At 34.4% G+C, this 101,442-nt stretch overlaps 20 protein-coding genes, 4 non-coding genes and 1 pseudogene across 38 annotated transcripts; 16 read left to right on the forward strand and 9 right to left on the reverse strand.

Annotated features, from left to right (window-relative positions):
* The first annotated feature begins 1,898 nt into the window (after window positions 1–1,898).
* On the forward strand, window positions 1,899–6,172 carry LOC105977614 (uncharacterized). Of its 4 annotated transcripts, none has more exons than XM_013002938.2 (8): window positions 1,899–2,119; window positions 2,640–3,729; window positions 3,820–3,910; window positions 4,004–4,161; window positions 4,255–4,306; window positions 4,440–4,519; window positions 4,626–4,719; window positions 4,796–6,172. In XM_013002938.2, exons 2-8 carry the CDS (start codon window positions 2,734–2,736, stop codon window positions 5,308–5,310), a joined length of 1,986 nt encoding a protein of 661 aa, XP_012858392.2. In that variant the 5' UTR covers window positions 1,899–2,119; window positions 2,640–2,733; the 3' UTR covers window positions 5,311–6,172. The 4 variants fall into 4 exon arrangements, with proteins under 4 accessions (XP_012858392.2, XP_088675712.1, XP_012858391.2 ...); XM_088819586.1 differs by having other exon boundaries at window positions 1,935–2,298; XM_013002937.2 differs by having other exon boundaries at window positions 1,935–2,119; window positions 4,787–6,172.
* A 688-nt stretch (window positions 6,173–6,860) lies between these two features.
* LOC105977311 (Tetratricopeptide repeat (TPR)-like superfamily protein) lies at window positions 6,861–8,214 on the forward strand. The gene is made up of 4 exons (XM_013002613.2): window positions 6,861–7,138; window positions 7,245–7,369; window positions 7,499–7,745; window positions 7,845–8,214. Exons 1-4 carry the CDS (start codon window positions 7,036–7,038, stop codon window positions 8,066–8,068), a joined length of 699 nt encoding a protein of 232 aa, XP_012858067.2. The 5' UTR covers window positions 6,861–7,035; the 3' UTR covers window positions 8,069–8,214.
* A 500-nt stretch (window positions 8,215–8,714) lies between these two features.
* On the forward strand, window positions 8,715–8,785 carry TRNAG-CCC (transfer RNA glycine (anticodon CCC)). The gene has a single exon. It is a non-coding gene; the product is annotated as a tRNA-Gly (tRNA).
* A 6,755-nt stretch (window positions 8,786–15,540) lies between these two features.
* LOC105977517 (acyl-CoA-binding domain-containing protein 1) lies at window positions 15,541–18,472 on the forward strand. Of its 4 annotated transcripts, none has more exons than XM_088819594.1 (7): window positions 15,541–15,745; window positions 15,818–16,270; window positions 16,595–16,700; window positions 16,810–16,916; window positions 17,247–17,338; window positions 17,608–17,705; window positions 17,823–18,472. In XM_088819594.1, exons 2-7 carry the CDS (start codon window positions 15,822–15,824, stop codon window positions 17,985–17,987), a joined length of 1,017 nt encoding a protein of 338 aa, XP_088675720.1. In that variant the 5' UTR covers window positions 15,541–15,745; window positions 15,818–15,821; the 3' UTR covers window positions 17,988–18,472. The 4 variants fall into 4 exon arrangements, with proteins under 4 accessions (XP_088675720.1, XP_088675722.1, XP_088675721.1 ...); XM_088819596.1 differs by having other exon boundaries at window positions 15,541–15,708; XM_088819595.1 differs by having other exon boundaries at window positions 15,541–15,705.
* Window positions 18,142–18,354, reverse strand: LOC148769938 (small nucleolar RNA U3). Its single transcript, XR_016031947.1, has one exon. It is a non-coding gene; the product is annotated as a small nucleolar RNA U3 (small nucleolar RNA).
* A 409-nt stretch (window positions 18,473–18,881) lies between the features above and the next one.
* LOC105977516 (luminal-binding protein 4) lies at window positions 18,882–23,566 on the reverse strand. Its single transcript, XM_013002821.2, has 8 exons — window positions 23,032–23,566; window positions 21,747–22,014; window positions 21,448–21,662; window positions 21,123–21,365; window positions 20,192–20,671; window positions 19,946–20,100; window positions 19,771–19,853; window positions 18,882–19,677 (listed from the first exon to the last, which is right to left on the reverse strand). The coding sequence occupies exons 1-8, from the start codon at window positions 23,087–23,089 to the stop codon at window positions 19,179–19,181; spliced, it is 2,001 nt and encodes a 666-aa protein (XP_012858275.1). The 5' UTR covers window positions 23,090–23,566; the 3' UTR covers window positions 18,882–19,178.
* Window positions 23,567–25,895: 2,329 nt separating this feature from the next.
* On the forward strand, window positions 25,896–30,606 carry LOC105977635 (ARM repeat superfamily protein). Of its 2 annotated transcripts, none has more exons than XM_013002965.2 (3): window positions 25,896–26,124; window positions 27,159–29,582; window positions 29,678–30,606. In XM_013002965.2, the coding sequence occupies exons 2-3, from the start codon at window positions 27,166–27,168 to the stop codon at window positions 29,874–29,876; spliced, it is 2,616 nt and encodes an 871-aa protein (XP_012858419.1). In that variant the 5' UTR covers window positions 25,896–26,124; window positions 27,159–27,165; the 3' UTR covers window positions 29,877–30,606. The 2 variants fall into 2 exon arrangements, with proteins under 2 accessions (XP_012858419.1, XP_012858420.1); XM_013002966.2 differs by having other exon boundaries at window positions 25,897–26,124; window positions 27,163–29,582.
* Window positions 30,607–31,734: 1,128 nt separating this feature from the next.
* LOC105977875 (hypothetical protein) lies at window positions 31,735–32,505 on the forward strand. Its single transcript, XM_013003263.2, has 3 exons — window positions 31,735–31,894; window positions 32,012–32,067; window positions 32,194–32,505. Exons 1-3 carry the CDS (start codon window positions 31,831–31,833, stop codon window positions 32,323–32,325), a joined length of 252 nt encoding a protein of 83 aa, XP_012858717.1. The 5' UTR covers window positions 31,735–31,830; the 3' UTR covers window positions 32,326–32,505.
* TAP38 (thylakoid-associated phosphatase 38) lies at window positions 32,454–35,395 on the reverse strand. The gene is made up of 11 exons (XM_013003261.2): window positions 34,881–35,395; window positions 34,222–34,350; window positions 34,015–34,117; window positions 33,819–33,929; window positions 33,657–33,736; window positions 33,520–33,573; window positions 33,314–33,430; window positions 33,151–33,205; window positions 33,018–33,050; window positions 32,865–32,911; window positions 32,454–32,774 (listed from the first exon to the last, which is right to left on the reverse strand). The coding sequence occupies exons 1-11, from the start codon at window positions 35,228–35,230 to the stop codon at window positions 32,651–32,653; spliced, it is 1,203 nt and encodes a 400-aa protein (XP_012858715.1). The 5' UTR covers window positions 35,231–35,395; the 3' UTR covers window positions 32,454–32,650.
* A 386-nt stretch (window positions 35,396–35,781) lies between these two features.
* LOC105977938 (Ribosomal protein L9/RNase H1) lies at window positions 35,782–39,109 on the forward strand. 2 transcript variants are annotated; one of them, XR_016031747.1, is made up of 6 exons: window positions 35,782–36,074; window positions 36,208–36,342; window positions 37,217–37,324; window positions 37,762–37,839; window positions 38,684–38,956; window positions 38,997–39,109. XR_016031747.1 is itself a non-coding variant. In XM_013003337.2 (5 exons), exons 1-5 carry the CDS (start codon window positions 35,961–35,963, stop codon window positions 38,843–38,845), a joined length of 597 nt encoding a protein of 198 aa, XP_012858791.2. In that variant the 5' UTR covers window positions 35,782–35,960; the 3' UTR covers window positions 38,846–39,109. The 2 variants fall into 2 exon arrangements, 1 of the variants encoding a protein (XP_012858791.2); XM_013003337.2 differs by having other exon boundaries at window positions 38,684–39,109.
* Window positions 39,110–40,192: 1,083 nt separating this feature from the next.
* On the forward strand, window positions 40,193–42,646 carry LOC105977918 (uncharacterized). Of its 2 annotated transcripts, XM_088819587.1 has the most exons (4): window positions 40,193–40,459; window positions 40,889–41,644; window positions 41,910–42,373; window positions 42,472–42,646. In XM_088819587.1, the coding sequence occupies exons 2-4, from the start codon at window positions 40,917–40,919 to the stop codon at window positions 42,501–42,503; spliced, it is 1,224 nt and encodes a 407-aa protein (XP_088675713.1). In that variant the 5' UTR covers window positions 40,193–40,459; window positions 40,889–40,916; the 3' UTR covers window positions 42,504–42,646. The 2 variants fall into 2 exon arrangements, with proteins under 2 accessions (XP_088675713.1, XP_012858770.2); XM_013003316.2 differs by having other exon boundaries at window positions 40,222–40,459; window positions 41,910–42,646.
* A 2,133-nt stretch (window positions 42,647–44,779) lies between these two features.
* On the forward strand, window positions 44,780–46,560 carry RKD4 (RWP-RK domain-containing protein). Its single transcript, XM_013002612.2, has 3 exons — window positions 44,780–44,912; window positions 45,417–46,065; window positions 46,184–46,560. Exons 1-3 carry the CDS (start codon window positions 44,833–44,835, stop codon window positions 46,355–46,357), a joined length of 903 nt encoding a protein of 300 aa, XP_012858066.2. The 5' UTR covers window positions 44,780–44,832; the 3' UTR covers window positions 46,358–46,560.
* A 762-nt stretch (window positions 46,561–47,322) lies between these two features.
* On the reverse strand, window positions 47,323–48,871 carry LOC105977470 (uncharacterized). Its single transcript, XM_013002776.2, has 2 exons — window positions 48,110–48,871; window positions 47,323–47,548 (listed from the first exon to the last, which is right to left on the reverse strand). The coding sequence occupies exons 1-2, from the start codon at window positions 48,713–48,715 to the stop codon at window positions 47,483–47,485; spliced, it is 672 nt and encodes a 223-aa protein (XP_012858230.2). The 5' UTR covers window positions 48,716–48,871; the 3' UTR covers window positions 47,323–47,482.
* A 3,984-nt stretch (window positions 48,872–52,855) lies between these two features.
* LOC105978025 (uncharacterized) lies at window positions 52,856–55,021 on the reverse strand. Its single transcript, XM_013003434.2, has 3 exons — window positions 54,083–55,021; window positions 53,385–53,989; window positions 52,856–53,287 (listed from the first exon to the last, which is right to left on the reverse strand). Exons 1-3 carry the CDS (start codon window positions 54,771–54,773, stop codon window positions 52,979–52,981), a joined length of 1,605 nt encoding a protein of 534 aa, XP_012858888.2. The 5' UTR covers window positions 54,774–55,021; the 3' UTR covers window positions 52,856–52,978.
* Window positions 55,022–57,887: 2,866 nt separating this feature from the next.
* Window positions 57,888–58,810, forward strand: LOC105977621 (chlorophyll a-b binding protein 3C, chloroplastic). The gene has a single exon (XM_013002947.2). It carries the CDS (start codon window positions 57,888–57,890, stop codon window positions 58,686–58,688), a length of 801 nt encoding a protein of 266 aa, XP_012858401.2. The 3' UTR covers window positions 58,689–58,810.
* Window positions 58,769–59,848, reverse strand: LOC105977623 (phytolongin Phyl2.2-like). The gene has a single exon (XM_013002948.2). It carries the CDS (start codon window positions 59,846–59,848, stop codon window positions 59,054–59,056), a length of 795 nt encoding a protein of 264 aa, XP_012858402.2. The 3' UTR covers window positions 58,769–59,053.
* Window positions 59,849–62,578: 2,730 nt separating this feature from the next.
* On the forward strand, window positions 62,579–65,773 carry NMNAT (nicotinate/nicotinamide mononucleotide adenyltransferase). Its single transcript, XM_088819599.1, has 10 exons — window positions 62,579–62,849; window positions 62,950–63,022; window positions 63,716–63,789; window positions 63,987–64,072; window positions 64,353–64,436; window positions 64,617–64,701; window positions 64,965–65,044; window positions 65,170–65,271; window positions 65,369–65,427; window positions 65,500–65,773. Exons 1-10 carry the CDS (start codon window positions 62,831–62,833, stop codon window positions 65,591–65,593), a joined length of 756 nt encoding a protein of 251 aa, XP_088675725.1. The 5' UTR covers window positions 62,579–62,830; the 3' UTR covers window positions 65,594–65,773.
* Window positions 65,774–66,029: 256 nt separating this feature from the next.
* Window positions 66,030–68,999, forward strand: LOC105952490 (uncharacterized). 5 transcript variants are annotated; one of them, XR_016031749.1, is made up of 5 exons: window positions 66,030–66,526; window positions 66,858–66,916; window positions 67,447–67,526; window positions 67,906–68,039; window positions 68,717–68,999. XR_016031749.1 is itself a non-coding variant. In XM_088819600.1 (4 exons), exons 1-4 carry the CDS (start codon window positions 66,188–66,190, stop codon window positions 68,822–68,824), a joined length of 606 nt encoding a protein of 201 aa, XP_088675726.1. In that variant the 5' UTR covers window positions 66,044–66,187; the 3' UTR covers window positions 68,825–68,999. The 5 variants fall into 5 exon arrangements, 1 of the variants encoding a protein (XP_088675726.1); XM_088819600.1 differs by lacking the exon at window positions 67,447–67,526 and having other exon boundaries at window positions 66,044–66,492; XR_016031751.1 differs by lacking the exon at window positions 66,858–66,916 and having other exon boundaries at window positions 66,096–66,526.
* Window positions 69,000–69,700: 701 nt separating this feature from the next.
* Window positions 69,701–72,481, forward strand: LOC105978023 (protein DEFECTIVE IN MERISTEM SILENCING 3). Its single transcript, XM_088819598.1, has 7 exons — window positions 69,701–69,872; window positions 70,629–70,743; window positions 70,822–71,059; window positions 71,181–71,372; window positions 71,470–71,796; window positions 71,896–72,097; window positions 72,200–72,481. Exons 1-7 carry the CDS (start codon window positions 69,798–69,800, stop codon window positions 72,233–72,235), a joined length of 1,185 nt encoding a protein of 394 aa, XP_088675724.1. The 5' UTR covers window positions 69,701–69,797; the 3' UTR covers window positions 72,236–72,481.
* Window positions 72,482–72,634: 153 nt separating this feature from the next.
* LOC148769939 (protein DEFECTIVE IN MERISTEM SILENCING 3-like) lies at window positions 72,635–78,050 on the forward strand (annotated as a pseudogene).
* A 207-nt stretch (window positions 78,051–78,257) lies between these two features.
* On the reverse strand, window positions 78,258–78,563 carry LOC148769940 (signal recognition particle RNA). The gene has a single exon (XR_016031934.1).
* Window positions 78,564–80,413: 1,850 nt separating this feature from the next.
* Window positions 80,414–80,977, reverse strand: LOC105977309 (uncharacterized). The gene has a single exon (XM_013002611.1). The coding sequence runs from the start codon at window positions 80,975–80,977 to the stop codon at window positions 80,414–80,416; it is 564 nt and encodes a 187-aa protein (XP_012858065.1).
* A 1,352-nt stretch (window positions 80,978–82,329) lies between these two features.
* Window positions 82,330–82,401, reverse strand: TRNAQ-CUG (transfer RNA glutamine (anticodon CUG)). The gene has a single exon. It is a non-coding gene; the product is annotated as a tRNA-Gln (tRNA).
* Window positions 82,402–83,055: 654 nt separating this feature from the next.
* LOC105977814 (CLP protease regulatory subunit CLPX1, mitochondrial) lies at window positions 83,056–87,694 on the forward strand. Of its 2 annotated transcripts, none has more exons than XM_013003194.2 (15): window positions 83,056–83,954; window positions 84,123–84,181; window positions 84,663–84,763; window positions 84,966–85,045; window positions 85,163–85,213; window positions 85,339–85,413; window positions 85,536–85,613; window positions 85,698–85,754; window positions 85,935–86,005; window positions 86,110–86,209; window positions 86,315–86,419; window positions 86,584–86,646; window positions 86,727–86,849; window positions 87,066–87,221; window positions 87,313–87,694. In XM_013003194.2, exons 1-15 carry the CDS (start codon window positions 83,493–83,495, stop codon window positions 87,382–87,384), a joined length of 1,653 nt encoding a protein of 550 aa, XP_012858648.2. In that variant the 5' UTR covers window positions 83,056–83,492; the 3' UTR covers window positions 87,385–87,694. The 2 variants fall into 2 exon arrangements, with proteins under 2 accessions (XP_012858648.2, XP_088675714.1); XM_088819588.1 differs by having other exon boundaries at window positions 83,150–83,954; window positions 84,966–85,049; window positions 85,167–85,213.
* Window positions 87,695–97,325: 9,631 nt separating this feature from the next.
* On the forward strand, window positions 97,326–100,139 carry LOC105977908 (E3 ubiquitin-protein ligase SINAT5). Its single transcript, XM_013003305.2, has 3 exons — window positions 97,326–98,213; window positions 98,653–99,039; window positions 99,563–100,139. Exons 1-3 carry the CDS (start codon window positions 97,998–98,000, stop codon window positions 99,923–99,925), a joined length of 966 nt encoding a protein of 321 aa, XP_012858759.2. The 5' UTR covers window positions 97,326–97,997; the 3' UTR covers window positions 99,926–100,139.
* The last annotated feature ends 1,303 nt before the right edge of the window (window positions 100,140–101,442 follow it).

Consider the following 101,442-nt stretch of genomic DNA (forward strand, 5'->3'; position numbering starts at 1 on the left):
ATTAAAAAAAATAAAAGGGTCTATTAGATATAACCCCCTTAAACATTCAAATAATAGGGGTAGACCCAAATTTAAATTTGCCATTTTGATAAAAGCCCAAGCTTTTCGTAATTACATAATTACCCTCAATCAAATCCCACAAATCCCGTTACTTTACCTTTTTTAAATTAATAGACTATCTCATATCTTTTAATAAACTATCCCATGTATCTAATTCGACTATGGGTTTAATTAATTGACTATTGGAAAAATAATAATATATATGGAAACTGAATAATATGTTTGTTTGAAATACTAATCAATTAGGGTAATTTTCCTTATTATATGAAAACGATTAGGGTAAATAATAATATATATTAAAAAATAATAATATATATGGAAAGTGAATAATATGTTTGTTATACTAATCAATTAGGGTAATTTTCCTTATATCATGTAATAGACTATCTTATTGATCTAATTCGACTATGGATCTCGTTAATAGACTATGGATCCCGTATTATTCAACCACATAGTATATTAATAATTTCAATATAGTACATTAATCTGCTATGATAGTATATTACGGTTATAGTATTGATATGAAATTGTGTTACAAACAATATACCACTGAAATGACAAGAACATTGAGAACAACACCAACGTAAAGTATTCCACATAACCAATAAAATAGTACATTAATAATCTCATAATTTCAATCTAGGGTTTTGATAAAATACATAAAACACATCATAACACAATAAAACCAATATGTCGAGTTAAAAAACTCTAGTACATTAATAATCTCATAATAGTATAATAAAATGATAATGGTAGTATCATACGGTATTCATAATATTATACTACTGTATTACAACGGTTTAACACTTAACCGAAGTTACCGAGCCATTACATCGTAAACACCTCTTTATAGCAACTAACCCACCAAACCTCAACAAAATCCGTACGAAATTCGCCATCGAAAAAACCTAAAATCATGAAACAAAATTAAAAATGCAGAATACTAAAAAATAATTAAATAGACTGCAAATACATTTGAATGATAATACATTAATATCATCAAAAATAAATTTAAAATGCAAAATTCATACGCTAAATTAAAAAAGACTACGAACTATATTTTAATGTACTACCCAGCACACTTAAATCGGCTGTTATAAACAAATAAACCAACTATCGACCGGGATAAAAACATGAACTCGACCAAAGCGGACAATTATTCCGATTATTGCATAAACCAACTACGAAGCTCATATAAAACAACTCTGGTCCGATCTGCGTGAACCATCCTCTTCTAACTCTGTCAATCCTCTTCCAAACAAACATCATCGGCAAAAAAAACGATATATATATGACGGAATAATTTTGTTAAAAAACGTTCTACTTAATAGAATCAAGTATCAACACAACTCTTAAAAATTTCTAACCACCGTACACGACAATCATGGACATTGAGCAAAAAATAAAAACGAATAACGCATTCATACCCGCTTAACAACGTCCAACAACAAACGCTCAAAAATCGATCCTATTTCCACGACGGTGCGGAAATCTTCAATGACGATAAAACCCGCTGGAACGATGAAGAGAATCTTCAAAAAAAATTGTACACGATTTGATATAACGGCCAATGATCTCACGTAAATTTATTCCGTGATTTTAGGCAACATATCAGCAAATCTCAAATCACGTATTAAAGGAAATAAATGCCGTTTAATAATAAAACAGGGGTATTAAAGGGAAATTATATAATATATTTTGCCAAGTTGGCAAAATTGGGTGTATCTCAAAAAGGAGAAAAAAAATTGGATCTACCTCATTAGAAAATATGAACAAGGGGGTTTTCCCTAATAAACCCAAAATAAAAAGTTAAAAAGAATTTTGTCGTCAAGGTAGTTGGCCTATTTAGTCCACACGCACACACAACACACACTAATTGGCATAATTTTCTTTTATTCACAATTCAACCCATTGATTTCCATTAATTATATTTATTCCCCATTTTCCTCTTTTTCATTTACGGTCACTCCTCGCTCCGGTTGTTGTGTAGTCTTGTAGAGAGCAAACCCCACGATCTCTCTGCTTCATTTTCTATCTCATCAAACTGAATCAAACCCATGTGAGCAATTTCATCTTTTTTTTAGAAAGAGAAAAAAAAATGCTTCAAAATTATTGCCGATTTTGCTTTTTTTTTTTTCGCTGTTACATTATTTTTCTTTCACTCGAAAAATTAAAGATTTTTTTTTTTCTGGGTTTTACTGGCTATTGTGTCGGAAAAACTGGGATTTTGCTTTCCAGGTATAAAATATGAAAAGCGTAAACAAATTTGCTTCTCTGTTATGGGAATTTATATATATGTATATATATATATATATATATATATATATATATATATGTGTATATCTATATATATGTGTGTGGATTGGGATCCATGTTGGATCAACTGGTTATTTTCTATATTGTTTATCCGTACTAGTGTTTTGTTTTTGTTCTCGCGGGACTGTATTTTTTTTTTTTTTTATTAATTTGTTTATTTGTGGAATTGCTGAAATCTTGGTTGTGGTGCTCTTCTTTTGTTTATTATTCATTCTTAATTTTTTATTAACTCTAAATTTTGTTCTCTTTTGTTGCTTTAAAAGGTTTTATATTGGAAGGGATAAGCACATTGCCTAGGGCTTAAAAAATTTGGTTTTTTCACAATTGGGTTTCAGTTTTTATTAATGGGATGAACTCATGGACAACTCGGGCAACAACGACGAAGAAACTCGTTTTTTCGACGCACAAGAGCACATAGAGCAAGAACCGGATTTCATTTCTGATTGTCCCTTAGTTCGGAGTTGGGAATATGATGTGTGGATAAGTGCTCCCGAGAGTGTTCGTGAGCGAAGAAGGAAGTTCAATAGATGGATGGAAATCGCCGTAGGCGAGTTCGACGGAGAAAGTCGTGATATTAATAGAATGATGGAGGATGGTGGGGCTGTGCTAAGAACATCGATAAGTATCGAAGATGAATTTTCTTCGAGCCGCTCGTCTATGTCAAGTTGGAATACGGACGATTCGAATTCGCCCCGTGGGGTGGATTCGAGCGAGTGTGGGAATTGCAGTCGTGGTGGTGAATTTGATGCAAATGAGATTGCGGGAAACGAGGTTGATATGAATAGACCAAGAACAAAGAAAAATCTGAAAAATCGGTGGTTGAGTAAATTGCATTCGTTGAGTTGTCTGACGAGTAAGAACGTGGTAGACGATAATCTGGGCTCGATTTGTTTGACTCAAGCTCAGGGAAGAAGAAGGGTTCGGAGAGTTAGGGTTCGTCGTAATAGAAATCGATCGAAAGAGCTTTCAGCCCTTTTCACAGGACAAGAAATCCAAGCCCACGATGGTTCGATTTCGGTAATGAAATTCAGTAACGACGGACAGTATTTAGCAAGCGCGGGTGAAGATAAGGTTGTCAGAGTGTGGCAAATAACGGAAGACGAGAGATCGGATACAACTGACATACCAGCTTCGGATTCCTCGTGTGTCTACTTCTCGATGAATCGGCTGTCCGAATTGGGACCTCTAATGGTGGAAAAAGAAAAAAATAGCAAATTCAAAAGTCTAAGAAGAACACAAGACTCCGCTTGCGTTATCTTCCCTCCTAAAGTTTTCCGAATTGTCGAGAAGCCGTTGCACGTTTTTCGAGGACACGTCGATGAAATCATGGATCTTTCTTGGTCGAACAACAATGTAAACGTTTTGAATTTTATTGCATTTCTTTTTCCTCTTTTCGAGGCAACTCTAGACTTTTTTTGATTTAACTTGTTATTGTCTTTGCAGTGTCTGCTTTCGTCGTCGGTTGATAAAACCGTTCGTTTGTGGCGAGTGGGAGTTGATCGGTGCCTGAAGGTTTTTCAGCACACTGATTATGGTAAAACGCTAAATTAAGTAAATTCTTGTTTTATTCGTAGTACTCGGATTTTCTTTTTGTCTGATTTTTTTTTTTAAATCTAATAAAATGCAGTGACCTGCGTCCAATTTAACCCCGTGAACGATGATTACTTCATCAGCGGTTCGATAGATGGGAAGGTTCGAATTTGGGCGACCGATTGTTGTAAAGTTGTCGACTGGACCGAAACGAAAGACATTATTACTGCTGTTTCTTATCGGCCCGATGGGCAGGTCTGTTTATACTACTACCTTTTACTTGTTATTACTATAACTTCATATATAGTGTAATAAAGGCGTATTAATTCATTTCGGTTTTTAATGCAGGGTGGTATTATAGGCTCTGTAAACGGCACCTGTCGTTTTTTTGACTTATCAGGTAAATTTTCGTTGAGTTTCTATACGACCCTTTTGGATTTCGGTGGTTAAAAATAGTATATTTGTCTTGTTCGAACATTTCTAGAAGCTTCTGTAATAAGATTTGAAGGGTTTTTTTTGCTTCTTTTAATCAGACAATCAGTTCGAATTGGGAGCTAAAATGTGCTTAACGGGTAAGAAGAAGTCACCCTGCAAACGGATAACGGGCTTTCAGGTACGTTCCGAGTGATGTCGTAAGATTGCTAATTTGGATAATATTATTTTGTTCGATCGGAGACTAAATGAAACGCTTCCCTTTTTGTCAATTTTTGTGAATGCAGTTTTTACCACAAGATCCGAGCAAAATATTGGTCAACTGTGCCGATTCAAAAGTCAGAATTATCGACGGAACAAATGTGGTTGGGAAGTACAAAGGTACATACTTTAAACGCTCTTCTTTAATTTTACGGAATTTTTTTTTGATTGTGTGATGATTTAAAAGCATTTTCAGGCCTTAGAAAAGGTGGAAACCAGATTTCCGCTTCGTTTACTGCGGACGGGAAACACATCGTATCAGCATCGGAAGATTCAAATGTCTACATTTGGAAATATGCCGATCAAGAAGATTCCTCTTTCTTGCAACCAAAAGCCATTAAATCGTTCGAGTGTTTCTCCTCTGACGCATCTGTTGCCATACCATGGCCCGGTATAAAAGCAAGCGGGTCCCACGCGAGTTCGAATAAACCGCTGCCTTTCTCACTATCCACTTCTTTATCATTAAGCCAAGATTATTTCTTGGACTCGATTACCAAAGGGTCGTCATCAGCATACGCCACCTGGCCAGAGGAGAAGCTTCCGATTTCTTCTAGTTTGATGTCTGGAATTAGCAAATCCCAGTACAGATTTTTCAAGAATTCGTGCCAGAGTTCGTCCGACTCTCATGCGTGGGGCCTAGTCATTGTTACATCTGGATGGGATGGAAGAATTAGATCGTTCCATAATTACGGTTTACCAGTATCTCCTTAAGCCGAAGGCTCTACCGAAAAGGAGAAAAAAAAAAGAAAATCGGATTATTCACAAGGCAACTTGCAGTAGTAATTGCAAAACTGTTGGGAGGGACCCGATTGCTTAAATTAATTTGGTCCATTGAAATGCAGCAGCACCTATTGAAAGTTTGGATGGTCAAAATGACAGTTGGCAGGGGTCAAATGCCCCTTCCTTTGGTCAAGATTTTACTCGGACGAGAAATATATTATATATGGCGATTCTTTCATTCGTTTGCTTGCTCGTGCGAGGTTCTTGTTTTATAGCGATTGGCCCAGAAAGGAAAAAAAAGAAATGGAGACCGGTGCATTTGTGTGATGGAGGTTGTGGTGGGGCCTCGTTAAATCTCGTCCGTTGGTTCACTAATGTGGGACAAATCGTTTTATTTGAGGAAAAAACTAGTGGGGAACGCCATCTTTATGGTATGTATTTATTTATTTTTGCTCGTCTGAATGATTGAGTTACGTGCCAGCTCGTCTGATCGTGAAAAGATAAATCGAAGTCAAATAAACGTTTTATGTTTGAGCAATATATATGGTGGCTCTTGATTATTATTAAACGTATGTTTGAGAAAGAACGGTGGCGGGCTAGTGGCGAACGGGCATCTTTGGCTCCGGCAACTGCACCGTTACGGTTTGCGGCGGATCGCGGCTCGCGCGCGGTTATGAATATAACATATAAAATTTTGTTGTGATAGTTAGATGTATGTTGATTTTTGGTTGTTTGTCTTGTGTATAATTTTGCTAATTTATTTTTTCTAATTTTGGTACATTTTCTAAGAGTTGCATGGGAAAATTTGTACTCAAAATTATTTTAATATATTTGAACAATTTAACAGATAAAAGTAGTATTCATTATTGAATGATGCGAATATGCTGCCAATGGTGGAAAATTTGGTGTGCGTGTACAATAATATTAATTTGGAATATCTTCAAACCTATACAACACAGCCACAAAAAACGGTGATACGGGAAAACGGCATATAAAAAAAAATAAGATATGCGAGCTTGTGGGAAACGTGTAAATATTAAAATTATAAGAATATATATATAAATATGCTATATAAACATATATAAATTTTTTTACTCATGTATAAATTATGTTTACAAATGTGTAAATATCAATCTGCAATTAATCATTAAATCATCATATAAATAATTATGAAAGCAACAAAAATATTTAAAAATTTGGTATTCAAATATATTTCTAACTTTTTAGAAATTGCAAAATGATCGACACAAAACGCGTCCGAAACACAAAAACAGTAAGAAAAATTTTCCGTGCTACATTGCTTTAAACTGAGAGTTCAAATTCATAACCATCAATTTGACTCCAAGCGGAAACTCTGAAAAAAAAAAACACAACTAATTTTAATTTCGTTAAAACCAAAAAAAAAAAAAAAAAAACGTAACGAAAAACCTTATTTTAAACATTGGAAATTTTCGGATTAAAAATTAAAATGAGATCGAAAACCGAAATCGAAAATTGGATTTTCAAGAAATTCAGAAGTGAACAAATTTATAACAAAAAAAAAATCTCAAATTCTCCCTTAATAGAAAGCCCAAAACAATTTGAAAAGCAATCACATTGGTTCAGAAAAAAATCAATAAGCATCAGCCAGTGCCACGTCAGACAGAGATATTCATATGGATAAGTAACCAACGCCTCCAAAACAAAATCCCACAGACAAATCGAAAAGAAACAACAATGGCAACTCTTTCAATTAATCTCCAACAAAGGGCTTTCTCTTTTCGGAATTTTTCAACTCAACACAAAATCGTTCATCATCCAACCCTAATACGATGCTCTTGTAAGTAATACATTATATATTTAAGCTCCAATTTTTACTTTTTTTTTTTTTTTTTTTTTAATTATGCATAATTTAGTTGCTGAGAATGAATATTGATTGTATGCAGCTACAAACGACGCTTCTGAATCTGTAGAAAGTTCATCCCAATTTAAGGAAATTAGGAATGTAGCATGTGGATTCCTTGCTGTTTGGGCTGTCACCGCTGTTTCGCCGGTGATCGCTGCATCTCAGGTCAAATTTCAATAAACCCTAATTTTGCTTTTTAAATGTTTAATTTCTTAAAATTGGGCAGTATGTTGATTTGATAAAATTAGTATTTGAAGAAACTTAATTAATTGTTGGGGGGGATTTTAACTGTAGAGGCTGCCCCCTTTGTCGAACGATCCGAACCGGTGCGAACGCGCGTTCGTCGGCAACACAATCGGCCAAGCGAACGGGGTTTACGATAAGCCACTTGATCTCCGATTCTGCGATTACACTAACGAGAAGTCGAACCTCAAGGGCAAGTCTCTAGCTGCTGCATTAATGTCCGATGCCAAGTTCGACGGAGCGGATATGACTGAAGTGATCATGTCCAAGGCTTATGCAGTCGGAGCAAGTTTCAAGGGTTAATTAATTGTTTTCGTTTTAATCATATATTTCACAAAAGAACTTTGAGATTATTGGACAATGAAAAAAATGTCTCGATTTTTTGTTTTTTTGGCAGGGACGGACTTTACGAATGCTGTTATAGACAGGGTGAATTTTGGGAAGGCGAATCTGGAGGGAGCTGTGTTTAGGAATACGGTTCTATCGGGGTCCACTTTCGAAGAGGCTCAACTCAAAGATGTGGATTTTGAAGACACGATTATTGGTTATATTGATTTACAGAAACTTTGTCTGAATAAAACTATCAACGATGACTCAAGAGCTAACTTGGGATGCCGATAGGCGACAATAACTCTCTCTTTCTCTGTTTTATTTATTTTTTATTTTAATTTTGTTTTATTTAAAATTGTGTTCCTCAATGCCCACAATATTCTGGTTGTATATTTATCAGTAAAGGAAAAATGAAATGTTATTCTTGTTGGTGGTTATACACTTTTTATTTGGAGGAAGAAAGAGTAATGTTTTCGTGTGCTGGCAACGGTTAGCAGCCTAGTGCTCGTTACCGAACAGTTTTTGTGTACTGGCGAAGGCTAGCAGCCTAGCTCGTTATCGAACACTTTTTGTGGTACATTCTAATATCATAGTTATTTTTTGGATCAGGACTTTGATGCTATCTATTTACTGAATATATTTGGGATTTATTATCCAAATTGGATTCTGTAAATAGTAGTTTATCTCTTCCCACCAATATACTGAATACTGCTGATATTATTGGTCTGGAGTTGAAATATTTGGTAAAATAATATTACTAGATTGTACGAGGTTCATTTTATGCACGAGTCGTGAGAATCCAAATTGCAATATTGGATACGGTACGTTAGGTTTTTAGAGTAGTATATAACTATATTTCTTTTATTGATTCAACCAAAAAAATAAGTATATCTTCAAGCACCAATTTAAATTTTAGTTTCTGTATACTGAACGTTGAGCGCATCTGGTGTAGTGGTATCATAGTACCCTCCCACGGTACTGACCAGGGTTCGATTCCCTGGATGCGCATTTTTTGATGTTGTATTATTCGACCTTTATTTATTTATTGGGTAAATTACAAACCCCTCTAGTCAAATTACGAAAAACCCGTCTCTTGTTTCGAGAATTACATCTATCCCTTAATCATAAATTTTCTTACACATTACTAAATATTTTTTTGGATTTTCGTAATTTTATCATACCTCAGAGGTGGTTGTAATTTACCCTTACTTCTTTGCACTTTGTTATTTAGAAATGAAAAAGAAAAATATTTCACAATAGTTAGACACAGTTGCATGTACTTTTTTAAAACAAATATTTGTTGGTCGACATGATCATGTTAACGTTGACCAACTAACTTTGCACATGGTTGTTTGTTGCACTCACTCTTGATCTACGTGTTATGGTTGAATCAAATTAAGCTCAACGATTTACTATTCGATTCCCATATTTGTTTCAAGTTTTAAGCTTATTGATTCAATTTTTGTGTGGAAATTACAAATTTTTAGATTGCATCGCATTTTTTAGATTTTATTACCATTTTTTTAGGATTCAAAACTACTTGTCTTACATTTTATCATAAAAAAAGTAATTTTGCAGTATTCGACTATACAGCCATGTGTATATATACACATTTTACATATATTTAATGTGTATATTTATAATTGCAAGTAGGGGTGGTAAACGAGCCGAGTCGGCTCGCGAACTCGACGAGCCGACTCGACAAAGGCTCGAACTCGAGCTCGAGCTTCGGACGAGCTCGAGCTCGAGCCCAAAATTAGTTGTTCGACAGCTCGCGAGCTGCCTTCTTTTTTTTTTTTTTTTTTTTTACATATATATATATATATATATATATATATATATATATATATATATATATATATATATTATTCTTATTATTATTATTATTATTATTAACTAAATAGTAAATAGTCTATAATAATAAATATTTATAGTATTTAAATAGAAACAAATCTATATTACTTCAATAATTCATAATAATATAATATATTATAATAATAATAGAAAAATTAAAAAATATATATAACTAGAGTTCATTATTTATTTTATAATTTTTTTATTTTCTTATAAATAATTTTTAATAAAAAAATCATATGATTTTAATAAAAAATTAAATAATAAAAAAAAAATTAAATGAGCCCGAGCTCGAGCCAAAAAAAAATTAGCTCGATGAGCTCGAGCTCGAGCTCGAGCTGGCCAAAAGAGCCGAGCTCGGCTCGTTCCCACCCCTAGTTGCAAGTGAATGAAATGTGAAAAATTACACTATAGTATCTACAAGCGCAACCAATATTCTTTATTGGGGGCCGGAAATTAGAGCAATTAAACAAAAGAGTTACGGGGCAGCGGTCCCAATTTTTTTGTAGATTTTTTTTAAGAAATACCCGTAAAAAAAACTTATTATTTGCAATTTAGGTAGAGTAGATAAGATGATTAATGTGCAAGATTGGTGAAAAAATAAAATAAAAAAAGCTTAAAATATATAATGAAAGATAACATTGAGAGATTCTTTTTGGATTGTAATAAACAAATAATATTAAGATTATTTTTATGGTTGAACGGTATAGAATTAAGAGTGCAACTAATCTTTATATATAAAAGTAACAACGTTAGGGTAAACTAAGAGATTTTAATGATATATTTATTTAAAATTAATTATTATTATTTCATCTCCTTTTGTTTTTTTGTTGGTAACGAATGAACCTGCAGTCAGCCATATAGGTGCACTGAGTAAATCCATACTCTCGTTTAATAGCTTGCAAACCATACGAGAGACGTAAACCATACTACTAGCTAGGTCGACCTAGCGACCGTTGGCGAGGGGATTCGAACACGAGTCAATTAATACAAAACTCACTCACTTGCTCCAACCGCTAGGTCATCTCTTACGGGACAATAAATTTCTCGTTGCCGAGGGGTGTATATATGTACACTATCTTATTTATTTTTTGGCCGAAAATAACGTACATAAAAAGTAGTCTAGGGCAATATCGATGCTACACCCGGTGATTTTCACCAGGCACCCTAATTGATAAGATTCTCACTACGGGTTCAGTTATGGCCCATTGGGTTTTAGAAAAATAATTATAAAATAAATTAAAAAGGACACATGTCAATAAAAGAGTTACCCGGTGAAAATCACCGGGTGTAGCATCGTATTCCCCCCCCCCCCCCCCACCCCGAAGAAAAAAAAACACTAGACTACGGGGAATACGATGCTACACCCGGTGATTTTCACCGGGTAACTCTTTTATTGACATGTGTCCTTTTTAATTTATTTTATAATTATTTTTCTAAAACCCAATGGGCCATAACTGAACCCGTAGTGGGAATCTTATCAATTAGGGTGCCTGGTGAAAATCACCGGGTGTAGCATCGATATTGCCGGGGGGGCATGGCCCCCCGGAAGTTCCGCAAATACAACAAGGCTGATATTGACATGGATCTACAAAATAATAAATAGTCATTAGTACCCACCGCCATCATGCCTTATTGGCATGGCTCACCAAACTGGGCATTAGCCATTCTCTTACCCTAAAACATTGCCACAATTTAGGTAGTTGGCTCATGCATTTTTTTTTTAACTGCCATTCTCTTATAATTAACTACCTACATTTCTCTCTCTCTCACACACACACACACGCACACACATATATCCTATTCTATACAGTGCTCAGAACCAACTTTCCTGGTAATAGTCCATGATTTTGAATAACAGCTCTTGGAATATTGTAAATTGCCCCTCCCCACTAAGTGTATGATAAAATGCCTGAATCAGGATTGTCTGTAAATTTATCAGTGATCTTGTCTTTTAGTAGCTTGGAATGAAATATGCATATATATATATATATATATATATATATATATATATATATATATATATATATATATATATATATATATATATATATATATATATATATATAATGTAGTTACAATGGATTAGTATATACTCCATCTGTTCTATAATATATGTCTCTTTTGAGAATTTTTTTTGTTCCATATTATCTGTCACTTTACAATTCCAATGCTGCATTAATTGCTTATTTTTCAATTTTACCCTTATTAACTCTATAGCACTCTTCCTGCATTAATTAATAAACAAGAGTATTTTGGTCCATCAATATCTATTTTCCTAAAATCAAGACATATTTATTGAGATTTTTAAGATTTTTGCCAAGGTGAAAAACGACACCTATTTAAGAACAAATGGAGTATTATTATCCTAACTAAGATTCAAAGCTAATCGATCTTTTTTTATTTAATCTTGAATTTGTGGACTGTGCTCGAGTACTATATGCCAACCGTATTACAATTAAATAATATACCAACGAAAACATTAATCACTTCATCGATACTAACAAGTTTGTGTGTGTGTATATATATATATATATATATATATATATATATATATATATATATATATATATATATATATATATATATATATCAATGTTCGAAATCGAAATATAATACAACAGTTGCTCCCTCGTCAATGTTCGAGATTTTTTAGATTGAAAGAGCGAAATTGCATGCATAAAATTTTTTTCTGAAATTTTAATTTAAATAAGAAATAAATTTCAAGTTAATTAGGTGTAATTAATTTAAAAAAAAAAATGTGGTAAAATTTTGTAAACAGGTTGGTCTGTTTACCAAACCCTAGCTAGCTACCGTACGTGCACTTACTCGGCTACTTAATGTGTAATGAATATAATATATAAATTATAATATATATAATTATATAATATATAATATATGAATTTGGTGAACAGTGAATACTTATCTGCTGCTATAAATAATGTGGCCAAAGCCTTGTGTACATATTGTAAGGACTTTGCACAAAAGCTTCAATCCTCCATATAATGTTTCTTGCTCAAATGAGTATTCCAAAGGGGCCCCACTCATAAAATAAATTGATCAATTTCATCCTTATATATATATATATATATATATATATATATATATATATATATATATATATATATATATATATATATATATATGGTATTAATTTTGGTGGTTCTGCTTCTGAGATGCTCATTTGGGCAAGCAATGTTAAACTGGAGTGATGCATCATATGCCCCTCTTCAAGTCAGGATCGATTAGATAAGTACTTCATTTTATTTTTTGTTTCAAATAACACGAAATTAATTGATTTATCATAAATTTGTTTTAGTAAATTCTTACTTTCGAATCTCGTTGTGTGGCTTAATTAGCTTCGTGGGCTTTTTTTGGTTAAGTGGCTAACTTCATGGCTAACTTCTCACACATCAATAATGGTGATCTTGTTGTTGTTGAAAATTTTGAGTATGGGCAGGGTAAAGAATGTTGAAGAGGGACCTTGATTATGTGTGTGGAATGGGCTTGGGATTGGCGTTGGACAGCAGCCCGATCTAATAAGACGGGCCGGGCTGTTATCCGAGCACGGTGTGGGCCCATGCAGGCTGCAACGTACCGCCAAGAACGAGTACCATCAGGAAATGGGGAGGAATAAATTTGATTGTGGTTTTGAGTAAATTTGGTGCCATCACTAATGTAGATCCAAGTGTGTGTGTGTGTGTGTTGATGTAATAAGTGCAATCTGATTTTTTTGTGTCTTGTACAATTTGAACTCAAATCACATGTAGGCCTAATTAAAGTTCACATGAATTGAGTTCTCCCACTAATAATCAAATCAATCGCAATATTTGAAGTTCAAAAAAATAGGGCAAATTACGTTTATCTCCCTGATGCAATCTCAAATTACGAAAAAAAATTCTAGTATTTGGGTAATTACAACCACTACTCAATTATGTTTTATCTTACGAAAAAACCGTTATTTCAGTAGGCAAACTTAAAGTTGTAAGGATGGATATATAATAAATACATAATTAAGAGATGGTTGTAATTATTCAAACATAAAGAATTTTTTCGTAATGTGACATTAGATCATTAGAGTCGCTCAGGGGTGATCGTAGTTGACTAATTTTCCCATAAAAATAAATTCTACTTTAATGAGCTTATAATTTAATGCACATCGTAAAATAGAATTAGTATATATATCGTGGGGTTATTTTACATATCCCTAGTTACCAAATAAATTAGAGGTAAACCCAACCTCAAATTATTCTTTGACATACCCCTTAGAGAAGCGAAAGTACTATACTACCCTTATATGCAATTTTCGGCCAAATTGCAATCAACATTTCTGGTCCTGCATTTATCATTTTCGCTGATTAATATATTATTATTTTTTTTTTTTAATAAACCTGTTTGTTAAATTTATAAAAAAAAATATTTTAATTTTTTTGGCCCTTATATTTATATATATATTTTTATTTATTTTTAATTCTTTGAATTTAAAAAAAAAAAAAATTATCAAATCAATATGTTTACAGTACATAACTACATGTAACTGTAGTAACTATAGTAATGAGTAGTTATGTTCTTTTTTTTTAGCCCATATTTTTAGTCGATCAATTATATACACACACGAATACTGGCTTATACAAAATAAATTCATAAACCCCAACAACAAAAATTTACAAATTTCAACATTTATATTATAAATCACCTCAAAACCAATAAAATACAAATAAAAAATACACAAATATATGCATATGTAACTATATGTTGCTATAGTAATGTATACAGTCTGTTGAACAAAACAGATGTAACTTGAAACAAAAATTTTGACACCTTTAAGGAAAGGATCAATGGCGTTCATTAAGCTGCAATTGCAAAATCAAAACAAAAAAAATATTTTAGTGCAAATGAACAAAAAATAAAGAAGCATCCTCAAAAAACAACAGACACTAAGAGATCGAGAGAAATAAATCTGAAAATATAAAAATAAAATAAAATATAAAAATATAAAATTATAAATCTGAAAATATAAAAATGAATAAAATCGACATGAAAATATAGATCCCGACGAGTGGAATCCAACGGTGAGTAGCCCGTCGAATTCCGACTGACGAAAAACAAATTACACATCTTGTAAGAACACCGTCGTCGAAATATGCCGACTAAAAAAATGCAGAAACAGATCTAGCACTCCAAACTGAATGAAATACCCACCAAATGAAAGAGCTCGACGAGAGGATTACAACGATAGTTGAACCATCGAATTCCGACCACCGAAGAGAGAGTTATGACTCCGAGAAGCAAAATCGCGGGTTAGAGACCTTGGGGTGCAAGATTTGGATCTGAGAATTAAGAGAGGAAGATAAACACAGATATGGGTTGGGCTAGGATTTAAAATTGATTTAAAAGGATATTCTGGGTACTTCATGGTGGGCTAGGGGAGCATGTCAAATTATATCCAAATGGAAGGCACTTGCACTAAAGTGTAAACAACATGGTAGTTAGTTATATATATTTTCGAAATGAGGGGTCTCTACAATAATTCCATATACCATTCAATTATTCATAAAAGATAAAAGAAGAAAAAAAAATTATGAAAGGTGGAGAACTAAAATCACAAATTATTAAAAATAATAAAGTAATACTAATGTGATTATTATTTTGAATAAAAAAATAATAAAGTAATACTAATGTGATTATTATTCTGAATAAAAAAATAATAAAGTAGTACTAATGTGATTATTAAGATGTGAGAGGTTTGGCACGTGGGGCCCAGCATCGTTCAATTTAGTTATGGGTCGGGAGCTTTTGTTACTTGTCTTCTCTCTCGTACCACCAAATACAGTTCTCTCACGTTTTAACTAAAATCGTGGCTTCTCACCAAACCACATATCCACGTTGACCGTTAAGAAAGGCACGTGATATTTGATAAATCCACCCTCCACACTCCACACCACAAAGAACTGTAGGAAACAGAACCGCATCGCCGTTAAAATTCGTATCCCGCCGGAAAGCCGTATCTGACTGGTGGCGCTACTACTATCTATTCCTCCGCCACCGCCGCGGCGTACTCATATATATTTTCCGTTGTATTTTCAGAACCATCACACACACACACACACAAATGTTCGTAGCGCAATTACACCATTTCTAGGGTTCTTCCTTCTGGCTGATCCCGATCGTTCGTTCTAATTTCAGCTTTATGGCTGAGTGGCAACAATACCTTCAAACGGTGTTCTTCGGCGTCGTTTTCTCCTTCCTTCTGGCGAAGCTCTTCTCCGTGATCTTCGCCTTCCACGATGAGAACCTCCGCCTCACGCGCTCGGGTCAAACCGAATCCGAATTCGAAGGTAAATCCCCTAGTTCGCCATTGTTGGGTGGAAATGAAGGACTGGTTAAGGAGATTAGTGTAATCAGTGATCACAATTGTAGTGATAGTGATGATGATTGGGAGGGTGTGGAGAGCACTGAGTTGGACCGAATATTTAGTGCGGCCACTGCTTATGTGGCAGAAATAGCTGCCGATCGTGCAGCGAAGAAATTGCCGAACGATGCACAATTGCAGCTCTACGGGCTGTATAAGGTAGCCATCGAAGGCCCCTGTTCTGCTCCCCAACCGTCGGCACTCAAAATGACTGCTCGTGCCAAATGGTAAGGGTTTCAGTCATGTGAATGTGATTCGGTTTGAGTAAATTTGATATTGTCGTAAATTTCTTAATAGTACTTGTCGCCATTATAACGAATCAGCTTGTTAAGCATTGAACTTCTGAGTTGAGTTTCAACGAAAATTAAGTTGCTAATTATACAAGTTTAAACGAATTTGATACTGATAGAGGATAGATGGATAAATGTTTCAAATTTTGAAGTGGAATACGTTGTTTGATGCTCAATTTCTTGGTGGCGCGTTTTATTTGTGCTTTTAACTCAATTTTTTTTGGCTAACCAGCTGAAAGAATTATGTTTTCGGTCTCCTAGGCAAGCGTGGCAGAAACTGGGGGCAATGCCTCCTGAGGAAGCAATGCAAAAGTACATCGACATTGTTACTGAGCTGTATCCCTCTTGGGATGCCGGTTTCAGAATTGTGAGATTAGAATCTTTTTGTTCCTTTTTCGACTTCAGAAGTTCTTATTTTATTACCCCTTTCTTAACCGTCCTTGTTGACTTCGTTCTGTGGCCTATGCTGATGACAGAAGAAAAAAGAACAAGAACGCGGCGATGCACATGTTGAAGGTTCCGAAGGGCCGATGGGACCCGTTTTTAGCACCTTTACACGCGAGGGGGAACCTGGATGTGAGTTGTAAGGATCCTGACTTCACCTATATGCTTTGCATTTTGCTGCTTCTTATAAATTGCGAACTGTGCTCTTGTCTTCCACACTCACAGCATAGGTTGACACCCCCTTTACCGTTGCACCCATCTTAGCATTTAGATGCCCTATTGGGTTTGGTTCAGTCAATTGATCTAGTTCTTGATTCTTTTCTTATTATATCAAAAGTTCCATATTCTTACCTTTCCATCGTCTACCAACAGCTGGTTTCAGATAAGTGGTTGTGAATCTATGAATTTATGGAACTAGATGCACCTTCTATAAATAGGTATAGTTTAAAATTTCGTGTTGGCTTTGCAGAAAGTTGGATGCTATACACACATTTGCAAAAGAAGGAGATGAAGAGAAGCTGCTTGAGTGCATCGAGAGTGGTGTTCCCTTGAATGTGAAAGGTCGGTTTATGTTATGTTTCTGAAATTATACATTTCTCTTTCTTGTGATAACCCCCAAGGCTGGGAAGATATTCTTAATGACACTTCTGACGTGGACTACTAATAGAGAAATCATTATTTGATGTGCCGATTTCCTTTGATTTTCTTCTGAAAATCATGTGCATGAAACAAGAGAAGTTTATGTTCCCGCCTGCTTTGCTTTGTCTGAAAATGTAACTGGATCTCATAAATATCTCCGACTGGATTATAATTTCTGAAAAATCTTGCAGATAACGAAGGTCGTACTCCTTTGCATTGGGCTGTTGATAGAGGCCATATGAATGTTACAGCATTGCTTTTGAGAAAGAATGCTGATGTTAATGCAAAGGTGATGGCTCCTTCTGAATCTTCTCGTTGATATATCAAATTAATGTTGATTGTAAAATAGCTTATGGGAATATTTAAATAGCTAAATTATTAACTTTCGTGCATTTTTCGAAAAAAGGATAACGCAGGTCAAACTGCATTGCATTATGCTGCTGCTTGTGAGAGAGTTGCCATTGCCGAGTTACTTGTGAAGAAGGGTGCCGATATACATATAAAGGATGACGAAGGAAACACTCCTGGCGATCTTTCTGAGCTGAGCTGGCCCTGGATGCAGATTAACTAATCCTAATTGATGATTACTAATATATTTTCAAGATTTCCATCTGTTTGAATTCGTACAGAGTAATTAATCCTGCTCGTGTATATATAATGCTAATGATATTTTATTAAAAAAATCGACTACGTAATGGTTCGTTCGTTTGGCAAAAAAGATAAATAGTCTGTCAGACAGCTGCTCGACCACCCCAGCCAGCCAAAGCTGACCGAGAACGATCCTCTACTGAGTCAGATAGCATGCGCCACTGAGTCCGTTAATCACGCTCTGGCCGAGCAGCCATGGTTCATCCACCAGGCTTAGTTTCCTGTCTCCTTAGAAATCAAGGATTCAGAGGTACGAGCCTATAGAACAGATCCTGTTCAAGTAAGGTCGTGACCATTAATATCAAATAGACTGTATATATATAAGTTGTTTCTTTCATATTTTTCCTATGTGGGACGAAACTCTCTGGCCAAACTTATAAAATCAATTGTCGTATTAATTGTTACCAACCATTCTCCAATTATTATTGTTTGGGATCCTATCGACTTGTTCCGACCTAGGATAATAAGCTCATGAGCTTGGTCTTACTTCACCGTCGAGAAACGAAAGAAGACTTCCATCTCCAAGTTTAACTCAGATGTAGCTCCCTTATTTTGGTTTTGGGTGTGAAGCAGTGTCAAACCAATTAGCTTCGTGGTTTCTCACAATTGGATTCAATGGCCAAATAAATCTTGTGCTACTGAGTAAGAGCCTCTCAACACATCCAATGACAATGTTCGATGCTACCGACATATAATTCATGCCCCGACACCACGAAATCAGACTGGTATCTTAATTAGAATGGTTTTCACTTCTATTCATTTGCCCGAAAATAGATGCAGAGACGATATTTTGAAAAGAAACGAAGAAATAACCATATAGTGAAAAAGGAAAGGTCCATTACCAAGCATAAAACATAAAGAGGTGTTACAATTACAGGTAAAACAAACATCTCCCTCGAGAAAGTAATCAAAATACAGACATATGGAAGGAGATCAGCAAGCAATGGCATAACCTGCTCTGCTGCTTCAACCTCACTAATTCCTCATCAAAACTTTTCTTGCAAAACATATAAAATGCATAAAAAAGTCTTAGTGTCATTTTCTATCTCACTAACTTCTCTCTCATCAGTGAAACACAAAACCTAATTTAAAAAACCAAAAAAGAAACAGTCTTCTACAGCTCATCATGGTCTTCTTCTTCTTCGTCCTCCGTTTTGCCGCCAGGTGCCCCACCAGACCTCTGATAAACAGCGGTGATAATTGGGTTGCAAGCTGCTTCCACTTCCTTCAGCTTCTCCTCGAAATCCTCCTTCTCTGCCGCCTGATTGTCATCCATCCACTCGAGTGCCTCCTTAGTTGCCGTCTCGATCTTCTCCTTCTCGTCGGCCTCCAGTTTGTCAGCTAGCTTGTCTTTGTCGTTAATCTGGTTCCTCATGTTGTAAACATAGGTTTCGAGGCTGTTTCTGGCGTCGATTCTTTCTTTGACCTTTTTGTCCTCCTCTGCAAATTCCTCAGCCTCCTTCACCATTCGCTCAATCTCCTCCTGACTCAAACGACCTTTGTCGTTTGTGATTGTGATCTTCTCGGATTTACCAGAGGCCTTGTCTTCTGCCTTCACGTTTAGAATACCGTTTGCATCAACCTCAAATGTTACTTCGATTTGAGGGGTTCCTCTGTTTCGATTAGGAAAAAGAAGATACACAATTAGTCACAGAGTAGAATGTCTTCAAATATAGAACACACTCAAGTGGGATGTGAATTTATACCTTGGGGCTGGGGGAATTCCTGTGAGATCGAATTTCCCGAGCGACCTACAGTCCTTTGTGAGACTTCGTTCACCCTCGAACACCTTTTCACATCGAAAAAAGTTTCATGTTTAGTATATTGATAAGTGTGGCGGAAGTAGCTCCTACTCTTATTTCAATAGTCAAAGCATTATACCTGGATTGAAACGGTAGTTTGTTGGTCCTGGTAAGTGGTGAAGACTTGGGATTTCTTGGTTGGGATAACAGTGTTTCTCGGAATCAATTTGGTCATCACTCCTCCAACAGTTTCAATACCAAGGGTCAAAGGCGCCACATCCAAGAGAAGAATATCTGATGCCAAGTACAGATGAATAAGCTTCAATCACAAATATTCAAGAAAAACTATTTATTGAAAACAATAGATAAAGAGCAGTAGTAGTACCTTTGGTTTCATCACCTCCCTCTCCGCTCAAGATTCCACCTTGTACAGCAGCACCATAAGCAACAGCCTCGTCAGGGTTTACACCTTTGTTGGGCTCCTTGCCATCAAAGTGCTCCTTGAGGAGCTGTTGGATTTTTGGAATTCTAGTGCTTCCACCGACAAGAACAATTTCGTCTATCTGGCGCTTCTCAAGACCAGCATCGTCCATGGCTTTCTTAACGGGACCCATTGTCTTTCTGAACAAATCATTGTTCAGTTCTTCAAAACGCGCTCTGGTAAGGGGTTCGGAAAAGTCTACACCGTCGAAGAGTGATTCAATCTCGACTCGGACCTGGTGCTGACTGCTCAAAGCTCGCTTGGCACGCTCAGCCTCTCTCCTTAGCTTGCCAATTGCTCTGTTGTCTTTGCTGATGTCCTTACCGTGCTTCTTCTTGATCAACTTAATGAAGTATTCCATGATTCTCTGATCAAAGTCCTCACCTGCAGTGAAAATCAAATAAGTTAATATGTTTAAGACAAACGACAAAAGTGTGTAAGAAGGTAGTCAATTTTTTTTCCTGGAAACTACTAAATTACTAGAATGCAGAAATTTATATTCTACACAGGAAGGAATCAGCCCATACTGCAAGTGGCTCATAAATAAAATATGCTTTTGTGGTAAAACTAGGAGATAAAATTTGCTAAAGAACAGTCAGCGGGTACTTTCTCTATAATGGGTATTTGGACCAGTTCAAATGACTTTTTATATGAAAGAATTCAATTTATTACACAATTCATATTTCATTATCTTATAACACACCCAACATGAGGCTTAGGCAAATCAATAGCAATTCAAGATATTTTGGACATCAACATATCAGGAAGAGGCTCAATTAGACACAAAAAGATTGCAGTTCGAACTACAACAAGAGATAAAGAACAAATAGCTTACCTCCCAAATGGGTATCTCCGTTCGTTGACAGAACTTCAAACACACCATTGTCAATGGTCAAGATACTGACATCAAAAGTTCCACCACCAAGGTCAAAGACAAGAATGTTCTTTTCACCGCCTTTCTTATCCAAACCGTAAGCAATTGCTGCTGCAGTTGGCTCATTAATAATTCTGACAACATTTAGACCAGCAATTACACCAGCATCTTTGGTAGCCTGTCTCTGGGCGTCATTGAAGTAAGCTGTAAAAGAGAAAGCATAAAGAATCAGTAAAGCTGCAATGTTCTCCATCTACTTTTAAGTTAGGACAGAACCAAACATTACCAGGAACAGTGACAACTGCATCCTTAATTTTCTTCCCTAGGTAAGCCTCAGCTGTCTCCTTCATTTTTATCAAGATCATGGCACTAACCTCCTCTGGACTGAAGACCTTGGTTTCACCATCTTTAATCTTCACTTCAATGTAGGGTTTACCGTCCCTGTTCACAATCTTGAACGGGAAAAGCTTCATGTCCCTTTGAACTTCTTTATCCTCAAACCTGTGGAATATCACTAGTTAGTACGACATGATGACACTAAATCAAGATTTTCTCACAAGAGTAAAGGAAGTAAAGAAAATTTACTTTCTCCCGATAAGTCTCTTAACATCAAAGACAGTCCTCTCTGGATTAACAGCTGCTTGATTCTTTGCAGCCTCTCCAATTAACCTCTCGCCATCGGTGAAACCAACCCATGAAGGGGTAATACGGTTACCTTGATCGTTTGCGATGATTTCAACATGTCCATTTTTGTAAACACCAACACATGAATAGGTTGTACCAAGATCAATGCCGATAACTGTCCCAATTTTAGGAGCCTCCTCTTTGGCTATGGCAAATGCAAATAAACTACCTGTTCAAACAAATCAATCACCACATTAATACATTTCCACTGATTGTGAAAGGCAATACCATACAAATAATATTTTGAGGCCTTTATTCCATACAAGACATGTATCAAAGTTTCTTCTAATTTGATACATAACAGATTAGACACCACCAACAAAATTTCATGATCCTGCAGTTACTGCAATCGGTTCACATGCTCGGGTCACATGCAAGGCGCGCATATTGAAAGAGATGTTTTATTTTGTGCCAAACGGAACAGCTGGCACAAGATACACATTTGGTGCCTAAGTACAGCATTGGATAAATCAAAGTTCACTACTGAATCCAATCCCAAGAAATAAAAGAAACAGCAACACTGAGCAAACACCCATTTCATTTTTTTCATTGCAGAGTAACTATGATATGTGTCTTACATTTCAATGCTGCTGATTTAAAACTCTACGACCTTATGATTTCTATTAATCTAGTACATTTCCCCTCTTAAATAGCAAGTGTAAGAAGTAGTTAATACAGCAAAAAAACAACTTTGATCCATCGTGATTCTTCAATTATGGAAAAAATTATTTGGCCATCGTCAACTTAGAATATATCAAAGAGTGAAGATACCATTAAACCACAGCAAATGAACTACAATGCTATGATTAACGAAAAGATAAAATACGAAGCAAAGAATCATTAGATCCAACCAAAGAACAGAAAAAAACTGATTTTCAGAACATCATTTCTAATTCCAGATCTGAAACAAGCATCCACAACATCAACTTCGATCCACATTTCTCGACGCAAAATATTATTAAAAAAAAAAAAAAAAATCAAATTAACACTGCTATAAAGAAGAACAAAATTAATGCTACAAAAATCGGTAAAAACCTGCATCCAACAGATCGTAGATTCTTACCGACGATTAAACACACAGTTACCAACAATAAACCGACCACAACAAATCAATTGCAACACATACACAGAAATGTTGAAAATTCAGCTAAAGCAAAAGAAATCGAAAAATCGAAGAAATGCTCACCGATTAATACGATCCCGAACACAATCGAAGATTCGCGTCTCTTCAACGCACCAGCCATTGCTGCGAAGCTCGACAGTTGATTAGGGTCTTCTCTCTCTACCCTCTTTCCTTTTTTTAATATTTTCCTATTTTTCTTCTCTATTTCTCTTCTGAAATTCTGAATCTGAAAGAGAAAGAATGGAGAACTGAGCTTTATATATTAACTCCGATGCTTAGTGAACCCGTCATAGATGCTGACGTGGACCAATTATATCACGGCACTGAATCACTTCTCTTCTCTCCGCCTAAACTGGAGGTTATAAACGTAGAGATCGTGTCACCGGTGCTCGCTTGGGCCAATTAAAGAGGCACACGTGTCACTAGGTGTTGACCTGGACCAATAATAATTCGAGAGGACGTGCTGACCAATGCAGTCCTGTTGCCAGCTGGGATGATCTCAGCCGCTCGTTTCGTGAATCGAAAGATGAATTTCCCTTTTTACCCCTTTTTTACTTCTTACTTTGAATAGGTGACTATGGCTTTCTGGAGAATTCGCGGTGTCTGTAGATATGTATATATTTGTGGATTAAACTCATTTTACCCCCCGGAGGTTTTATCTCAACGTCAAACTAGTCCCAATTGTTTCAATTTATTTCAAATTCACCCTTATATTATTTTTTAACAAACCAATTGCAATACAAAAACATATCCAAAAATAAAAGATTAATCAATTAAAAAAAAGGCTGCGGCTATATGCAATACTCATTCCATTTGTGCAAGACCAAATTAAAGAAAGATTCCAAAAGATTCTATTTTATTAAGATGGAATGACAAGTATGCCCATAAATTAAATTGGCTTTTTTTTCTCATGTAAGACCAAATACAAATAATGAGAAAAAAAAACAAAAATCGACACCAAGGTGTCGAAAAACTATGCCACAAATCAACACTTAAGCGTCGAATTTCATAGATAAAAATCGACATTGACATGTCGAATTTGTAGCACAAATTCAAATGTCGAATTTTATACCTCAAAATCGACATCTAAATGTCGAATTTTATACCACAAATTCGACATCTAAATGTCGATTTTTACCTGTAAAATTCGACCTGTACATGTCGAATTCGTTTGCGCGGGATTTTTTTTGGAAAATCGATATTCTAGCTAAAAAAACCCATAAATGCATACATTCTTGGGTTCTTCCATAGTAGAATCTTCTATTTTGATGTCTTCTGACTCCATACTTGCCATCTTTGTAAGATTTGTTGAGTTTTGATGATTTTGAATTTATAGGTTTTGTGGGTTAGTGGAGGAGGAAGGAGAAAGGTCTTGTGAGTTTTGGAAGATGGAGAAGATGATAGTTGGTCTTGTGGTTTTGTGGTCTTGTGATAAAGTTTTTTTTGTTTTTGAATTTTTGGTCTTGCATATTTGGAATTTTTTATTTTTTTAATAAATAAGGGTATTATAGTATTTATACATTGAAAATTTTAATTTGGTCTTGCACAAGTGGAATTAGTCTTGCATATAGCCGCAACCTAAAAAAAATCAACTAGTTATAGACATTGAGAAAACATCAAAGGAAATTAATCTATGTTCTCGAATAAAATCAACATTCAAATTAAAATCCCATCAATTCATAGTTTCTTTAACAATATCCAACAAACAAGCACAAAACAAGTGATAATATTGACGGGGCCATTAAATTATGCGAATAAAGTCAACATACGACTTAAAATCCGTTGAATTCATAGTTTCTTTAACAATATCCAACAAACAAGCACAAATTAAGGATAATATTGTCCATCAAATTCTGCGAGATTTGAAAATGGCCATCAATAGCTCGATATAAGTCATGCATAATCTTTTGTTCCATAGCCTTAGCGCATTTAGAACTAGCCAATTAAGAAATCTCAGATGTATTAGCATTACAAATTTGATGCATTCATCCACTCTCCTGTGAGTTCACAATTGCCGTGAGCAAACTTATTAATGGCGAGACAGACTTTTTTATTATGCTACTAGTACTTGTACGTGCTCGCCTCTTCTGCCCAGCTCTAGCTGGAGACGAATAAGAACTTTTAAATGCAGTCATCGATTCTTCCAATATAGTTTGTAATTGTTGCTAGCAAACATATTAATGACGAGGCAAGCATTTTTATTATGCTATTAACATTTGTACTTAACTATTATTTCCAATCCTAGTTGAGGAACAATTATGGAACGTAAAAATTCGATGCATTCATAAAATTCATATACTCTAGTTAAATGTAAACTCATAAGATGATATTTGGATGGTTCAACTTTGCAATAATAATAATTGATGCTTATATTTACAAATACCGATTCACTCTAATGATGATTTACATCATGCTACATCAGGTGAAATATATATTAATTTTTTTCTTTTATTATTTACAAATATATGAACACGTATATTGATGTAATGTGTGCAGATTAACGGTAAAAATCCACCCGATACATCATTCACTTCACTGAATGTAGCATAAGAAAAAACTTTTAATTATTACTATGATGAAGAGATTTTGAGATTTCAATAATTTAGTTTTGTAGTTTATAAATTATAATCATTGGAGCGAGTGAGTTTCACTCGCCTATCAAAAACACTATAGTAATGATTAAATGAATGTTTGAATATCTAATTTTTATGTATAATTTGAATCATGTACGTTAACGTTATGTATTAATTAAGTGTCCTTATTAGAGTGGATATTTAATTTATGGTGTTAAACCTGAGGAGATCAGGAAAATAATCAACGTTGTGATTTGATAGGTTAGGGCAAAGTACCTGGTCTGCGAAACACACGATAATATCTCAAGTTCATTGAACTATTATAAAAGCAGCGCAGGTTGAGAAAAAAAAAAAAAAAAAGTAAATAATTATTGCAGATATATCATTTCCTGATTTCCACAATTCAAGTCCAGCTCTACATCCGCTCTTCCTCGCTTTCTCTCTCTAAACCAGCGCACTCAACTTGCGCTTTCTCTCTCTAAAAAACTCTCGATTTAGGGTTTTCACAGGCGCCGTTTTTGAATTTTAATCCGATCCGGAACTGGTTTATTTTCTACCTCTCATCAACATCTCCTTTCTCCAGGTAGTTTCCGGTTTAATTGATTAAATCTTTTTGGATTAATCTTTGTTTCTGAGTATTTGAATATATGTATATCTATATCTATATATTTTTATTTTTTTTGCGCTGAAGTGAAGTTTAGAAAACTGATGGATTACTGGATCTACTTGTTGGTTTGATCCGATTGACTAGCTACTACTCGAACCAAAAAAATGATGATCGATTGCGTTGCTTATGAAATGTGAAATTTTGGAAATTTGTAAGTTTTTGGTGTAAGTTTGAGGGATCGATTTTCCCCCTTCAGTTTAAACTTTTGTGGTACAATTCCCGGTGGATTCCTTCATGCTATTTTCGGCTGATTCACTTGTTCATTGATTTGATTGCTTTTGAATGTCTGTAGTCCATCTCTTTCCCATTGGAGTAGATTGCAATGACCACTCTGGTCAATAGTTTGATGGTTAAATGTGTTGGTCTTTTTGGATTCTGAAAAGTTTGACTTTGGATTTGTTTTAATTTTGTTATGTTTAGTGCGTAACGTTGCCCTGCATTAATGTACACCTAGCTTGTCAGTTCTTGTTTGAAATGATTTTAGTCGTTAGTGTTTATTGATTGTGGGAAAAAAATGGATCTTTTATCATAGCAATTGTAGCCAGGATTCTCATTTATCCATTTATCCTCTGTGCTGTCAAAGTTGAGTTCTTATGTTATTTTATCATACAACTGTGCAAAATGTTAAATATGACTTGCACTCTCACTGAATTTCGGGACACAAGAAAGGAAATACTCCATCCTATTACTGCACTGCAACTGTTGTATTCATTTATAAGTTATATTTCATGTATACAGGCTAATTATTCCCTTATCTTGCATTGTATTTTTTTAAAGCATATATATATATGTGGAAACCCTCGTTTTGCAATTGGAATTAGTTTCCATCACAAGTGACTTCTTAAAAATAGTGCTTTATATCATTACTTGGCGTGTGAACTGTTTCAGTTCTGAACTCGCTTCGGTACCTGATTCTAATTGTATTTTAATCTGCATACTTATGCTGTCAGGAAGAATATGGCTATGGAAGTCACCCAGGTTCTTCTAAGTGCACAAGCCGTTGATTCAACAGTGAGAAAGCATGCTGAAGAAACTTTGAAACAGTTTCAGGAGCAAAATCTTCCTGGTTTTTTGTTATCCCTTTCTGGAGAGCTTGCTAATGAGGAGAAGCCTGTTGAAAGCCGTAAACTAGCAGGTTTGATTCTTAAAAACGCTTTGGACGCCAAGGAGCAGCACAGGAAGTATGAGCTTGTGCAGAGATGGCTATCATTGGATGTGGCTCTGAAGAGCCAGATAAAGGCATGCTTGTTACAGACACTCTCATCTACCGCGTCTGATGCTAGGTCAACTGCGTCACAAGTCATTGCAAAGGTTGCGGGCATTGAACTGCCGCAGAAACAGTGGCCCGAGCTCATACTTTCCCTCTTGTCTAATATTCACCAGGTTCCACCTCATGTTAAGCAAGCTACCCTTGAAACGCTTGGCTACTTGTGTGAAGAAGTTGTTCCAGAGGTTGTTGATCAAGATCAAGTGAATAAGATACTCACCGCTGTGGTTCAGGGAATGAATGCTAATGAAGGTAGTATCGACGTCCGACTTGCTGCCACACGAGCTTTGTATAATGCTCTTGGATTTGCCCAGGCTAACTTTTCCAATGATATGGAGCGCGATTACATTATGAGAGTTGTGTGCGAGGCCACACTCTCAACAGAGGTTAAAATTCGGCAGGCTGCATTTGAGTGTTTGGCATCAATTGGGTCGTCGTATTATGAGAAATTAGCTCCATACATCCAAGACATTTTTAACATCACATCGAAAGCTGTCCGAGAAGATGAGGAGCCTGTGGCTCTTCAAGCAATTGAATTTTGGAGTTCAATTTGTGATGAAGAGATTGATATTTTGGAGGAATATGGAGGTGACTTTACAGCAGATTCTGATGTTCCTTGCTATTATTTTATCAAGCAGGCACTCCCTGCACTGGTTCCTATGTTGCTGGAGACACTTCTTAAGCAAGAAGAAGACCAGGACCAGGATGAAGGTGCTTGGAATCTTGCAATGGCTGGTGGAACGTGCCTTGGTTTGGTTGCCCGGACAGCTGGGGATGACATTGTACCACTCGTAATGCCATTTATCGAAGCAAATATAACAAAAGAAGATTGGAGGCATAGGGAAGCTGCCACTTATGCATTTGGTTCCATACTGGAAGGTCCTTCACCAGACAAGTTAACCCCTATTGTCAACGTTGCTCTGAATTTCATGCTCAGTGCTTTGACTAAGGATCCGAGTAGCCATGTGAAGGACACGACTGCATGGACTCTGGGAAGAATATTCGAATTTCTTCACGGCGCAACTGTTGAGACTCCCATTATCACGCCAGCGAATTGCCAACAGATTATCACGGTTCTGCTCCAGAGCATGAAAGATTCTCCAAATGTGGCTGAGAAAGCTTGTGGTGCTCTCTATTTTCTAGCCCAGGGTTATGAAGATGTGGGCCCAACATCACCCTTGACACCTTTTTTCCAAGAAATCGTTCAGTCCCTCCTTAACGTCACTCACAGAGAAGATGCTGGGGAGTCCCGACTTAGGACATCTGCCTATGAGGCACTAAATGAGGTAGTTAGGAGCTCTGGTGATGAAACAGCTCGCTTAGTGTTGGAACTTGTTCAGGTTGTCATGACTGAGCTGCACAATACACTCGAGGCACAGAAACTTTCATCTGATGAAAGAGAGAAGCAGAATGAATTACAAGGCCAACTCTGTGGGTGTCTGATGGTTATCATCCAGAAATTAGGGGGGTCGGAGCCCACTAAGTACGCCTTGATGCAGTACGCAGATCAGATTATGAATCTTTTCCTACGGGTTTTTGCATGTAGAAGTGCCACTGTCCATGAGGAAGCCATGTTTGCCATTGGTGCTCTTGCTTATGTAACGGGTCCCAACTTTGCAAAATACATGCCCGAATTTTACAAGTATTTGGAGATGGGTCTGCAGAATTTCGAGGAATACCAAGTTTGTGCTGTCACTGTTGGTATTGTGGGGGATATCTGCAGGGCATTGGAGGATAAGATTCTTCCTTACTGTGATGGGATAATGACCCTGCTTCTGAAAGACTTGTCGAGCAACCAGTTGCACCGGTCTGTTAAGCCTCCAATCTTTTTGTGCTTTAGTGACATAGCACTAGCAATTGGAGAGAATTTCGAGAAGTATTTGATGTACGCCATGCCCATGCTTCAGAGTGCTGCAGAGTTGTCGGCTCACACATCAGGAGCTGATGATGAAATGATAGAATACACTAATCTTCTAAGGAATGGAATCTTAGAGGCATATTCCGCGATATTGCAGGGCTTCAAGAACTCCCCTAAAACCCAACTCCTGATTCCATATGCACCTCACATCCTGCAATTCCTGGATAGCATGTACATGGAGAAAGACATGTTAGTGTTATTATTATCAGATTAACTTTTTTTTTTCTTTTCTTTTTTTTAATTTGAAGTCATCTTTTTGATTGTTTTCATGTATTTGGTGACAGGGATGATGTTGTGATGAAAACTGCAATTGGCGTCCTTGGAGATCTAGCGGATACTCTTGGAAGCAATGCTGGCTCTCTTATCCAGCAATCACTGTCGAGCAAAGACTTTTTAAATGAATGCCTGTCTTCGGACGACCATTTGATTAAAGCATCTGCTGAGTGGGCCCGGTTGGCAATTAGCCGTGCCATATCTGTTTGAGGCAGTCTACAACTCGCTGCATTATTACTTTACCTGCATGCATATGGTCTGTGTCGAGTCAGGGTCCAGGTTTAGACATTTAAGTCGGTGTCATGTCGGATCATTTTGCCATTTTCATACAACAAGAAGCCTTTTTACTTCTCGTTGTCACTAACTCATGCATCAGTGTCGTTGGGTCCGGTTCCTTTCTTTTGCCATGGAGGTTGAAGGGGTTCCTGGAGATAGTCTGGGCCGAGAATTCGACGACTCATTACTGGTGATTGGTTAGTGGAAGGCGGGTGGTTGATTTTTTTGCTGAATGGAAAAAACCGTTGTACTGGTAATGAGATGAGCCCCCGTTTCGTCTTTTTTGCTGCCAGCTTGTTGGGCGTAATGCTGACCGTACCAGAACGACAATTTTGGTTTTCAAGATACTTGAACCAGCTACTACCTCCGGCCCGGCATCTTTTTTTTTTTTTTTTTTTTTTTTTTTCGTTTTTTGTAATTTATTTCTTAATTATACATTCTTTTTTTTTTTTTTGAATATTTAAAGGTCGGTCTGTGTGTTGCATTGGTCCAAACCATTTATTATCACAGTCGGGTTGCATACATTGTCATTCATGTCCCTTGTTTGAGGTGTTTTCAGTTCCTTTTTTCGTTGTCCGATTAGAGTCGAAACATACTAACCCCATCTTGGAGGGACTTTTGGTGCTGCCGGTAAAAAGAGTACAGGTTTTTATTATTTCTTCAATCTTTGGATCTTTTTTCTTTTCTTTTTGTGAAAGTGTAATCTATTTGGTTTGGAAGCTTCCAAGTTTGGGTTATATATATATATATATATATATATATATATATATATATATATATATATATATATATAATATTGTGATGTCATGAAATAGTGATGACATTGAAAAGATTGAGAAATAAAGGATTGAAGAATCTCTTGTTGCAAAGGAAGAGAGCATATGCCATATTGATATTGAACAGTAATTTAGTGACCTCCACATCATATTGCTAATGCTTGCTGCTGCATTTAACTCTGCACTGCACTCTTTGTGTGTGCATTTATAGATGGTCATGTGCAAACTCTTTAGAATTTATTCTCCGACGTTCTTCACCTTATCTTTCTCGAATGGCAATAGATATTAAATGTTTCGGTTGGGTAGATATTTTCGTTTTTCTTTTTTCTTTTTTCCTTTGTTCGGATGAGCAAGCTTTTAATGACTTTCCGAACCAAATCATTTAGTAAGAAAAAAAGTTTATTATTCTTATTATTATTAATATTTTCTTTGTTTTTAACTTTTGGTAGTGCTGCCACTAATGGTTCTCAAAAATTCAAACCATTACAAAAAAGAAAAAAAGAAAACTGGTATTAATTTTCTTTGGTAGGCCACTGTCCATTTCAATGTCCTACGAAAATAAAAAGTGATTAAAAGCCGAAATAAGAGGATCGGAGAGCAGCATTTTACTGTAGAGGTGGAGTTTTGGTACAATTTATTTACAAAGTCAATTTGCACTCACATATTCAAGGGATTTTGATATATTTTTTTTTAAATATATATATAAATATGTTTGGTTGAAACAATTTTAATTTAGCATGAGCTATTTGCCACATTGAGTTATAATAAAAAAGATTAATTCAAATTAAAGTATAAAAAAATATGATAAAAATGTTGAAAGCCATGCAAAGTTTATTATGTGCCCACTATTTCGTGTAAATTGAAAAATTGATGTAACATGCAGTTGACTTTTACATATTGGTAATGCAGCAAAACCATTATCATTTTTATCAGCTGCTATTGGGTGGGGTTGGCTGCCGCACCACCACCACCACACGCCCAATTTTTCTTGCTTATAAATCCACCCCCTTCTTTCACCCCCACTCTCCAAATCTTGAAAACCATAGTTTTTTTTTTCAGCTTTTATTTTTTATTTTTTATTTTTTGCAAAAAAAGAAAAAGAAAATAAGACCATGAATCCTAGGATAAAGCTGTGTTCTGTTGTAATTTTCCTCTTGCTTATCTTCCTATATGCAGGTGATTAATTAAGCTGAATCCCATCATTCAAGAATATTTTGTTTCTTGTCAAAATCTATATAACATTGGACGAAAACAAAAATTTTCTGATGTTTCGATATTTTTCGATTTTCGCAGGTACTAATGAGTTCGCCGGCATTAGTACTAAGAACCCTCTCCGTTCGTTTCACAAGGTAAAATTTCCATTTGTCGATTCGTTTGTTCTTTTTAATTACACACCGACAACTGAAATGTGTGGTTTTACGCTTCTTTCTCCGATGAATATATACTTTTTTTAATTTTAATTTTTTTTCCCGTAGGTACGATCCGAAGCACATTCAAGAAAGCTCATGGGGTTCGGAGCATTACTAGATTACGATTACGCGGGCCCCAATCCGAAACACGATCCGAGGGGGAAGAAAGGCGGTGGTGGTGGCAGCAAGAACCCTTAACATTATTATTATTACTATTTAATTTAATAAAAAAATTTATTGCATAAGCTTTAGATTTAGATATTAGTAGCATTTACTTTGATCTCTCTACCAATAATACTAATTAAGTGCAGAAATGAAATGAAATGTAATAACAAGTACTTAATCTTACGTAATAGATTGTACGAGAACTTAAATGGAGTACGATGCTTTACAACGAAAACTATACTACAAAGCCGTTATAAGCGTGTCGTCTTTTTACAGAGAGAATCGGCTGATAATTGGATGCAAAACAAATATACAAAGCTATTTACAACTATATATATATAGTCGGACATTTGCTTGTTCACGATGAGAGCAAAGTCGAAATCCATATTCCGAGTGTCACTAAGCTGATTGTAGCTAGAGCTTGACCAAATTCATAAACCGAATTTTCTTTCTGCACCGGTAAATTTCGCCAATCCGTTCGCCTGTCCAAAGTTTAAAAAAAACACGAGAAGCAGTCAATAATAGTAGAATACTATCAAGCCTTGTATGTATGTATATGTGTATATATGTACCCGAGATCAGCTATCACAATGCTGATGTTATCTTGTGAACGTCGGTTCTGCAAAACGACGATATAATTTTTTCATCTTTTTTGTAAAATTAAATCGAATAATGTTTTATCGTATGTGAGAAAAAAAACAAGAAAAAAAAATGTGTTTTATTACCAGAGCCATCTGTGCAAGAGCTTCGGAAGCCATCTACGGAAAAACGAAACAAGTTATTGCTGATGGTTCGACAAAATAAAAATAAAATATTTTTTTTATTACATTAGTTACCGAGCAATAGTTTTATTATTACCTGAACATCTCCGTGTTCTCGAAGGTGATTTCTGATAAAGTTGATAGCATCGGAGCTGAAACAAATGACGAAGAAGATCACGATTTTAAAATAAATAAGTTATACGCGGTCACTCAATTAGTACATCGATAAATACGGAAACCACGGTTTATTTAATTTTAACCTCTTAATGTAGTCCCACAATCCATCAGATGCTAACACTAGAAACTCGGTATCCGATCCGAGCTCTACTTGAAAAACATCGGGGGTAGCAGTAACCAAGTCCGCTTTAAATTTTATGCTGACAAATACAAAAGACGACAACATTTAAAATAAATAAATAAATAAAACACGGTGTCGTGTAGCAACTTATATACTCTTTCGACTTACCGAGAAGCAAATTTTTCAGTCCATAGGCCTTCCTCGACTCCTTTTCTCACCATCCTTCAATTTTCCACGAAAATAAGAACCATCAGATTCAACACATACGAATAAACTTACATTTTTGTGAAGAGAAAATAGCTTACTCGTTCTTCTTCGTCTTAAATCGCACGTCGCCAAAAGCACGTGACACAGATAAGTCCCCGCAGATTCTTCCATCGACAATCTAAACAAACGGATATAAAAAGATTTTCTTATTTTAAAAATTATTATGTATTTCCGAAGGCTCATTTTAGATAAAAACATACCCATCCACCAGCCTCTCTAATTCGCCTGATTTCTTGTAGAGAAGCTTTATTGTTTCCGTACGGCCGATGCGAGTCGGTCAAGATTTCGGCTTTCCCAGAGCGTGACAGAGCCTTTTGTATTTGTGAAGCAAAACAGATTAAATCGAGTTTTGCTAAAAATGAATTTATTTAAAAAAATGTTATTACGTAAGCTTACCACGCATGAATCACCGACGTGAGAAACGAAAAGCACATCGTCGCGGAGGAATGTGGCGGTAGCTGTTGAACCTGACTCTTCTTCTTCCCCGTTCGACTCAAGCCTTTTACCGAAAATAAAATCTTCATTACAAAAAAAAAAAAAAAAAGAATCCACACAGCATATATATATAATTAATTGTATTGAGACTGACTCGAAATTCGTTACCATTTCGAGAGTTTTTCGTCGGCTCGTTCGAAAGCCTCTTGCAACGCTTTCTTGATTGCGTTAAAATCCTTCCCTTTCAAGAGCTGCCCACCTTGTAATGCAGCCATACATTCTCTGTATAGTTCATCTCTACAATAAAGAATACCAGTAAAAAATATTAGATTAGGAGTCCAGTTATATTGCCCCTAGTTCTTGTAAATTACCGCCACCCCTGAGATATGATCAAATTACGAAAATACCCTTCATGTTTGGATAATTACAATTAGACACTCAACTATGAATCTTCTCACACGTCGACCCTTGCACTGTCAAATTTAATGAAATATTCTACATTATGTGGAATATTCTCCAGTTTGTACTCGTTTTATGCTAAGATGTATGTTTGCCCCATTCGAGCCCCACATTCTGAAACAAGATGATCGTAAGATGTGTTTCTTGCCTTGTAAAGATCAGATTGTAGTGCATCAAAAACTGTATTTTTGCACAAAGCGAGTACAAACTCGAGAACATTACACGGAATCTAGAAGATTCTTTAAATTTGACACCATAAAGGTGGACGTGAATTCAACAGCAAGTCGAAATCCATCTCAACAACTTCATCAAACACACACACACAAAAAGGTAAGAAAAAAAAAATCCCATCTTTTCTACAGACAAACCTGAGGAATTGAACAGAAGAGAAACCGGCATGGCCATCGAAAACAGCGGCGAAAGAAAACCCGTCGAGCGAATCGGACTGAACGACGACGACGTCATCCTCCATCTCTTCGCGGGCCCCCTTAAGCTGAACCGACCCCCATCGGATACCGGACACACTTCTGAACGAAGAAGGCGACGCGCCGTCTATCGCAATGGCGGAGCAGAGTATTCTCCCCTCTCCGCCCTTTACTACTATGTTGTTTTTGGTGGTTTTATTGGAATTATTATTATTATTATTATTATTACAGCTGGAGTTGCGGCGAATCTTGTTCAGCAGGAATCTCTGTAGCTGTGGGCTGCATAACGCCATTTTTTTTTCAATTGATTGAAAAATTAATAAATCAAAGTGAAGGAATTTTGTTTTGGTGTTTAGTTCTTCATCAGATGATGTAATTTTGATTGGTTGAGGTTTGTTTAGTGAAGGAGATGATAGGGGAGGAATGGAAAATACCTCTAACTGAATTAACGGCTTAGATTTTGTAGATGAAAAAAATTTAACATTTTTATATATAATTTTTGTTTTTCAAAATATAAAGCTGAAATTACAAAAAACTCCCTAAACTTAGGATAACGAATAACACCCCACACCTATTCGTAATTATCAAAAATACCCTGAGGTTTGTGTCGTCTTAACCAACCCCTTAGAATGTGACTTTTATTTCTCACCTATTTAACAGAAGATATAATAAACTGTACACATTTTCTGTTAAAAAACTCGATCAACATTTAATCATAGGGGGAATTTGGTTATTACGGATAGGTGAGGGCGTTTTTTGTTAATTAGCCTAAGTTTAGGGCGGTTATCGTAATTTAATCCAACTATAAAATGAAATATATATATGCTCTCACGCTTTTAGCTGCGAACACGACTTTAGTTTATACTGAAGTTTCAAAACCCAAAACCCAGATGCTCTACCAAAATCAAAAGCCCTAACCGCCGTAGCCACCGCCACCGCCGGCTCGACCGCCACCGGTGTTTGTTGCGCATTTCATTAGATTCAGCGTCGTTTATTTCAACCGTACGTAGTTGAGAAAAGAAAATGGCTTGTCTGCATTACGGAAAAAATATTCTGCGGCGGAGCTCGATGCACCACCCGTTGTTCTACGCGGCTCAAGGCGTGCGGTACCGGAAGCTGGAAGTTATTCTGACAACGGTTAGCACCCAATTTTCACCGTCTTATTATGCTCATCTGAGTTTTTGGATTACTTATTATTATTGTTCTGTTTTCCATAATTTCTTCGGTAATTTGATTTTTTTTTGATAACTGCGTGTTGTTCGTGATCTAGACGATTAATAAGCTCGGAAAAGCTGGTGAGACTGTTAAGGTTGCGCCGGGGTATTTCCGGAATTATTTGATGCCGAAGTTGCTTGCTCTGCCAAATATCGACAAGTTCGCGCATCTCATTCGCGAGCAGCGTAAGGTATTTTTCTGTCCAACTCGCTAGGGTTACTATTTCCAGAATTTTAGGTTATTGAAGTGTCCAGATTCCCGTGATTTTCGATGGCTGAATGTGCGTCACTGCCAATCTGATTATGTTGTTGTTATACGCTTCCTTTAGTGATTATTTTGTTTGAGTGTTAACTTAATCGTTCATCAAATCTGTTATTCACTGGCATTTGCCTGGGGTTGAAAGAGCTGCACATATGTTATGGGTTTCTGAAGTCGTATTAATGGGAGTCAAAACGGTTCGGTTTGTGATCGTTTGTACGAGCAAGGCTTGTGTACCTAGTAGCGTATTTCTCTGCCAATGTGGCAGTGACAAGATCAATGAATAAATCGAAGCAAAATCTCAATACCTTGTTATCCTCTAAAAGTTTGGTCACTTATCTTGCTTCCGCGTGTGCGTATGTGTGTGTGTGTGTCTCTCTCTCTCTCTCTCTCTCTCTCTCTCTCTCTCTCTCTCTCTCTCTCTCTCTCTCTCTCTCTCTCTCTCTCTCTCTCTCTCTCTCTCTCTCTCTCTCTCTCTCTCTCTCTCTCTCTCTCTCTCTCCCTCCCTCCCTCCCTCCCTCCCTCCCTCTCTCTCTCTCTCTCTATATATATATATATATATATATATATATATATATATATACATTGCACAGACAAAATAAGTTCATTTGCGTAATGGAAATGGATAAATGGTCATCTAGTGAAAATATTTCTTAGTCCCTTTTCTGCTCTGTTTCTCACAAGTATTTCGTACCTTCACATAAATGTCTCTGTGTTTATCAGTTAGATCTGAAGCGTATATTTCGATCTGCATTTAGATGGTGATGATTACTTATGCAATCTTTTTCACCAATTTCTTTGATCAGATTTACCAGCCCGAGGAAGTTGAAGAGGTTAAAGTAGTTTCAAAGTCGGAGGAAATCAACAGTAAAGAGTATGAGTTTGCAGCGAATCGCCTTGCTAAAGCAAAACTGGTTGGTATTTAAAATTTTAAGCTTTAGTCTGCCAGATGGTATGTCTTTTGACAAAAGCAAAATGCTCAGCTTTATTTGAAATTAAGTATGTAAGCTATATTCGTAAGAAAAGATTACTACAATAAGATTTTGTTATTGAATAGTAATCAGAATTTTGTCTTCAATGCTGTCACTGAATCCATTAAACCTTTGGCCAGTTAATGTCATATCATGATTTTGTCAAATTTTGAGTAAAAAAATATGCAATTCAAGTTGAAGCTCGTCGTTTAAGAATCTCTGTTTATAATTGACATCTGCAGTTCCTAGTATAAGGTCCATAGGCAAGTTGTTGAGAAATGAAAATGGAGGGAAAAAGCTTTTTAAGTTTTCATTACTGGTTATAACATGTTACTTCTCAATCGGTTTCTTTCTCATGAACTCGTGTTTCAAACTTTCAGAATATAAGAAAGTTCATCATAGAGGGAAAAGGCAATGAAGTGCGTGAACCAGTGACCAAAGAAGAAATCTTAGCAGAGGTACGTTTTTATTGTATATTTTTATATTTTTTTATGTATTAGAATTTAAAGAGGAGACTGAATAACTTTTCTTTGCAGCTTAGAATTGTAGTTTTTTTTTCAGTTGATGGTCATCTCATTTCTATCTATAGTAGATATATAACACTGCACTAAAAATTGTACTTAAGTTGGCTTGTTACTCGTTAGGCAAATGATATAAGTGTTGCAAATCCAGTAAATGAGATGTAAACGATTTTCCCAGTGGTCACAGCTTAAAAGGCCTTCATTTGAAGTCGAGCTTCCCCATTTGGTCCATCGATAAACCATACACATTCTCTTAACAATTTTGTTTGTTATGAAGTATCCTGGAAAGTTATAAGCTAAACTCGGTTCGGAAGATAATAAGGAAGTTTAAAGACTCTAAGTTTGCTTCTTGGGAGTGGAAATATCCTTCAACTCCTAGACTTCTAAGCTTGCTTGCTCATAGGCTATCTTGTTAAATCACCTCGTTGTTTAGGCTGATAACAATTAAACCGGATAATTATCTAAATATGTATAAAAAGCATCAGCATCCACGAGGGGGTTGCCTACTAGTTTGTTGCTATCTTTAGTAATGTTAATCAAGCCTTATGCAAAACCTAAATAAACCAAATCGCTAGAACAAGATTTCTCATTATTGTACAGATAATTCCACTTTTGCTGTTTTTGGTCCGATCTGTATGTGAGCAAAAACTGCTTTTGACGTTGTAGCCTTTTCGTTGTGATTCGTCCAACCGTAGACAGTGTCGGTTTTCTTTGTTACTTGGGGTAATACTTAGATGATGACAAATCTAACGGATCCCCTTTTTTTTTCTAAAACAATCAGATTGCGAGGCAACTTCAAGTGCATATTGAACCTGAAAATCTGCATTTACCAACTGCTTTATCCTCTTTGGGGGAGTACAAGGTGTCACTACGCCTCCCAAAAGCTATACCTAAGCCAGCAGGCGAGGAGTGGGTCCTCAATGTCAAAGTTAGGAAAAGGTGAGGGACTAATCTGCAGCAGATAAAACGCTTCAATGATCAGAATTATGAACAGATTAAGCCTTTTAAGGATATTGTTTACGAATTCACGTCTTTTTATTGCGAGTCAGAGAGCGTATGATCTCAGCATTCGGTATTTTGTCCTCCAGTAGTAGTATAAGTGCCTATTTGATGATAGAAAATGTAAAGCTTTTTGTTGCGCAGTTTTCGAATGCTCAAATAAAAATACTGTCCTGGCTGAAGTGCAATTTACGTTCCTTTTCGTCTTTGTTTGGTGTGGCCTAATTTGTACCGTCTGCTCGTTTTAGTCCGCTTCGATCAACAACTATGAGTATATGTTTATGTTTTACAAGAACTTAATGCAATTCGTAAAATTGAATCTTGATATTCTAACTTGTCGTTTATTTATTTAATTGTTTTTTCTGTGTAACTACTAGATCAAATTAAAAGAAAACGTAATATTTGTTCTTCTATGCACATTCGGTTTACTATGTAGCACGCAAACTTCAACTTCTTAACGTATTCGTGTTTTGGACACGTTTTGTGTCGGAAACTCGAGGATACCTGGCGAACACCTTATGACCATTTTATAATTTCTGAAGAGTTAGAAAAATGTTTGAGTAGCAAATTTTCAAATATTTTTGTTGATTTTCTAATTATTTAAATATTTTTGTTGATTTTCTAATTATTGATATGATTTAATATCAATTTTAAATTGAAAATATTATTTATTTTGAACTATATATAAAAAATTATATATAAATAAAAACTTGTATACGTTTATTTATTATATTTATAATTTATAAATATATACATGCGGTTTTCCCATAGGGATGTGATAAATGTCGTTCGAGCATTAATAATACCGTTGTGACTTCAAACGTGATTTTGATCATTTTTAATTCCAAATTTTGCAAAACCCGAAAAATAGAATTTGTAGTATTTTGAGTTAATTTTCTAATCCAACTTGAATCACCAAAATTGGATGTTGGACAAGAAAGATATATATGAATCAATGCTTACTGCCCACAACTTTGATTTATTGAGGTATCTAAAATTCAAAATGTGACTCATTCATGCATAACTTTGTCACACGGCATCCAATCTAGCGGATTTAAGTTGAATTAGAGGGCTAACCCAAATGACTACGGTTTTCGTGTTTCGAATTTTGCCAAAATCAAAATAGAAATATATCAAAATCAGATTCGAAGTCAAAACGACATTAGCAAAATTGAAACGACATTTAACATTTCAGTTTCACGTATCCTTGTTTCCTTGTCGGTGCTATTTCAAATTATTTTTTTTACTCGTTTATTTTTTTATTGTTTCACACAGGACAAAGAATGTAATTAACTTCAATGGTTAATATTAATCTTAAACGAGTCCGAGTATTGATTGCTAAAAGTTGGATCTCAGAAAGTGACTTCTCAATTTTGCAGAATACGCATTCAACAAGTAACTTCCAATGGAATGAAGCTCCTTTTGCAGGAAAAAATAAATCAAGCGAAACTCTGTAGCTCTCACATCTCCGATCTTCATCAGATTTCTTCTAATTTCTTCTAATTTGGGGGGAAAACACAGTAGAATAATGATCCAATTCGTAAGCCATGCCGATCAGGTATTTCTCTGATATTTCTTCTTTGTTCTTCAATTAAATTTTAGTAATTCGTCTTTTGTTTATTTCAATTCGTATGATCTATACCTAAGTTGCTTAATTTGATAAGCTTTAGATTTATTTATTTGATTTTTGGGAATTTTGTTATGGGTTAAATTTTCAGCAGAATTAATTTCACTTTTCATTACTTAATGATGATTTCATTGCTCGATCCTTTTTAATTGCCATCGTTATTTTTCTATAATTTGGTTTTTAAGTAGGTTTAGTTCAACTGTTTCCTATTTGTTCTTAACAAAAGTGGAATTCGTGTTTAGCAGTGTTTTTTTTTTGTGTGTGTGTGTGTGTGTGTGTGTGGGTTGTTTGTCCTTACATAAAAAAACGTGGAAAATTCAATCTCTAATTCATGGCTTAATGTTGGCTTTCGTGGCGCAGTAATATCTGAAGTTTGAACTGTTTGTCAATGTCTACACATAAATCGAACTACGGTGTAAATTCCAGTGAGTCAGCATTTGGGTCATATAGTTTTGTCCATGACAGCAAATCATGTAAAGGTGATTCTTCAAGTCCCGATTTGGTACATGACACGAATTGGTGGTTTCATCACGGGCTTGGGAGAGGTTTCTCCCATAACCAATTAAACGTGGTGGATGTAGATGCGAAACTCATCGAGGAGTATTGCACGATATACTCCGAAAATAGTGCTGCTTTTTGTTCGGATTTGCCATTGGAGCATTTTTGTTCTCCTTGCAAAAGTAAAGGAGACAGTTGGTTTCAAGAATTCAAATCTACTGTAAACGACGATGTGGTGGGCTTGGACGCTTACAATTTCCCGCTCTTTGAAAGGCCGAAGAAGCTTTATTCTGAACTGGATTCGAATTGGATTGGACTCAAGAAGATTGAACCATGGTGGAATGCTGTTAATAAAGATGATCTAACACCCTTGGTTTCTCAGACTTCATCTCACTATATTAGAGATCAAGATCCAGGAGTTCAATCCGTGCACGTTGGTAAAGAGACAAATGTCATGGATTCTCGAGAAACTCTTTCGTCAATGGTAGATGAAGTAATCTCTTCTGTTGATGACTGTACTCAAGTAAATCCGGCTTCTGTAAGAATGGATAGGTCACTGGGTAGTAAACGAGGATCAATATTGGAGCGCAAACTGCAAGACTCCGATGGAATTTCCAGGTACGAAATTTGAACGGAATGGTTGTTAATTGTTATTCATGAGTTAGTTGCTGCAAAATGTGTTGGCAATGCTAATTTCGCAAATAAAATGTTCTTGGATTTATTTTGTACCGGCAGTTAACTTTATAGAACGTAAAATATACCATTATACGCTAACTACTCAAGCTCTCAGAATACGAAACAGAACTCACTGCTTTTTTCTGGTTGTTTTATAAGTGATGGCTGTTACACACATTAATTTTTTAGAGGAACAATTCTTATGCAGAAGTCGTTGTTCAGACAGTTTTATTAGACCCAAAGTGGAATCATCGGATACAAAAGAACCAAGCGATGATGTCAGCAGAAGTAAACTGCTAGAGGCACTCTGCCATTCTCAAACAAAAGCAAGGGAGGCTGAGAAGTTGGCACAGAAAGCCTGTGATGAAAAGGATGACGTCATCAATCTCTTCTTCCGACAGGCATCGTGCCTCTTTGCTTACAGGCAGTGGGTCCGCATTCTGCAGCTGGAGACATTGTGCCTTCATCTTAGGAGCAAAGAGTACTCTTTTACCCCTCCGATTCTCTTACCTCGCGTTCGAAGTAAAGGCACTGCATGGAGGAAAATCCCGCGCAGAACTGCCAAAAAGCAAACGGCGAAACCGAGATGCAATCATATAAGCAGATGCGCGATTGCTTTTGCACTTGGTTTGAGTCTTGCCGGTGCTGGTTTGCTAGTTGGTTGGACCATCGGTTGGCTTTTCCCTCCCTTTTAGAGGGCTGTGCTCTTCTTTTATGCAATTTCGTTGTTTTGAAAAACCAATATTTATGTATATATCGTAAATTCGCAGGATGTAGTGGTTGCTCGTGTAAAATTGTGTAAGAAGAAGAAATGGTGTCCATTGTCGAATGTGTTGTTATCTCTGGTGCAGGTAAATCTGTGCTAGCCTTGCTGTAAATATGCACCCTTTAGATGTAAATTTTGTATGGATTGGTAAATAAATAGTTGTGGTGTTGTATTATCAATTTTAGCTTTAATTTCGTATTTCTTAGTATTTGAATCTGGGCTATTATATTATACTCCACAATCAATCAGGGAACTTAAACTGCAGATAATGGCATTACTGATCTTGATTTGTCAATTTGAAAAACAGAGTTGAATACTTTGATATTTTGAGGACAGATTTACATTTCGTTTCGAGAGGGAGGTGTTTCGGAAAATAAATTAAGAATAAAAATAATGTTTGTTTACGAATATGCCGAACAATTTTGTCATTCTGAGTAATGCATCTTCCCGTTGGACTGGCAGCACATTGTGTAGATTCTTGCAGCTCAATTGAGAGTTGAGACTGAAAATAAAAGCAGAATTGTATAACTCGTACAATCGTAAAGCATAAATAACACTTTTGAGTCTCCTCTCAGTCAACATCACTTCGGCTCATTAATCACCGAAACTCGATTTGCCTAATTCGTGACATTCCCTCCCCCCTTACACCAGCCATGTCTCATGGCTGCAGTGAAGGGTATTTCTTCATCATCATCTCTTATGCATCCTCTCATATTGGCTTCTTCAACCGGAAGATGGGCCCAAGTTTCCAAGATGCTAAGCTTTTCATTTGCGGCTCAATTTTCAATGTCACCTTTTTCTCGTCTAGACTCCAAAGGTGGTGGCACCAACAGCCCAATACAAAGCACAATCACCGGAATCCTAAGTTTGACCAGAATCACTTTGTTTTTGGTCAACTCTCTCACCCAAACCCCCAATCTCACTGGTTTTGAACTATCTTGTGTTTCCCTCACTCAGAAGTAGGTCTCACTCGCTCACTGAAGAGCAAAGATCTTAAGAACTAGGAAGAGATTCAAATGAGTTTTTTCTATCCCTCTCTCCCACAAAATGATTTGCTATACATATTGAAAAGAAGGATTGTCTCAAAAGTAGAGAACATAAACGCTACAACCATCGTCATAGTTAAACGACCATGTCACCGGAAAATGCCAAGACGCATTCAATGCGGTGGTACGACCATAAGAGAGTGAGAGTTTGAGAGAGAAAATACCTCGAACAAGTGGTGATGGTCGAAGTAGAGAGAACCGACAGTCAAGATTCAAGATCTAGAGAATTCTCAAGATTTGACCGATCACTTGGTCTTTTATGCTATTGGGCTTTTAATTGTTGGGACGCCTCAGAGAAAAACGAGTTAATGGGCTGAATTAATTAATCCATCGAGCCCAAAATCCAACGATCAAAATAAAAATTGGAAGCATTCTAAAATTCATTAAAATTGGAAGAACTATTATTTTGTTTAATCTCCAAAATGTCATTGTCTCCAATAATTTTGGAACATGATAATTTAATGCCTGGGGAATATAATGTTGCATCCCCCGAACCATGAAAGTTCCACGTATATAATACCAAAATTTGACTAAAATTTAATCTTATCAGGCTTCATTCATAGTACAAGTTAAACCGTACTCATCTTGAAAAAATCAATTTAAATCCTATTTTGATTCAATTCAAAAATGGTGGAATTAAATTATGCTGCACCATTATAGTCAATTCTCCCTGTTGACCTCTATTTTATTTATTTATTTATTTATTTTTCCCTTTTGGCACTTTGACCGTATCTTTTTTTTTTATGTGAAAATTTAGCACTATATATTTTACATAATTAAATGCGTAGATTAATTAAATAAAGTAGATAAAGAGCATTATTATAATTAATTTTTATGAGTACTTTCCTTCCTCATTCCTGAATTTGAAAATTTAATATGAATACACTATAGATGCATTTTATTTTTCTTACAATACTACAAATATATTTTTTTAATTTTTTTTCTTACAATACTACAAATGCAGATTGTAGATACATGATTAGTATGAAAAAGAAAGATAATTGATGAGTACATTACAGCAAATACATCTGATGATGCAGCCCCCATTTTAATTTAGTGTGTGATTGGTAATTGTTTTGTAATTAATACACCATATATATTAAGTGTACTCCTTAATATTAATAATTATAGTAATTATCGTAACCCCCATAATCGTGTGCACCAACTTCAATATCCATTTCATCCCAACATTTATTAATCCTTTTATTTATTTATTAATTATTTATTATTTATTTCTCCCCCAACAATTTATTTATATATATATAAGCCACAAATCCAATTTATTTATTTTCACTCTCTTCTCCCTTCTCATAAGCACAATGGTTTCCAGAGCATATAAGTTGGATAATCAGAATGAAGCTGGCTGCAGCTTCTTCTTTGAAGAATCACCAAACCTCGGGTAATAAAACCTTTCGATTCGCTTACCTTTTTTTTATTTTATTTTTTGTTTTCGTATATATAACCGGCGGATCGATCGAGAAGCCATGGCCGGAATTAATGAACTTTCTCGATTTCAAATCCTTTCCATTTTATTTCTTTTTATTAGCTAGTCTCTCTACGATCCTCGCATACTTTAAACGCATTCGTTGAAATAATTTTTTCCAAAAAATATTTAGAAACAAGTATCTAGTCGATGGATTTGCGTCGTGAATTCGAGTTTTCTGGGATTTTTTCGTGTGCTTTTTGGACAGCATTCATCTATAGTTTTCGTTTGAATTACACGTGTACGTCGTATATATAGAGCCGTTGACGAATTACTAATTTGGCTTAATTACTTGGATTTACATACCAATTATGCATTTCTTTTTATTAGGGTGGATAAATTGTGTATGTATATACACTAATTTGTCACTAACAATTACTTGTAAATTAAATTAATTAAATTTAATTATTTATTTTGTAGATACTCATCATGGGATCAACAATTTGAATGTGGAGAGGGTTTCAACTTTGGTCTATATCCTCTACTCGAATACTCCGAATCGCTTCCATTGTTTCATCATCATCATCATACGATGACGAATCATATCGCGCCACATGTCGAGCTCAACGATTTCGAAGAAATCGCAGACGATTTAGGGTTATGGGATTTCGACCAACCACCACCATTGATGCACAACAATATTCTTCAAGATCAGAACCCTAATCCTCCTACAACGATGATCGTGCAAGAAAACGACACTAATCATGCGATAATCGATCATCATCAAGAAAATGATGACATCATCGTTAATCCTCCTCCTACCACCGGATCAATGTACGGTTCGTCCACTAATAATCCACCACCACAACAAAATTTGGATGAACTAATACTCCCGAGCAATTCGAGTAGTATCAATATGGATGCAAGAAGAAACGGAACGACGAGGTACAAATCGTCGTCGTTGAAGCTGGAAGAGATAAAAAAGCACTTCCACATCCCCATAACGAAAGCTGCAAAAGAACTGAACGTGGGGTTGACCGTACTCAAGAAACGGTGTCGAGAACTCAACATCACTCGTTGGCCTCACCGCAAGATCAAGAGCTTGAAGTGCCTTATCCATAACGTTAGGGTACGTACGTAAATTTTATTACAACCTTAAAACGTTACACGTAAATTATAATTTATTTTTATATATACTTGTTAATTTGTTAATTATAAATTATTTTAATTAATTGGTATATATATAGGAATTGGGGTTGACTAGTGAGATAGAAATGCTGGAAGAACACAAGAGAATGATGGAGACAATACCAGAAATGGAGTTGACTGAGATAACAAAGAAATTAAGACAAGCTTGTTTCAAGGCCAACTACAAGAAGAGAAGGTCCCTTCTTCACCAGCAAGCTACTGCTCTTGCTTAAATAATTATATTCAATTATTTAATTATTTTTAATTAAATTATTATTAGTCTTTGATTAATTCATTTTTTTGGGATTTTTTTATTTATTAATTGTTTGTTATAACAATAGGTGTTATTTTGTTTGATATTCTTGAATATTGAGATTAATTTTGATTATTTTTATTATTAGATGTGTTTCATGAAGGAAATAAAACAATTCTTTTTCAATTGGTTATATTGTTATTCTTTCTAATTAAAGTACGTAGCTAGCAGTGTAGTCAACATCGTGATACGATACGATTTCTATGGAAACTATACGACTCGTTATATGTATCGATCGTAATCAAATATCGTTAGATATCGCGATAAGATACGATATTATAATTATGATATTTGTTTTTTAGGGTGCAGGTGCATGACTTGTGCGCTTTTTTTACACATTTAGGGGTAATTCGTGTGATTTTCAACATATTTGGGGGTAATTTGTGCAATTTTCAGCACATTTTACTTATAACAATCGTGTTTTTTTCTTCTTTTTTTTCTTTTAATCAATGCAAAACTACAAAAAAAAAATAAAAAATGCTTCAGATAAAAGCAATTTATATTAGTAAATGTAATAAAACCGACACTAACATTCTAAAAAGTTGAAACTTGATATTAGATCTATTTGAATGAATGATTTCACTTTAAATTATTAATTTTTATATTCTTATTGTATTAATGTGATATATATTATGTGCTACTTTTAATAATTAATTAAATATCTTACGAAACGATACGATAAATGATATGGTACAATATGTGGAGAAAACGATACGGCGATATATTCCGATACCATACCATAACAATTTATATATGTGCGTGTAGTATACGATTTGAAGTTATTATAGTTGGTGGTTGAATAATTTATGGTAAACCTCAGTGTTAGGTTTTGACTTGGTCAACATATCAATTTACAAAAACAAAAAGAAAATCACTCAAAAAATATATAAATCAAAAATCTATATAATTTAGTAAAAGATAAGAAAATTTTATAAATTAATTTGACCGTGGTAGATAATTCAATTTCAATGCATCCTTAAACCAGAAAATCAAACCGGCGGTTCATATTTCAGCGGCACACACAAAAACACTCCGATGTTGGTATTCACCGGCGGCTACGCCTCCGCCTCCACGGGACCGCCGCCTGCTTAATGGTTGCACATATATTAGCCTGTAAATGATCAAACAATCAATTTAAAAAAAAAGAAATTAGATAATTAATTGATTTCCGAATCAAATTAAAATTAAATAGGTGTAAATTAATTACGACTTCATTTCACTTTGCACCCTCGAAATGTATCATTTCGCCACTTTACACCCTTGAAAATAATTTATGGTACTTTGCACCCATGAAAAATGTCTAATCGTTCAAATTACACCATAGTTTATTTTTCGGCCAGAATTTCCGTCATTGACCTAATTTTTGATAGTCAACAGTCATTTTTGCTCGAAAATACATTAACAATTTGCACTCTGAAGAAAAAAAAATCAATTGAATAGACAAAAATGACCGTATTGACTATAAGAAAATAAGAAAACAACATAAAAATTATGTCCAAAATATAGACTATGCTGAATAATTAAACATATTTTTAGAGTAAAAAGTGCCATAAATTATTTTTAAGAGTGTAAAGTGCTAAAATTGTATATTTTGAGTGTACAAAAGTGGAATTAAGCCAATTAATCACTAACACGAAAAGAGTAGTTATTAAATTCGAGAAAAAAAACTGACCCACGAGTTAGAGTTTATGGCTGCCAAATTGAACAAGCTCCTCCTCCTCCTCCTAACTCTTGTGGCATTCACATTCTCCTCTCTCCTAAAGAAATCGCCTAGCGTATGTGAAAAGTCGAAACTACCCTTAGCGAACTTCCCCTCCTCGTCGCTGAAACTCGCCCACCTTCCGGAATCGAAGTTTCTAGCACCGCCGTCCCTCTTCGACGGCCTCGCCACCTCCGCCACCGGTCCTTTCCGGAAAGAAAACGTGCACGCGAGCGACAGCGATCGGCCGACGTAAGGCCCATCCAACACGTCCGTCGGCGAGGACATTACGGTAATTTTAGCTTCATCCTCGTCGTCGTCGTGGTGCGGCATCAATCTCGGAGGCAGGTCCAGAGTACACCTGGAAGATGGCGGGGAGGAGGCTGCCGCCGCCGCCGCGGCGGATCTAGGCTTTCCCGGCGCCTCTTCCCACCGAAACGGGATCGAAACCGAGGGGCGGAGCGGCGGCGTTTGCATCATGAGCAGTGGCTCTCGAATTGGCTTGGAGAATGGAAGTTTGGATAAAGTTAGTTTTGGTGTTGAGTTTGGTTCACATCGATCATCTACCTCAAAACCCATAGCTGATAACAACAAGCTAATTAAGTCTAGTGTGTGTGTGTGTGTATATATATATATATATATACGTACATGCTTCTGTATGTATTGATTGAGGGGGTGGGGTGGTGGGGAGTTAATTGCAGTTGAACATGAGAAGGCTCCTCGTTTCAAGTCTTCACGAATAAAGAAGTAGTGGATTATATAGTAACGGACATATTTATATACAGGTCAAATTGCACATCACCCCCTAAAAGTTTCTAATTATAATACTTTACCCCTTCAAAATGTTATTCTTGTTGCAAATTGTCTCGGTAGCAAAATTTGATGGATTATTCATCGGCATTTGAATATTTTTTTGGCACATTGCCACTTTATATGTTATTTTTGTTGCATGTTACCCCTTAAAAATATTATATTTTTGCCTATTGCCCCTTTAAAATGTTATTTTTGTTGCACAATGCCCACCAAAAATTGGCTTCTGAGGCAAAGTGAAACCAAAATTATATTTTGAAGGGGGATTATCCAGTTTTTTAATGTTTAGGGGTGAAAGTGCGAAAATAGGAAATTTGTAGGGGGTGAAGTGCATTTTGTCTATATATATATATATATATATATATATATATATATATATATATATATATATATATATATATATATATATATATATATATATATATATGGTGTATAAGTTCTAACTTCCATTGATGTTTAAATGACACTATAAAATGGGCTTTAAATAAGCACATTCTTGTTTAAATTTGGTCAAATTTGAATAAATTATCATCAATATACATATACTTAGTTGAAGACAAGATATAAATAAATGGAGTCTTTATAATACATTTGTGGCTTGCTAATTAATTAATTGATGGAGTTTTTTTTGGCGAAATCTCTATAACCCTCAGTTTAAACTAAAGTTTAGTTAAATTATTTTATATTGGATTTGAAATACACACATTTAAAATCATTTAATTCATATTATCATATTTCATACAACAAGTTGATGTGCATGGTCACATCTCATCTTAAATGTTTTTCTTATTTCTAACCCCAAAAATTGCTAGTGATGTGTCATATCATGTATGACATCTCAATTCATGATTTGTTATATATAAGTTAAGAATTTTGAAAAATAAATTATGTTAAAACAATTTTTGTTTCTCAAACTGTTTCGACATTTGCATCTAAACAGTTATCCCAAAGAAATGTTTTTGTTCATATTTGTTATTTTCATCATATTATAGGTCATATGTGCCCAAAGTATTTTAAGTACTTGAAAATGATAAAAAAAATAAAATAATGGCTCTCTCATTGTTTTCCGCTAAACTTGATTACACTTTTATTTCGACTCAAAAATCCAAGATAAAGGTTGATTACTGATTAGTGATAAAGTTTACCCTAATTGATCTTCCATGTTCACAAAACACGTATTTGGTCCTTCATGTTTCAACAATTTGACATTTTTTTGTCATTTTCGTTAATTTATCGTTACCCTGTCAGTTAAGAGATGGACACATGCTTGATTCCGTTAGTACGAACGAAAATTGACGTAAATAACAAAAAAATGTTAAACTATTGAAACACGAGGGACTAAATATATTTTTTTGTGAATATAGAAGACCAAATGTAAGCGAGTAAAAGGGTAATTTTCCGGGTAGTTATTATATAATTATTAATTTATAGCAGCCCAAAATCGACCGGGCTATGAGTTTAAAATGATAGGCCCAATCCAGAATTACTTGTGAGTAAGCCCCCGAACTCAGTTGAGCTCATTTTAGGTTCATATTATTTTAATTATTAAATTTAAAATTTTCGTTACAAATTGATTGCGATTTGTTCGACCCTATACCCAGTGAAAAATACCGGGTGAGTCTTCTGCTGCCACGTGTCTCTTTTTTGTATTTTATAATAGATTCCCAGCTAGGGTTTACCTTTAAGGATTTAAAAAAAAAAAAAAAAAAAAGCGTGGCAGCAGAAGACCCACCGAGTTTTTCACCGGGTGTAGGGTCGAAGGAACCATTGATTGCCAACCGGAGAAATTATTTTATTTCATATTATCCATTACTTTAGAAATTCTAATAATTAAGGATACATGTTTTTTTATTTTAATTATTCCAAAATTCGCTTATAATATTCATAATTTATTTAAACATTATTTCTCACATATAGAAGAAGTAAATTATTAGGCCGCTGCATGGGTGAAGTCAGGGCCGTTTCTGAGAATTCGGCGGCCCTAGGTGAGGTTTTAAAGAACAACTGAAAAGAGGGCCCCTATTTGATAAACCATATATTTTTTTTTATTAATGGGTGTTCGAAATTGAATGTATTAAAAAAGTATAAATAATATTTTCTAAAAATAATGAAATAAAAGATTATGGGGGTTCGGGGGGCGGTGCCCCCGAAATATTTTTTGAAATGTATGAATATAAAGTAGCTAAAAATGTGGTAAAAAATAAAAAATAAAAAATATGATTTGTTGGTTCACTTCTCCGGTGACGTATAATCTTTATAGTAAATAGACTTCATAAATATTTATAAACTTGAATACACTAATCAATATTGATTCTTATTTTAGAATAAAAATAAGTAATTAAGACATTATAAATGTAATATTTAGGGGCCCCAAAGTTAAGAAAATTACAAAAAATCTATTGATCATTTAGTTTAAATTTATTTTAGAATCGATATTCCAAAATATTATATATAATATTTTTTTAAAAAAATAAGTACTAATATATAAAGTGTAAATAAAATAATTTGGGGCCCCCAAATTTTCGTAAAAATTCGGGGGCCCTAGGCGACCGCCTACTTCGCCTCCCCTCAGAACCGGCCCTGGGTGAAGCTCAATTGGTTACGGGTGGTAAGTTGGTACATGGTAAAACTAATTATTAAACATTTTAGTTACATTGTATAGATTATTTCTAAATATATAAATATTTAAAGTGGAGGGAGTTTTTTTTTTAACTTAATAGTATTACTTAGATATTGTTTATTAATCACGTGTTGACAACGTGATCATAAGTTCTATTTTTGCAAGTGATATTATATATAATTTTTTGAAATAACTGAAAATTAATCTATAAAATCTTTTGTGCAGTATAAAAGGTGATTTAAATTTTAATTTTTTACGTAATTTATGGATATATATAACAGGAAAAAGATGACTTAAAATATTTTTACCTTATTTAAACAAACTGATATGCTAAATCCCACACCAATTTTACCAAATCATACACACAATTGAAAAATTTTCTCCCTAAAATCTCATCTTCTCCTTCCCCACCCTTCTTCTTTTTCCCTAACTTTTTCACAAAACCACGCACTAAAAACGTCCATATCATTCCAAGTTCGAATTTGAGAAAAATCTTCATGTGTTCAAACTAAAATAAAGTTGGAATTTGAGAAAAAAATTCGAATTAATATGAATTTAAATAATAAAAAAGACATAATGAAATTGAAAAATATTAAATATAATAAACCTAAACTCACTTTTTATGATTATTCACGTGAAAGACTAACGGATTTTGAGTGACATGGAAAAAATCATCATAGAAAAAAGTTAGAGAATTTTTTTTTTTTTAATTTATGTGTGGGATTTAGTAAATTTTAGTGTGGGATTTAGCATGTCCCACAAAGTGATATGATTTTATATTTTTAATCATCCAATCAAAATTTATTATTAAATAACTAAACTTGCTTAATTCAAAACTATAAATAAATCCATTTACCCATCATTTTCTATATCACAGTAAAAAAGTTTCGACTGCCATGGCGAAAGTAACCGCTCTCTTCCTTGTCCTATGTTTCTCCTGCTTCCTTTCCGATGGCTTTGGTCGGAAAACCCCATCGGAAACCGACTCTTCTGCCGCCGCCGTCGGTGGTATACAATGGCCGCCTAAGGGATGGCCTAACTGGCCTTTTGTTCCGCCGCCGATCACCGGCGGCGGATTCCAATGGCCGCATTGGCCTTTCGTTCAGCCGCCTTTGCCCGCCGGTGGAAGTTGGCCTCCCTTCCCACGGTGGCCGCCGCGCGGCGCAAAAAGAACCCATTCGGCGGCCGCGGCGGCTGCCCCCTCTCCCACAGCTTGATGATTTTTTTAGAGTTTTACTTATATTTATTTCCTCTCTGTTCTGCATTTGAATTTTCTCAGAGTAAATGAATTATGTTTTAATCTCCATATTGATTATTTATTTTTTGTCATTTTAAAAATTTACCTTAAATTGTAAAATCCAATTAGAAAAAAAAATAAAAAAATTCTGAAATGAATTGATATTACAAAATAACTATCTTCTAGATAAATGGAAACCATCACATGCAAGAGTTCCTTCAAGATCTCCGATAATTCTCGATATCCGTACTTCGAGCCCCCTCTGCACTTCTTGAAATAGCTTTTTTAAGCTATCGGCAAATCGCTCAAAATCGAAGCTTTCGATGTCTTCCGGACCAACAAAACCGGACGCAATCTTTTTTTGCACGTCGATTAGTTTTTGACCCGTTGAAACCATATACCTCTGTATCTCGAACGTTTCTTCTAGAAAGTTCTCCATCCTTTTCGTTTCAACGTTGGCATTCAAGTCCAGCTTCTTCGCATGCTGCATCTCGTCAAACACAACACCGATTTTTTAATCGTAATAATATGAGATCGATTTTCAAATTAGTCGATCAAATTCTTAAGTAAAAAGAATATACCATTCTGATGCAGAGATGATCGATCTTTCCTTCGAGAGATTGGTACCGCTCGATTTGTCTGTTCATTAGTGATGTGAGCGAGAATAGTCCGTTCGCCCCGTTTTTGTTTTTTTCGTTTTCGTCGGTTTCTTTCTTTCCCGTGAGCCTCTCGAGCATGAGAAGCTGCTGCTTGAGTCTCTTGACCTTATACGAGACTCCTAGTGCTTGGATATCCATCTTCCACGTAGAATTACTTTCTTGCCCTTGTTTCGTCGTCTCTTCATTTGGAGATTCGAGTGTCGAAACAATATCCATTTCCTCTGCAATGGCTTCCATTTCTTGTTGCCTTGGTTTCGTTTTGACGATCTTCACTTTCGACCAATTAACTGTGTTGTCGTGTGGAGAATTTTGGCGGTGATTATTCTTTGGAGGACTTAAATGTAATTTCGTCAATTTCGCGTTATCCTGCTTTAGCTTCTCGGTTTCGTGATTGAGATCTTTGATGTGCGATTGCAACTTATTCGACTCGATTTCCATGCTCATCAAACGGTAACCGAACGCTTCCAACTTTTCGTCTTTGTGCCTCAGTTGCTCCACAAAAGCTTTAACATTCTCCCCTGTCAAACCTTGAACAATAAAAAAAAACGAAAAAATTAAACGAAAGCGCCAAAAATTCAAGCAATAATTACTGCATCAAAAACACATCGATCGAAATTCACCGTGTTTATTAGACTCGGAAATCGCCTTCCACCGAGCCGCTTCCGCCTCAGCCTGCTTCCGCTTCGTCTTGGAAGATTTCAACTCCTTTATAAGCATTTGCTTCTCGGCCGTATCGATCTTCGATTTCGTCAGCATTGCCGTAAGAATCTGGTCCTTGTGTTCCAAATCCTGGTGCATTTTAGCAACCTCCATTGTCAGCCTCTGGTTGGTTGCTTCGAGCTCCATGAAAGCTGTTTTGCGATCGGCAATTTCGATACGGTGTCGTTTTGCGTCTTCCGTCATTTCCTCGGCTAGGGTTTCCGCCGCCTTCAGTTTCTCTCGGAACGTAACCTCTGTTTCACTCAACTTGTCACTAAGATCGGCGATTCGGCGCCGGAGAATCTTCCGGTGGTGGAACCAGGTCTGCTCTCTGGCGGCGAAGATGCCGACGACTTTCTCGTTGGCTTTTCCGTCGTCGGCTCTCGTTTTCTTCAGCTCGGATATCTGCTTTTCTGCTTCCTCCAGCTTTTTCCGAACAAGTTTGTTTTCGTCGCTAATCGTCAAAATTTCCGACGAATTTCCGTCGCAGATTTGAGGCGCCGGCATGAGTTTGAGAGCGAGGAAAGCACCGAAAAGCATGGGGTAAAAGCTGCTGCCATTTTTGTACTCAGATGCATCAAACAAAGTATCCGAGACACCAATTTCATCCATAATTTTACTCAAAATTACGAAATCACCCCTCCTCTGAACAATGCTATAAAACCAAATCAATTAAATTGAACCAAAAAAAATATATGAACAGAGGAATTTCTTACAAGAAGTGGGCGGGGATTTGAATAAAATTGAATCTCAGCTACAAACTTTTATCGAAATTAAATCAGCTTTTTTCAAAAGCAATAACAATAAATGTTCTTTTTTCTCAATCTGGTAATTTAATACTCTGTTTATTGTTGAAGTACAATTTGATTTAATTTGCCAGACAACACCAAAAGCATGGACTTTTGACACGTATGAAAATTCTGCAAAAAAAGAAAAAAAAACCACAGTTATAAATAAATAAATTAATTATCCAAAAAATAAAATTTTTTTGTGCCCTTCTTCAGTTTTTAATTATGAAAGTGGGGAGCAAAATGGGCTAGATTCCTGGAATTTTTTGTCACCATTGATGAAAATTCTTAGGAAATTGAGGAACTAATTAATAAACCCAAATATAATAAATAATAATATTACATCATCTCCATAAATTAATTAAGTGTTTCTTGTTGTAATTACTAGTTTGGCGGTCCATCTCTTTCTGTAAATAGCCCCACAACATGTTATGACTTCCATGCAGAAATAAGAGGTGTTGCCATATTTAATTACGTGAGGCATAAATCAGTTACACTGATATTCTTGTACTCAAATATCATTTTTTTCATTATTATATTTACGGCTATACTAATTAATTTTATGCCAATTGCGGCCAACCCCTTAAGTAAGTTTGAATTACAAAACAACCCCATAATATTTGGGTAATTATAATTATTCCCTCAACTATGATACCTGCTGAAATAGGGATTTTTTTATACTACAATGCATAGTTAAGGGAGTGTTTATAATTACTCAAACCAGAGGAGTTTTAATTTTTTTTCGTAAGTTGACTCTTTGCTGTAAGAGATAACCGTAATTTACCCTTAATTTTATCAAATAATGTTATGGTAGATATCGCATCAAAATCCCTTGGCTTGATTCATTATGAAGTAACTATATATTGTTCTTGATAGTAATATATGGAGGTCAATCAAACTTATCAAACGAGGCTCGTGATGCACAATAAAGTATTAGGTTTACGCGATTTTCGACTTCTTCCAATACAATAATGAAATATTCATGATTGATTTTGAACTGAAAAATAGAAACCACATGGAAAAAGATATGTTTTTGATAGGGTGAGTGCAAGTGTTACCTACTCTAATAATTCAGCTGGTAGTGTGTATTATTAATTTAGTTTCTTGATGCACCACAAGAACATTGCATTTAATTTACATGGACCACAATATCAGCCTACCAATACATATACATATATATACCCTAATCTATATCTATTTTTCTATCTACAAATAAAGTGTAATAAATATTTATGTCGGATTTTGACAACAGAAGGAAGAATATCTCTAGTGGTTTTTAACAATTTAAAAGAGTGTAAAATAATGTATACCATTATTGAGGAATTTTTTGATGTTCATATATGTAATTTGAACTTTGACCGGATCCGGTTCGGATCCATGCATATCGGATCAAAAAAGAACTAGGATCCATGAATGGATTCAAAGTAGATCGTACTGGGATTCATCCAGATGTGATTCGTATGGATCCATTACGTCTTTAACTCAACTCATGTGGTTTAATAGTTCAACTTATATTGTTTAATATACCAACTAACACTGTTCAAAATCTATTATACTCAACTTTAACGTACACTTATACATATTTACGCGCGCGCACACACGCGTACATACACTCCAAGAGACTTTTCACACACACTCATGATGAAGCCATACAACAAACCTGGTGGGCCCAGTTGCAAGGATAACTAGGGATTATATATATTACTCATGATTGGGTGAACTTTCTGAAATCTTTAAAGAGGGGGGATTTCTTTCTTTTTTTCTTTTTTTTCTTTTTATAATAAGAAATAAATGCATTAATAACTTAAGGAAAGAAGGGCCCACCAGAAAACCAAGATGTTGAAGTTGATACTCCATTATCTACATTTGGACCCTTAAAAAAACTGCATATAATATCTTCCAAGTCGGTCCAAGGCCCAATTAATCTTTAGCATGTTCTGCCATTTTTGAAATTTGGCCAAACTAAATATTATTGGAATTAAGTTATTGGCCGAAGGCCCGAAACAATCCCCTCAGCTAGACCTGATCACCGGTTCGGTTAGAACCGGAACCGGAACCGAAACCGAACCGAATCGTGGCCAGGTCTACCCTCAGCTATCACAATCAACTATGAATCTTCTTATACGTTCGCCCTTATGGTGTCAAATTCAACAAAGTTTTCTTTTAGATTTTGTGGAATATTCTCTGGCTTGTACTGTTTTGTGCAAAAATACAGTTTCTGATACACCACAATCTGATATTTACAACGCAAGAGACACATCTTATAATCATCTTGTTTTGAAATGTGGAGCTCGAAAGGGGTAAAACGGCTATAAACTGAAGAATATTCCACATAATCTAGAAGATTCCACTGAATTTGACCACAAGGGTGGACGTGTAAGAAGATTCATAGTTGATGGGTGGTGGTTTTAACTTGTAACTACTCAAATACGATGGATTTTTTTTGTAATTTAACTTTACGTCAGGAGGTGGTCGTAATTTACCCCCTGTTTGTAATTTAGCCTTGAAATTGTGAATCTTTCGGTCGTTTACTTCTACGCTTTGATGTTGGTGTCTCATTTCTTATTCTTAATTCCCTGAAAATCGTATTCATGTGGCAATGCTTCAGTTTCAGGATGTTCAGATATCCACATTAGAGCTCCTCATCCAAGCATCCCTATTTTCATACATACACCTCACCCTCCAGCCGCACACTTGGCGAAACCTCATTGGTCAATCAAAACAACACACTCACTCCTTTTAGTGGTGATAGATTAGCCAGTGCCAAATGGATATTCCAGGTCAAGATTTCCAAATGCCACGTATGATATTCATAGATAAGGGCTCTCATATCTACTAGCCTCAATTCATATAAATACCTTAACTTGCCTTCCTTGAGAAATCAACCCAACAAACAGTCTTTTGCAAACACTAAGTCTTTCCTTTGTTAATTACAACAATGGCTGCCTCTTCAATCGCCCTCTCTTCCCCATCTTTCGCCGGACAGGCAGTCAACCTCTCCCCCGAGATCAGTACCGCCAACGGCGGCAGGATCTCAATGAGAAAGACCGCCGCCAAGCCTAAGCCCGCCTCGTCCGCCAGCCCATGGTACGGCCCCGACCGTGTCAAGTACTTGGGCCCGTTCTCCGGCGAGGCGCCTAGCTACCTCACCGGTGAGTTCCCCGGCGACTACGGCTGGGACACCGCTGGGCTTTCGGCCGACCCCGAAACATTCGCCAAGAACCGTGAACTTGAAGTGATCCACTCGAGGTGGGCCATGCTTGGAGCTCTCGGGTGTGTCTTCCCCGAGCTCTTGGCCAGAAACGGCGTCAAGTTCAGCGAGGCGGTTTGGTTCAAGGCCGGATCTCAGATCTTCAGCGAAGGCGGGCTCGATTATTTGGGCAACCCAAGCTTGGTCCATGCTCAGAGCATATTGGCCATTTGGGGAGTCCAAGTTGTTTTGATGGGAGCTATTGAGGGCTACAGAATTGCCGGTGGGCCCCTCGGTGAGGTTGTTGACCCACTTTACCCGGGTGGTAGCTTTGACCCGTTGGGGCTGGCTGATGACCCGGAGGCTTTTGCCGAGCTCAAGGTTAAGGAGCTAAAGAATGGGAGACTTGCTATGTTCTCCATGTTCGGATTCTTCGTTCAAGCCATTGTCACCGGAAAGGGCCCATTGGAGAACCTTGCCGACCACCTGGCGGACCCGGTTAACAACAACGCATGGGCCTTTGCAACAAACTTCGTGCCCGGAAAGTGAAATTGACATACAAGAGTGTAATGAATTTGGATTGATTAAGGATGAATGTAAAGTTATTGTGGATTATTGGAATACTATAATTAATGTGAATGTGTTGCATTCATATTAGCAGAAACTTAAAAGAGTTATCTTCACACAAACATAATAATAGTCATATACATAATTTATGATACTCGGAATATCTTTCGATCCATTTCATCAACAGGACCTCTCTGTAAGTAATGTGTATGTATACACACACAACTTCAAAGCATTCCGATAAATGAAAAGGAAACATCATCTATATATATCGATCAGCATTCAACATATCGTATGGAGTAATAATTAACATATAATTGATTGGGAAGGAGCTCACAGTCGTTTATTCAGCTGCGGATGCATTTGAAGCCGCTGCAAATCCACAACCAGACAACAAACAAGATCACGCAAATGACGAAATCGAGCGACAGAATAAACCAAACTTGCTTCTTCCAAATCTTCTTTGCATTTTGGTGCCCCAACAATTCTCCAGAATACAAAACCCCACTCTTGTTGCTGATCGATAATTCGCCGCTCGATCCGCTTCCGCTTCCGCTTCCGCCACCACTGCATTCGTCATTCTCCTCCTTCTTCACCCCGTTTCTTCTTCCGAAATTGAATTCCCCAAGCAACCTGCTCTTCATCTTCTTCAACTCCTTCTCCGAATTGGGCTTCGGCCTCCCCCTTAACGGACCCGAACCATATTGCAGAACACCATTTTCGCCCAATCTCTGCCCTCTGGGAGATCTGATTCCGTCCATATGGACCCGACTCGACCCTAACAACTGCCGGAAAACCGGATTGAATTCACCCTGATAGCAATGAGAACTCAAACTCTCCAAACTCTTCTCACCCTTGGAAACCCCAGCGAACGCGTCCCTCACGCTCCTCAAAAACGCCAAACCCTCGGATTTCTCCAATCTCTCGTCGAAGATCGCGAAGTAGACGACGGGGTCGTCGATCAGGAAAGTGTAGGTCTTCGACCGGACGGTGTGGGTGAAGGTGGCGTGGAACGGCGGCGTTTCGGCGAGGCATTTGGCCGCGATTGCGCCGAGGGCGGCGTCCTTGGAGTTGAATTCCGCTAGTACGGTTGTGCCCTTGGCGATGCAGGCGTAGTGGATTAGATCCGGATCCGGATTCATTGCTTTGACCCGACGAGAACAGGAAAAATCATCAAAAAAGGTTCCTTTTTTTTTTCTTCTCCTCCCCCTCCCTCTTCAATTTTTCAGAAAAAAAAAGTAGAGATTCAAATAGCTCGTTGATTCAGACTTCGGAGACGAATGTGAATGCGTGTGTCCATGGAAATCTGTGGGGGTTCTGAAAGGAAGATATTTCTAGGGTTTGGGGAAGGGAGACAAATCCATCGGAAGGGATGATGAACCTTTGACCTGGCTGGCGAAAAGCAACTGTTCCTAACGTGGTGCTGAATATCTCCTCTATCACATGTGCTTCTATTGCTTTAATTTAACGTTATTAAAATTATATATTTAATTAAAAAAAATTGAAGAAAAGTATATTTAATTAATTAATTAATTAATTAATACTTTTCTCGAATTTAATTTTATTTGGACAAAATTCTAAGAATAAAATGATATTGGGTTAAATTAATAATATAGGTAAAAAGAAGAGGTTAATGTGTATTGTCACGTCCCTCGCACATATATTGTAATTTCAGAAATTATGTTTTTAGTCTTTTATACAATAAAATCGATTTTACCTAATCTTATAAATTTTATTGTATTTTTATTATTCTTTTATATTTTTTAATAGTATTTCAATTTTAAATAAAAATGCAAAAAAAAAAAAGAAAATTCAATTAAAAAAAAAGTGACACATATGCACCGGCGGAACTACAATAGGGCAAGAGGGGGTTGTTGTTTGTCCCCCCAGCATTTTTTTTTTTTACTACTATTATATATATATATATACATATATATATATATATATATATATATATATATATATATATATATATATATATATATATATATATATATATATATACTAATATTTATAGATATTGGATAGATATATGCACAAATAATTAGTAATTGGTTGGTATATTAACTTTTATCTACTATTATATATTGATTTTTTATTTACAAATATTTATATATGTCCCACATTAAAAAATAAATTATTATTTCCACCTTTTAAATTTAATTTTCTTTTATAATTTATCCTATAAAATATTTTTTACAATCTCAAGCCCTAATCTCTATTAAAGCTTGTGATAAAAAAATAAAATAACATAAAAAAGAAAGTATTTTTTTCTTTCTTTTCAATATTTAAAGTTTTCACTCTATCGAATTTCTATGTATTTCAAAATTTTATTTTTTAAGACACTTCTACTTATTCAACTAAATGTTACTATATTGCAATTTATTTTATATAAGTTTATGAATATTGTTTTGACAAAAAGATCTATTACTCATTACTTATTTGTGTTGGTTTTCTTCATAAATATCCCTGCGCGTTGTCCCCGAACCCCCGACATATTTTTATTAATTCTCTAAACTTTTCGGCCCCCCCTACCGAAAAATCATGGTTCCGCCCCTGCACATATGTACAGTTGATGGCTCGGCGGCCGTGGTGAAAATGGCATGCGGGCCGGGGCTGGGCATTCAGAACAATTCTTTTGGGATTTAATTTGTTTTGGACTAATTTTTAATAATAAAGTTAAACTTGGGCCAAGTAAAAAATAGTGATAAGATAGGGGAGGGGGTATAAGTGTATGATCAAACTACGTGACTTTTCCGTTATAACTAACAACAATTTCAAAGTGTGCAAGAAAATTGTAAAGTACTGTTAAACCTCTATAAATTAGTACAGGTGGGACCATCAAAATTTCATTAATTTAGCGAAATATTAACTTATCGATAAATTAATAATTATTAATTTATACATTATTTAATAATTTATTAATTTATGAAATTACTTTTATTATTATTTTCAATAAGTACATTTATTTAAAAAAAAACATGTGTATATTTTTCATTGTAGCATTCGTTCAATGCACTATAGAGCCCGTTTCACAAGCGGAAGCTCTTAAAGCAGCAATGGTATACAACGATTTATGTTAAGTTATGAGAAAAATATACCGAAAGTTCTAACCATGTTAAGAAAAGTGAGGGACGAGATTGATGGTAATGTGAACTTCAACAAGAAGCAAGCGAGAATTAAATTATTTTATGTTAAGCCTTCATAAATCTATAAAATATGTATTGTACAATGTATTTTAAAAATTATTTTTATGCATTATTAATTTATATATTATATGGGGCTTCTTAAATTTTTCGAATGTGTATTATCTTATAAATTTAGCGAATTATTAATTTAGCACGTTGTCCCCGAGTCGGGACCGGGAAAATATATTATTTAAGCGAAGTTATTAATTTATCGAGTATTAATTTATCGATGTTCTACTGTAAATGATTATTTGAAGACCAAATTCGTGCTAGAAAAAAATTAAGAATCAAAATCGAAAAAAGTGTATAATATAGAGATCAAAACTGTAATTATCCTATCAATAATCTATTTAAATTTTATATTTTTTTCCATATTATCTTTTACTTTAAATAATAAATATTGTATTTTTTTTCTATTTGCACTCATTACTCTTAAATTATAAAATGTTAATTCTCATTACTTGAGAGATTATTAGTTAATAGAAACAAAATTAATTAGAAGTGTAATTTAGTCTTATTAGAGATGTGTGATTGAATAATTTAGGGTTTTAAATTTTTAATTTTGACAATGATTTAAAAAAGTAGAGAAAAAAAAAAAAAATTAATTACAACTAAATTACAAAATATTTTTTTAAAACTCATAATTAAGAAATCTTAATAGAACACTTAAAAATGTCCAACCGTGAATAAAAAGATAACAGAGTTAAAAAAAAAAAAAAAAAAAAAAGGGCTAATAATTTCTCCAGTGGCATTGGCAGCGGCTTGGTGGGCTCCACTCCATCTTGATCGAGGATTTTCCTTTTGCTGAATGAGTTGTCGTCGCGGTGGCTGTGCGCGTGGAGGTTATCGCCGAACAACTGCAATTTTGAGATGCACACGAACTGTTTGCTTATTGTTCCGAGAGAAGCTTCATTTATTTAAAACCCCACTTATTGGATGGCTGCTTCGAATTCAGGTGAAAAGAATCTCAATTATTTGCAATTAGCTTCTGTCCTAATGCATTAAAAATCGAATATTCGCTTGAAAATCGTGATAAACGTTTCTTGATGTTGTAGATATAGCGCTGCCACGAGATAAATTATCCTTGCGCTGCATCAACGATGGCGAATTATTAAGTTCTGAAAGCAAGTATGTTTGTAGCAACTTATATTCTCATACTCTGCCTGCAAATTCTTTTTTTTTTTCATGCCTGCAATTTTTTTTCTTATCCTGCCAAATATGACAATGTTTTTGGTACCTCTCTGTTATATTGGCAAATCAAGAATTCGATGTCGGTGTAATGGTGTATTTATGCAGTGTGTGTTTATATTCTGCTTTAGTAGCTAATTTTTGAGTTAGGGTTTCCCAAGATCGTATCGCTTTCTCGCAGGAACGGATAGAGTGATAGTGCAGGAGGTGTGGGATTATCTTGAAAATGTAAAAAGATAAGAAAAGGTGAAAACCGGGACTCGGATTAGTTGAAATCTGCTTTTACACAGGCTAGATGATTATAAGAACGAGAGTCGTATTTTGGTTCCCAATCCTTACCACTAAAGATGATTTGGAGTCCGTAGAAACGGAACAATTCTTTTATCACCATCAAAAGCTATATACATTAATTTAGAAATACGAAGATGGCCTTACATTATTCGTTTGACAGCTCCGAGCTCTATTTACCCAATTGAATCCGTGTTCCATTGTGTAAAGCAATGAAAACCGAGAGAGGGAAATTAAGATATTTTGCCTTTTTCGTTTTTCGTTCAGCTGTTATTTCTAGATTGTGTCTTATCCTTCTTAAGCTTATGGTATATCCTCATAAGATGCTCTCTCTCTCACACACAGGGGAAAATGTTATGTAGTTCTAGTATCGACTGGAAGCTTCAATCCTCCTACATACATGCATCTGCGTTGTCTTGGTAAGTGTATCTCACCATACATAAAGCCTTGAAATCAATTTTTAATTTTCTTGTATTATTCGTCTATTCTTTTCTAGCAAATGTCTCGCTATTCTTAGTTACTTACACTTGTGTATATATTATTAGGGTACTAAATTTTGTGCAAGTATGCCACATTTCTCTTGAAGTTGTATTGATTCATCTTATTTAATGGTTAGAGTTGGCAAGAGATGCTTTGAGTTCACAAGGGTTTCGTGTGGTTGGAGGTTATATGTCACCTGTTAACGATTCATATAAGAAAAAGGTACGAGCATGAGGTGTGGTGTGTGGGTATTGATTCATTAAATTCATTTTGAAAAAATTATTACAAAAAAAAAAAAATCATCATGCTTTTTTGATCGTTAAACCCCTCTTTTCAAGATTTATCAACTCTTAGGTTGACTGTTACTTGGTCACTTTATTCCGCAGTTCACCATTGTTGGTTGTAATAGAAGTTTAATAGCTTAAACTGTTTAATTCTCATCTTCGGATATCTTCTAGGATGGTGAGTCAAGTAAACATTTATTCGTTTTTCCTTTTTTCAGGACCTTATACCTGCTGAACATCGTCTTGCTATGTGTCAGCTTGCTTGTAGAAGTTCTGATTTCGTTATGGTCGATCCATGGGAGGTCTCTCTCTCTCTCTCTCTCTCTCTCTCTCTCTCTCTCTCTCTCTCTCTCTCTCTCTCTCTCTCTCTCTCTCTCTCTCTCTCTCTCTCTCTCTCTCTCTCTCATGAATATTAATATATTTTAATCAGTACTTGGGCCCGATATCAACTATTCATACATTTTATTACCGCCTCTGAACAGGCGAGTCAGAGCAGCTACCAACGCACATTGACAGTCTTGTCCCGGGTCAAGACATCAGTGTGCACGACTGAAAACGTATCTGATGGTAGGCGGCTATCAAATACTATTTTGCCTTGTTAATCTTCAACTATATTTTCCTAGGTAGTAATATAACATGACTGTGTTATCTAATGAGTTCGATCCAACTCACTTAACCCATTTACTTTCTATAGTGCGCTCTTGCTCACCAATTATATAAATAATATTTTAGCAGAGCCCACATGTTTTACTATATTCTACTCACTTGTGTTCAAATCTTGATCGAACGACAAGTTTATTAACTTGTAATGATTCTTCTTTTCTTTGTAGAGTTACTTAAAGTGATGCTCGTCTGTGGTTCTGATCTGTTGGAATCTTTCAGTACTCCTGGCGTTTGGATCCCCGAACAGGTCAAATTCTTCAGGGGCTGCAATTTTTATGCCGCCTTTTATTTATTCCAAAGTATCATTTGTAATAATCTGGTGATTTTCTATTTGCTATAAAACGGGACGATGACAATGTTTTTTTTCCCCAGGTCAGGACCATATGCAGAGATTTTGGGCTGGTTTGCATTCGCAGAAGTGGTCAAGATGTCGAGAATATCATATCTAAAGATGACATTTTGAATGAATATAAGGTAAACCGTCGTTTGTTTTTAATATTTTGAGATATAAATTATCGTTTTAGAAGACGTGGACGTAAATATATTCCGTTGATGGTCTATTTTCTTGCAGAATAACATCACGATTGTCGATGAAGTAGCACCAAATGGAGTTAGTTCTACAGGATTAAGGTAAAAAAAATAAACATAAAAAAAAAAAAATCATCCATTTGATGTTATTTATGCTGGTTTATTTAAATACAGGGGTTGCGTTTCGAGAGGACTGTCGGTGAAGTATCTGACAGAAGACGGTGTTATCGACTATATTAAACAAAATCAACTATACAGAAAAGACTGAATAATTCGAGATGATTCGCTTTCGACAGTTGATTGTGATTTTTTGAACGAACCTGCTGTTTCGTACAATACAGTGACGGTTATTTTGTAAGAATAATTTTTTTTAATGTATTTTTCCTGTATTCATAAATTATTTTCATATTCAGATATATTATAAAAAAAAAAAGATATAGTGCTGTAATATATTTTTCTAGTACACTAAAAATTCACTATCAGCAAAGTTATTGTAATTATTCCAAGCAGTTCTAAAAATAAAGGGGAAATTTGGGATACACCCCTAGTTTTGAAAATATATATGGATAGGTCCTATGGATTTTTCTTTCCTAGTCAAAAACCCAAATTCTAATCTTAATTAGTGAGACCCCCTGAACAACTTGAAGTACCTGTTTTACCCTTTTAATTTCAATTCAAACCCTAGTTTTTTTTCTCTCCCACTCATTCAGTCGTTCCATCTTTCCAACCACTTTCTCTTCTTATCTCTCTAACTCTCTCTCTCTCTCTCTATTCACGTGACATTTCTCCCCATATTTCTCTTCTTCTCTCTCTATTTTATTCTCTCTAACTCTCTCTCTATCCAAAGTCATGTGACCCACCTATGCTTCTCCCCCAAGTTGCGCCGCCCACCGTTGCTGCTCCTCCAGCGCCGCGCGCAGCCGCAGCCGCTGCTCTCGACGAGAACGGAGCCGCTACTCCCTCCGCCGCTGCTCCCTCCGCCGTTGTTCCCTCCGCCGTCGCCGGCCGCAACCACTGCTCCCTCCGCCGCCGCCGCCCGCCGTCGTCTGCCGCCGATGCACCAGATCTGTATTTCGACGACAATTTGTATTGCCGGAGAATAGGATCCGTATTCCGGCCGCAATCGACGAACGGAATCCGTATTCCGCCGCACGAGTTTCTGGCTTGGTAAGATTGGAACTCGTTCCTTGAAAAATATGAGGTAATTTGTTGTAATTTTTGTTTGTTTCATGGATCGATGTTGGGCACTTGTATTAAATTCGAACTATGTGAAAAAAATATAATTGATGATTTACCCAATTATTTAGGTTTATTTTTTTCCTGTAATAAAATGAATTATTGCTTGATGAATGGTTTTGCGTGATGATGAATTCGTGTGGTGTGCCTATGATTGACCCTGTGTAATTACATAGAGATGGACTACCAAGATAATTTATTTTATTTTATTATATTTTATTTTATGTATCTTCTGTTGGCACAATATTGTAGTTTCTCTTGGGTAATGAATGATTTAATGGTGTTTCAAATTGTAGGTTGTTGGTTCGTGGTCTGAACATTCAGGTTCAGTCGAGTTTGCTGCTTTTGAACCAAGGTTCATAACAACTCCAAAAAAATTACTTATTATCTTTGATAATAATTCCTGAAGCTCTATTATGATATGAATCTTTTGGTAGTCATATATGGTCACTTATAGTAATAGATGGTTATATATAACCTATGTCGTAACATACTAACATGTAGTAATATATAGTTATATATAACTTATGTAGTAACATGTAGTCATGTATGAGTTATGTGAGGAGTATATGCTGGTGATGTATATGTATATTAGTGATGATATCATTGGGGCACATGTGTGTGAAAAAAATATCTTCTGCACATCTCAATTCGATTTTCAGCCTTGGTCGGTCAATGGTGGGTCAAACTGTTTTTTATACTTCGTAGCGCAACCTGCTTTGCGTTCTCCCCTTCACAGTTTTCCATTCAGAATACTTTTATGGACATTAGTTTTAATCTTTTGGTTAATTTTTTGAACATTTGGCTTCTTTTCTATACATTTAAAATTGTCTGCTATTTTCTTGTTTTTCTTTTTTAATAATATATAATGTATACCTTGAGCAGCATTTGGCAGAGACAATCGAGAAAAGTAGAGGAAAGCAGAGTGAAGCATAATTGATTACCTTAAACTGCTGGCACGATAAGTAATAATTTTCTTTTTCAACCGCATTGTTCTATTCACCATTTTATATAGATTCACTTGTGAACTTTTTTTGTGGTGTAGATGAATTTTACATATATATACATATATAGTCACATGTGGTCATGTACACGTAGTCATATATAGTCACATGTAGTAACAAGAATGAACACAACTACATGTGACTATAGTTGACTACATATAGTCATATATAGTCATATGTAGTAATAAAAAGACATAACTACATGTGACTATAGTTCACCAAAGTAAATTTATCAATAAAGTGTTTTTCATTGTTTTTTTGTATTTGTCATGTAATGTAATTCGAATTTTGCAGGTATTTTTTGAGTTTTGGTTTTAAATTTTTTTTTTGTGTGAAACAGTGAGTTTAATTTTAGGAGTCGACTTGTACATGAAACGCTATTGTTGTGGCAAGAAATATAAAAAAAAACTCGAAACTTGTTCCTGGTGGTGGTGCGACAAAACTGACTGTTCATCCATTGAAGGCATAGAAAAGGTAATGAATTTTTATGTGCTTCTTAATATATTGAATCACTGTTTATGGTCCTCAAATGATTTGTTTACTTTTTTTTATACTTGGGAGTATATGTAGATTCGTGATGAGAATATTTTGTTGGTAATATGATATTGATATTTTATTTATCGAGAATGAAATAGGTGACTACTTTACGTGTGTTTCAACTATTATTTTATCTATGGTGTTCCACTTCAATTTGCTTTGATCTTTGACCTTTGGTTATACGAAGAATAATGACTAGCATACTTTGTTTGTAATTTGATTTTGATAATATAAGTTGTCTCGTATCACCTGGAGAACAAAGTCAGGTACTTGAAGGGACAAATAAAGTCACATACGTATGTATACATGTATATAGTCACATGTGGTCATATACATGTAGTCATATATAGTCATGTGTGGTAACATACAGTAATATATGGTGTAGTCACATATAGTAATATATAGTCACGTGTAGTAACATACAATAATATATGGTGTAGTCACATGTAGTAATATATAGTTATATATAAACTATGCAGTCATGTAGTCATATGTAGTCATGTATGAGCTATGTGGGGAGTATCTATGTATACCAGTAGGTGATAGTGCGTGTGTGCACATTTAAATTTGAAGCAAAATTCGTTGTTTGTTTAACTCTTTTTCTTTTTTCACAGGTCTTGGTGTTTGAACTACTATGTAGTAAGTTTTTGCGGAGTGGATTGTGTTCGTTGATCAAAACAAGCGGTTCTCGTGTTGACAAGTGCGATTTGAGTCAAATTTAGTCGTATAGATAACTGTAGTCATGTATAGTTCCATGTAGTTATATATATTTATATACAAACTATGTGGTTTTTCTGATGTATAGTGATCTTGATGATTGTGTTGTTTTTTTTTCACTTTTTTGTTAGGCATTAAATTATTTATAATATCAAGAATCAAAATTTGAATTTTTTTTTATTGGTATAGATGATTTGTTATATATATAATCAACGGTTTTTATAATCGATCGACCATAACTTTGGGGTAAAAAAACAGTATATGGCTACATATAACTATACGTGACTGTGGTATACTATAGTCATGTGTAGTCAATTTCAGTACATTAAATTAAAAATTAAAAAAAAAAAGTTAAAAAATTAAAAATTAAAAAAATTAAAAAAAAATAAAAAAAAATAAAAAAAAAATTAAAAAAAATTAAAAATAATTAAAAATTTAAAAATTAAAGAAATTAAAGAAACTAAAAAAATACAAAAAGAGGGTAAGTATAAAAAAATAAAAAAAAATATATCATTTTTTATTAAAAAATCTGAAAAAATGATAAATGCAGGTCTAAAAGTGTGGAGTGCAGTTAGCTATAATGCTGAATGCAGTTGGAAAAGCTGAATGCAGTTGGTTAAAATTTACAAATAAGGGCACTATAGTACTTTTGCCTCTCTAGGGGTGTATCTCAAAGAAATAATTTTAGGGGTGGACTTATCCCTATATATTTTTCATTCTAGGGGTGTATATCAAATGGCCCCAAAAATAAATAAATAAAAAGGAAAGAAAGAAAGTTTAAATCAGGTAACGTACACGTGTCAATAGGGTCAACCGTTGAAATCCAGGAATAGTCAAATTTAATTAATTAATGCCAAATTTGTATTTTCGAAATTTGAAATTAAATATTGTAAATTACAGTGTCATTCCCACATTCGAACACATTTACAAGCTACTACCCCTTTCTGAGCACCGCCACGCTACTAACCCAGTTCCACAATGCTCGACGGCGACGGCGGCGGCGGCGGCGGCGACCACCAGAGAATGCCCATGGACATTGACCCAACGGCACAGGTTTTTGGTTTTTTTCTTAAATAATTTATCTAATTTCAGTTGTGTTATTCGTAATCAATTATGTTTCCCCCTTTCCGAATTAACCAGTACTGAATAGAATAATTATGGATTATCGTCGCTGTTTTCCATGTTTAATGAAGTTGAGAAACGGTATAAGATGAACATGCACATACAAATTGTTTCTGAGTTTATGGCGAATGATCCTTGTTTAATTTATTACAATTTTGTTTCATGTATTTCCTCCCCTATTTTCCTAATTTTTAACAAAATTATAAAATTAAAAAAATAAAAATAATAAATGAAGTGTATGTGCAACATCCCCATCCCACATCGGTTATAAGTGGGCTTGTGTGAGAGCTTATAACGAGTCGGTAGGCCGATCGTTACGGATTGGGTTGAAAAAACTGCCATTATAAGCAACCATTACATTTTAGAAGTTACGTTCGATTTTTAATTTTTTTTACGAGATATTTAATATAGTGTATACTATATATCGCCTCTCTCGTTGATTTGGTGTGGATTGTGGTGTCACATTATCAGTTTATACTCGAATATACCGTAATGTATTGATTTAAAAGACTCTTTAAAAATGTAGATTTTTATCTATGTTCGATAAATATCTCGACAAGTGTTGTCTGGATATATGATCGGTATATTAAGCCTGATTAGTGGTCTAACGATTCCACCTGTCAATCGATGATAGGGCATTAGTTATTCACAACCCTGATAAAATGTAGACGATGTAAATTGTTCCAGAAACTTCAAGATGATTTGTACGAACTGGGTCAAAAAGTCAAGCACCACGAGGCGAATGTCAAACACTTGAAGACTTTAAAAACCAGATTCGAGGAATCTTTTCTCAGTATGCAAGGTAAATGCTAAATGTCTGATGATTTCATCGTTTGCTCCTATTTTGTTATTCTCTCTTATAATCTTCTTCTTGTTGTAGCTGCTCTTGCGAAATACGATAAAACGAGCATCTCCAAAGAAGTAAATATAGACTCCATCCATGCAAAGAGTGAAGAAGAAATAATCGAGCGGATACTTAAACACGAAAACTCAGCAGCTGCCATTTTGTGCAGGATGAAAAGCGAAGCCGAAGCTTTATCCATTGATCATTCGCTCACAAAGGATGTCATCGGTATTGTAGCTACGCTTGGAAAAGTCGAAGACGACAACCTTAGCAGGCTGGTCCTTTTTCTTGCCTTCAATTATAGTTCTGCATCAACGCTTCGTGTTTTTTTTTTTTTTTTTTTTTTATTTATTTATTTGTTGCTGAAATGGGGTTATTTTAATTGTGGAAATTAGGGTTCTTTCGGAGTATTTGGGACTAGAAACAATGCTGGGAGTGGTTTGCAAGACGTACGAAGGAGTCAAAGCCCTCGAAACATACAACAAACAAGGTTCGATAAATAAAAGTTTCGGCCTTCATGCATTTGCAGCTTCTGTGGAGAGGCCACTCGCTCATCGATTTCTCGTTATTTGTCTTGAAAATATAAGGTGGTGCTAATATTATATTCTATGTTTGTTCATCCTTTTCCCATTTTTTTCCAGATTAAACTTTTCCATTAAATTTTTTTCTTCTTCTCGTTTTTAGGTCATATGTTGGGGAGTTCATAAGCAATGATCCTCAACGGAGGCTTGCTATTCCAAATCCGAGATTACCAAACGGCGAAACTCCCAACGGCTTTCTTGGTTTTGCCGTAAATATGATCACTATCGAGGGCACTAACTTGTACTGTGTCTCCAAAAACGGGAACGGACTAAGAGAAGCGCTCTTCTATAATCTTTTCTCGAATTTGCAAGTGTATAGATCGAGACAAGACATGCTCAAAGCTATCTCTTGTATAAAAAACGGAGCCGTATCTCTTGACGGAGGAATGATCAGAAGCCCTGGAGTTTTTTCATTAGGGCTTCGTCACGAGTAAGCATTATTTTCTCCAACATAAAAATAAAAATGGAGATGTAATGTAAGTGATGAATATTATGTTCATTTATTTATTTATTTTCTTGTTTTTTCAAGGAGGGGCATAGATGTAAAGTTCCCAATAGGCGCCGAAAGATTGATGAATGTACCTTTGAGCTACTTAGAGATTGAGAAAACGATGAAGGAGACGAGGTGGAAAAAGGACCGAACATGTGAAGATATGAAGAGAGAGCAGGCTCTGTTAGACCATGCAAGATTCAACTACGAAACGAAGAAGCTTTCGCATGTGCCGTCTCAGGTTTATTTTTATCGTCTTAAGTTATTTCTTTCGTTTTCGTTTGTTTTCTGTAATGACTGTTGAGAGTAAAATATGTTGTGTTTACGTTGTCGGTATGGTCAGAATCTAGTGCCGGGACGTGGATCGAGCAGGAGATGAATTGATCGGTGAAAGACGTTGTGTAATACGCAGGAGATGAATTGATCGGTGAAAGACGTTGTGTAGTACGCAGTGAAAAAAAATATCGATAGATGGGTTGAACTGTAGTATGTTTTTGTGTTAGCTGCCTATGTACAAAAACCTCTTCTTTTCTTGTGTGGTAAAGGCGTGTTTATTTCTCATACTTCGTGATTTTGAAACTTGATAGATACATCACCATTTTTAGTGAATTATAAGTTCAAATGACTAACTATTCCAATATATTAATTAGTACGCAAAAATATAAAATGATTGTCCAATAGCGGATAGCCCATTTAGTTACGGCCCGTTATCCTTCTACTGTAGAAACCTGCGTGGACTCTATACGAGCCAAGTAGCTCAAGCCTTCGCCCGAGTCACATGGCCAAATCACCAATTGGAACGGAGAAGCCTGGCTCAAGCCTTCGCCCGAGTCACATGGCCAACTCACCACTTGGAACGGAGAAGCCGGTTAATTGCTTTCACCGGCCCAACTAGAGAGTTAACCCACGCGTTCAATCACAATAATGCCCCCCACTTGGGTGACAAGCCCATTACTGAGCTCAGCGAACAAAATTCAATTTCTTATGAATTATAAATAAGTGTAAATGGTAGTACATTCCTTATGTGGGATAAAAACACTAGTTATTTTTCAAGTTTGAATTGCTTTGTGGTTTCTCTCCTCTCCAACTTTAAATATTGGTTCTAAAATGGTGCGATAAATTAAGTTGAATTAATACATGCATTTTAATGTTTTGTTAGTGGAGTTGCTCTAATGGTAGAATATGAGAATTGGTTAGTACTTGTTAGGGTAATATAAAAAAAATAAAAAATAAAAAAATCGTCAACGATTTATTTACATTGGCACCGGACCGTCACTAATTTGCAGTGGGTCCAGTGAGAAAGGTCCGACGATTTGACTTGTAAATTCAATGAGTACTTGTTAGGGTAATATAAAAAAAAAATTAAAAATAAAAAAATCATCCACGATCTATTTACATTGGCACCAGACAGTCACTAATTTGCAGTGGACCCAATGAGAAAGGTCCGGCGATTTGACTTGTAAACTCAATGAGTACTTGTTAGGGTAATATAAAAAAAAAATTAAAAATAAAAAAATCATCCACGATTTATTTACATTGGCACGAGACCATCACTAATTTGCAGTGGGCCCAATGAGAAAGGCCCAACGATTTGGCTTGTAAATTCCATGCAACCCACAAGAGATGGAATTCGTATTCGCTTAATACTTGGGGAGAATTGAATCACACAACACACCAATTCGCCCGAACCAAACCCACACAGGCCAATGTATAAATCAATCTTGCCTCCGCTTGGATTTACGAGCCCACGCAACTGGGCTCAGCGAACAATATTTTAATTCTAACTGATTATATATGTGCACTAATTGTTTTATATTTTCGATGTGGGACAGACAATGCATGTATTTTTTTATTTTTTATTTCCTTAATTGGGGAGTTAGTTGCCGATTTAATTATTATATGTTAAAGCCATCTATCTATATTTTATTTTAGACACCATGTCCTGAACACTAGACTTAGGACCATTATAATTATTCTAGCAAAACAAATTATATATATCCCTATATATATAACGTTTAAATACTATTTAGTATTTACATATAAAATGTAGTTATGTATTTGTAAGAATACTTAAAGCTGCTAATTATAAAGGATATTAATGAAGAGAATAATTAGAGTTGTGATAAAATCTTATTTAACAAGTACAAATGATTTATGTTGCAATTTTGAAATTCTTTAATCCAAAAAAAAATATTTTCAAATTATTTCTTTATAATTAGTGTTTGTTTACCTTTGGAAACTCATCTTAATTTTTTTCTGCCCAAATTACATCAAAAATTTCAAACATTTTTCAACATGATTTGACGATTGATACGCACAATGGTCTTACCAATCCGTATCATCTAACCCACCTAAATTTAATCGATCGTTCGAAATTCAAGAAAAAGTCATTGATTTTAGATCCGTCTCCAGTGTAGTTAGAGTCTACCCACAGGTCCGACGTCTCCGTTCAGAACCTGCTATTAAGAGAGCATTTAGGTCAAGTCCTTAAGGGCTACCCGAAGTGCATCACGTCTCCGTTTCCACACCCCGGGCTATGTTTTCCTAACTTCAAACAAGAAATCCTCTATCGAGTTCATTCCTATTTAATATCAATCCGAGAGCTGATCAAACAATCAGAAGCATTTAATACAGGAAAACATAAACGAAATCGAAACACGACAAATAGATAACATAAATGACGGTCGAAATCAATATATATAAGGCTTCATTACCCTAGAAGAAAATGTTCATAGTTCATAACAAACATAATGTCAAAAGAATGTACAAAGGGAATGAAGAACAAAACGTAAAGAAATTGCGTAAGAAAAACCCAAGTCGAAACCCCCGTTGATGATTCCCACGAAGAACTGTCGAAAACCGTAAAAAGTCGAAGAAGGAATGAAGAATGAAAGAGCCTTTCTATTTATAGTGAAATGCAAAGCTTCCTCAAGAAGCTTTGCAAAACAAAATATATTTCTCAAAAGGCGTGCCCAGATCGCGATCTGGGTCTTCAACATTTCAGCACTGTAAGACCCCCCAGATCGCGATACGGATTGCTGGATCGCGATCTGGATCTTCGGCAAATCAGCACTGTGAACACCCCCAGATCGCGATACAGAATACTGGATCGCAGTCTGGTTCTTGATTAATTTTCTCTCTGTGACAACCCCCAGATCGCGATTTGGAGATGTCAGATCGCGATCTGGGTCTTCTTGGCCCCAAAATTGGCTTGAAAATTCGATTTCGCTTTCAAATGGCTTTGACTCGGCAAAAATACCTAATAAAACCCTAAAATAGAAATAAAACAAGAAATGCAATAATATATACAAATAATGCCGAAACTCGGACGAACAAAGACCAAAACTCGAAGATATGATAAACAAAAATCGTGCAAAACGAACACTTATCAGCTGTAAACAAAACTAACCTACGAAGAATTACTAAAAAGCCAAAAATGAAAGAAGGACAATCGTCTGCTAGATCAAAAACCAGATCGTCTGCTAGATCAAAAACCAGAGAACAATAAAATTTAAAAAGAGGTTCTAGTAGGACTCAAGGCAAAAAGACGTTGTGTAGTACGCAATGAAAAAAAAAATCGATAGATGGGTTGAATTGTAGTATGTTTGCGTGGACTCTACGAGCCAAGTAGCTCAAGCCTTCGCCCGAGTCACATGGCCAACTCACCACTTGGAACCGGGGAAGCCGGTTAATTGCTTCCACCAGCCCAACTAGAGAGTTAAACCACGTGTCCAATCACATCACTTGGGTGACAAGCCCACGTTACGGAGCTCAGCGTACAAAATTCAATTTCTTATGAATTATAACAACTAGAGAGTTAAACCACGTGTCCAATCACATTAATGCCCCCCCCCCCACCTTGGGTGACAAGCCCACGTTACGGAGCTCAGCGTACAAAATTGAATTTCTTATGAATTATAAATGAGCGTAAATGGTAGTACATTCCCGATGTGGGATAAAAATACTAGTTATTTTTTAAGTTGTGGTCTCTCTCCTCCCCAGCTGTAAATATTGGTTTTAAAACGGTGCGATTAATTAAGTTGAATTAATACATGCATTTTATAAAAAAAAAATAGGGCCAAATGAGAAAGGCCCGGCGATTTGGCTTGTAAATTCCATGAGTACTTATTAGGGGTACTTATTAGGGTAATATAAAAAAATATAAAAAATAAAAAAATCGTCCACGATTTATTTACATTGGCACCAGACCGTCACTAACTTGCAGTGGGCCCAATGAGAAAGGCCCGGCGATTTGGCTTGTATATTCCATGCAACCCACAAGAGATGAAATTGTATTCGTATAATACTCGGGGAGAATTGAATCACATAACACACCAATTCGCCCAAACCAAACCCACACAGGCCAATGTATAAATCAATCTTGCCTCCGCTTGGATTTACGAGCCCACGCAACTGGGCTCAGCGAACAATATTTTAATTCTAACTGATTATATATGTGCACTAATTGTTTTATATTTTCGATGTGGGACAAACAATGCATCTATTTTTTTATTTTTTATTTCCTTAATTGGGGAGTTAGTTGCCGATTTAATTATTATATGTTAAAGCCATCTATCTATATTTTATTTTAGACACTGGCTATTTGGATTCAGAATTACATGTCCTGACCACTAGACTTAGGACCATTATAATTATTCTAGCAAAACAAATTATATATATCCCTATATAACGTTTAAATACTATTTGCATATAAAATGTAGTTATGTATTTGTAAGAGTACTTAAATCTGCTAATTATATAGGATATTAATATTCGTAAGTGATGAAGAGAATAATTAGAGTTGTGGTAAAATCTTATTTAACAGGTAGAAATGATTTATGTTGCAATTTTGAAATTCTTTAATCCTAAAAAAAATATTTTCAAATTCTTTCTTTATAATTAGTGTTTGTTTACCATTTGGAAACTCATCTTAATTTTACTCTGCCTAAATTACACCAAAAATTTCAAACATTTTTAAACATGATTTGACGATTGATACGCATAATGGTCTTACCAATCCGTATCATCTAACCCACCTAAATATATAGTAGAACCTCGATAAATTCGGAGTATTTGGGCATAGAAACAATGCTGGGAGTGGTTTGCAAGACGTACGGATGAGTCAAAGCCCTCGAAGCATACAACAAACAAGGTTCGATAAATAAAAGTTTCGGCCTTCATGCATTTGCAGCTTCTGTGAAGAGGCCGCTCGCTCACCGATTTCTCGTTATTTTCTTGAAAATATAAGGTGGTGCTAATATTATATTCTATGTATGTTCATCATTTTCCCCATTTTTTTTAGATTAAACTTTTCCATTATTTATTTATTTTTCCATTTTTAGGCCATATGTTGGGGAATTAGCAAGCAACGATCCTCAACGGAGACTTGCTATTCCAAATCCGAGATTACCGAACGGCGAAACTCCTAACGGCTTTCTTGGCTTTGCCGTAAATATGATCACCATCGAGGGCACTAACTTGTATTGTGTCTCCAAAAACGGGAACGGACTAAGAGAAACGCTCTTCTATAATCTTTTCTCGAATTTGCAAGTGTATAGATCGAGACAGGACATGCTCAAAGCTATCTCCTGTATTAAAAATGGAGCCGTATCTCTTGACGGAGGAATGATCAGAAGCCCTGGAGTTTTCTCATTGGGCCTTCGTCACGAGTAAGCATTATTTTCTCCAAAAATAAGGGATGTAAGTGATGAATATTATGTTCATTTATTTGTTTATTTTCTCGTTTTTTTAAGGAGGGGCATAGATGTAAAGTTCCAATAGGCACCGAAAGATTGATGAATGTACCTTTGAGCTACTTAGAGATCGAGAAAACGATGAAGGAGACGAAGTGGAAAAAGGATCGAACATGTGAAGATATGAAGAGAGAGCAGGCTCTATTAGACCATGCGAGATTCAACTACGAAACGAAGAAGCTTTCGCATTGCTGTCTCAGGTTTATTTTTATCGTCTTAAGTTATTTCTTTCTCTTCGTTTATTTTCAGTAATGAATGGTGAGAGTAAAATATGTTTTGCGTTTACGTTGTTGGTGTGGTCAGAATCCAGTGGCGGGACGTGGATCGGGAACGAGATGAATTGATCGGTGAAAGACGTTGTGTCGTACGCAGTATTTATGATGGGAAAAAAATCGATAGATGGGTTAACAGTAGTATATTTTTGTGTTAACGTGTTAACTGCCTATGTACAAAAACCTCTTCTTTTCTTTTCTTGTGTGGTAAAGGCGTGTTTGTTTCTCATACTTCGTGATTTTCAAACTTGATAGATACATCACCATTTTTAGTGAATTATAAGCTCAAATGACAGAGTGGACATCAAATTAAAGGATTTCTCTTTATAAAAAAAAACACTAATTATTCCAATATATTAATTAGTAAACAGAAACAAAAAATGATTGTCCAATAGTGGCTAGCCCATTTATCTTAAGTGGGCCGAAGAAGCACCGGCCCGTTATCCTTCCATTATAGAGAGTTGGAAGTTTTCGCTGCTCTGTCAAACCAACCTGATGAGTTGCCCTCCACTTTACTAGCACGTGGCTCAAGCCTTCGCCCGAGTAACATGGCCCAACTCACCACTTGGAACGGGCAATTCGGTTAATTGCATCCATCGGTTCAGCTAGACAGTCAAACGACGTGTCCAATCACAATAATGCCCCCAAACTTGGGTGATAAGCCCACGTTACTGAGTTCGACGAACAATATTCAGTTTCTTATCAATTATAAATGAGTGTAAATGGTATTACATTCTCCATGTGGAATGAAAACACTAGCTATTTTTCAAGTTAAATTGCGTTGTGGTTTCGCTCTTCTTCAACTGTATAAATTGGTTTTAAAATGGTGAGATGATTAAGGTGAATCAACGTATGAACGAGAAAAGTTTGATCTATTTATTTCTTCAACCTCCCTCTCATTTATTAGAAACTAAAAATAATAATGTGACGATACCCCATTACCACAATTTTTTTATCGTTATATTTTTATAGGTAAACCATACATGCATTTTAATGTTTTGTTACTGGAGTTGCTCTTATGTCAAATATGACAATCGGTTAGTACTTGATATGGTAATATATAAAAAAATAAATTTTAAAAATAAAAAAAATTTCCACGATTTATTTATATTGGCACTAGACCGTCACTAATTTGCAGTGGGCCCAATGAGAAGGGCCCGGCGATTTAGCTTGTAAATTCCATGCAACTCTTATAAGAGATGAATTTGTATTTTTTTAATACTTAAGGAGATTGAATTACACATGACACACCAATTCGCTTGTACCCAGACAAGCCAATGTATAAATCAAACTTGGTGCCTCCGCTTGGATTTACGAGCCCGCGCAACCTGGCTCAACAATCAATAATTAAGTTCTAGTTGATTATATATCCGCACTAAAAGTTTTATATTTCCAACGTGGGACCAGCAATTCATCTACTTTTTAATTTGTTTTCCTTAATTAGGGAGATTCGTTGCGATTTAATTATTATATGTTAAAGGCATCTCTATCTATATATTATTTTAGACAAAGGCTATTTGGAAATCCAAATATGGTGTTGATACGCGTTTTCCTCACATATAAATTACCGCAAGTATACAATATCGCATTTTTCAGAATAGTGGTTCCGGATATCGATCCACATGGACCTTGTAGATTCACATGTTGAGTAGTGTAATTATATTATCTAGCCGATCGTAAATTTTTGGAATGGTGAGAAACCCTAATTTAAAAACATGCAAGATCGTAAACATGCAAATATAGAATGTACGTAAATAAAGTAACGACAACTCAACGCGGGGGGACTTCGATTTAAAGGGGACTTCTAGGGCCAAATCCACCTAAGTAACAACAACTCATCCCACCCTTTTTTGGCACAACCTGCACCGGACTAACCCACGGACTGTCAGAAATTGCATAAATCATACCAGCGCCTAACAGTTTTAAGACTTCATTTTTTACTACCTCTTTCATTGACGGGTTTAAACCGCCTCTGAGGTTGGACTCTCGGTTTATAGACGTCTTCCATTTGAATTTGGTGTTGAACAATAGACGGGCTAATACCCTTAATATCCTCAATAGACCAACCTATAGATGACCTATATTCTCTAAGGACCTCCAACAGTGTGTTTGTTTCGGCCTCGCTCTAACTGGAAGAAATGATCACCGGATAAGTCTTGTCTGCTCCAAGAAAAGCATAACAAAGATAATCCGGTAATTGTTTCAATTCCAGTACGGGGGCCGTTTTCACACTAACTGGTATCTCGGGGACGATTCCTACCTCGTCTATGCCTAAAATCTCGGCACACTCAAGAAACAACACACAATCAAGCACATCATTTTCAATAGGAGTTTCAGGGGAGGCATAATGAAAATCAAAGAGTTAACAATGCAGTGCTCAACAGAATCACATAATTCATACAAATTAAAAAAGGAGGAAACACAGTCCTCGATCACGTCTATTCTACTGCAATGCTCAACATGCTCAGAGTGTTTAAATGCATCTGTCAAATTAAAAACAACTTCTTCCCCATTTACCCTAAGCATTAAAGATCATAATTTCATATCAATCATCGCCTTACGAGTGGCTAAGAATGGACGACCTAAAATGATTGGTGCTTCATCATCTTCAAGCAAAATGAATTTATCTACTTTAACTAGCACATCTTCTACAACCCCATCAGGATATTTCAATGAACGATCAGCTAGTTGTAAAGTCATGCGAGTGCGGTTCAAATTTCCTAAGCCTAGTTTTAGAAACACAGACATAGGCATCAAATTAATACTTGCCCCCAAATCACACAAAGCTTTATCGAAAGTAGAATTTCCAATAATACAAGGAATATTGTAACTCCCTGGATCTTTCATTTTCGGTGGTAGATTCGACTGAAGAATGGTACTGCAAGTTGCCGTGAGTGTCACTGGTGTGTCTTCTTCGATCCGAATTTTCTTGGATAGGACCTCCTTCATGAACTTGGTATAGTTTGGCATTACCTCCAAGGCTTCTGCAAAAGGGATGTTGATTCGAATCTGTTTGATCTTTTCAATGAACTTCTTCAATTGATCCTTGAACTTCTTCTTCTTCTGTCTTTCTGGAAAAGGAATAGAAGTTATCATAAGAGGAGGATTATCAGGAAAAAAAAATGTTATTGAGCTCAGCGAACAAAATTCAATTTCGTATTAATTATAAATGAGCGTAAATGGTAGTACATTCCCGTCATGGGACAAAAACACTAGCTATTTTTCAAGTTTGAATTGCTTTGTGGTTTCTCTCATCTCTAATTGTAAATATTGGTTTTAAAATGGTGCGATAAATTAAGTTGAATTAATACATGCATTTTAATGTTTTGTTAGTGAAGCTGCTCTAATGGTAGAATATGAGAATTGGTTAGTACTCTTGTTAGGGTAATATAAAAAAAAAAAAAAAAAAAAAAAAAATCGTCCACGATTTATTTACATTGGCACGAGACCGTCACTAATTTAGATTGGGCCCAATGAGAAAGGCCCAACGATTTGGCTTGTAAATTCGATGCAACCCACAAGAGATGAAATTGTATTCGAATAATACTCGGGGAGAATCGAATCACATAACACACCAATTCGCTCGAACCAAACCCACACAGGCCAATGTATAAATCAATCTTGCCTCCGCTTGGATTTACGAGCCCACGCAACTGGGCTCAGCAAACAATATTTTAATTCTAACTTATTATATATCTGCACTAATTGTTTTATATTTTCGATGTGGGACAAACAATGCATCTATTTTTTTATTTTTTATTTCCTTAATTGGGGAGTTAAGAATTACTAAAAAACCAGAGAACAATAAAATTAAAAAAGAGTTTCTACATGGACTCGAACTCGGGTTACTGAATTAACGGTCCAATATCCTGATCACTACACCATAGAACCATTTTGATTACTCTAGCAAAACAAATATTTAAAGTTGTTGAATACTATTTACATATAAAATGTAGTTATGTAATGATAACTATACTTAAAGCTGCTAATTTTAGAGGATTTGAATATTCTTAAGTGATTAAGAGAATAATTAGAATTGTGATAAATTCTTATTTAAACAGGTCCAAATGATTTATGTTGCAATTTTGAAATTCTTTAGTCATCAATAAAAATATTTTCAAATACTTTTCTTATTTAAGAATATATTAATTGGTGTTTGTTTATCATTTGAAAACTCATCTTCATTTCGAAATTTGATGGTTTAACTACCGTTGGATTTCTTTCGTCGAGCTCTTTCTTTGGTATGGTAATATATAAACAAATAAACTTTAAAAAAAAAAAAAAAACCGTCCACGATTTATTTGCATTGGTACAAGACCGTCACTAATTTGACACCAATTGACATGTAGTTATCTATATAATTATTCTAGATCAAAATAAGAGAAAAACAAAGTAGTTATCTATATAATTATTCTAGATCAAAATAAGAGAAAAACCAAACAAAATTAAGGTTCTACCGAGACTTGAACTCGGGTTACTGGATTCAGAGTCCAATGTCCTGACCACTAGACCATAGAACCATTTTGGTTACTATAGCAAAACAAATGATTTATAACCATAAAATACTATTTACATAAAAAATGTAGTTATGTAATGACAAGTGTACTTAAAGCTTCTAATTTTAGAGGATTTGAATATTCTTGAACGATGAAGAGAATAATTAGAGTTGTGATAAAATATTAAACTCTTATTTAAACAGGTCCAAATGATTTATGTTGCAGTTTCAAAATTCTTTAATCCTCAAAAAAAATTCAAATTCTTTTTCTTATTTAAGAATACATTAATTAGTGTTTGTTTACCATTTGAAAACTTATCTTAATTTCACTTTGTTCAAATTACCCTAAAAATTTCAAACATTTTTAAACATAATTTGACAATTAATATTTACAATGGTTATTCAATTCGTATCATCTAACCCATTAAATTTAATCTATCAGTTAAAATTAAAAAAAAAAAAAATCATTAAATTTAGATATACAGTAAAATCTCGATAAAACCTACTAAATTATTAATTTGATAGCTTACCATTTCACAAAATTAATAGAATTTTTTTTTAATACCGACTGTCTTAATTTATAGGTGTTTATTATTTTTTTAATTTGTATGGTATATTTTGTTTTTAATTATAATAAAAATTATATATAAATATGCACAAAAGATCATTCAGAGGGCCCACAGTTTGTGTAAAGATGATAGCGTTCACTGGATTCAAACACAAAACGACACCGTCTCCCCTATGAACACGTATCAATTTATTTATCATCCATCATCGCTATGGTTTCCCTTCCATTCAGAAAACCTGAAAATTGATTTTTTCACGAATTTCAATTTGTCTTCTCTTTCCAATTTCCAATCACCTCTTCCGCCACAACTCTTATCTAAACTGTAAAAATCATTCAATGAACAAAAAACATCACACATTTCTTTAGCAATCCAACTGCAGAAAAATAATCTTTTTTCCTCGCTTTTCCGTTCCAAGTACTTCACAATAGTTTGTGATTTTCGAAATCTGATCACAACCCATTTCAATTCTCACCTTTTCCCTCTAAACCCACGTCTCAATTTTCAATCTAAACCTACTCTGTTTGTTTTCATTCTTCAAGGTTCTGCCATGGCAGCCGCTCTAAGGTCAAAATCATCCAGAGACACAGCTTCCGCTGCCGTTTCACACTTCAGACACTTCATTCAAAATCAAACCCGCACGCACTCGGGTCGGGTCAACCATTACCATCGATCATCCGGGTTCGACCGAAGCTATCACAGTAATTTTCGTTTCCATCTAAACCCACCCTCCAATTCAAAACCCATCTCTCTGCACGGGAATTACATCGACGGTGGCAATAATTCTCAGAAATTCTTTGGCCACAAGAGAAAAATTCGAAACTTTAGCTCTCAGGGGGGGGACCCACCTAGCCTTTGGCAGCCACCTGGGGAGGAGGGTGTTGCGGACATAGGGCCCGGCCCGAAAGACGCGTACTGGGGCGGATCCAATTTGGGCATGGATTTTCCGACCCCGAAAGAGATATGTCGAGGACTCGATAAGTTTGTGATTGGGCAAGAGAGAGCTAAAAAGGTTTATATGTTTTTTGCATTGATTTGTGATGACTGCATTACTGATAGGGGGTGTGTTAAAGCTTTAGTTTAGAGGTTACGTATCGTGTTGAAGTTTTCGTTTTTGTCGTCTATTTTCGGGTCGGTATATTGTTACTCATTTTTCTCGGCATTTGCTGATTGATTGCAGGTTCTTTCCGTAGCGGTTTACAATCACTACAAGAGGATACATAGTGACTCTTTGCAGAGGTGATTACTTTTGGAAAGCTCTACTTCGCTTGATTTTGCGTTTGCACGTTTATAAGGTCGATTTCATGAAATTTTGGTTTTATGATTGGCATCTTTCTGAATCTAAGTTTCATGTCGAGATTCATCACTCATTAGTGTCGCATCTTTCGTAGACATTTTTTTTTTGATAATTAAAATGCATTAATAGGGGAAAGAAATATTACAAGTGTCAACGAGAAGAAACCCTCCATCATATCAAACGGAATAAAACCAGTCCAACTTCTAAAAATAGCCCAAGCCGCGAGGTTATGGGAAGCAAAATTGGGGTTTCTTGAGAGTTTACGGAAAATAGGATTTGTAGACATTAGCTAAGTTACTTATTGGAGTTTCAGAAGAGGGTTTACGGAAAATTGGATTTGTGCAATAATTCTGCTTTCCCTTTTGTCGGCATCTTAGTAATGGCGTAAGAATATCTGTATTAATGTTATACCTTGGAAGTTAGGACTGCTGGGAGTTCAGATAACGACAAAGCCGAGGGAAAAGACGACGAGGACGTGGAACTTGAAAAAAGTAACATTCTTGTCATGGGGCCCACGGGTTCAGGTAATTTTTCTGCAATGCCGTTTTTGCTGAGTGTTTGTATTTACGAGTATGCAGAGGTGCGGTGAAGACTGTACTCGATCATGTTGTGATATTGCGAACATTCTATAGAGCTATATCGTTTCTCTATTTTGGATGCCAGCATTTAGCGACTATATTTTGTTTAATAATTTAATGGTGGCTTTGATGCCAATTTTATGGACAGGAAAGACACTACTCGCCAAAACTTTGGCGAGGTTGGTAAACGTGCCGTTTGTAATCGCTGATGCCACCACACTTACTCAGGCAAGTCACGTTCTTACACAAAGCACTATGATATTTTTTTTCCGTGTGACCTAACTGAATCGAAAATCTGAAAGTGTACCCGTATCTTTATTTTGACGATATTTATTGTATTTGCAGGCAGGATATGTCGGGGAGGACGTTGAATCTATTTTATACAAGCTGCTTATGGTGAGCTGGATATAGTTGTTTTTTTTTTTTTTTTTAATTCGGACACTATCTGTTTGTCTCTTCTGAATACTGTCTGGATAAAGTTGTGACCGGCAGTAAACTGTTGTATTTCTTGTCCAAATTAGGTTGCAGACTATAACGTGGCAGCTGCACAACAAGGCATTATTTACATTGACGAAGTTGACAAGATCATCAAAAAGGTGTCTCTTATGTTACATCTATCAAAATAAATTTATCGAACCATTACAATCTATAACCATAACGAACAATAAAAATCCCGAACACATCTGTTACTGCCCAATGATGTGATTATCCGTTGCAGGCTGAGAGTGTCAATATTAGTAGAGATGTGTCGGGGGAGGGTGTCCAACAAGCACTGTTGAAAATGCTCGAAGGGACTGTAAGCACTTTATTCGTCTTCACCTTACTCATTTTAATTTTTTTTTTTTTAATTTTTTCTATGGTTTCTCATTTGCCACCTCAGGTGGTCAATGTCCCAGAGAAAGGTGCTCGGAAACATCCTAGAGGCGACAATATTCAGGTTCGTATAATAAAGCAGTACGTGTTGCATCTTCTAAGATTCTTTTATTCATTTTTTCATTTATTTAATCTACTCTTGACCGTGTTTTCCTTGTTATATGCCTCTGTATGTATAAAAAAATGTCTATTGGGCTATGAAAATTGAAATCACGAAAACCGTTTTACTCTATTTATTTGACAGATTGACACAAAGGACATTCTCTTTCTATGCGGGGGTGCTTTCAACGACTTGGAAAAGACGATTTCAGAAAGGTCATATAATAATTTAACTCTAACTGTAATATATATATATATATATATACTCACCCTTAGTTTTTTGTATCTATTTAGAAATTTAAATCCATTGTTTTTTTCAGACGACACGATTCGTCCATTGGTTTTGGTGCCCCCGTTCGTGCAAACATGAGAAACGGAGGTCTTACAAGTGCTGCTGTGACATCATCTTTGCTAGAAACCGTAATCTTTTTTAACCTTTCTCATTACCCTCGTGTCTGATTTTGTGTAAATTATCTAGTCTCTCTCTTTATCAATCACCATAATCGTGTTTTTTTTTCTTCCAAGGTTGAAAGTAGTGATCTTATAGCATATGGGTTAATTCCCGAGTTTGTGGGACGATTTCCCGTACTTGTTAACTTGTTAGCACTTACCGAGAATCAGCTTGTTCAGGTATAACTTATATATGTTCTATTTTTTTTTTAATACCTTTATTTGAAATAATTGGGATTTGTTTGGTTAATAAAAAAAGGGAAAATTCTCGACGTATGTTTAAAACTCTCTACTAAATAATCGACATAATGAGTTGCGCAATACTATTAAATTTTGTTTTCCAGGTTCTGACGGAGCCGAAAAATGCATTAGGAAAGCAGTATAGAAAAATGTTCCAAATGAATGGAGTAAGTTTCCCGTATTCGTCCGCTACATATATTTCTCGTACATTAAAGGAAAAAAAGCTCATTATAACATATGTTGTTAGGTGAAGTTGCACTTCACAGAAGATTCTTTGAGATTGATTGCTCAAAAAACGTTAACTAAGAATACCGGGGCCCGCGGTCTTCGATCCATGTTGGAGAATCTTTTGATGGATGCTATGTACGAGGTTTGTCTTTCTTCTCCTTCCTAATCTTATATTCGTACGAGATTTTCGATTATCTTTCTCCAAAAACATTTACACATGATTTAAAATGTTACAATAGCGTGTTTCGTCTCTTTTCAAAATAGTAACAAACATATTGCTCTTTCTTTCTTCCCCCAATATATTTTCGATTTGAGCCACGTGTGATGAAAAATGACCTTTTTACCCCTGTAATTGCAGATTCCTGATGTTAGAGAAGGTGATGATGTAATAGACGCGGTTGTAGTAGATACAGAGTCGGTTGGTTCCGATGGTCGAGGCTGTGGGGCTAAAATCCTTTACGGCAAAGGGGCATTGGACCGTTATTTTTCACAGCACGAGTTTAAAGATTCAAAGGTACAGTGTATAAGGGGCCAAGACCCCCCTCCACACACACACACACATTTTGACGTGTTAGTAAATAATATATGATGTTCTTGAATTGCAGAAAACTGCAGAAGGTTCTTGTGAAGGAGAAGCAGAGGTCGAACACGAGCTTCCTTGTATTGTTGCACTGTAAAATCTCTATCGATCAAGATCCGTGGTTTCTTTCTGTACAGAGTAAAATCCGAATGAAAAGGATTTTTACTTGTAAGTTTTACTACATTTAGAAAGCACATAATTGTTTATAAGTTGCTGTACTTTGTTTTTAGTTCTATACTGTACATTTTGTATTTATTTAGATCTTTGTTGTACAATTTATGCTCGATCGAGTTTCGATCGAAGACACTAATGGCTATGTTTCAACAGTTTATTTTCTGCATGGTGAAATTAAAGACAATTTCACATGTTTGTTAGGGGGTGTAAATAAATCGAGTAATTTGATTTGATTTTCGGCCTCGCGACGTTTGTAGTAGAATAATGCCTTTTTCGAAGAATTTTCTACGCGTTTTGTTCTCTCCATACATTGATCAAGTCAAAATCGAGTAAACGTAAACGAGAGAAAACGACGCTTCTCCAACCTCTAATTAACAATTAAGCAGGTTTGAATTTTGAATGCATTTAACTAATTGGGCAAATTACGGCCACCCCTGAGTTATGGTCAAATTATGAAAAACTCCCTCTTGTTAGGGTAATTACAGTTACCCCTTAACTATGTATTATATTACGAAAATACCCCTCCAGAGGTAAATTTAGGGATTTTAAATCGGAAAACCGAATCGAAATTTCGGTACGCCAACATTTCATACCGTTTACCGAACTGAATATACGATTTGTTTCGGTAAATAACTGAATTATATAAATTTTATATAAAAATATTTAAAAGGACGGATAACTATAATTACCCAAACAACATGGATTTTTTCGTAATTTGACCGTATCTTAATTTGCCCTTAACTAATTCATGGCTGACTATACACTATGCAGAACAAAACCCCTGATTCTGTTTATTTTTTATTTATTTAATTAATTGGCATTAATAATAATAATAATCTATATATAATATAAAAAGAGAATCTATGCCCTCTTTGATTGACATGTGGCAAAATCCTATGTCATACTTCCAAATTGCTTATGTGGAGTTCAATTGATGAGGTGTATTCATCAATTGAGTAGTTGTCATCTTTTATTTTGGTATGTGTTGAGTTATTTCCTATTTAGTTATTGCACAATCATTTAATAATTACCACATGTATATATAATATTCATGCATTTAATTTTCTATAAAATTGAAAAATATTATCTTTTTTGTAAAAAAAATTTCTAAAATATATTTTTCAAATGTAATATGAATATTTTTTTTATATTATAAATAAATATTATCGAACTTATTATCTCTTTTTATAATAATATACAAGATTTTTTATAAATTTACATTCATATTTGTTTTATAAAATAAATTAAAGTATTTTATTAATGCACTATTGTGTGTTTATAAATTTACATTCATATTTGTTTTATAAATATAAATTAAAGTACTTTATTAATGCACTATCATGTGTCAATTAATGAAATGAATTATAATAACATTTATATTTTTTTATATATTTGGATCTATATTATCCGATTGTTAATTATTACATTAAAATTTATCCGAGCTTTTATATATTTTTCATATACACGAATTTATATACATATTATTTTTTTTTTACTTTTAAAATTTCTTATAATCCGTTCTATATTTTTGTATGGAATATCTAATTTTAATATTTCAAGTCAAAAATATTTTGCAACCAACTAAAAATGGAAAAATTTATGAAAAAAATATAAATTAAAATGTAATATTTAATTTAATATACATATCACTAAATTGAATAACAGTAAACATTTATAATGTTATTTCAATTTAATATATCTGCATTAATCTTAATTAGTACAATAATTTTCATATATATATATATATATATATATATATATATATATATATATATATATATATATATATATATATATATATTTCAGTGTCATTCCATTTAGTGTCAAATGAATTATTTAATTAATTAAGATTAATTTATGAGATATTTGTTTTTAATATTTAAAATTTGTTATGGTTCATTATGTTATTTTTGTATATAATATTTATTTGTAATACTTGAATATATGAATATTTAACATATGTACGTATTAATAATCCTATCTATATATATATATATATATATATATATATATATATATATATATATATATATATATATATATATATATATATATATATATATATATATATATATTATATCACATATCTTTAGTTGAAGTTTAAATTATTGATCCCAAATTTTTAACTTTTCATTTCCATGAATTGGGATCATATCAATTACAAGATTTCATGGCATATAGTTTGGGATCATATCTACTTAAATTGATTTGTTTTAATTGATTGATTGGGTATAATCAATAAAGGATATAATCAATAAAGACATTTAACATCTACTAATTTACTTTTTTTCTTTACTTATCTCGATTGACTTCTTTAATTAAAACTCAAATCAATTAATATGATTATACTTTCTTTTTACCACTACATAATTTAGTCCAAATTAGGATCTTTAAATTGCCAAGATTTATTTCCATGTTTGTCCATAATAATTATATATTTGTATTAGTGCCACATAAAATAATCTCCTATTTTAGAAAAATCTAAAAATCTTCTCATCTTAAACCCTATAAAAACCCAATTGTTTTCATTCATTCTTCACAACCCCGTCCGTACATGTTGCTTTGCTTTCGTTTCTATCATTCATTTTTCACAACCCTTTCCACATTACTTTGTTTTCGTTTCTTATTCCGTCGTTCCTTATTTCGGTTGAATCTTTAATTACGTTGTTCTTCATAATTTCTTACATATCGAATTTCTTTGTTATTGTGTTTTTCTTCATTTTATTTTTTCGTTCATATCCTTTTTACGATTTATACATTTATTTTTTGGTTTAGTTTACTTTTTGTTATGCCGTAATGATTTTTTAATGTTTTTTTGTTTTTTTTTAAACTTTTTGTATCCATTCCTTTTTTCATTGTTAATAACTAGCTATTATTTTTTGTTATGTTTTTTGTTTTTTTTTCTTCATGTATTATTTATTTTATTATTTTTATATATTAATCTTGCTGTTAATCTTTGTTGTTATTATTTTGTTTCATTTCTTCTTTTCTTCTGCTGAACCTCACAATATTTGTATAATATGTAAAAAGATTTTTCAAGAACTTGAAAAGATGAGTGAACGCTATATCCTACCAATCTATTGTTTTAAATGAACAATGTGACATACAAAATATTGCTATAAATGTGTTTTTTTTTATTGTGAAATTTATTATATAAATGTAGTTTAATTTTTTATTTGCATAATTGTAAAAAATATATTAATTTTCCGGTTATGTACATTTTGTATTTGGAAAAAAAGATTATCTGATAGATTCAAATGAATAAATGTGTTGTTTATTTTCGTTCCATTTGATCTAATTCGAGTTTTCTATATGACATAGGTTTTCAACCGACTAACAAGTTTTAATTAAATACATTTACGTGATATGTGATACAACTTTCTTTTTATTGAATAATGCATTTTACATTTAAAATTTTCTATAATTCATTATATTATTTTTTGTAATAAAATCTTTATTTTTAATATTTCAACATAAAAATATTTTTCAACATAAAAATATTTTTTAACATAAAATTGTAATGTAATAATTACTTAAATATACATATCATTAATTTGAATATATTATGTATTTTAAATATTTTTTCAACTTAAAATCGTAATTTAATTATAACTTAAATATATTCATATATAATATTAATTCGAATATATTATTTGTGTATTAATATTTTACATTAATTACAAAGATTTCTGATATTTTAATTTATTTCTTTTTATTCACATGTTTAATATGGACTGTTTTATCTAGAATTATTTTACTACATTTCAAAAAGGAAGAATCCAATGTGTATTATGTATCTTTATGTGGATCACTAGAGGAAAAACTTCTTTGGTTCGTAGTGGATAATATATTGTATTTGCATATCACGTTATTTATTTTGGTAATAATAATTTTATTTCATATACAATAATATTTGAGATAATGTTGCAAGTTTTTTATTTGATATATTATATATATAACTAGAATGTGATCAATTATATTTAATTAGTCGATATATACATAAAATTGATGGACGTTGGTTGTCGGTATTTCATGTTTTATTATAGGGTCCATTTGATATACACCCCTCATGGAAAATATATAGGGATATATCCACCCCTAAAAATCTTCATTTGAGATACTCCTAGATAGGCAAAAGTACTATTATGCCCTTATTTGCAATTTACGCCCAACTGCATTCAGCATTCTCACCAACTGCACTTATCATCTTGGACCTGTATTTAGTATTTTTGTATTGCATATATCACAATTTTTAATTGAATATTGTTTTTATTCCCCTATATATTGTACATGTTTTTATTATTATTGTATTTTTTTACAACATATATTTTTTAATATTTTGTTTTTTTATTAATTTTTTTTAGTAATTGAAATTTTGGTAAAATTATTGAACTGAAAGTATACTACACATGACTACAGTGTACTACAAGTTCAGTAGTCATGTACTGTCTTTTTACCCCAAAATTCATATACACCAACAAAAAAAATCACAAGTTATCTTGATATTATAAATCAACTAACAAACAAAAAATGAAAAAATACAATCACATGCATATATTTTTCAAACATGAACAAGTATTACTGTACATTAAAAACCTATAGCATACATATAACTGTATGTTACTACAAGTGACTATAGTTATTTACAATTATTTATAGTTATATATAGTGACATAAAGTCTAGACTACTGTAGCATGAATCCAACTTCACAAACGCACTTCATCGAATCTTATTCTCTGCATGTCATAAAATTATAATAAAAGCAAAGCCTGCGACAAAAAAATACGAGTTAAATAGCAAAATGGAACATGCGAGTTAGATTACATGAAGAATACAAAAAAAAACATGATTTTTTTGTTGTTGATAAATTTACTGAACTGAAATCGACTACAAATGACTATTATACTACAAGTCCTATAGTCATGTATAGTTATATGTAGCCATGACTATACATGACTACATATGACTGACTATATATGACTGTATATGACTAAATATAACTGTATATTCACCTGACTCAAATCACCCATGTAAGTAACCACTACTGGTTAAATTTCTATTACAGACAAACAAAGCTCTCACACTTTAGGCATTTCAAATCATCTTCAAATAAATACAAAAAATAAATTACATATGATTTATAATAAAAAAAAATCAAATTACATGAAAAATACAGAAAACATGATTTATTCTTTGTTGATAAATTTACTGAACTGAAATCCACTACAAATGACTATAGTATACTACAAGTCCTATAGTCATGTATAGTTATATGTAGCCATGCCTATACATGATTACATGTGACTGACTATATATGACTAAATATAACTGTATATTCACCTGACTCAAATCACCCATGTAAGTAACCACTATTGGTTACATTTCTATTACAGACAAACAAAACTCTCACACTTTAGGCATTTCGAATCATCTACAAATCAATACAAAAAATAAATTACATATGATTTATAATAAAAAAAAAATCAATTTAATCCAAAGAAAAATATTTTAATATTAATTGTTCACAGATCTTCAAAAACATAGTAGATCTGATTTTTTTTTATATAAATGCAGTAAATATATACAAATCGAACACCACCGATTCCAGATCGGAAATTCACCATTAGATCTAACTACACATCGTCGGATCACGATTTAAAATTTTCGAATTCAGTTAGTTTTCATATAAAAAAAAAACAATAATAATAAAATAAGGTGAAATAGTGATAAGAATTCAGATCTTAAAAAAAAATTAAAAATGGATGGGCATTCATAAATTAAAAAATAACTTAAAAAGGTGAAGTGAATGGTTTGGTATATATATATATATATATATATATATATATATATATATATATATATATATATATATATATATATATATATATATATATATATATATATATATATATATATATATATATTTCAATATTATTCCATTAAGTATTTAATGAATTATTTAGTTAATAAATGGCATTATCAACTAGATTTTTATTTTTTATTACATTTATTTACGAATTAATTATTTTAATAATTTTTAATTATATAAATTACTTTATTTATTTAATTTTTCTCGCATCTTTCATAATGATTTTTTTTTATATTTTCGATAATGTTGTAACATAAGTATTTGTAATAATTATTTTGCATATCAACTTATACTTTAAAGAGAAAAAAATAATGTCTTACATTAACATAAAATAATAATTTGATTTGATTTGTTTGATATTCTTATGAAAAGTATTGATTTTAAAGATATGATTAATGATTTGATTTGATTTATTTGATATTGTTATTAAAAGTATTAATTTTAAGGATATGATTGATCACCTGATTTTATTTGTTTATTTACTTTTTGTTATGTTTGCCTTTGTATATACAAATTAATATTATTTATGTTTCTATTTATTACTGTATCAAATCAATAAGTGTATTATGCTAAATAAATTATGAACATAATATTTTGTACCTAATAGACACGTAAAAGTGGTAATATTTTAAAAGTCATACTTTCTATCTTTAATTTGACTTTGTTATATCCATTAGCCAATTTTTACGAGGTAGATTAATTGATTTGATTGTTTGGTAATTTTTATTATGTTTCTTTGGTTATGTTATTTCTGATTCTGTTTAATACATTACTATTTAATGTTATTATCAAATCAATACGTGATTTGAATTTTTTTAGTAACCCTAACAATCGCATTTATTTATTATGCATCTCAATAGTTTCGGATTCTTAATAATTCTAATTGTTTGAATTTGTTTGATTTTTTCTAATTGAGTAACAAAAAAAAAAATATTGTTTCTTTAAAGTTATTTTATTAACTTATTTAGTATGTGAAAATTAAGTATAAATACCATCAACACAAACTCATTTATCTCATTATTTATCAACATTTTGTTCTGATCATGGTAAACCAAGGTCCTCACCTTAAAACTTTTTTCTTTTCATCTTTATGTTTTGTAATTTCATAACGCGATCAGTATTGTGCGATGTGCATGCGCTTTGAAGCATTTTTTTTATCGTCAAATGTTTATTACGTTATCCGTTTATTATGTATGCGTATGTATAATAATCTAACGAATCATTGTTTTGCTTTCCTTTTAATTTTCATATCCATGGATAACATCGTGTATGTTGTATGCGGCGACGTCGGTAAGAGAGAAGCATTGTGGTGTTGTGTAGAATGCAAAGATATGATTTAGATATATTATATGGATGATTTTAAAAGCTTTTACTTCTGGTTTTCTATCTTTGATTATACATTCAATAATTGTAAGTTTAGTTTCGATAAAGAAAATGTTGAGTTTAATGAAGGTGATAATGTAATAAAAATTACTAAAGTAACCCATGTATGTATTTCGTTATTTGTAATAGAGATTCTTATATGATTTGTTGAATATATTTAAATAAATCTTATTTAGTTTTTATATTTTCATGTTACAATATTAATTTGTACATATCGTAATAATTCTTTTATTTTTATCAATTTTTTAATATTTACGTAAAATATTATTAGTTTGTACGTTCATAATAATTTTTTGCTATTAATCTTTTGATTCTTTACGTACATGACCAGTGGCGGATCCAGGACGAAAATTCAGGGTATGCCGAGTCCAAGAATTTACTGTATAGTGGGGTTAAATTTTTGGGGGTTCGAGGGCAGCGCCCCTGGAAAAAAAAATTTGAACCTTTTTTTATTGGATAAATTAGGAGAAGGGAAAAAAAATTGAAACCTTTTTTTTTTTTTTGGATAAATTAGGAGAAGAAAAAATTTGGGATTTTTTTTTTATTTTGAATTTTGGGTGGACTAAATAATAATATAGATATAATATAATGTGATTTTGGGGAGAGGGGCTAAAAAAACAAGAAAAAAATTAGGACTTTTTTGTATATTTTGAATTTTGGGTGGACTAAATAATAATATAGATATAATATAATGTGATTTTGGGGAGAGGGGCTAAAAAAACAAGAAAAAATTTAGGACTTTTTTTGTATATTTTGAATTTTGGGTGGACTAAATAATAATATAGATATAATATAATGTGTTTTTGGGGAGAGGGGCTAAAAAAAAAAAGTTAGGACTTTTTTTGTATATTTTGAATTTTGGGTGGACTAAATAGTAATATAGATATAATATAATGTGTTTATGGGAGAGGGGCTCAAAAGAAATTTAGACAAAAGATTTAAACAATACTTGTTTGTATTGTAGAGTCGAACTCATGACCTCATCTAACAACTTGGAGATCTTTGCCACTAAGGCAAATTTATTTTCATTATTTTGGGTGGTCCATGGCATACTTGGCCACCCGTTAGATCCGCCCCTGTACATGACATTAGATTCACCCTTCTTCATTCACTGTAATTCCAATATTATGATATATTAGCAACATTGTGCCTAGATGTATCTGTGACAATATTTGGTTTTGAATGTTTTGAAATAAGAATAATTATTTGTGCAAGCATATTACAATTTAGAAGTACTGCTTTTGCAGAAAACCTATACTAACTAGAGAAATATATAAATTATGTAGCAAAAATTCTATATTGATCAGGGAAGGAAAAAATACATTAAAAATAATGTGCAAAATATATAGGAAATATACATATGTGAATGGATGTTGTCAATCCAGCGAGGACATTATGTGTGTGTATTCTTTGAATCATTAAAAAACATTTTAGAGAAATTATCTCTTTCCCTCAAACAAAATGGTTTGATATTCCAATAAAAAGAAATCGACGTACAATATTACGAGATTGATTTTTATGAAGTAGGTCTCCATTACGGATTTGTTGAGATTGCAAACTGAAATTTGAGAAAGATCTAAAATCTCATTAAATAAAAAAAATATTAAATGTATATTAATATTAATTTTCATTGTATATTACAAAATAAGCATATAAGTAATTAATTAAATTGTGTTTACAGTTCAATTAAAATATACCATGTATGCCAAACTTTGTACTTTGACCATACTTTTTTTTATAGGTTTTGTTTTGATAAAGTTTTTTTTATATATTGATCGAAACAATGTTTTTTTTTCTTCTTGGGAATTAGAATTTAGTTTTTATATCACATATATTATCAAAAAAATTGAATTTGAATTTTAATTCTAAGAGTATGCATGATTATTAGAATCTTAATTTTGAATATAAGTTTGTAAACATTCATATATTAGATTTAATATAGTTGAAATGTACTTAAATGTACATAAAAATATAGTCTATATTTACTATTGTTTACGTTTATCTTACTGTCGACTCCAATGAAATTTTATTTTTTTAATTAAGGTCATTTAGTTAAAATTGTATTTATTTCTTGCACTTTTAGGTGATTCATGATTCAGTAATGTGTATCACTGATTGTATTTGAAGATTAAAAATATGCATGTTATTCGCAAGATATTAGACGAGTTATAGGCGATGTCAATGCATCTGTTGTAAAACACTACTTTGATAATTAAGTTTCATGTTAATAATTCAAGTGTCTTGGACGAGATAGTTGTACCATTTGGGTCAAATAATGTTTATTTTTTGTATAACAAATTTATAAGTTTTTATATTTTATTTTATCATTTATTTTGTTTAGCTCGGTACTTAAATCAAATGAAACATATATTATTTTTTAAGTTTTTGGATTATATTATATTTTCATTTCTTTAAATTGTCCCCATGAATCGTATTACCACACCTCTTTTCATTCATAGAGGTATTCAATTTACACCCTCGACGTGTTTTAGTCATTAATACATTTTAATCTTAGAATAGATTCTCGTGCATCGCACGGGTGAGTTACTAGTATATATAAACAAGAAAAACAAAAATACCTTAGTTATTACAACCGTGGGATTAACAACCTAATACCAATGATTTCAAAATCAACGGCGATCCTCGTTTTCTCTCTCTCCTCTTATAAACCAGAGAGAGAGAGAGAAGCAACGTACCTTTCCAGGGAATGATCCTTCCTTAGGTAGGTTCATTTTTAATCGCCTCTCTCATTCTCTCTCTCTTTCCATTTTCTTTCAGATTCCTTCGCTTTCAGAAGAAAGTGAAGGAAAAACAAAAATATATAGAGAGGATATTTGAAAAAACAAAATTGAAAAACGGAATTACGCCCTAAATCGATGAAAGATAGCATTTTCGGGATTGGGCATCTCAGATTTCTGTCGAAGATCAAAATATTTCTCCGTCGGAATCAGGTATTCCCCCGAACGATTAAATTTCTGCAGCTGGGATTTTGATTATTGTTTCAAGAGATTGAATTTTGACTAGAAGGTCGGTGGTCTCGAAGATTTGTATTTCGCGGATTTCTGTCAATTTTTTTTCTAAGTGGGAAACCCTACGATTGAATTTCTGGAAGTTTGAAATTGCACAGAAGATTGAATTTTGGGAAGAGTGTATTGTATTGTATCACATTTTACTGACAATTGTATAGATTTCTAGAAGTGCCCATATATATATTTTTGGAGGGAAAAAAAAAGGGGGTTTGATCTTGGGATTGGGTGTTAGAGTAATTGGGCAGAATTTGAAAATGGCTGCAGTTGAAATCGAAAGTGTGGAGTGTGTGTCTTTATCGGATGGAATTGAGGATGAAGAAGAGATACAGTCTTCTTCACATCCTCATAACAATCATCAGTCTTCTTCGAAACCTCATAGTGTGGCCCCCGCTGGAATCGGCCCCACGAGCGTCCATGAATTACTGGAATGCCCTGTTTGCACCAACTCAATGTACCCACCCATCCATCAGGTCTGCTCTCTATACATACACTCCCCTTTGTACTTTCGTTCGTGTTTCTACGCTTGTTTTACTTTGTTGAGATGCATTGCTCCAAATATCTGTGCCATTTGATGCATGTTTCGTGTGATGCGTATGTAATTGTTGTGATGGAAGTAAGGGCTTCAAGATTGAGTTATTGTGCATGCAATGTGATTTCACGTTCTCATCTCGTAAAATCCGAGGTGTTCTGTCACAGTTGATTTTGGAATTAAGTAATTAACCTAACCTAGTACTAACTAAACTGCATTATCGTTCTTGAATTAGTGTCTAAAACTAGGGAAACCGAAATTTAATCTTACAAAGTTTCAGTATAAGAAATATTTTATACAACAAACCGATTTGTTTTTCGAATCTTTCCTCCTGTACTATAAAGACCTCATTTTTAATCTTTTTTTTTTTGTTTTGGTAGTGTCATAATGGGCACACTCTGTGTTCGACATGCAAGACAAGGGTGCACAATCGGTGCCCTACATGCAGACAAGAGCTAGGCGATATCAGGTGCTTGGCATTAGAAAAAGTTGCAGAGTCACTGAATCTTCCCTGCAAGTACTTATCTTTAGGATGCTCGGAAATCTTCCCATACTACATCAAACTCAAACACGAGGCAGTTTGCAATTTCAGACCGTACAATTGCCCGTACGCTGGATCAGAGTGTGCAGTAACAGGCGACATCCCTTATCTGGTTGCCCATTTAAGAGACGACCACAAGGTGGACATGCACACAGGTTGTACCTTCAACCACCGCTACGTAAAGTCAAACCCCCGCGAAGTGGAAAACGCCACCTGGATGTTAACAGTGAGTTTTTTTTCTTCCAATATAGTCTTTGTTTACTACTAATAGTCTGGCTTAGTGTGGAAATTGCTGAACTTTTGTTGTTCGTAAAGAATCGGGTTTTGCGATTCATTACAAAATGGCCAGTGTGTAATTGTGTAAAATATCCTTGTTATATTATCAAACTAGGATAGGGTTTATAGTACTTCAGCTTTTCCATGAAATCCCGAGTAAACGCTGGACTAAATTAATCGAAGAATTTGACACTCTCCTATGAAATTAGCTTGGTACGCACTAAATCCTCTAAACTAGTAAAAGGACAGTTTATCATTCAGACTCAGTAATTTTTTTAATGCCGTTTCTTCATTGCATTTGTCATTATTTTCGTCCATGTATGATTTCATTTAAGAACGTTCTAGTTAAACTGTACTTACAGCAGAGAATTTCCAAGACTCGATAAAACACTTTCTTGATTCTTGGCCGAGTTTTAGCTGTTTCAAAAAATTCAATCTTGTAATCTTGTTACGAAAAATGTTTATGGAATTAGGTGTTCAATTGTTTCGGGCAATATTTCTGCCTCCACTTCGAAGCGTTTCAACTGGGAATGGCACCAGTCTACATGGCGTTCCTGCGATTTATGGGAGATGAAAACGATGCGAGAAACTACAGCTACAGCTTAGAGGTAGGAGCGAACGGGAGAAAGCTGATATGGGAGGGGACCCCACGTAGCATAAGGGATAGTCACCGTAAAGTGAGAGATAGCCACGACGGTCTCCTTATACAACGGAACATGGCTCTTTTCTTCTCCGGTGGAGAGAGAAAGGAGCTTAAGCTCAGAGTTACCGGAAGAATCTGGAAGGAACAACAGAATCCTGATGCTGGTGTTTGTATTCCAAATCTTTCTAGCTAAACCCTAACCCTTTTTTCTTTTTCTTCCTTTTCTGGATATTGTGCTTCTTCGTCGTTTGAATATATATATATATATATATATATATATATATATGTGTGTCTATGTATGTATTGTATGTTATCGATGTTTCGGCTTGTTGATGTGTATTAAACAGCTGGTAACTTATACCTTTGGTTGTCATTTTTTCTTGAAAAAAAAAATTCAAATGAGTTAACATATGGTTTCTCTTTGGTCTTGCCACTTGTTCTCTTCTTTTTCAACTACAGGATTTTTTTAATTTTTTTTTGCATTAAAAAATAACATTGAAATAAGTATATTATCATTTATTTTTGGTCAGAAAAATTCGGATTCTGTTATAAATTGGGGAAGTTGGGGTTAAGTTGGATGATAAATAAATTTGGGGGAAATTACAGTTTTTATCCCTCAAGTTTGCACCGATTTCACTTTTGATTTCTATGTTAACAAAAAATACATTTGGTCCCTCATGTTACAATAGTTTAACATTTTCGTTATTTCTGTCAATTTACCATTAGTTTGCTAGTTAAGGCAGTGATGGGCACACCCTTGATTCCGTTAATTTAAATGGAAATTTGACGAAAATGACTAAAAATGTTGATTTTTTGAAACATAAGAAACCAAATGTGAAATTGATGCAAACTTGAAGGGTGATAACTGTATTTTTTCCAATAAATATCCTACATTGAAATGTTGATACTTAATATGTGAAATAAAAAAATTATATATATATATATATATATATATATATATATATATATATATATATATATATATATATATATATATATATATTCAAAGTGACATTTAATATGGAACATATGACGTAATAAAAGTTTCATCATTTTTCAAATATATTTAAAAACCTAAAATAGGTTGTGCGCCGTGTTTGAATTCCAATCCTCAATTACTTCATTTACTTGCCTAAAATAATAATTATTACATATATAATTAATATTTGTAATGATAGTAGTGCATGCATATGGCTTTCCTCTAACTTGCCTGCCAGGTAATTATATATGCGGTTACGTGACGACCCTCAACGTGGGTTTTTTGGACACCAATTGGTTTATTTTATATGTATAAAAAAAATACATTTTATTATTATTTTGTTAATTGGATTTGGAAATAAGTAAATAAAAATTCAAACTTTAAAAAATATTTATAATAAATACGTATTTATTTATTTATTAATTACGTCATCAAAAGCATTATTGCCTATTATCTGCACGTGTGCTTCCAAAAATCATGGCCTATTATCTGCAGAGTTTCAGCTTTGAGCTCAGAACTCAGAACAACCACGATGATTTGTTTTCTTTGCAAGCACAAAATGATTGATTTCCAAAATAAATCTTGTCTTTAATTCAACTATACATTATTTAAAATGTTTATAGTTAAAAGTATGGGTAAATTACGAAGAAAAAAATTAGATTGTGGTGTAGCATTTTGCAGAAAACGAGTAAAAACTAGAGAACATTTTACGAGATCTAGAAGATTATGTT

This window comes from Erythranthe guttata, chromosome 6 (genome assembly GCF_056151865.1).
Source record: "Erythranthe guttata isolate IM_541 chromosome 6, IM_541, whole genome shotgun sequence".
NCBI lineage: Eukaryota > Viridiplantae > Streptophyta > Magnoliopsida > Lamiales > Phrymaceae > Erythranthe > Erythranthe guttata.

Excerpts from the sequence above, each read along its gene's own strand:
- LOC105977614 (XM_013002937.2), top strand. The coding sequence starts at position 2,734 with ATGGACAACTCGGGCAACAACGACGAAGAAACTCGTTTTTTCGACGCA. Across the intron at positions 3,730-3,819 it reads TTTCTTGGTCGAACAACAAT|TGTCTGCTTTCGTCGTCGGT; the intron begins GTAAACGTTTTG and ends TTGTCTTTGCAG. Across the intron at positions 4,307-4,439 it reads TCGTTTTTTTGACTTATCAG|ACAATCAGTTCGAATTGGGA; the intron begins GTAAATTTTCGT and ends TCTTTTAATCAG.
- LOC105977311 (XM_013002613.2), top strand. The coding sequence starts at position 7,036 with ATGGCAACTCTTTCAATTAATCTCCAACAAAGGGCTTTCTCTTTTCGG. Across the intron at positions 7,139-7,244 it reads AACCCTAATACGATGCTCTT|CTACAAACGACGCTTCTGAA; the intron begins GTAAGTAATACA and ends GATTGTATGCAG. Across the intron at positions 7,370-7,498 it reads CGGTGATCGCTGCATCTCAG|AGGCTGCCCCCTTTGTCGAA; the intron begins GTCAAATTTCAA and ends TTTTAACTGTAG.
- LOC105977517 (XM_088819594.1), top strand. The coding sequence starts at position 15,822 with ATGGCTGAGTGGCAACAATACCTTCAAACGGTGTTCTTCGGCGTCGTT. Across the intron at positions 16,271-16,594 it reads ATGACTGCTCGTGCCAAATG|GCAAGCGTGGCAGAAACTGG; the intron begins GTAAGGGTTTCA and ends TCGGTCTCCTAG. Across the intron at positions 17,706-17,822 it reads ATGCTGATGTTAATGCAAAG|GATAACGCAGGTCAAACTGC; the intron begins GTGATGGCTCCT and ends TTTCGAAAAAAG.
- LOC105977516 (XM_013002821.2), bottom strand. The coding sequence starts at position 23,089 with ATGGCTGGTGCGTTGAAGAGACGCGAATCTTCGATTGTGTTCGGGATC. Across the intron at positions 20,672-21,122 it reads CGGAGATACCCATTTGGGAG|GTGAGGACTTTGATCAGAGA; the intron begins GTAAGCTATTTG and ends TTTTCACTGCAG. Across the intron at positions 19,678-19,770 it reads GGAATTCCCCCAGCCCCAAG|AGGAACCCCTCAAATCGAAG; the intron begins GTATAAATTCAC and ends TAATCGAAACAG.
- LOC105977635 (XM_013002965.2), top strand. The coding sequence starts at position 27,166 with ATGGCTATGGAAGTCACCCAGGTTCTTCTAAGTGCACAAGCCGTTGAT. Across the intron at positions 29,583-29,677 it reads ATGTACATGGAGAAAGACAT|GGATGATGTTGTGATGAAAA; the intron begins GTTAGTGTTATT and ends ATTTGGTGACAG.
- LOC105977875 (XM_013003263.2), top strand. The coding sequence starts at position 31,831 with ATGAATCCTAGGATAAAGCTGTGTTCTGTTGTAATTTTCCTCTTGCTT. Across the intron at positions 31,895-32,011 it reads GCTTATCTTCCTATATGCAG|GTACTAATGAGTTCGCCGGC; the intron begins GTGATTAATTAA and ends CGATTTTCGCAG. Across the intron at positions 32,068-32,193 it reads CTCTCCGTTCGTTTCACAAG|GTACGATCCGAAGCACATTC; the intron begins GTAAAATTTCCA and ends TTTTTCCCGTAG.
- TAP38 (XM_013003261.2), bottom strand. The coding sequence starts at position 35,230 with ATGGCGTTATGCAGCCCACAGCTACAGAGATTCCTGCTGAACAAGATT. Across the intron at positions 34,118-34,221 it reads GACGAAAAACTCTCGAAATG|GCTTGAGTCGAACGGGGAAG; the intron begins GTAACGAATTTC and ends TTTCGGTAAAAG. Across the intron at positions 33,431-33,519 it reads ACTGAAAAATTTGCTTCTCG|CATAAAATTTAAAGCGGACT; the intron begins GTAAGTCGAAAG and ends TGTATTTGTCAG.
- LOC105977938 (XM_013003337.2), top strand. The coding sequence starts at position 35,961 with ATGGCTTGTCTGCATTACGGAAAAAATATTCTGCGGCGGAGCTCGATG. Across the intron at positions 36,343-37,216 it reads TCATTCGCGAGCAGCGTAAG|ATTTACCAGCCCGAGGAAGT; the intron begins GTATTTTTCTGT and ends TTCTTTGATCAG. Across the intron at positions 37,840-38,683 it reads AAGAAGAAATCTTAGCAGAG|ATTGCGAGGCAACTTCAAGT; the intron begins GTACGTTTTTAT and ends TAAAACAATCAG.
- LOC105977918 (XM_088819587.1), top strand. The coding sequence starts at position 40,917 with ATGTCTACACATAAATCGAACTACGGTGTAAATTCCAGTGAGTCAGCA. Across the intron at positions 41,645-41,909 it reads GACTCCGATGGAATTTCCAG|AAGTCGTTGTTCAGACAGTT; the intron begins GTACGAAATTTG and ends ATTCTTATGCAG. Across the intron at positions 42,374-42,471 it reads GCTAGTTGGTTGGACCATCG|GATGTAGTGGTTGCTCGTGT; the intron begins GTTGGCTTTTCC and ends GTAAATTCGCAG.
- RKD4 (XM_013002612.2), top strand. The coding sequence starts at position 44,833 with ATGGTTTCCAGAGCATATAAGTTGGATAATCAGAATGAAGCTGGCTGC. Across the intron at positions 44,913-45,416 it reads GAAGAATCACCAAACCTCGG|ATACTCATCATGGGATCAAC; the intron begins GTAATAAAACCT and ends TTTATTTTGTAG. Across the intron at positions 46,066-46,183 it reads GCCTTATCCATAACGTTAGG|GAATTGGGGTTGACTAGTGA; the intron begins GTACGTACGTAA and ends GTATATATATAG.
- LOC105977470 (XM_013002776.2), bottom strand. The coding sequence starts at position 48,715 with ATGGGTTTTGAGGTAGATGATCGATGTGAACCAAACTCAACACCAAAA. Across the intron at positions 47,549-48,109 it reads CCATAAACTCTAACTCGTGG|GCTAATATATGTGCAACCAT; the intron begins GTCAGTTTTTTT and ends GATCATTTACAG.
- LOC105978025 (XM_013003434.2), bottom strand. The coding sequence starts at position 54,773 with ATGGATGAAATTGGTGTCTCGGATACTTTGTTTGATGCATCTGAGTAC. Across the intron at positions 53,990-54,082 it reads TTCCGAGTCTAATAAACACG|GTTTGACAGGGGAGAATGTT; the intron begins GTGAATTTCGAT and ends TTATTGTTCAAG. Across the intron at positions 53,288-53,384 it reads ATCATCTCTGCATCAGAATG|CATGCGAAGAAGCTGGACTT; the intron begins GTATATTCTTTT and ends GACGAGATGCAG.
- LOC105977621 (XM_013002947.2), top strand. The coding sequence starts at position 57,888 with ATGGCTGCCTCTTCAATCGCCCTCTCTTCCCCATCTTTCGCCGGACAG.
- LOC105977623 (XM_013002948.2), bottom strand. The coding sequence starts at position 59,848 with ATGAATCCGGATCCGGATCTAATCCACTACGCCTGCATCGCCAAGGGC.
- NMNAT (XM_088819599.1), top strand. Across the intron at positions 64,073-64,352 it reads ACGATTCATATAAGAAAAAG|GACCTTATACCTGCTGAACA; the intron begins GTACGAGCATGA and ends TCCTTTTTTCAG. Across the intron at positions 65,428-65,499 it reads GTTAGTTCTACAGGATTAAG|GGGTTGCGTTTCGAGAGGAC; the intron begins GTAAAAAAAATA and ends ATTTAAATACAG.
- LOC105952490 (XM_088819600.1), top strand. The coding sequence starts at position 66,188 with ATGCTTCTCCCCCAAGTTGCGCCGCCCACCGTTGCTGCTCCTCCAGCG. Across the intron at positions 66,493-66,857 it reads CCGCACGAGTTTCTGGCTTG|GTTGTTGGTTCGTGGTCTGA; the intron begins GTAAGATTGGAA and ends TTCAAATTGTAG. Across the intron at positions 66,917-67,905 it reads TTTGCTGCTTTTGAACCAAG|TGAGTTTAATTTTAGGAGTC; the intron begins GTTCATAACAAC and ends TGTGTGAAACAG.
- LOC105978023 (XM_088819598.1), top strand. The coding sequence starts at position 69,798 with ATGCTCGACGGCGACGGCGGCGGCGGCGGCGGCGACCACCAGAGAATG. Across the intron at positions 70,744-70,821 it reads ATCTTTTCTCAGTATGCAAG|CTGCTCTTGCGAAATACGAT; the intron begins GTAAATGCTAAA and ends TTCTTGTTGTAG. Across the intron at positions 71,060-71,180 it reads GAAGACGACAACCTTAGCAG|GGTTCTTTCGGAGTATTTGG; the intron begins GCTGGTCCTTTT and ends TGTGGAAATTAG.
- LOC105977309 (XM_013002611.1), bottom strand. The coding sequence starts at position 80,977 with ATGATAACTTCTATTCCTTTTCCAGAAAGACAGAAGAAGAAGAAGTTC.
- LOC105977814 (XM_013003194.2), top strand. The coding sequence starts at position 83,493 with ATGGCAGCCGCTCTAAGGTCAAAATCATCCAGAGACACAGCTTCCGCT. Across the intron at positions 84,182-84,662 it reads CATAGTGACTCTTTGCAGAG|GACTGCTGGGAGTTCAGATA; the intron begins GTGATTACTTTT and ends CTTGGAAGTTAG. Across the intron at positions 85,414-85,535 it reads TTGACAAGATCATCAAAAAG|GCTGAGAGTGTCAATATTAG; the intron begins GTGTCTCTTATG and ends TATCCGTTGCAG.
- LOC105977908 (XM_013003305.2), top strand. The coding sequence starts at position 97,998 with ATGGCTGCAGTTGAAATCGAAAGTGTGGAGTGTGTGTCTTTATCGGAT. Across the intron at positions 98,214-98,652 it reads TGTACCCACCCATCCATCAG|TGTCATAATGGGCACACTCT; the intron begins GTCTGCTCTCTA and ends TTGTTTTGGTAG. Across the intron at positions 99,040-99,562 it reads ACGCCACCTGGATGTTAACA|GTGTTCAATTGTTTCGGGCA; the intron begins GTGAGTTTTTTT and ends TTATGGAATTAG.